The sequence below is a fragment of the Schistocerca gregaria genome, chromosome 4, assembly GCF_023897955.1.
Source record: "Schistocerca gregaria isolate iqSchGreg1 chromosome 4, iqSchGreg1.2, whole genome shotgun sequence".
NCBI lineage: Eukaryota > Metazoa > Arthropoda > Insecta > Orthoptera > Acrididae > Schistocerca > Schistocerca gregaria.
The window spans coordinates 626039689-626183867 of NC_064923.1; positions in this window are offsets into that span (position 1 = coordinate 626039689).

The window sequence follows — 144179 nt, forward strand, 5'->3', positions numbered from 1 at the left end:
AGCAAAGAGCTGTCACTGAGTTTCTTTCGGAGAAAGATGAGAGCGGCCGAGATACCCATAGCAGCTCGCAAAATATCTACGAAGACTTGGCAGTCAACAAAATCACAGTGAGCCACTGGGCGAGGCGTCTGTTATCATCGTAACAAGGTCACGCAAACCTGCCCGGTCTCCCACATGCCAGCCGTCCGCACACAGATGTGAATGATGCAATGTTGGAAGAAGGCTACACTGTCTACAGTATCATTCGCGGTGATCGACGGATCACATCAAACACCATGTTGCACAACTGGACGTCTCTAATGGTAGTGCTGTCACATTCGATCATTAGCTGCGATAGACAAAGGTATGTTATCGTTGGGTTCTTCGCCACCTAGCAGAAGACCATAAAGATCAACGAAGGACCATCTCCGTGGGATCTCTTGATTTTTACGAAGTTGGTCGTGATAAGCTCTTGTCGTACATCGTCACAGGTGATGAAACATGGGTTCATCACTTCGTACCGGAAACAAAACGGCAATCCGTGGAGTGATAGCACACGTGCTCCCCTCCGGAAAAAAATTCATTGCCGAACCCTCAGCCGATAATGTCATGACGTCAGCCTTCCGAGATTCTGAAGCGGTTATTCTGTTAGATGTCCTCCTTCATGCTGCAACGATAAAGTCTGAAGTTTATTGCGCTATCCTCAAGAAAGTGAAGAAATGACTTCGAGTTCGACGCCACAAAAATGTAAATGAACTTCTCCTTTTCCATGACTATATAAAGCCTGAGACAAAACTGTGCACTGGAGAGGAGCTCAAAAATTCATTGTACTGTACTTCCTCATCCATCTTACAGCCAGGATATCGCACCTTCTGACTACCATCTTTTTTTGGCCCAAAGAAAAATGCACTCTACGAGAATCAGTAAGTAGATGATGGGGAAGTTATTGATGCAGCAACAAGCTACTTCCAACGTTGACCAATATGGTGGTCCCGCACAGGGGTATATTCCTGTAAGGTGGCATTAGGCAATCACACTGACTGGAGATTATGTTGAAAAATAAGGCTTTGTAGGCAAAAGAGTGGGGAATAATGAGGTGTAATGGAATCCTGAATAAAACCAATCAGTTTCCGGAAAAAAATATATAGTATTAGTTATTGAGCGCCTCTCCTACTTTAAGTCGAGATAGCGTACCTGTGAAAGCTTGGATCACATAATAATTCTAACTTGATCTCCTCTTTTGGTCCGCCCCTGTGTAAAACAACACAGAATTTTGCGTCCTTCTTAACGCAAACATTTCTTTTGTTTATTTAATTACACAAACCAAATTTCAGCGAAATAACGCTATCATCAGTGGATTTATTTCTTCTAAAAAACGTGAAAAATAAGCATCTTCACAATGTATGATAACTTTTTTTAAATTAATTACAATGATATGAATTATTTGTGTTTCAGGTGAAAGGCACTCACTCCGATTGATTCCATATATTTAGATTTCCAGAAGGCTTTCGACACCGTTCCCCACAAGCGTCTTCTTACCAAACTGCGTGCCTACGGAGTATCGCGTCAGTTGGGCGACTGGATTCGTGATTTCCTGTCAGAACGGTCACAGTTCGTAATAATCGACAGAAAGTCATCGAGTAAAACAGAAGTGATATCCTGCGTTCCCCAAAGAAGTGTTATAGGACCTCGACTATTCAAATGGCTCTGAGCACTATGGGACTCAACTGCTGTGGTCATTAGTCCCCTAGAACTTAGAACTACTTAAACCTAACTAACCTAAGGACATCACGCACATCCATGCCCGCGGCAGGATTCGAACCTGCGACCTCGACTATTCCTGGTCAATATTGACGACCCTGGAGACAATCTGAGTAGCCGTCTTAGATTGTTTGAGGATGATGCTGTCATTTACCGTCTTGTAAACTCATCAGATGATCAAAACGACTTGAAAAGTGATTTAGATAAGATATCTGTATGGTGAGAAAAGTGGCAATTGACCCTGAATAAGGAACAGTCTGATGTTATTCACATGAGTACTAAAAGAGATCAGCTAAACTTCGATTACGCAGTAAGTCACACAACCCTGAAGGCTGTAAATCCAACTAAATACTTAGGGATTACAATTACAAATAACCTAAACTGGAACGATCACATAGATAATATTGTGGGTAGAGCAAACAAAAGACTGCGATTCATTGCCAGAACACATATAAGGTCCAACAGGTCTACTAAAGAGGCCGCTTACACCACGCTTGTCCGCCCTATTCTGGAGTATTGCTGTGCGGTGTGGGATCCGCATCAGGTGGGACTGACGGATGACATGGAAAAAGTACAATGAAGGGCATCTCGTTTTGTATTATCGCGAAATAGGGGAGATAGTGTCACAGGCATGATACGTGAATTGGAGTGGCAATCATTAAAACAAAGGCGTATTTCGTTACGACTGGATCTTCTCATGAAATTTCAATCACCAGTTTTCTCCTCTGATTGCGAAAACATTCTGTTGGCACCCACCTACATAGGGAGAAATGATCATCACGATAAAATAAGAGAAATCAGGGCTCGCACAGAAAAATTTAAGTGCTCATTTTTCCCGCGTGTCGTTCGAGAGTGGAACTGTAGAGAGACAGCTTGAAGGTGGTTAATTGAACCCTCTGCCAGGCACTTTATTGTGAATAGGAGAGTAGTCACGTAGATGTAGATGATGGCGGTATTTCACCGAAACTAGTTTGGACACTTAAATAAAATAACGTGTTTGCGTCAAGACGGACAAACAGTCCCATACTGAATGTCTCACATTAAGATCTAAAGTTAGATTCGTAGTATATCACAAATGTAAGTCGGAGGGGGCTGTGTGAGGGAAAGAAAAGAAAATCAATTGATGTCTTGCAGGGGTTGAATTAAAGAACGCTAAATGTCATCTGACTGGTGACTAAAAGATATCGTATTTGCACAGTATCACTAAGCCACGGATGTTTTCACGGTGACAGTAATTCCCGTGAGGCTCTAGACAAGTCCAATGAATGTAGTCTTATTCGCTACTGTTTGGCCTCCAGAAGTGCTACCGACGGTCTGCATCGGATATTCAGATACCCAGCGACGCGCTATTCCCGGCATTTAATATCGGAGGCGACCCCTTTACGATGCGGGTCATTGTAGAATAACCCAAGTGGACGCGGGGACACTGTGTGGCTCGCAAGAACGCAGCTGCGCCGCCGGTCACGAACAGACAGAGGAAGAGAGAGAGAGAGAGAGAGAGAGAGAGAGAGAGAGAGAGAGAGAAATGGAGAGAGAATAGGCAGGCGAAGGTATGGCAGGCCTACAAAACAGTGCAGGGCAAGCCTACGGTACAGGGCGGGAGCCTTTGTCAGGGCTCCGGCGCACACGCGCGCTACCATTAAGTCGATTTCCGGTTGCTGTGATCGTGCACAGCGTATCTCCTATAACGCTAGCCAATATGTCGATATTTTTTTATGTTGGCGATAGCAATTTATTGAGTAATGAGTACGCAGCCCTTAAAAACTTATATCACGTGCCTAGCACATGATACTCGTACTATGAGGACAACCCTGACGAGAGGGTGGGAACAGGGTGAGGAACGAGGGCAATAACGCAAGTGGCCCTCATGGGAAGGGGGGGGGGGGAGGTCAAGTCTCTCAAGGGTATCGATCCCCTTGCTGCACACATGGTAAATATCAGACTGTTAGTGTAAAATACATTTTTTATCATATAATAAATAAGATTTCAGTCAGATTACATCCTGGTGGAGCAGAAATTACGAAATCAGATACTGGAGTGTAGTGCGTACGCAGGAGCAGAAATGCACTCAGATTGCAATGAAATAGTGATGAAGAGTAGGCTGAAGTTAAAGAGATTAATCACAAAGAATCAACGCGCATACGCAAGTACTAAGGAATACGCTTCAAGTTCTCAAAGGCTTTAGACACGGCAATGAGGAATAGCGCTGCAGGTAGCACAGTTGAAGAAGACTGGACATTTCTAAAAAGGGCTGTCACAGAAGTTAGAATGGAAAATATAGGTACAAAGAAGGCAACTGAAAGAGACCATCGGTAACAGAGGAAACGCTCCAGTTGATCAACGAAGGAAGAAAGTACAATAATATTCAAGGACATTCAGGAATACAGATATGTAAGTCGATGAGGAATGAAATAAATAGAAAGTGCCGGGAACTTAGGCGAAATGGCTGCATGAAAAATGTGAAGAAATCAGAAAAGAAACGATTGTCGGAAGGACTGATGCAACATATAGGAAAGTAAAAGCAACCTTCGGTGAAATTACAAGCAATGGTGTAACATTTAGAGTGCAACGGGAATTTCGCTGTTAAACGCAGAGGAGAGACCGGATAGGTGGAAAGACTACATGGAAGGGCACTAAGAGGCGGAAGATATGTCTTGGTTTACAGAAGAAGAAACAGGAGACGATTTAGAAGACGTAAGGGATCCAGTGTTGTTGTTGTTGTGGTTTTCAGTCCTGAGACTGGTTGGATGCAGCTCTCCATGCTACTCTATCTTGTGCAAGCTTCTTCATCTCCCAGTACCTACTGCAACCTACATCCTTCTGAATCTGCGTAGTGTATTCATCTCTTGGTCTCCCTCTACGACTTTTACCCTCCACACTGCCCTCCAATACTAAACTGGTGATCCCTTGATGCTTCAGAACATGTCCTACCAACCGATCCCTTCTTCTAGTCAAGTTGAGCCACAAACTTCTCTTCTCCCCAATCCTATTAAATATTTCCTCATTTCTTATGTGATCCACCCATCTAATCTTCAGCATTCTTCTGTAGCACCACATTTCGAAAGCTTCTATTCTCTTCTTGTCTAAACTATTTATCGTCCAAGTTTCACTTCCATACATGGCTACACTCCATACAAATAATTTCAGAAATGACTTCTTGACACTTAAGCCTATACTCGATGTTAACAAATTTCTCTTCTTCAGAAACGTTTTCCTTGCCATTGCCAGTCTACATTTTATATCCTCTCTACTTCGACCATCATCAGTTATTTTGCTTCCCAAATAGCAAAACTCATTTACTACTTTGTCATTGGATATCGACCAACGCGAGCAGCAGTGTCGCGATACGATGAACCTCAATCACGATAAGCTTAAATCCGACCTTTATTAAAGTCGGAATCGGGATGGTACACATTTCTCCCCCTTACACGAGGCATCACAACAACGTTTCACCAGGCGACGCCGGTCAACTGGTGTTTGTGTATGAGAAATCGGTTGGAAACTTTCCTCATGTCAGCACGTTGTAGGTGTCGCCACCGGCGCCAACCTTGTGTGAATGCCCTGAAAAGCTAATAATTTGCATATCACAGCATCTTCTTCATGTTGTTGTTGTTGTGGTCTTCAGTCCTGAGACTGGTTTGATGCAGCTCTCCATGCTACTCTATCTTGTGCAAGCTTTTTATCTCCCAGTACCTACTGCAACCTGCATCCTTCTGAATGTGCTTAGTGCATTCATCTCTTGGTCTCCCTCTGCGATTTTTACCCTCCACACTGCCCTCCAGTACTAAACTGGTGATCCCTTGATGTCTCAGAACCAACCGATCCCTTCTTCTAGTCAAGTTTTGCACAAACGTCTCTTCTCCCCAATCCTATTGAATACTTCCTCATTAGTTATGTGATCCACCCATCTAATCTTCAGCATTCTTCTGTAGCACCACATTTCGAAAGCTTCTATTCTCTTCTTGTCTAAACTATTTATCGTCTATGTTTCGCTTCCATACATGGCTACACTCTATACAAATAATTTCAGAAATGACTTCCTGACACCTAAATATAAACTCGATGTTAACAAATTTCTCTTCTTCAGAAACGTTTTCCTTGCCATTGCCAGTCTACATTTTATATCCTCTCTACTTCGACCATCATCAGTTATTTTGCTCCCCAAATAGCAAAACTCCTTTACTACTGTAAGTGTCTCATTTCCTAATCTAATTACCTCAGCATCACCCGACTTAATTCAACTACATTCCATTATCCTCGTTTTGATTTTGTTGATGTTCATCTTATACACTCCTTTCAAGACACTGTCCATTCCATTCAACTGCTCTTCCAAGTCCTTCGCTGTCTCTGACAGAATTACAATGTCATCGGCGAACCTCAAAGTTTTTATTTCTTCTCCATGGGTTTTAATACCTACTCCGAATTTTTCTTTTGTTTCCTTTACTGCTTGCTCAATATACAGATTGAATAACATCGGGGAGAGGCTACAACCCTGTCTTACTCCCTTCCCAACCACTGCATCTCTTTCATGTCCCTCGACTCTTATGACTGCCATCTGGTTTCTGTACAAATTGTAAGTAGCCTTTCGCTCCCTGTATTTTACCCCTTCCACCTTTAGAATTTGAAAGAGATTATTCCAGTCAACATTGTCAAAAGCTTTCTCTAAGTCTACAAATACTAGAAACGTAGGTTTGCCTTTCCTTAATCTAGCTTCTAAGATAAGTCGTAAGGTCAGTATTGCCTCATGTGTTCCAGTATTTCTACGGAATCCAAACTGATCTTCCCCGAGGTCGGATTCTAATAGTTTTTCCATTCGTCTGTAAAGAATTCGTGTTAGTATTTTGCAGCTGTGGATTATTAAACTGATTGTTGGGTAATTTTCACATCTGTCAACACCTGCTTTCTTTGGGATTGGAATTATTATATTCTTCTTGAAGTTTGAGGGTATTTCGCCTGTCTCATACATCTTGCTCACCACATGGTACAGTTTTGTCAGGACTGGCTCTCCCAAGGCCGTCAGTAATTCTAATGGAATGTTGTCTACTCCGGGGGCCTTGTTTCGACTCAGGTCTGTCAGTGCTTTGTCAAACTCTTCACGCAGTATCGTATCTCCCATTTCATCTTCATCTACATCCTCTTCCATTTCCATAATATTGTCCTCAAGAACATTGCCCCTGTATAGACCCTCTATATACTCCTTCCACCTGTCTGCTTTCCCTTCTTTGCTTAGAACTGGGTTTCCATCTGAGCTCTTGATATTCATAGAAGTGGTTCTCTTTTCTACAAAGGTCTCTTTAATTTTCCTGTAGGCTGTATCTATCTTACCCCTAGTGAGATAAGCCTCTACATCCTTACTTTTGTCCTCTAGCCATCCCTGCTTAGCCATTTTGCACTTCCTGTCGATCTCATTTTTGAGACGTTTGTATTCCTTTTTGGCTGCTTCATTCACTGCTTTTTTATATTTTCTCCTTTCATCAATTAAATTCAATATTTCTTCTGTTACCCAAGGATTTCTACTAGCCCTCGTCTTTTTACTTACTTGAACCTCTGCTGCCTTCACTACTTCATCCCTCAAAGCTACCCATTCTCTTTCTTCTGTATTTCTTTCCCCCATTCCTGTCAATTGTTCCCTTATGCTCTCTCTGAAACTCTGTACAACCACTGGTTCTTTCAGTTTATCCAGGACCCATCACCTTAAATTCCCACCTTTTTGCAGTTTCTTCAGTTTGAGCTACAGGTCATAACCAATAGATTGTGGTCAGAGTTCACATCTGCCCCTGGAAATGTCTTACAATTTAAAACCTGGTTCCTAAATCTCTGTCTTACCATTATATAATCTATATGATTCCTTTTAGTATCTCCAGGCTTCTTCCATGGATACAGCCTTCTTTTATTATTCTTGAACCAAGTGTTACCTATGATTAAGTTGTGCTCTGTGCACAATTCTACCAGGCGACTTCCTCTTTCATTTCTTTGCCACAGTCCATATTCACCTACTACGTTTCCTTGTCTCCCTTTTCCTACTACCTAATTCCAGTCACCCATGACTATTAAATTTTCGTCTCCCTTCACTATCTCAATAATTTCTTTTATTTGATCATACATTTCTTCAATTTCTTCGTCATCTGCAGAGCTAGTTGGCATATAAACTTGTACTACTGTAGTAGGTGTGGGCTTCGTATCTATCTTGGCCACAATGATGCGTTCACTATGCTGTTTGTAGTATCTTACCCGCATTCCTATTTTCCTATTCATTATTAAACCTACTCCTGCATTACCCCTATTTGATATTGTGTTTATAACCCTGTAGTCACCTGACCAAAAGTCTTGTTCCTCCTGCCACCGAACTTCACTAATTCCCACTATATCTAACTTTAACCTATCCATTTCCTTTTTTAAATTTTCTAACTTACCTGCCCGATTAAGGGATCAGACATTCCACGCTCCGATCCGTAGAACGCCAGTTTTCTTTCTCCTGATAACGACATCCTCTTGAGTAGTCCCCGCCCGGAGATCCGAATGGGGGACTATTTTACCTCCGGAATATTTTACCCAAGACGACGCCATCATCATTTAATCATACAGTAAAGCTGCATGCCCTCGGGAAAAATTACGGCTGTAGTTTCCCCTTGCTTTCAGCCGTTCGCAGTACCAGCACAGCAAGGCCGTTTTGGTTATTGTTACAAGGCCAGATCAGTCAATCATCCAGACTGTTGCCCCTGCAACTACTGAAAAGGCTGCTGCCCCTCTTCAGGAACCACATGTTTGTCTGGCCTCTCAACAGATACCCCTCCGTTGTGGTTGTACCTACGGTACGGCTATCTGTATCGCTCAGGCACGCAAGCCTCCCTACCAACGGCAAGGTCCATGGTTCATGGGGGCGGGGAACCAGTGTTAGCATTAGAATTTAAGAGATCTTTGTAGTACTTAAGATCAAATAAGTCAGAAGGGATAGATAACATTCTATCAGCATTCCTAAAATCATAGAGGGAAGTGGCGACAAAACGGCTGTTAGCGGTGGCGTGTAGAATGTATGAGTGTGGTGACATACCATCTTACTATCACAAAAATATCATCCACAAAATTCCGAATGCTTTACGGGGCAGCCCGTGTTCTAAACTGAGAGAAGAAACGGCGGTACAGAGGCCTAATTGAGAAAATGTGGAATATTTAAGATATGAAACGCAACTGAACACGTACAATTGCTAACACCAAATGCTTGGCTATGAGTAGCATGCCATAGCGAAAGGCAGCATCATAAGATGCAGGCTAAAAACATAGATGGCCTCCGGGACAAGAGCACAGCTCATACAGATTCCGATAGATCAATATTAAATTATATATAACATCGAAATGTGAAGGCAGCAGACGATCAAGTAGGAAAAAAGACGAAGGCTAGTAGAAATCCCAAGCATGTGTCACTAGGGGTAAGATACATAGTGCCTACAGGAAAATTAAAGAGAGCTTTTGGGAAAAGGGAACCACCTGTATGTATATCAAGAACTAAGATGGGACATCTGTCCTAAGCAAAGAAGGGAAAGCAGAAAAGTGGAAGGAGTATGTAGAGGGTCTATACAAGGACGACGTAGTTGAGGGCAATATTCTGGTAATGGAAGAGGACGTAAACGAAAATGAAATGGGAGATATGATACTGTGTGAAGAATTTGACTGAGCACTGAAGAACGTAAGGTCCCGGGATAAGGCAAAATTCCATTAGGACTACTGATAGCCTTGCTTGAGCCAGCCATCACAAAACACTTCCATTTGGTGAGCAAGATGTATGAGACAGGATAAATAATCCTCAGACTTCAAAAAGAATATAATAATTGTAATACCAATGAAAGCATGTGTTGACAGGTGTGAAAATTAGCGAACTATCACTCTAATAAGTCACGGTTGCAAAATATCAACACAAAAACTTGGAGAGGCAAACCTCGGGGATGATGAGTTTGGATACGATAGAAATGTTGGAATACGTGAGGAAATACTGAACCTACGACTTATCTTAAAAGATAGGTTAAGGAAGGGCAAACCTACGTTTCTAACATTTGTAGACTTAGAGAAGGCTTTTGACTATGTTGACTTGTATATTCTGTTTCAAATTCAGAAGGTGACAGGGGTAAAATACAGGATATTTACAATTTGTACAGAAACCAGATGCTGTTTTAAGAATCGAGGGGCATGAAAGGGAAGCGGCGGTTGAGAAGGGAGTGAGACGGGGTTGTAGCCTATCCCCGATGTTATTCAATCATTATATAGAGCAGGCAGTAAAGAAAACAGAAGAAAAATTTAGAGTAGGAATTAAAATCCAGAAAGAAGAAATAAAATGTTTGAAGTTTGCCGACGACACAGTAATTCTGTCCAGACAGCAAAGGACCTGGAAGAGCAGTTGAACTGGATGTACAGTGTCTTGAATGGGGAATACAAGATGAACATCAACAAAAGCAAAGCGAGGATAACGGAATGTAGTAGAATTAAATCAGGTGATAGTGAGGGAATCAGATTAGGAAATAAGACACTTAAATTAGTAGATGAATTTTGCTGTCTTGGAAGCAAAATAATTGGTGATGGTTGAAGTAGAGAGGATATTAAATGTAGACTGGCTATGGGAAGGAAAACGTTTCTGAAGATGAGAAATTTGTTAACATCGAGTATAGACGTAAAAAACAGAAGTCCTTTGTGAAAAGATTTGTGGGGTGTAGCCACGTATGGAAGTGAAACACGGACTATAAATAGTTTAGACGAAAATAATGCTGAAGATTAGATGGGTACATCATGTAACTGGAGAAGTACTGAACAGAAATGGAAAGAAGAGGAATTTGTGGCGCAACTTCACTAGAAGAACGGATTGGTTAGTAAGTCGCGTTCTGAGGCGTCAAGGAATCACCAATGTAGTAATGGAGGGTAAAAATCATAGAGAGAGTCCAATAGATGAATACTCTAAGCAGATTCAGAAGGATGTAGGTTGCAGTAGGTACTGGGAGATGAAGAGGCTTGCGCAGGATATAGTAGCATGGAGAGCTGCACCGAACCTGTCTCTCGATTGAAGACCACAACAACAACAACAACAACAACAACATCGAGCACTTTGTTGGTAGGATCCTGAAGTACTACTTTTTTTTCCACAATGGCTATTATTTTACAGTTATAATATAAACTTAACTTTGTATGTTTGTCCAATTTATTTGTTTTCACACATGACAGTGTACAGGCATGAAATAAATAATAAAATCAATTTTGTTGACCAAAAAAGTAGAATGCATACGAAACACGGACCATACGTGGTTAAGATCCATATTAGATCGTCCTGACAGGGTCACCCTGAGCTTACAAATAACAGCTGTGCAAATGCCATCTGCCTTGTTTCACAGTCGAATGTATGTAATGGAAATCTTTAAAAAAATGTAATTGCTAGATACTCCAGAGAGGAACTCGAATTTCATGAGAGAATCTACGTAGAAAACTTCAGGAGCAGTGTTTCTTAGCAAAAACGTACGAATATTCTGTAGCTCACTACGTAGATTGTCATTATAATGTCTGCCCGCGGTAGCTGAGTGGTCAGCGCGACAGAATGTCCATCCTAAGGGCCAAGGTTCGATTCCTGGCTGTGTCGGAGATTTTCTCCACTCAGGGACTGGGTGTTGTGTTGACGTAATCATTATCATTTCATCCCCATCGACGTGCAAGTCTATGAAAGTGCGTCAAATCGAAAGACTTGCACACGGCGAACGATCTACCCGTCGGGAGGCCCTAGTCACACGTCATTTACCGTTATAATTCTGGAGAGAAAGTCAGGCCAACAACAGTTGGTATAGAGTTGTACGCTCAGGCTAATGTGACTCTAAACCGACAAGTATTTGCTGTTTGTTGTACAAACTACATTTCTTACATTGTCAAGGGAATAATAGCAAATAAAAATAATAATGAAAGGTTAATAACATGGACGCCGAAGAACGGCTTGACAATTAAATTAAAGAAGTAGTCACTCAGTGACGACAAAAGACATTAACAGTGAAAAATCGTAAAAGAAAAGAATGGAAGAACGTATGTTCCCAAGATAAGTAATTTAAAATATCCCTGAAGCTTGTAGTAAGCGAAAAAGTGTCCCCATTTTTACAAACGTATCTTCACAGTCGAGTTCACCAATTATTCCAATAGTTAGCTTCTTGTCTAAAGCTATTACAACAATCCATACGCAGAATCGCAAAAAAAATTTTTTTGCAGATCACTACAAGTCCACGTTCTGTTATGTGTGAAACATTATCTTTGCAACAAACAAATACCGTTTACAGAAATGTAACGAATTTGATCATACGTGTCTGTGGAGAATATTATTTATCTACTACACATTGCGTTTCTTTGCTTGTTCCGAACAGTAAAATTTTCAGTTACACTTTCTCTAACTGAATGAATTGTCTGTGAGGTTAAATTTATATATGGAGTTGACTGGAAAAGCGGTCGCACTACTGGACGATTAAGTAATCGATTCGTTTTGAGATGCTCTTTTGAGGGTTAGTTCTATCTCTTTAATATCGTTTACAGGTCTCTAAGATTTCCCAGTCTCAATTTACTAATGACAGAAGATAACGGGAAGTAAAATTTCCTGGCAGATGTGTTAAGAGGGATTTTATATTTACTTGAGTCACTATTCCTCCTAGCAGAATTCAAATGTTCAGTTTAAGATTTAATTTATTTTAGATAAATGGTAGTTTGATGTTTACCTAAATTATTAATACAGTTAAATTTTCGTCTTTTCATAATTTTCTCTGCAGCACTCATGCCAAAACTATTTATGCACTACAATTATATTTAAACAAATTAGCTACGCAAAACTTGGCAGAACAGGCATTAGGATTGTGGAAAGGGGCAAATAAGGTTGGGCTCAGATTCACCATCTAATTGTAATTTATTGTAGTTTAATAACACATTTAAAACCAAAGCGGCACATAGCCGAACCTTAACCAAATGCAACTATTTCACGGCTGAAGGCCAACAAATAAGAAATCTTAAAAATCAACAAGATAAAAATGCAACTAAAATAGCAAATAAAATAATTAAAAAAACATATATCACAGCTAGGTGGAAAGCCTCAAGGCAAAGTCGATAGAGCAAACATATGCAAGGTGCAATACAAATGGCTGAAGGCCACAATTAAATTTCAAAATTTTAATATATAATAACATAATCTTTTAAAGGCAGAAGGCGGCATTGTTTAAGCTTGAAAGATAATTTTAAGAATATAGTTGCAAGGCTGAATGCCCACAGCTAATTTTCCAAATTATTTTAAAAATATATAACAATAAGCCTCAAATTTTGAATAGCTTAAAACAGATAATTAAATGCCGCTGGGAAAGATAATAGAGACAACGGCAATAAGAAGTCTGCAGAGAGGTCAGTCTGCCCTCGTTCAGTTACGTGAGACAGGTGGTGAACCCGACTACACTTGATCCGTCGGATCCACAAGGGACAACCACGGACCGACCAACACAATGACTTGCTTGCCATCATTCAGTACATGAGAACTCAAACACAAAGGTTACTAACGTGATAATCAACAATGATGTATGTATTAGCTGCCAAAATTACACACCACGTTGCACAGTAACAGCAGGTGAGGAAAGGACGCTGCCTAAAATTAAGTTTGTGGCCAGGACAGGTAAGTGGAACACTAACGGCTTCAAGGCAGAAATTTCCGCTGGTGCACTCGGATTGTAGTCAACCAATATAGTTAATTGCACCGCATTGCGGTTAAATTTCAGCAACAGAAACACTCGCTCCCCAACAGCGAGCCGGCCGCGGTGGTCTCGCGGTTCTAGGCGCGCAGTCCGGAACTGTGCGACTGCTACGGTCGCAGGTTCGAATCCTCCCTCGGGCGTGGATGTGGGTGATGTCCTTAGGTTAGTTAGGTTTAAGTAGTTCTAAGTTCTATGGGACTTATGACCACAGCAGTTGAGTCCTATAGTGCTCAGAGCCATTTTTGAACCCCAACAGCGAGCCACCGAAACGAACCACCACAGCATGAATGGACGTGGCTTGGGTAGTTGAAATCACTACTGAACTTTGACGTCCTGGGTCGGTGAACCACGAAGCTCGTAGCGATCGGACAGCTCCACACACACGCCGACACTGCGCAAGGACCGCCGGCGGACCCAGCCGACTGCACTGCATGGAGATAACTTCCCTGGTCCGCAGCAACCGGCCGACTCACTGCAGAATGCGAACAACATTTAAAAGAAGTTGCCCGTGGAAAGCCGACCGGGGTGGCCGAGCGGTTCTAGGCGCTACAGTCTGGAACTGGGCGACCGCTACGGTCGCAGGTTTGAATCCTGCCTCGGGCATGAATGTGTGTGATGTTCTTAGGTTAGTTAGATTTAAGTAGTTCCTAGTTCTAGGGGACTGATGACCACAAATGTTAAGTCCCTGAGTGCTCAGAGCCATTTTGAACCATTTAGTAACAAAGACGGACGAGTACTCATCGCTTTTACGGTATGCACTTTAGGGCCCATGTTTGTTGGTTATTTTCTTCTTGTTTTAGTCCATATCACCCCCTTTCTAAACGAGGAAACCAAAGATCTTGCAGTTGACGAATTTCGCTTACAGATTTCGACTCTGTCGTTTCCAGACCAGGGTCAACTGCCGCAGATTGAGACATTTACACTTCTCCATCGTCCCTGTAAGTTTGTAACATCATCACGGAATCTCAATCCAGGAGATAATGTGAGCAGCACACTTGAATTGTTTGCAGATGATGCTGTCGGTTACAGTCTAGTCAGGTCACCAGAAGATTTGCACAGTGGTTTAGACATCGGCTTGTACGAAAACTGACAATGGACATTATATTATAAAATGAATGAGGTCCTCTACATTGCTATTAAATATATTCCGTTAAATTTCGCTAACAGGATAAACTCCACATATTTGATGTTTTCCTACTAAACTAAAATCGGTTACAAACAGCTTAAATCGGAACCATCACACAGAATATGTTTCGGGAAAGCGAACCAAAGACTGCGCTTTGTAGACGAGAAACTTAGAAGCAACAAATCTAATACTTGCTGCTCGGTCTGAGATCCGTGTCAGATGGAAATGTCGTGAAATGTCGAAAAATTTCAAGGAAGAGCACCTCGGTTTGTACTGTGACAAAATATGGGAGAGTGTCACGAATATGATACATGAGTTGGGATGTCAAACATTAAAACAAAGGCGTTTATAGTGGCGGCTAGATATTTTCAGGAAATTTCAATCATCAGCATTCTACTCCGAACTCGAAAATATTTTGCAATATTTCACCTACATAGGTAGACGAGACCATCGTTTGAGTATTAATGTGTCGTACATGCTCTTCGAGAATGTAACGGTGGGGAAACAGTCTGAAAGTTGGTCTATAAATCATTTGCGAAACACGTAAGAGTGAATTGGAGAGTTGTCATACAAATGAAGATACGGACTCTCTTCATGCGATTCGGTGCACTGTTGGCTGGAATAAGATGCAAGAAACCTTTTGTAGAGATCAGTAGTACAAAATCCATACCGAAAAATGTTGCACTGCGAGAGATTAATGCACAAATAAGTATTCCACGTCCATCCACAGCAACTTAATCACGCATCTTCATGAGCCGAAAATTTCCTCAAAAACTAGTAGATGCAAAGTGAAGTAATGGCTAAGGCACTGGAATGTCGTTTCTCTACAGAATATTTGTATTGACTGCTAAAGGGGCTGGGATCAACCGTCTTTCTCATTGTGACCGATTACAAGTTTCCTCCGTATTTAAGTCCTTGTAGGTGTAATTCATCTATCCAAATTTATAGGTTTCGTTGTATCCAAAAGTACATTAACTGGCTCAAAAACCTACATGATTATAGAGCAGCGCTCTTCCTTGAAAACGAAGATACGTAGCATTTGTAAGAGGTGAAACTACGATAAATTGGTAAAGCTTTTTTGTGAAACTTCTGTTTCCCACGACTTCCTTTCCCATTTTCTGTCACGAGGTCGCCAGCCTAGGGTTTTGTGCCGTGATTTAAGCCCCTCATTTGGAGCAAGACGATCCGTAGCCACTTATTGACAAACGGGTAGAATGAAATAGCTAGTACACTCGCTGTACAGTGGCAATAGTGCAAACGAACGATTTTTCTTTGGTGAAAAATAAAAGGAGAAATACGCCGACCAGTACAGGACATTACACGAATTTCTCACACGGTCTGCCATCACTGTTAGAAGACAGAGTATCTACGCTCTCAGATCCACTATGAACACGGTTTCTTAACCGGAATTGGGCATCTCTAAGGGATAGTTTTAAGCAGATAAGACGAACTAAATTTGCCAAGTTGAAAACGGAGCATCAGTGTTACGAGACAGTGAAAATTCAAGACCTGTTATTTACCACTTACGAGTATATTCAAAATGGACAAACCAAAAAGATAAGTAAGGAACTGGGCTAAGAACTGGTGTCGCTACTGTATGTATATTTAGGAAAGGATGCAAAACGAAGAAGCTGAATCTGAGGTATATCCATAAGCTGTGGGCCGGACGGTGTGGCCGTGCGGTTCTAGGCGCTACAGTCTGGAACCGCGTGACCGCTACGGTCGCAGGTTCGAATCCTGCCTCGGGCATGGATGTGTGTGACGTCCTTAGGTTAGTTAGGTTTACGTAGTTCTAAGTTCTAGGGGACTGGTGACCTCAGATGTTAAGTCCCACAGTGCTCAGAGCCATTTGAACCATAAGCTGTGGTCGGAGTGAACAAAGATATAAACCTGCCTACTTTGCCGCTGATATGTTTTTGAGATCATTTCCGGTAAACTAATTCCACCATCGAAGCTAGATTTTAGCGGCTCGCTAGTCATGTTGGTCTCTCGGCGTTGTTTCGTTCGGCGGGAGAATTCTTGATCCACCCGTCGGGTGCAGTGTATCGCTGTAGAGCGCCGTTTTTGCCCAGCGCCTGCCGCCAACGGTCTTCTTGTGTCCGGTCGGTCCATGGGCAGACGCGAGCGGCGGGGTGCATCGTCGTCGTCGTCGGGGGCGGCGGCGGCGGCGACAGCAGCGACGCCGAAGATATGGCGTGTTTCCGCCTCGCTGGAAGCGCTGCAGATTTATTTCTTTGCTTGCGACACGGCACAAAAGGAGACGAGGGGACAAAAGAGCCTGGAAAGGGATGCTGGAGGAGTAGGGAGGCAGGGGTCGGCGGGGGTGGAGTAGGGAGTAGCAGGGGGCAGGCCAGAGGCGGCGCCGTGAGCCGGATCCCTCCGGTTGCTGTCACTAGAAGATAAACTGAACACAACTCTTGAGGCGATAGCGGGTCGGCCGAAACAAAAGCGCAATCCGGGTGGCAGGAGACGTTAGAGACAAAAACTGGGGAAGGGGTAGGGCCGCGGGGCGCTGCGCTGCACTTCTGACAGAGATGGACTCTGATGAGCTCCGCGACTGTCGCTCCACGCTGCGATTTCTTCTCCAGAAAGCGAGATAAACTGGGGTCTCCACTGTGTTCAGCGTACTGGAAACCAGTGATCTGGGTGTGGCCAGTAATACAAAGAATACAGGTCGTGGCGAGCGAGGTTGTGCAGCGGATAATGCACTAGACGTACATTTGGGAGGAGTGGGGTTCAAAACCCTGCCCGACCATCCAGGATTATATTTCTCTAGATTTCTCTATATGAGTTAAGCGAATGCGTGGTCAGCCACTTCCACTGCTGTCACTTATTGTTCGTAAGCCAATTTCCTACCTAAAAGATGCTTATATTTTTGTCTTCCATCCATGAATTCGAGTACTTCATGACTCTTCCATTTCTTCTTCACCTCTGCTTTTCTTATAACCACCTTGAATATTTCTTTCTTCATTAAAAACTTCTCTACTACCGAATTCTTCTCGATGGAGTAATTTTTTGCACACATATTAGTCACCACGAAATTTGTTAGAAATCGGATACCCATAATGAGTATTTAATGCAGTGGTTTCCAATGCCTTACGTATCAAGAAGACAGTGATCATTATGGATATAGGCAGTTTGCTAGGCTATAAGAAGAAAACTGATATAAAAGGCCGTTGTCAGAATGAAAGTGATTGCTTTTATCGGAATTCTGTTTACTCAAAATACGTATAGTGTAGCCACGAACTTGGGACTAGTGGTCACAGAAGCTAATCTCTAGATCACTTTTCTGAACTATTAAATCTGGTGAATTGGAATAATATTCGAACTTTCTGCGTTTCATGTAAGCAGGAGGCCAATACATCAGTTTTGATAAACCCTTAACTTTGCTTTTGGAATCCACGGTTCCACATTTTTAAAACAGGTAGAGATTTAAGCTTATCATCATTTATATGAAAACACTAACAGGAAAGTTGGAAAGAAAACTTTCGCTTAGGATGCAACATGTCTCTGGGAATTGACATGATCATTAACCATAACATGCAGATGTATTTGCTGGAAGCTCTGCATCACTCTGAAAGCTGAGGAACAGTGCTGTGATGATATTTGGTAAACGATTGCTCTCATTCAAGCCTTTAGTAACTGAGAAAAAAGTGCCTCTTTTTCAGAAGACATGTTTGTGCATAATATTGAAGCAGACCTCAGAATCTGAGTCGGGGAAGTCAGCCAGGCAGCACACCACAGAAAGCACATGAAATGCCTTCATGTTTCGATTATGTAGATCAACACTGCTTCACTGAAAATTGATTTTGAGCTTGCTTCCTGTTCATTCTGTCAACGGCATACACTAGTTCTGGCATATTCCAACAGTGCAGTTGGCTGTAAAAGTAACAAACCTTGCCCTCTTTCAGCTTTCTTGCCCGTGTATCGTCCTCGAGACGTTCTCTTCAAATAACTACAGCCTGTCCAATTAAGGTGGAAGAATCACTGCCCTTGGTATTCTGCTTTCTATTTTCATTTTACCGCACATCACACTCGAAGAAATGTGGTAGGAGAGTAGAAATTTCCACTTTCCTTTACTATAATATACGGTCATTTCGAACCTAATGCTACACATTTATTTTCATGGAAAATACAAAATTTACAGCGAGTTCAATAGAACAGCTAATAAGAGTAAGATTTAACGTACATAATACCATTTTTCTACATTGTCACCAGTATTCGATAGGCATTATCAGCAATGATGGAAAGGCGCGTCCATGACGCTTCCAAAAAACATGAACCAGCTAAGGGTGGACAAGGTCTTCCAGCACTGGAATCACCGTCTACGTAGTCCATCTTTCATCGACTGCTGTCTACAGGCGTTCAATCAGGTAGGTGCGGTAAATGTGGCAGGACATTCAGGTTAAATTTGGCAACGCAGAAGTGCTGAAATTATTTGGCGTTATCGTGTCGCAAGCAGAAGTGTTCTGAATTGTCAACTGCTTTATGCTCCAAGACATCCATGACAACCACATCTTGCCTGTCCTAGAAGCACGTAGGCATCACCTTGGCTGCAAACGGCTGTGTCTTAACACTTCTTCTTCTGCTAGGAGAATTCTCATGTCGCTCTTCCATGGACTGTGATTTGAATTCCGGCTCTTAATGGTCACATCGTGCGTCCTTCATGTCTTTCCGCAGCAGTGAGCCTCGCGTGCCACGCTTTGCTTTAAGGCAGGCAGCAAATTCAGGTCTCACCTGCAGGTGTTTCTTGGAGCTGGGGAGTAGTGTTGTGTGGGTGTTGCAGCTGTTAGTTGTGTAGTTATGTAGTTCTTGTATAAGCTGAGTGTAGTGAGAATACTTACAGTTACTGAGAGAGCGTTTGTAGTGGAATAGGTTTTCCGTGGAGGAGCCGGCCGAAGTGGCCGAGCGGTTCTAGGCGCTACAGTCTAAAACCGCGCGACGCTACGGTCGCACGTTCGAATCCTGCCTCGGGCGTGGATGTGTGTGATGTCCTTAGGTTAGTTAGGTTTAAGTAGTTCTAAGTTCTAGGGGATTGATGATGACCTCAGAAGTTAAGTCCCATAGTGCTCAGAGCCATTTTACGTGGACGAGGAAACTTTACGGCGACTATGAGGCTGCGTTTTTCTGCTTCGAAGTGTCCACATCGTTACACCGTAAGCGATTTCATTCGCAAATTCCAACAACAGGTTCAGTTTATTATGGACCACGAGCTAGTAGGCACATAATTTTAACAGAATGGAACCTTGAGAACATTTGGGACTTCATGCTCCGGAGTGGAACAAAATCAGTGAGGAGATTGTCGCAAGAGAGGAAGTTCTCGTACGATGGCACACAAAGCCATGACCAAAGAACTGAGGATGTGCCCAAAAAAAAATTACTACTGTGCAACTACTACGTTTTATGCACCAGCGAAACGAATACCGTATTGTGAAGAGTTTCAGAGATTTGTTAACCGACGTGGAGCTGGTGTTTTGGATTGAGCCTTTTTCACTGATGAGGCTTGGTTTCACCTAATGGGTACATAGAATCCAAAATTGCCGGCCGATGTGGCCAAGCGGTTCTAGGCGCTTCAGTCTGGAACCGCGCGACATCTACGGTTGCAGGTTCGAATCCTGCCTCGGGCATGGATGTGTGTGATGTCCTTAGGTTAGTTAGGTTTAAGTAGTTCTACGTTCTAGGGGACTGATGACCTCAAATGTTAAGTCGCATAGTGCTCACAGCCATTTGAACCATTTGAAACCAAAATTCTAAAATTTGGTCATCAGAGACTCCAGATGCCTTAAGAGACATGCCATTTCACGCAGAGAAAATCTGTGTGTGGGTGTCATAAAGCGAGCGCTAACTATAGAGCCGATGCTTTTCGATACCACCATCACCGCCGATGTCTATTGTTCCCACATAATATATCCATTTATTACCCTGCTGAATGAAACTGAGATCAGCCATGTCCACAGACGGTGTTCTAGTGCCTAGCGTTGCTGCGTCTGGATCACGGGGTCCCGGGTTCGATTCGCGGCAGGGTTGGAGATTTTTCTCTGCCCGGGTACTGGGTGTTTGTGTAGACCTCATGAAATGGTTCAAATGGCTCTGAGCATTATGGGACTTAACATCTGAGGTCATCAGTCCCTTAGAACTTAGAACTACTTAACCCTAACTAACCTAAGGACCGCTAAGGTCGCAGGTTCGAATCCTGCCTCGGGCATGGATGTGTGTGATGTCCTTAGGTTAGTTAGGTTTAAGTATTTCTAAGTTCTAGGGGCTGATGACCTCAGAAGTTAAGTCCCATAGTGCTCAGAGCCATTTGAACCATTTAACCTAAGGAGATCACACACATCCAAGCCCGAGGCAGGATTCGACCCTGTGACCGTAGCGCTTGCGCGGTTCCAGACTGAAGCGCCTAGAATCGGTCGGCCACTACGGCCGGCTGACCTCATCATTTCATCACCATTCGTGACAGTGGCAACATTGGACTGTGAAAAAATTGGAATGTGTAAAAACTGGAAGTTTGTACGGTGCTGATGAGCGCCCCACAAACCAGTCATCTTCATCATGAGGTCAGCCATTCATTTTTCCAACAAGACAATGCTGCTGCTCGTACAACGTCATTCCCTACGGCTTTTAAATGCAGTCTATCTTTGAATACGGGATAATTACGAAATGTCTGCCGCACGCTGTCATCGGATCTGTCCTCACCCGACTGTTTCCTTTCGGGTGCTGCTAAAACATGTGTGTATCAAATTAACCCAAAGACAACAGATAAACTGAAGACAGCGATTAAAGATTATCTGTATTCGGCTGCACGGTAAAGGTGTTAGTAAATGAATTTAAAACGTGTTGAAGTATGCCTTCAAGAAGGAGGAAGACATTTATAGCTCCTAGTGAGGTAATGATGAGTACAGTGTAGTTATAATTAATTAATTTCAATTGTAATAATGTTGATTCCAATGTCCTAAGACAACTGCGTCCAGTAGCACAGAGTCACGGCCTCTAGGTTATACAGCGACATGAATGTGCTGCCAACCCACGCTTCCCGCATTGCGAAACACGCGGAGCCCAACGCTAAGGAGAGACTTTGCGGACGCTCTATTTATCTCTTCTCTGGTGACGATGGTGTTCGTTCAGAATGTTATTATCTTGAGCTTAACATTGGTCCAGTAGATCCCTACAAATACCAGTTCACCAGTTCAACGACTTTTTTTTTGTTTTGGTTGCTTATGTAGCATACATTTTGATATAGCTGTGATTATGTAATGTTTTGATAAGGCAGTAATGCTGATATCGCTGTTGTGCATGCACACTACTGGCCATAAAAATTGCTACGCCAAAAAGATGACGTGCTACACACGCGAAATTTAATCGAGAGGAAGAAGATGCTGTGATATGCAAATGATTAGCTTTTCAGAGCATTCACACAAGCATGGTGCCGGTGGCGACACCTGCAACAAGCTGACATTAGGAAAGTTTCCAACCGATTTCTCATACACAAACAGCAGTTGACCGGCGTTGCATGGTGAAACGTTGCTGTTATGCTTCGTGTAAGGAGGAGAAATGCTTACCATTATGTTTCCGACTTTTATACAGGTCGGATTGTAGCCTATCGCGATTGCGGTTTATCGTATCGCGACATTGCTGCTCGTGTTGGACGAGATCCACTGACTGTTTGCAGAATGTGGAATTGGTGGGTTCAGGAGGGTAATACGGAACGCAGTGCAGGATTCCAACTGCCTCGTATCACTAGCAGTCGAGATGACAGGCATCTTATCCACATGGCTGTAAAGGATCGTGTAGCCACGTCTCGAACCATGAGTCAACAGATGGGGACGTTTGCAATACAACAACCATCTTCACGAACAGTTCGACGATGGATGCAGCAGCATAGACTATCAGCTCGGAGACCATGGCTGCAGCTACCCTTGACGCTGCATCAAGAACAGGAGCGCCTACGATGGTGTACTCAACGACAAACCTAGGTTCACGAATGGCAAAACGTCATTTTTTCGGATGAATCCAGGTTCTGTTTACAGCCTCATGATGGTCGCATCTGTGTTTGGCGACATCGCGGTGAACGCACATTGTAAGCGTGCATTCGTCGTCGCACATACTGGCGTATCACCCAACGTGATGGTATGGGGTGCCATTGGTTACACGTCTCGGTCACCTCCTGTTCGCATTGACGGCACTTTGAACAGTGGACGTCATGTTTCAGATGTGTTACGACCCGTGGCTCTACCCTTCATTCGATCCCTGCGAAACCCCACATTTCAGCAGGATAATGCAGGACCGCATGTTTCAGGTCCTGTACGATCCATTCTGGATACAGAAAATGATCGACTGCTGCCCTGGCCAGCACATTTTCCAGATCTCTCACCAATTGAAAACGTCTGGTCAATGGTGGCCGAGCAACTGGCTCCTCACAAGACGCCAGTCACCACTCTTGATGGACTGTGGTATCGTGTTGAAGCTGCATGGGCAGCTGTACCTGTACGTGCCATCCAAGCTCTGTTTGACTCAATGCCCAGACGTGTAAAGGCCGTTATTACGGCTAGAGGTGCCTGTTCTCGGTACTGATTTCTCAGGGTCTATGCACCCAAATTGCGTGAAAAATTTAATCACATGTCAGTTCTAGAATAATATATTTGTCCAATGAATACCCGTTTATGAGCTGCATTTCTTCTTGGTGTAACAATTTTAATGCCCAGTAGTGTAGTTTCTTGCTCATATTCCGTCGATCACCACGAATGGGTTGATCGCGACGCTGTTCACTGTAAGAATTAGCAGCTCAGCAGAAGCAATCGGCTCGTGGATTGTCGTGCACATTCTTAACAACGCTACCGAAACGTAGTACCAACGCCTTCTATACCTTCTCCACATACGTTAGCTAGTGTCAGTGCATTTAAACCTGTGCATATAGTTCAGCAGAGAAGAATTGAATGACAGATCTCTGTTTCATACGCACCTCGATGTCATACACCGTTTTGTAACACTCCCTTTCTGCTGTTACTTGTCACATAACTACGATAGCAACAGAATATTTAAGGAAAATTTAAAAATAAGCACTAAATCTAAAAAAATCTGTCTAAGATAGTAGCAAATTAAATGTAAGCAGATTTTTGATGGTGCTGAACCATACTCTTACAGTATTTTGTGAAAGACTGCACCGCCATTTAACTGGATATTTCTGCAGTATTGTAGCGTACACTCCAGATTTCGGCTTTAGTGCCATTATCGACTACAATGTTCTTAGACCATTACCATCTTTTTGCTGCGTACTGTGCAGAATGACAAACGCACTGTTCCACAGATTTGCTTAACATTGATATCAGTGGTACAAAACTAACTTCTTGGAGGAATACAGCATATAATAGTAAACGCACGACGTACGTGGTAAAGTCAGCCCACAACAGGTAAACACCGGAAAGGAAGGCCTGTGGAGAAGTGAAAGCCGAAATCTAGGTTGTACTTTACATGTGGCAAGGGCCTTATCGACCATACGCCTGCTCTATGAGCCTCTTCCACATCTGCCTTTCTAATGCTATGTTTGTCCTCTTGCTGTTGCTGTTCATCCTAGTTGTGTCCTCCCGAATGTTATCCCGCCATCTGATGCTGGATCTCCCTCTTCTTCTCGTTCCTTCTATTGTTCTGCTGAATGCCATTCTAGGTAGTCTATTCTCTGTCATCCTTGCTATATGGCCTGCCCAATTCAACCTTCTCCTCTTGAGCACTTCGGCAATGGTACGGTGTTTGTACAGCCCTAATAATTCTTCATTTCTTCTTATTCTCCATTCCATGTTATTTTCGTCGTATACAGGTCCAAAAATTTTCCTTGGTGCTTTTCTTTCGAATATTAACAGTTTTTCTTCATCATTCTTTCTAAATATTAATGTTTCCCATCCATAAAACATCACAGGTATAATGGACGATTGATATAAGCTGATTTTGAAGCTACTGCTAAGTGATCTTTTTGTTAGAATTTTGATGAAACTAAAAAGTGTATTGTTTGCTATCGATCTAGGAGCATCTGTTTCTATATATGTTCTGTTGTTATTACTAAAAATACTTCCTAAATACTTGAAGTGGTCAACAGGCTTGAAACTGAATCCATCTACAGTCAGAGGTGCATCTTTTCTGGTTTTCTTACTTATGGGCAGGTATTCTGTCTTTTCTTCATTAACATGTTGTAAGTAGGCTGTTTAGGTTTTTATACTGGTAACGCCAAGTAGCGCTCTGTATGAAAATCACTGGCTGTGCTGTGTGCAGTCTGTGTCTGGTTTGCTTTCTTGAAAAATTCTCTATTGTAGTGGGCAGTTAGATGTGAACAGCGCGTAGCGTTGCGCAGTTGGTGGTGAGCCGCCAGCAGTGGTGGATGTGGGGAGAGAGATGGCGGAGTTTTGAGAGCGCAAGATCTGGACGTGTGTCCATCAGAGACAGTAAATTTGTAAGACTGGATGTCATGAACTTATATATATAATGACTTTTAAGGTAAATACATTGTTTGTTCTTTATCAAAATCTTTCATTTCCTAACTATACCTATCAGTAGCTAGCGACTTCAGTAGTTTGAATCTTTTATTTAGCTGGCAGTAGCGGCGCTCACTGTATTGCAGTAGTTTGAGTAACGAAGATTTTGTGAGGTAAGTCATTTACGAAAGGTATAGGTTACTGCTAGTCAGGGCCATTCTTCTGTAGGGATTTTTGAAAGTCAGATTGCGTTGGGCTGAAAAATATTGTGTGTCAGTTTAGTGTTGATCAGAATAAGTAAAGAGAGTAATGTTTGAGTACGTTCAGTTTTGGTCAGCTGTTTGAAAAGCAAATAATGTAATAGGTTTATCAGCAGTCATTCATTAATTTTTCTAAAGGGACGCTTCAATGTAATCCTGTTTTCTCAGCAAATTTGTTGTAATTTTGCATCATTCTGATTAATTCTCCTCTGGAACTACTTATTAGTGCTACATCATCTGCATAGGCAAGTCTTGTAATGTTCACATCCTGTAGCTGGATCCCTTGTGGACTGGTTTAAGAAAATTCTCTGTCGATCCTCTCTAGGACAAGGTTGAATAAAATAGGTGAGATGGCATCCCCTTATCTCAGTACAGTGTACACCTCAAAATCTTCAGTTTCTCCTACCGGTGACTTTATGCGACATAAAGTTTCATCTACACACATTTTACAAAATTGTTAAGGCTTTCGTGGTCACTTGACAAACTGCCTATTGGATTCTGTCTCGGGTTCTTCGGCCGACGTTCATCTAGTGATTTTTCTGACGTTTCGCCAGTTCGAGTGGCTGGCACTGTCAAAGCTTCACCCTCCATTGCCGGTGGTGAACTGGAGCCGAGCTCGCGGCCGCAGACTATATGTACCAGGCGCGCCAACCTCCGAGGGCTACTGCAGCGAACGATCGTCGCAGGTAGCAAGAGGAGAACCGCTCCGGAAATGACCGCGGAGACGCCCTCGGACGTTGTCGCGCCAGGTACATATAGTCTGCGGCCGCGAGCTCGGCTCCAGTTCACCACCGGCAATGGAGGGTGAATCTTTGACAATGCCAGCCACTCGTGCTGGCGTAACGTCAGAAAAATCACTAGATGAACGTCGGCCGAAGAACCCGAGACAGAAGCCAATAGGCAGTTATACACATTTTAACTAAACTGATTAATTTTGATGATATTTTAAATTCCTTCATTATATTTAGGAGTGTCTGTCGGTGTATGCTGTCATAGGCCTTTTTAAAAGCTACGTGTAATATGTGGACATCTACATTGAATTCGCACGCCTTCTCAGTTACTTGTCTTAGGGTGAGTAAGTGATCTAGGTTGTACACAAGAAAAATACAGAAATATACAGTCAAATAGCGGTGTATTCTTTCAAAAAATAGTTGACAGTTCCGGAAAGACCCCAGTGCATTTTATTTTCAGCACACCGTATAGGAAAGGCGGCCGAACGACGTTTAGAGCTGACGGCAGCCCCTGCGCCACTGCACGGCAGCTACGCGGCGCACCCCTCCCCGCGCCGCTGCGGGCCGTCCTCGACGGCTGACGGCGGGGCGTCGTCCCGGCGGGCGTCGGCGATGGCGACGGCGCCGGCGCCGGCGTCGCCGCTGCAGTGTTCCCGCATCCGATAGAAAGTTAATGGAATGTCAACACGTGCACCGGCGCCCCAGATAGAACTCGCCCTCGGACCCCTGCCCGGTTACGAGCTTGCTGCCTCTCCCTCGCACACACCACTCACACGCCCAACAACTTGGCCCTGCGCTCCTCATTACTCTGCGTCCGACCGGAAGAATCAACGCTGTATGTCTCACCTTCTTCTTTCGTTTCTCTGGCTTATTACAAGTGTTGTCGCGCCTCTGTATTTCCCTCTGCTCTGTACCTCTTGTTTCACCCGCCGCTAGCTTCTTCCCCTTTTAAGGTAATTCCCATTTATTGCTCCGTAACAGATGCATCTTTTTAATTGCATTACATGTTTCGATCACTATCAGTCGTCCTCAGATCTAAAAACAAAATAAAACTAAGCAATTGCGTCCACAGCCCGTCCTGTGTACTCAGAACAACATAAAAGACTACTATTTAGTTTTAGTTTGTTTTAGATCTGAAAATAATCTATGATGAGCGATTGAAAGTTGTAATCTAAGAAAATATTTGCAAAGGAGACAGAAAAATAAATGACAATTATCTTTGATACTCATCCAGTGGCCGGATCTCTCAATACTACTATGTCGACGATACTCCTTCATTTTTGATACGTCTCCCATTCCAAGCTTTCTGCTTTATCTCTTTTCTCTGTAATCTTTCATATCATGAATCTTCGTTTTAGCCAATTTCTTCGCAATGAAGGTCTTCTACGATATTATCTCCTCTCTTGGAAGTACTTCCTCTCACGTCATCTCTTCAGTGCACTTCACTTCATATACTCATATTGCCAATCAGGAAACTTTTTAAAAGACTATACTTTATTTTTGAGTACAGCCTTACAATGTCACGTAAAATGCGGAGTAAAATCCCGGTTACTATAGCCGAACAGTCAACAAGACCTAACACTTCACAATGCTATAACATTTACTAAGTACATATGAAAGACGGAAATGAACTATTGGCCTCAGCAGATGGTACTAATACGCATACATACGAAGTACTAGTAAATTCCAGTTTTTAGAATGGAAATGGAAAAAAGAACACATTGACACCGGTGTGTCAGACCCACCATATTTGCTCCGGACACTGCGAGAGGGCTGTACAAGCAATGATCACACGCACGGCACAGCGGACACACCAGGAACCGCGGTGTTGGCCGTCGAATAGCGCTAGCTCCGCAGCATTTGTGCACCGCCGCCGTCAGTGTCAGCCAGTATGCTGTGGCATACGGAGCTCCATCGCAGTCTTTAACACTGGTAGCATGCCGTGACAGCGTGGACGTGAACCGTATGTGCAGTTGACGAACTTTGAGCGAGGGCGTATAGTGGGCATGCGGGAGGCCGGGTGGACGTACCGCCGAATTACTCAACACGTGAGGCGTGAGGTCTCCACAGTACATCGATGTTGTCGCCAGTGGTCGGCGGAAGGTGCACGTGCCCGTCGATCTGGGACCGGACCGCAGCGACGCACGGATGCACGCCAAGACAGTTGGATCCTACGCAGTGCCGTAGGGGACCGCACCGCCACTTCCCAGCAAATTAGGGACACTGTTGCTCCTGGGGTATCGGCGAGGACCATACGCAACCGTCTCCACGAAGCTGGGCTACGGTCCCGCACACCGTTAGGCCGTCTTCCGCTCACGCTCCAAATCGTGAAGCCCGCCTCCAGTGGTGTCGCGACAGGCTTGAATGGAGGGACGAATGGAGACGTGTCGTCTTCAGCGATGAGAGTCGCTTCTGCCTTGGTGCCAATGATGGTCATATGCGTGTTTGGCGCCGTGCAGGTGAGCGCCACAATCAGGACTGCATACGACCGAGGCACACAGGGCCAACACCCGGCATCATGGTGTGGGGAGCCATCTCCTACACTGGCCGTACACCTCTGGTGATCGTCGAGGGGACACTGAATAGTGCACGGTACGTCCAAACCGTCATCGAACCCATTGTTCCACCATTCCTAGACCGGCAAGGGAACTTACTGTTCCAACAGGACAATGCACGTCCGCATGTATCCCGTGCCACCCATCGTGCTCTAGAAGGTGTAAGTCAACTACCCTGGCCAGCAAGATCTCCAGATCTGTCCCCCATTGAGCATGTTTGGGACTGGATGAAGCGTCGTCTCACGCGGTCTGCACGTCCAGCACGAACGCTGGTCCAACTGAGGCGCCAGGTGGAAATGGCATGGCAAGCCGTTCCACAGGACTACATGCAGCATCTCTACGATCGTCTCCATGGGAGAACAGCAGCCTGCATTGCTGCGAAAGGTGGATATACACTGTACTAGTGCCGACATTGTGCATGCTCTGTGTCTATGTACCTGTGGTGTCAGTGTGATCATGTGATGTATCTGACCCCAGGAATGTGTCAATAAAGTTTCCCCTTCCTGGGACAATGAATTCACGGTGTTCTTACTTCAATTTCCAGGAGTGTATTTTAGTCACAGCGATATACTGATAAGAATTACAGGCACTGTAAAAGGAAGTTCAACATTTCGATTGTTGCCCAAACGCAATGGTCCGGAAGCCTGTGCCCCGGTGCCACCTGGGTCAAACGTTCTGTGACATAGGCGAAAATGGTGGATCCCACACAGTCGACATTGTGTGTGTTAGAATTTGAAAGTCGTCGTATTGCCATCACAATGCCGAGAAGACTGATTTCGTCAGTGAGACAATGAACCTCCTTCAAATGACAACAACTTTCGCAGAGAGCGTCGACTGATTGAAGTGATAGGATGGGCCTGCAAAGGAGAAAGCAGCAGCACGTCACGGGCATAATCACAATAATTGACATAATGCTCCTTTTATTTGATGTTAGTCTACGAAAATCGGCGTAGGAAGCCAGTAGAGAGCTACATGCGCCGAGGTATGCGGTATGATGTACTGAAAATCAAACTGCTCAGAATTAAACAGCAGGTAATTCTGATTTCACAGGAACTGAAACATATCCACTAAATCATCTGGCGTCCCCAATGAATTATTATAATCCATCTGCTGTTTATCCTCTATACTGCTGGAAAAAATTGCAATACTCTCAAGGACAAGGTTATTTTGTTGAGGTGTGACAGACAGTTATCATTTTAGAACCATGTGATAAGAAATTCAGGCCAAATGAAATACCAAACAGCCACATCAGTACACAGCGTAGCTCCTCTGGCAGCAACTCAGACGTGTATTTCCATAGGCGAACGATCATAAAGGAGGCTAGTGGTACACTAGGATAGTGTCGATTTCATCTTGCGAATATTATTGTTTTTAGTGGTAAAGCCGCCGCCACGTAGTGCTCTGTATGAAAATTACTGGCTGTGCCGCGTGCAGTCTGTGGCTGGTTGGCATTGTTGTAATACTCGCCATTGTAGTGTTGGGCAGCGGCAGCTGGATGCTAACAGCGCGTAACGTTGCGCAGTTGGAGGTGAGCCGCCAGCAGTGGTGGACGTGGGTAGAGAGATGGCGGAGTTTTGAAATTTGTAAGAATTGGTGTCATGAAGTGAAATATATATTATGACTACTAAGGTAAATACATTGTTTGTTCTCTATTAAAATCTTTCATTTGCTAACTATGCCTATCAGTAGTTAGTGCCTTCAGTAGTTTGAATCTTTTATTTAGCTGGCAGTAGTGGCGCTCGCTATATTGCAGTAGCTTGAGTAACGAAGATTTTTGTGAGGTAAGTGATTTGTGAAACGTATAGGTTAATGTTAGTCAGGGCCATTCTTTCGTAGGGATTTTTGGAAGTCAGACTGCGTTGCGCTAAAAATATTGTGTTTCAGTTTAAGCACAATCGTGTATGATTTTTCAGAGGGGACGTTTCACCGGAGAATGAGTAAGGCTCGACTTCATAGTGTCCCACAAGTATTCAGTTCTCGAGAGGTCTGGTGATCTTCCACGCCAGGGCAATTGTCTTTGACCAGGAAGAGTATGTTGCATCGCAGTAGCGATTTATGGATCTGCATTGTCCTGCTGAAAAAGAACTTCACCTTCCTGTCGAAGAAGTGGTAGCAGCACAGGCATAACAGCCTGTGCATTGTAGAAGGCATTGGTTACACAAATGCCAAATTTGACAAGAAGTTGGAATTGAAGGTCTGGCACGCCACGAAGCCTGGGATGGGACTTGCGTGTCGTAGGCGAGTACTCTGTAATATGCATCTGCCAAAGTCTACGCAGGACAACAAAGCGCAGTCAAGCCTTTCGCGACATGCCACACGATTAGCCATGCTAGGTAGTATCGTGGTACCAATGGTAGCCTGGTCTGTTTCATGCAGACGGTTCCCAATGGTCATTAGTGAAACATCAAGTGTAACATATGCACGGTTTTTGCCCCTGGATGATGTTCGATAGACTACAGCTGCGCACGTATGGCGCCGATCTTTACGTGCACCTCTGCTACACGGCCGTCCCGAAGTTGGCTTACGCGTGCAGGATTGTCCCAAAGACTATTGCTGAAAGCAGTGACACACCACCGACACGTCGTGTCCAACATCTGCAACAATCCATCGATATCTCCACACAGCTTTCCGCAAAGTCACATTGTGACCCCGCTCATGTGGTTGAAGCAGTTCGGTAGGAGTACGTACTCGTCAGTGGTGCATGAATGAATGTTACAAACACTGTTCACATCTATGCCCAACACAGTTCCTGTCTGCAGAGTCAAAACTGAGGGTGCACAGACAGGCCTCCCGAGCGTCTTCAGATCGCCAATGACAGTGATAAATGGATCACTAACACTCAAACCTCTCAGTACGTACATATCGTATCGTCTGCAAATGATGATCTCGTTTAGCATCGATTTTAACTACAAAGTAATCTATACAAGATACCAGCGAGGAGCAAAAAGTGTCAATTGAATCTGAACAATAAGCCGTGTCAGGACTTCCACATGATTATAAAAGATTTCCATTAAGTTTCGGCTACACAAAAATTATGCAATTTAAAACTGTCAATTCAGCTTACTGCCTGGCAGTTACAATTACGAACAGCTTAAGTTGTGTCATCACATAAAAATTATTGTATGGAGAGCGAAGCAAGGACAGCGTCTCATTGGCATAACACTTAGAAGATTGAACAAATCTAGTGACGAGACTGCGTACACTGCGTTTGTCTATCTTAAATCTACTGACGAGACTGCCTTCACTACGTTTGTCTATCTTCTGAAGTACTGCTACGCTATACGCAACTTTTTTCAGATAGAACTGACGGAAGAAGTTGCAAAGGTTCAACGAAGGGCAGCTAGTTTTGTAAAATCCCGAAACAGGGGAGACTGTTCCACGGATACGATAAGCGAGTTGGGGTGGAATCATTCAAGGGGACGGTTGAAGCGATAGCTGTATCAAGCAGAAATCTGCAGTCTTTGAATGCTGGTCCCTATTTTGAGCGGAACCGAGGTTGCAATCTTCCTACACATCCGTCAGGGGGCCTGAAGATGGCGTAGTAAATCGCCGAAACTGATAGCCAAATAAAATAACAATTTGGAAATTAGACGGCTGAATGGTATTTGTTAGACATTTTGCACTGAGACAAAGGCGTTTTCCGTTAGGAAAGTTCAATGACCAATTCCTCCTCCGCAAGTGAAAATATGTTCTTGAATGCAACGTACATGGGAAGAAATAACCATTGTAATAAAATAAGAGCAATCACTGCTCGGACGGCCAGATTTGGATGTTCATTTCCCTCAGGTGCTGTTCGACAGAGGAACTGTCAAAACATTGTTTGAAAGTGGTTCTATGAACTTTCTGCGAAGCACTTAAGCGTGAATTGCTGAGCAGTTGTACATTTAAACTACGGTAATTCTAGAAGACGTGGGAGATGAACATTTGTTGCACTGCTAATTTTTAGCGACGACGCTACATTCCACATAAATGCGAGGTTAACCGGCACAACATTCGAATGTGTGGTACGCATTCATGACTAATTGAACATCTACGTGACTGACTCACACTGAAATGTGTCTATGCGGTCGAGACATACAATTTTCTTCATTGAACAAAGTGTATCAATAAATTTGGGACGGCCGAGTTGGCCGAGCGGTTCTAGGCGCTACGGTCTGGAACAGCATGACCGCCACGGTCGCAGATTCGAATCCTGCTTCGGGCATGGATGTATGTGATGTCCTTAGGTTAGTTAGGTTTAAGTAGTTCTAGGAGACTGATGACATCAGAAGTTAAGTCCCATAGTGCTCATAGCCGTTTGTGAATAAATTTGGTATTTTGTCCATCTTCAGGAACTGTAGTGTTAAATATTGAAATATTAAGCAACCAGTTGCATAAAGGAAATTTAATTTCTTTAGCGGTTTCAGTAAATGCAATAAACATAACATAACATAACCGGCAAAGAAATTAAGTTTCTTTTATGCAGCTGATTGCTTATTATTCTATTATTCACCAACAAACATTTACCGACACACGCTGGAGCAACGTTTGAGGTCACTGCATGATGCGGATTGCACACCACAACACTGGGAATACCTACATAGGGGCATGGAGGCATGGCGGTTAGCACATTTATAAGTTAGCATTCTCCAAACACTTGGTAGTTCACTTCGAACCTTCCAGAAATTGGCCCGCCGAGGTGACAGAGTGGTTCTAGGCTGCAGTTTGGAACCACGCGACCGCTTCTGTAGCAGGTTCGAATCCTGCCTCGGGCATGGATGTCTGTGATGTCCTTAGGTTAATTAGGTTTAAGTAGTTCTAAGTTCTAGGGGACTGATGACCTCAGAAATTAAGTCCCATAGTGCTTAGAGCCATTTTTTGAACCTTCCAGAAATTAGAGTTCGTAAATGATCAATAACTGCAGGAGGTGGAAACTGAACCGGAAATTTCACACAGTGTCAACCAGTGGCCATAATCACCACAGCACAACTGATTACTTGCAGCCATCGACTGTACTATAATGAAGTACATATACGTGAAAGTTATTGATAGCTACTGTCGAGATTTTGCTGCTCTCAGCAAACCTTTAACTGTTTCAAAAACGTTTAGGTTTCGGATATTCTATTTCTTATTTCTTCTACACATTTCAACTACAAATTTTGCTTATTAAGCGTCCAACGTAATTCACTAACTCTCATAACTGTGGTCTTTAATACATTTATTCTGATTCCATATCCTTTTCTCACTTTTATACTCACTCTGTCTAAATTTGTAATTCTTCATTTGGTTGTACCAACACTACTCGATTATACTGGCGACACAATTTTTGGTGCTGCTTAATAACATAACGTCGCTGCCATAGCTAATGCAAAGGCCATGGAAGCTGTTCAAACAAGAGCTGACGAAACACAGCATTGACAGAGTCGACTGCTGATACAACAGAAAATGCCACCACGACGTCCGGCGATTACTACATTGGCAGCAGCTGAGGGACAAGCATTGTAGTAACAAAGTCGCAGCAGAAGTCTAACATATGTGAGACTGGTTCTGATCTACCTTCCTAACACAGATGTGGAAGGACACTCTGTGAGTGTTTTGGGAGAATTGGTGTTGAACCTACAGCCTGCAAGGTAGGAAGACACCATCCCACGCATGCAGAGCTCAGACGCGTGCAGCAGTATGGGCAGTGATGTAATCAACAACGATCTCAAAGTCGGTTCCACTACACTCCCTGTAAAAGAACCGTTAACGCTAACAGAACTTACTGTGCGGGTTGAAGGCGTCACTACATGTTAGCAAAGAGTAATTTAAAAGTTTCTTTCACTATTAAGGTTTATTTTTACTCTCAGTTTGTCTTCGTGACATAGCAGTCATAGTTGTAATAAATAAAGGATGGTAAAACATTTATTTGCTGGGTATTCCCAGACTGTTAATATCAAATCCTAACTCCAGAATTCTTTAATAGTGAGCTGGTTATTAACCATATCTGAGGGTTGGTGTAATACAAACAAATCATATACAACTGGGACCAGAAACATTATCTACATTTCATAGTTGAATGTACAGTAAAAGTAGGAGAGACGAGATGACTGCAGTCCTGAGTGGAATTTGAATATCATTTTCTGGCATAGCGCACGTATTTTCTTTTGGTCGGCCGCTGCAGTAGCAGCCGTCAGTGTACTGTGGACCTACAAATCTGTTCTGGATCTTTCTCGACTGTTAAATAACAGTCTGATACTGTTCCCACGTGTTTGGTTAAGTTGAGACTCCTAGTTGTTCCCTAGCTAAGTTCATTGGCATGGTATATGCTCTTTGACTGGATTAGTGTGTTAGTCATTGGCTTCAAATCCTTCACAGGCATTAACGGCCAATGGCCGGTGTAATTCTCCATACTACGAGACTTTGTAGTTTAACTCCTTAAGAGTTAAGACAAGCCTGTGAACAAGTTATAACATCTCAGCTCCTCAACACCAAATTAAAACGTTCCACTTCGATTTGTTTGCACTTATAGCGATCCCAGCTTCCTGAACCAAATTAAAACGTTGCATTAGGAGGTGTCTGCTTAGTGCAAAAGGTCTTGAGTTCATATTGACGACAACAAGTAATTCTTCATTACAGACGTTTATTTACAAACAGAACTGACAGACTTCACAGACTCAACAACCGACTCTCCGAGCCAACCGCACTGCATATCCGAACTGGCGACTGAGAACTCCTAGGTGTATTAATATCTTTCCAAACAATGAGAGTCTTTGACAATGTTTTGTTTATAATACGATAGCAATTCACGACTTAAAACTAAATTAGACATTACAGAATTTTAGTACAGATTAAAGTAAGTAAAAGGATCAGTACATATAAATTCTTACAAGCATAATTTCCAAATAGATTTTATAATATTTTTCTACCAGCTTCTGGATAACCTTCACCAGATTTGTACCGATGTTTCCAGAAATATCTTGACATTTGATTCTGGATATTTCTTGAGTGATTTAGAACAACTATTTATATGTAAAATGATTTAAATCGTGTTTCAAAACGTAAATAAATCTTTTTAGCAATATTTCTTGATACAAATCGTCTTTCGAAATTAGGTTATGAAACAGTTTTCACAAGTTTTCGTATTTTTGGGATCATAATATAGAATTTCTCCATAGAAAGTTCCAGAAGTGTGCATTAAACGTTCATTTACAGACTTTCTCTTTAGCTGATGAGTTTTTAAAAGTATCTTGTCCATACTATACGAAATAATTTAGCTCAAAACTGATAATCTATACAATTAATCAGAGCTACAGCATACAGTGAGTCTTTCTTTTACAAAATGAAACATAATTACAAAATTGAATGTAAATAGGTTACTAACACTAATATATATTTACGTTAATTCTATTTTTGTTCTTTCTGTGCAAAATGTCCTAATATTGACACAGTACAATATTTAAACATCACCAAAGTTTCCCTTTACATTTTGCATATCTGTATCGACATCCCCTAAAAGTCTACAGTACCGAATACTTCAATATGTCCCAATATGTCCTGTAATGTTACAAAGTGTTCGCATATTTACTCCCGCAATCGTCTCAATGCAGCCCAAATCACCTTTCTCAAATACGTGACGATTTTCTGCAAGAGAAGTGCCAATTTTTCTGTCAGCGTTTAGCCTTTATCAAAGCTGGTGGCCACACTTTTTCTTTCTGGCCAGTCAGAGCATTCGTACCTGTTACAACTCCACCCACTAGAGTTTATGTAGCCTATCAAAGTCGTCGTTTCTTTTGAAGGGCAGATTTTATACTGAGGCAAACAGCTATTTTCTATGTGGGTTTTAATGCAGGTGGCCACAGTGAGTTAGCAATGTTTTGAGTTTGGTTCCTCTGGACGTTTATCTGCCATCTCCAGCTGTGTTTCTGCAGAAAGGCTTTCCAAAGGGTCTTCGTTAAAAGCGAGATTTAACTAACGTCTTCCAGGAAGAAGAGCGGTTTCTGCCGGCAGACTGCGCTTTCTCTATGGTGCCGTATTGTGTCAACTGGATCTCCTGCTGTGCAGGTTTTTGGCCGAACATGGAATGGGTTCTCCTTTCCTCAGAATTACGTCTCGCAGCATAGGTCTGTGAAATTACTTGCATGCAATTTCTATTGTGAATGTAAGTGGTTTATATTCACAAAATATCGGCTTGTTTATTCAATTTGTCTCTCAGTAATATTCATGTAACTATGTCATGTGACATATCGATTTAACAATAAATGTTTCAGGCATTCATAGTGTTATTTGTCTGATACTTTACAGAAGAACAGGGCTGCAACAATACAATGCCCTAATCACTTTAGTCCTACACTGTAGGCTCTTTTGAGGACTCTGTAACAGGAGTATGTACCAAGACAAGACAAGTAAATACCAAGCATTTTTTTCATACATGTTCTTCATGTATTAACCTCCATCAGGTCATAAATACTCCATATAAACACTGCACATTTTGCTGAAATTATAGAATTTTTCAACAATTTAGACGTAGAAATTAATTTAGACTCCATTGCGGTTTTTAACAGTGGAGCTACCTACTGGTGGCAGCGCAAACCACTCTTAGGTGAAAGAATGAACTGCCCACATAACCACAGTGCAACCATCTATTGGTGGCATTAATAACCTCAAAGCAATCGTAGTACATAGATCGAACGTTGTTCGTTTTCTACACTATAGCAATTTACTGTTGATACAGTGCAGTCATCTGCTGATGACAAGAGCAAGTGGATGTGAAACAAGACTTAACCATATCTCATATTTTCAGGTTTTGTGGAACAGTATTTCTGATAAAACAAATATGAATACCTAATTCATTGTTTATGTTTTAGGGGCAAATGTTTGTTTTTCAATATTTACGGAGAAATACGCTATCCACCCGTTCCAATATTTCACGGTGAATGAGCTGTAGTTTCAAATTAAATCTTCCCATATTACACCCTGAGCAGGTGTGCCGTTGTATAAAGTGTGCTAGTTACAAATAAAATTTTCTTGTACTGTTCCATTGTTGTTTTGCAATTATGAGGCCATATCGTTTCTTCAATATTGCTTCTGCTAACACAATGATAAACTGTGCTCTCATACATGCAAGTGAGCAGTAGTGATATAAAATAAACAGTGAGCTACATGATAAAAAAAATTACAATATGTGCAAGGAAATGATCCAGATTACGAGCTAGCAGCAAAATCCCATAACGAGGCATTTTTCTATGAGGTAGCTAATACTCCAATGCGTAGGTGGCTGGAATCTAATGCCATTATGCGTCTAATGCTTACAGTGGGTCATTTCTAAGGGTTAATATCTGTACGTGAGAACAGAATGATATAACGAAAGTTATTTTATTATTGTTTCACTAAACAGTGCTATAGCTCACATAAAGTAAGTTTATTATATCGTCGTTCAATTAAACGAAGATTAAACTGCTATTTTCTTCATTTTTGTAACATAAAGACAGTTATTCTTCACAGTTGTATTAAGTCTACTCGCTGCCCATCGTGTTACGATAAACGTTGCATCTGCTCGGGGGCTAAACGGTTTTTGGAAGTCAGTACTCCAATTAACTGACACTTTAGACGCTTTATCGTATTTGGATGCCAATCAGTGTCGTGAGGGGCGGGGGAGGGGGAGATTAGTGCATGCCACCCCCCTCAGCTCCATGCCTCTGATATGTGGCTGGTTAGAGATAACGAAGCACTGAAGCTGCAGTCAGTAAAATATAACATGAGCTAATGTCTCAGCTGTACACCATAAGATAAGGAAGAATTGATGGTGATGTCAGTACCTTTTGGGCAAGAATGAATGTTGCCTTACTCCTCATGTTATGAAAAGTGGCTATTTGTCGATTTCAGTATTTGAGAAGTGGACTGTGACTTGAGATATTATTTCTTAAAAGATTTACTGTGAGGAACAACGCACACGTTACATTCGGTAGTAATATGTTAATAAACTGACACCGCTGAAACGTATCATTATGTATGCATCCATTTCCTATTACCTTTCTAAAGTGTTTTAAAAGTTTTTATCTGCGAAGCTTACACTGAAGACTGTGCACTAGAATATGAGTGGCAAGTAACAGGTTTTCCTGATTCAATATATTTATCATTAGTGCGACTCATTGTCATCTTACGTCTTCCTATTGACCGCAGAATGATGGTCAGCTCCTTCAGAAAGTACATTTCAGTTGAAAAAACATTTACTTCATATGGTGGCAGACATTATTTTCGACATATCAGTGACAATTCACGTTGAAACAAAACATTGCGAGCAGACTTCATGTAAACGTAAACGACAGTGAAGAAAGTTGAAATTGTCTAAGAAATTTCAAATTGATAACGATAAGATCCAAATGTATTCAATTTAACTCGCAAACCAAGACTTTCCTTGCAGCCAAAAATTTTAGCCCACTGTGTACCCCAACAGTGAAAGCCTACTTTCTTGACAAAAGAGTGTATGACGGATTGTTATTATTTATTTTAAATGCTAATAGTAAATTCGCAAATTAAAATTATTAGATACAAATTCTTCATTATATCACTTCACTTCAAACTTGAACTGTACGATGCCATAATCTTTCGATAGACATTCTGCATATTTTATGTAGATATTGTTGAGTACCAAAAAAAAAATGGTTCAAATGGCTCTGAGCACTATGGGACTTGACATCTGAGGTCATCAGTCCCCTAGAACTGAGAACTACTTAAATCTAACTAACCTAAGGCGATCATCCACATCCATGCGCGAGGCAGGATTTGAACCTGCGACCGTAGCGGTGACGCAGTTCCAGACTGAAGCGCCTAGAACTGCACGGTCACACCGGCTGGCTTATTGTTCAGTAGATTTCGATAATTTGCAATAATTTACACTGTCTTAGTTGTGCACAAGATTCGTTGCTCTAACTATATGGACACACAGCATTTTAGTCGAAACAGAAAAAGTCTGACTGTTGTATGAATTTTATTGTAGGATAGGTCGAGGAGAGTTTCCAATAGGACGTCTGTGGTAATCTGACTATGGAATAAGAACCAGCGATGTTTGGTAAAGACCCTGAGGGTGTTTCTTCATCATAACGAGGTACAGCTGGCGCAGCTGGGGAAATCACCATCCGTCTGGAGGTGGCCACTAGGGACAAAGTTCCGAATGGTACACAGGAGAGCAGAAGAGGGATGTGTTTCCTGATCGGAAGCCAAAAGTTTAGAGTGAGGAACCTACACACGCCCGAGACCAACGTCACCCCTTCACACAGTTCTATTGACTGAAGTAAGCGACCAACGCTCTGCCATGGCCTCCCTCAGTCTGCAATCCACCACATCACTGATTAATAAACAATTTTTGTTAAATATTAACCCTCGTTTTTCGTACAGCAACCTCTCCAAATGACTTCAACTACAATTTAATAATTTTTTGCAGTGAGTTTTATAACAGTTTCTTTATACTGGAAGTACTTTGCGCATATACAGGGTGGTCCACTGATAGTGACCGGGCAAAATATCTCACGAAATAAGCATCAAACGAAAAACTACAAAGAAAGAAATTTGTCTAGCTTGAAGAGGGACACCAGATGACTCTATGGTTGGCCCGCTAGATGGCGCTGCCATAAGTCAAACGGATATCAACTGCGTTTTATTTTTAATAGAAACCCCATTTTTATTACATATTCATGTAGTATGTAAAGAAATATAAATGTTTTAGTTGGACCACTTTTTTCGCTTTGTGATAGATGGCACTCTAATAGTCACAAACGTATAAGTATGTGGTATCATGTAACATTCCGTTAGTGCGGACGGTATTTTCTTCCTGATACATTACCCGTGTTAAAATGGTCAGTTTACCAATTGCGGAAAAGGTCGATGTCGTGTTGATCTATGGCTATTGTGATCATAATGCCCAACGGGAGTGTGCTATATATGCTGCTCGGTATCCTGGACGACATCATCCAAGTATCCGGACCGTTGGCCGGATAGTTACGTTATTTAAGAAAACAGGAAGTGTTCAGCCACTTGTGAAACGTCAGCAACATCCTGAAACAAATGATGATGCCCAATTTGGTGTTTTAGCTGCTGTCGCACATCAGTAGCAGACAAACTGCGCGAGTGTCGGGAACCTCAAAAATGTCGGTGATGAGAATTCTGTATCAACATCGATTGCACTCGTACCATATTTCTATGCACCAGGAATTGCATGGCGACGACTTTGAACGTCGTATGCAGTTCTGCCACTGGGCACAAGAGAAATTACAAGACGATGACAGATTTTTTGTACCCGTTATATTTAGCGACGAAGCGTCATTAACCAACAGCGGTAACGAAAACCGGCATAACATGTACTATAGGGCAACGGAAAATCCACGATGGCTGCGACAAGTGGAGCATCAGCGACCTCGGCGGGTTAGTGTACGGTGCGGAATTATGGGATGAAGGATAATTGGCCCCCATTTTACCGATGGCAATCTAAATGGTGCAGTGTATGCTTATTTTTACGTAATGTTCCACCAATGTTACTACAATGTAAACTCCCTACAAAATGCCTAGTGTAACTTCCCAACAAAATAAAATAATATGAATAATATTCTCATTTAGTGTAATCTCAAAACAGAAAAATTCCTAAACCTCTCAACAGGAAAAAAATATAATTATGTAGTTCACATTCAGTGTAACCTCCACACAAAATAAATTGCGTAACCTATCAATAATAAAAACGTGACCAATCTCTCAATAAAAAAAATGTGGGTCACTTATAACCTTTCAATAATTGACTGTCAATTTAACCTGGTAAATTTTGGACGTCAGCAATGCTGCGTCATGGCCCTGATACATCATTCTGAATAAACTGAAAAATCTTACCTTAAGTAGATCGCCGGATAACGCGTATATATCTGCTCCTATAAGAAATTTTCCTGGCGCAGCTAAGTGCAATGCTGGCCGATAGATTTGTCTTATATAAAAGGAAAGAACTGATTTTTCTTTTCAATAATCGGGATGGCCAAGGATTAGAGAAATTAGTGAATCTTTAAATTGAGGTTAATGTCAAAAGTTACTTCTTATGAGAAAGATTATTATTAACAGGTTATTTTAAAAGATTTACATGGGACTCTATGTGACAATACTACATATGCGTGAGGCTGCTTTTACCTTATCCTACAACTCTCAGGCTCCGCCATCGCTGCACACGACCGGTCCAGCCAACACGATACACCAGACACGACTGCTCGCTAGCAACAACTTACTCCTACTGCTACACAAGTTCCTACTGCAGTCAATACTGCTCTTTGGTCTCAGATTCTCTTCTACCTTACATATTGCAGGCAGGGCGTGAGCAATACATCGAAATTACATCAGCTTGAGTGCGCTAGCAACTAATTCCTTAATTATGGACCTCTTACATAACCCTCCACTGGGGGGCAAAAATTTGGCAGCGATGGTGAGTAAATTGGACTTGCCATGAGCAAAAAATTTTTCTATAATCTGTTAAGTTTACTAAGGCTACAATCACAGAGTATATACATCATTGATAAGTGCAGAACATATTAAGAAATTAAATAGAGTGCACACGCACTGAGTACAAAACGTATTCAGAAATGACAAAGTATATACGCAATGAGTACAACATATATTAACAAATGACATAAAGTACACACGTACTGCTTAAGTGTTTAGCATTTTTACATGAACTGATCACATTAACAAATGAAATAAAGTGCACACGCACCATAAAAGTTTTTAACATTTTGTAAGAAATGAATTCATTAAGAAAAGAAATAAAGTGTACACGCACGATAAAAGTTTTTAGCATTTTGTAACTACTAAATTAATTAAGAAAAGAAATAAAGTGCACACGCACTATAAAAGTTTTTAGCATTTTGTAACTACTGAATTCATTAAGAAAAGAAATAAAGTGCACACGCACTGTATATGTCTTTATCATTTTACAAGAATTTAAATGCACTGTATAAGCCTTTACTATTTTACAGGAACTAGTTAAGGAATGGGAAGCATTGCATCACGGTTGTAGCACAGTAGGTTGCACGTAGCTGCACTGAAAGTCCATATCTTTCTACAGAAGCACAACACCAAGTGAGACACTCTGAAGTTCTCTTGCCTGAAGTATTTATCAGTGTAGCCAAGACACTGAAATGTTGTATTAATATTCAATGTTATCATTTTGGCAGTACATTAGGTACACCAAACAGTAGGACCATAATAACATCTCCATCGTTCAAGCTGGTGGACAGCTTGATATGTCAACACCATATTCTTGTAGAACCCGTACTCTTACAGCAACGTAGAATTAGAGCAAAAACCAATATAGTGCTCCATGATCATGAGGATGGACAGGATAAACGGATATTGCAGTAATTAGGTCAGAAGGTGAAGGACACATTAAGTTTTATGCTAGTCATCAACCGATATGAACAATTATTGGCACTCATTGGCTAGTTACTAAAGATGTAGTAAGTATTGAGTATTACAAAACACTATTCATAACTCATCTGATTGAATCAGTGGCATTCATTGGCCAGTTACTAAACCTGTAGCAAGTATTGAGTATTACAAAACACTATTCATAACTCATCTGATTGAATCAGTGGCATTCATTGGCCAGTTAAAAAGTATTCATATAGTGTTACAAAACATTATTCAGTGTTATTCACCAGTCATCATTTAAAACAGGAGTTATTGTGTGTAGCATCAAGTTTCTGGTGTTTATATACGATATCATTTAAGTGACATAAGACATATTTAAAATGTAAGACATTGGAACTAATACTCAAGGTCGGTAGTCCAATAATACATAGACATAATGGAATCAATATACAGAAAATTTGCATTATCTTTACGACAAAAAATATATCTTAAACTGGTAGCATTATTTAGTTGCATACTGGTAATAGTTGGGACTAGTAATATTTTTTTTAAGCAATGCATTGCACTGGGATCGATAATTAATTGCTTGGGCATGAAAATATTTGCTTTCGACTTATTGCTGGAAATAAGGATTATTAACGTCATTTGTCATGAGTCAGCTGTAGCAAGGTTATGAAATAAGTACAGTATATGTGATCACATTCATAAATGATAGACACAACTGTGTAAAAAAATGCAAGTACTAGAACAGGTTCAATAACTAACTACTGATAGCATATTATGTCACGAAAAGCTTCTCCTGGAAAAAATACAAAATGGATTATTGAGCTGAAAGAAGAAATGGATATTATTCTGAAAAATAGTGAACTTTGAATTAACAGGTAATAAAACGTGTACTTAATATTGAAACGTCCCCGTAGAAAAATTTATACACGACTGTGATTAAACTGACACACAATATTTTTTGCGCAACGCAATCTGACTTTCAGTAATCCCTACAAAAGAATGGCCCTGACTAACATTAATCTATATGTTTCACAAATCACTTACCTCACAAAAATCTTCGTTACTCGAACTACTGCAATACAGGGAGCGCCACTACTGCCAGATAACTAAAAGATTCAAACTACGGAAGTCACTAACTACTGATAGGCACAGTTAGCAAATGAAAGATTTTAATAGAGAACAAACAATGTATTTACCTTAATAGTCATAATATACACTCCTGGAAATGGAAAAAAGAATACATTGACACCGGTGTGTCAGACCCACCATACTTGCTCCGGACACTGCGAGAGGGCTGTACAAGCAATGATCACACGCACGGCACAGCGGACACACCAGGAACCGCGGTGTTGGCCGTCGAATGCCTCTAGCTGCGCAGCATTTGTGCACCGCCGCCGTCAGTGTCAGCCAGTTTGCCGAGGCATACGGAGCTCCAACACTGGTAGCATGCCGCGACAGCGTGGACGTGAACCGTATGTGCAGTTGACGGACTTTGAGTGAGGGCGTATAGTGGGCATGTGGGAGGCCGGATGGACGTACCGCCGAATTGCTCAACACGTGGGGCGTGAGGTCTCCACAGTACATCGATGTTGTCGCCAGTGGTCGGCGGAAGGTGCACGTGCCCGTCGACCTGGGACCGGACCGCAGCGACGCACGGATGCACGCGAAGACCGTAGGATCCTACGCAGTGCCGTAGGGGACCGCACCGCCACTTCCCAGCAAATTAGGGACACTGTTGCTCCTGGGGTATCGGCGAGGACCATTCGCAACCGTCTCCATGAAGCTGGGCTACGGTCCCGCACACCGTTAGGCAGTCTTCCGCTCACGCCCCAACATCGTGCAGTCCGCCTCCAGTGGTGACGCGACAGGCGTGAATGGAGGGACGGATGGAGACGTGTCCTCTTCAGCGATGACAGTCGCTTCTGCCTTGGTGCCAATGATGGTCGTACGCATGTTTGGCGCCGTGCAGGTGAGCGCCACAATCAAGACTGCATACGACGAGGCACAAAGGGCCAACACCCGGCATCATGGTGTGGGGAGCGATCTCCTACACTGGCCGTACACCTCTGGTGATCGTCGAGGGGACACTGAATAGTGCATGGTACATCCAAACCGTCATCGAACCCATCGTTCTACCATTCCTAGACCGGCAAGGGAACTTGCTGTTCCAACAGGACAATACACGTCCGCATGTATCCCGTGCCACCCATCGTGCTCTAGAAGGTGTAAGTCAACTACCCTGGCCAGCAAGATCTCCGGATCTGTCCCCCATTGAGCATGTTTGGGACTGGAAGAAGCGTCGTCTCACGCGGTCTGCAAGTCCAGCACGAACGCTGGTCCAGCTGAGGCGCCAGGTGGAAATGGCATGGCAAGCCGTTCCACAGGACTACATCCAGCATCTCTACGATCGCCTCCATGGGAGAATAGGAGCCTGCATTGCTGCGAAAGGTGGATAGACACTGTACTAGTGCCGACATTGTGCATGCAGTCTTGAAGAAGTAGTGTTGTCCTTCCAACGGAAAGACAGTGCTGACTCTTGACATGCAGACAGGTAATGGGCCACAACAGAGCAAACCCACAGCAGAGTCAGTCGAAGTTTTGAAGAATATTGGTAGGTAGGTCAACACAGAGTAGACCCATTGTAGTCCTTGTAGAGATTACGGTATTGGTGGGCCATGAGAGGTGTGCAGACCCACTGCAGTCCTTGTAGAAATACTGGTATTGGGGAGTCATCAAAGGTGTAGACCCACATCAGTCCTTGTAGAGATAGCCAGCAGCCATCTGTTTGACTGTGCAGGCGCACAATCACCATTGAAGAGTCTTGCGGATAATATTCACAAAGTTTTTGGAATTGTCCTTAGAACCAGCAATGCTGTTAACCAGTCCCTTGCTGAATTATCAATACACTTGCAAACACTATCAGTCCCTACTTCTCACATATTGTGCATATACTATGACCAACAGAAATGTGTGCTGTGAAATGTAATTTACAAGTTACTTAATTTGATGAACTGGTGTCAATTACAATTTTATAACATAAGAATACAATAACAAAGGTACAAAATATATCATTAAAGAACATAACAATACAGATAACATTTGTAGTAGTACAGGCTTTACAAAAGAATCGAAATAGCAAATACATCAGTGTTACAAATATTACGACATAAGTACATAGATAAAAGATCAGAATAACTTTTGAAACATCAACTTCACACATGAGCATTATAACAAAACAGAATAAATAATGTGTAAACATCTTTACAAAGTAAATAACATGTTATTACTGCAAATTATATTTGAGGATAACAGTATTCCTCATCATAGTGAATGTAGCTTAGTATTAGAAAAATTCTGCAACATAAGTCTTATCAGATAAACATATAAAGACAGGAAGAACATAAATACACAAGGGTACACAAACACATAGTGGGATAACACAAGGAAAGGGCAGGGTTTGTTTTACTGCAGTATTTTGCAAACAAAACTTTCTATACTTTTCGGAGATCTCCCTTCGTTCTTCATTATTTCCAAAATGTCCTATCTCTACCTGCTTTCTGTACTATTCTCATATAACCTCTCAGTGCATTTCTTCAAATCCATCGCAACTCATTCTCTTATATAGGCTACCCCCTCTTAAGCTAACTTAAATCTACTGAGCTCAGATGATTAACTAAGGGTCGAGGCAATGCAGCGGCACAAAACAATTAATACAAACAGCAATGACAAAAAAATGCAAGTAAGCATAGCGAGCAGCAATAAATGTAATAATTTATATCTAAACATGACAAAGCAAAAGCAGAAAAAAAATTACAGTAAAAATGTTTAATACCTATGTCACATCTTAACACTAGAGTGATGCATCACGAGAACATACGCTAGCAGATAAGTTACCAAAACGTAAAAAAATTATTTTTGCAGTTCCTGTGAAGGGAAATGTCTATTTGTGCTCTCTTTTCCAAGAAAGTACATCATAAAATGATTTTTTACTGGGTCTGTAGACAGAAAATAGTGATATTAGTACATTTTAACCAATGCTGCAGTGAAGATAGAAACTGGATATTAAACAAAATGAGCAATCTCGCAGCTAGAAAAACAATAGATATAAAATGTTTCTCATCATTTCATTTCAGTCAATGTCATAAATTAAGAACTCTACAGTGTAATCATGTTTTCAAGTTTGAGGGTGTCTTATTTACGATGCTTTCTACAAAGGAATGTCAATAGCGAGGATAATGGCTTCCCTTTGTTTTATACCTGTGCCTCTGAAAGGCACACACTAATGGCTTTTTTCCCAGGCGACTGTCGCACAGCTGGGTGCCCACGACGCATTATGTGCGGGTGGTCACTTACCTAACTTACTGAAAAAATTACGACAGCAGTTTCCGCTACAGTGACAGTCTCATATAAAAATATTTTCACAGGTTGAGAATTTGCGTTACAAATCTGTAGAAACAAAATACTTTAAATATAATAGTGTCCAAACAATTTTCGCCAGCATAGTGATACATTCACGCATATACACACATTTTATAACTCTTAAAGTACGATTCTCGGTTTCCAACATCCTTTTTCACAAACCAGAGTCCCTAACCACTAATCTTTATTCCTTACCTTATTCGTCGACACTTCTTCAATATTTCATCATAAGAGATACATAGCATAATCAAATAACTCATATAGCATCAGCTTATTGACCATAAACATACCACAACAGCATAATACAGATAGTCATCGGAATAATAACATCATAACACCTCAGTCAAATCTCAAAATCGTCGTCGCTTCCTCCAATAATTTCAAAACCTAAAAAAAATTATCTGCTCATGTCAAGTGTCATCTGCCTCAAACGTACTTTAAAAATCATGATCCTAAAAATCATGATACAATTTCATAAGTGTGAAGTTATCCACCTGCGTAATTACGTAAACATCTGTCACTGATGTAGTAAAATGAATGTTTGTCACTCCCAGTTAAATGATCAGATAGCTGTGTAATTAATGTGTTAGAGAAATACAGTACCGATGTGTAAAGTTGTATAAGCAAATACCATATTAGCTAGGGCTCCTTGTGCTTGCCACACACATGGTACACAAAGTAGGCGTGTACCCCCCTGAGGATTAATGTAATTATATCCTCAGGTGTTGCAGATTACAGCAATGGAATGAAACATATCACGGAAAACCTTTGTATCATTGTACTTCAAATATCTTTAAAAATAAATGTTTTAAGTACAAAATTAATTACTCAAATACATGTACTGTAGCGCTAAACTGTGCGTCTTGTTGTAAGATAATCTCTGTGGAAGTGTCGTGGTTATCGTCCTCCGAAAGCTAAGTTCTGCAGAAGTCAATGTACTTTCCTCATGATAAACAAAAGTGAAATGCTTTGCGTATAGATATCGTAGTTACTACGCTTATTACCGTGATGAAGTACGTACTGTAAGCTATTGCTGTGCTACAGAAAAGGCTGTCTCATTGTAGCTATACCACAAAGTTACCACTAAAACATGTTTCCTTTCCAGAAGAATTCAGAAAAACTGTGCAGATATAAAACAGATACACCGCAAAAGCACAATGTAAATTGTGACACATTAGTAGCGTCGTGATATAATCGTGTAGCTATCAAAGAAACCAAATGCTAAGTGATCTTTAATACCACAGAAGGTACTTCAAATAAAGAATGTCTTTTCAAGTAAACCAAAATATTGCATTAAAATCTCATTAGCAGTATATGTTCTAAGTATATGAGCCTTATGGTCGTTACGTAATTGTGCAACTAACAAGCAAGAATGTACACACACAATAACACTGTGTCGTCTGTTCGCTGCAACAATGTATTCGTAATTTCTGTTTAGATAAGTTCTCTTGGTTCTTGATTGGATATTTAACTTCAAATATTTTTGCATGTTAACAGATTATAAGCCTGACAAAGCATACTAGTAATGTGAAGTGAAATGTTTTATGGCAAAGACAAAGTTAAAAAGCACATTATCATTCAATAAACAGCTTTACATGTGAAATGTGGTGTAAACCTTTACTCTTCCTCAGTATGCAGAATTTCAACCTCAACGCAATTATCACGTGGTATACATCGGTTAAGAATACTGGAGTTTTTCTCAATGTTATTTTTCTCTGAGCCAGCCGGCGTACGCGGCTGCCTGTGGTGCGACTCATTGTCTGTTTATTTGTTGGCGCGCGTCGTTATTGGGATTAGGAGACATAACTTCTACAAATTCACCTTGCCGAGAGGGCCCTGCTCTGTTTGAATCCCGCCAGTTCTGATGCAATTCAGGTCTGTCGTTACGATCATATCGTCTGTTGTCATGTCGGTAATTTCTGTAATTAAATTCTTGTCAGTCACGTGATGGAGAATTTCTCCCTAAATCGGAACTGCACGCTAGACCGTTGCGTCTAATGTTATTCTGTCTCCCTTGATAGTAATTATTTTGGTTCCCATATTGTTTGTTTCTCTGATTGTCTCTGTGATAGTCACTACTGCTGAGAGGTGATCTTTCCCTGTAATTATTACTACTCTGCCAACGGTTCTGGTGTCTGTTTTGGTCACGATTTGTGTTGTGAGAATAGCCTTGTCGTGTCCAGTTATTATTTCTTTCATCGCGGAATTGCGACGGATGTGACCTGTAATTGTTGTGTTTCCTGTTTTCGCGTTCCGCAATTGTCAGTGTCAATTTCTAATTCTTGTAAGAGTCCCTGAAAAGCTTCAATGTCGTCTTTGCAACGACCTGCCAAAATAATACGCCGTAAATGTTCAGGCAATTTGATTAAGCAAATACGGATGAGTTCTGAAGGGCTGTATGGGTTTGAAAGATACTGATTCTTATGTAACATGTCTTCAAAATATTTCACAAGACTTGAAAATTCAGATTGTTCGAAATTTTTCATCAATATGATGCCATGTTTTACTCGGTCTTGTGTGGCTTGAGACCAATATGCTGAGAGGAAGGCATGGTAAAATTCTCCTTCACTGTGGCAATCGTGAATGACCGATCGCATTCTTACAGCTGGTTCATTCTCCAAGTAGCCACACATAAATTCTAATCTGTGCTCTAATGACCTGTTGGGAGGAAAACAATGAGAGAATTGATGAAGCCACGCTTGTGGATGAATTTCGTTGCCAGAATTCTTAAATGTTTTGAATTTACGTGTAGTAATGAACAGCTTATAGTCAAAATCATCGTGTCGGCGGGTCGCATGTCGGTCATTGTTACGTCGTTTCGGCGGTTCCATCTCAAAATTCAGTGTACTTTGCCAATTTCTTTCATAATCTCCAAAGTGCCCTTTGTTATTATTTTGTGGCAGTTCCGTATTTTTATGTCCCTCTTCCCGTATTGGAGTGCGAGTGTCCTCTGAAATACGTAATTCTTGTATTACCTGTGTCAGCTGATCTTGTACTTCCCGGATTTCTCTTTGGTGTTGCGTATTAAATTGATTCTGATTTTGTTTGAATTTCCTAATTTGTTCGAACTCTTCTGTGTCATTAAAGACTACCGGTTTTGTGTCATTCAAATTATCATCTATCTTCGTAGATAAATTATTTAGCTGATCCGAAAGTTCAACTACCTTCTCTGATAATGAACTAATGCCCTCCATGTGTCTTTCTGAACCAATTTTCAGAGTATCTACTGTGTCCTTTAAGTTCGAATGAGTTTTTGCAACTTGCGTAACCGAATCGGTAGATGCAACTGAGTCAATTTTAGCTTGCAAGGTCTCATGATTTTCATGAACAATAGTTTGCAGTTCTTTTATGGCTGCTTCGTGATTCTGTAATGCATTTTCATGCCGAGAAAAAATAGGTTGGATATGCTCACAAATTTGTGTTTTTACGTCATTACAGACTTTTTGACATTTCGATTCGATTTTATGTAATTCAGTAGTTAAATCTTCACGTGTTTGTTCAAGCGTATATTCCACTGAGTCTAACTTTTGGAGCTTTTGTTCCACTGCGTCTAACGTTTGAACATTTTGTTCCATTGTGTTTAACTTTTGAAGCTTTTGCTGTGTTTGTCTCTGATTTTGTTCCATTGTGTCTAACTTTTGAAGATTTTGCCCCATTTGTTTCTGATTTTATTCCATTTGTTGCATTAATTGCAATAATAATGTATTAGTGTCTGGAATCTGTTTTTCTATGCTTTTTGGCAGTGCATTTTCACCGGCAACATTTACATTTTGACAGGCAGAAAATGTGTCTTGACTCATTTGAGAAAACGATAAGGACCCATAACCCAAGTCTACAGTATTTGCAATATTGTGTTCTGTCATTTCGGATTCCTGAGGCTAGCTGTTGCCGACTGATCGATCGATAATTGTTCCCTGTTCACTACTTGTTTCATTGTCTACACCATTATTTGCCGCCCGCTCCATTTCCCTATGCACAATTACCAAATTACTACTTCGAATGTCTGTTAATTCACTACACAGTGGTGCCGATAAGCGACGCTCGTCGTCACTATTATTTCTCAGTTTACTTTGGAGCCTAGTGTTACGTTTTTCACACGCCATTATTGTCACAATATTTCACACGATAACACATAAAAGTACAATTTAAAGAGCAAAAATAAGAGAACACATTAACATAGCACTGAAAATAATATCTAGCTAATTGCAAGCGAAGCTGCGAAATACTTGCTGCAAATCTACATGCATGCCACAACTGTTTCACTGTACAAAAACGAAATACTTCAACTACAAAGGGAATTCTCTCTACAGTTACGCGCTAGCAATAAACAAAAGCTACACAAACTACAAGGAAAAATCAGAAGATTACAGTGAGTTATCCTCGGCTAAGGATCGACATATGAAACGTCCCCTTAGAAAAATTTATACACGACTGTGCTTAAACTGACACACAATATTTTTTTGCGCAACGCAATCTGACTTTCAGTAATCCCTACAGAGAATGGCCCTGACTAACATGAATCTATATGTTTCACAAATCACTTACCTCACAAAAATCTTCGTTACTGGAACTACTGCAATACAGCGAGCGCCACTACTGCCAGCTAAATAAAAGATTCAAACTACGGAAGTCACTAAATACTGATAGGCAAATGAAAGATTTTAATAGAGAACAAACAATGTATTTACCTTAATAGTCATAATATATATAGCAGTTCATGACACAAATTCTTACAAATTTCAAAACTCCGCCATCTCTCTCCCCACGTCCACCACTGCTGGCGGCTCACCTCCAACTGCGCAATGCTACGCGCTGTTAACATCCAGCTGCCCAACACTACAATGGCAGACAACAATGCAAACCAGCCACAGACTGCACACGGCACAGCCAGTGATTTTTCATACAGAGCACTACGTGGCGTTACCAATAAGAAAACGTAAACAGCCTACTTACAATATGTATGTACTCTAGCTGCCTTTTATAAAACATTCAGTCATTATACTATGTTTCATAAGACATACTGTCAAAAGGAACTGCAACAAATACTTAAATAACTACATAGCATTTCTTAACTAACAGTAAATATATTAACTTCATCATTATCATCATCAGCAAAGAAAAACTTCATTATTCATATTAGCATCTTCTTCATATAACTATTCATCATCATTTATTATCATCTGCAAATAATAGACACTTCATTATGCATATTCATATTACCATTTACTTCATACAACTATTCAATATCATTCATTACTTCATACAGTATAGAGTTTCTTACTTCTAGCATATTTCATCACTAAAATTAACATCTGTAGTTCTGTCTGACAGTCTGCATCAATTGCCTTGTATTCTGAAAGAAAAATAATTAGTCAAGACTGCTATCATACGATGTGTACAGTATATTCTGGTTAATGCTTGTTAATTCTGATCCATTTACTCTTCGTGACAATATATTGCATTTTCTTTCCTTCATTCTGATGGTAAAATTTCCATTTCATAGTAAACCACTGTGGTTGTTTAATTCATTTCTTTTACACGGTATTGCTTTCTAAAAAATGATGAATATGGATTAATATCTTGGATTTAATTCATATACCCATTAAATAAAAACTTGTTTCTAGTAATATAATTAAGCATACAGCATAGCATGACAGAAAACATATTAGGTCAAAAACATAGACAGTTTTTAAGTGCAAAAAATGTACACACAGTATCATAATGTAGTAGCAAAAAATGTAAAATAGTCAAGATGTTGAGATATCATAATGCAAAATGTCAATGTCAACTGGTGTTTGTTACTTCTTAAACATTTCATAGTGCATACAGACAAAAATTCTACTTTCGATAGGAAAACAATCATACATACACAAAATGGAAAATGTGCACGGTCTGATATATAACGACAAGAAAAGCGACCTGCTAACCTTACCTTGCCGGGCACTTGCCAGGAAAATATATGATACTCATCAATAAGTGTTCATCTCAATAACCGGAAAAGGCATTACAATGTGATAAATCATAAAGTACGTTCATTCAATAAAGGGTTTTATATTGGAGACATGGTGTTTGCCTTTGCTTTCTCTGGCTCTCAAAGTTTCAACATGTACCACACTGGAATGAGGAATGCTGCGAATTCTGTATGGTCCTGCGTATAGAAGTTCAAATTTACTGCATCTACTCTTTCCTCTGTTGGATAAATAGTGTGTGCGTACTAATATCTTCTGTCCTATGTGAAAGTCACAGCGTGTACAAACCTGTTTTTGCTGTCTTCTCCGGCGCTCTGCGGCACGTTTGATGTTGTTGAGCGCAATCTCAATTATTTCATGGTGGCGTAGTCGACGAGATGTATTAAAGGATACTAATTCTTTAATTTTGTTAGGTGGTTCATCATTTTTCAATATAACAGTCGGAGATAGCATAGTGGATTCATTTGGTATGGAGTTAATTACATCCTGGAATGAGAGTATGTGTGTATCCCAATCAATATGTCTTTTATGGCAGTACACTCTACACAGTTTACCAATTTCTTTCATCAGTCGTTCACAAGGGTTCGATGAAGCGTGATACTTGGATATATAGATCGGAGAAATGTTTCTAGCTCGTAACATACGTGTCCATATCGCAGATCGAAATTGTAGTCCATTGTCGGAAATTACTTTCAATACATGCCCTACATGAAATAAAAAATGTTTTACAAATGCATTCGAAATAGATTTAGCAGTAGCTTTGCGCAATGGAGTGAAGGTAACAAATTTCGAAGTGAGTTCAACAGCGACAAAGATGTAGCAAAAACCTCTATTAGTTCTGGGAGTCGGTCCAAAAATGTCTACAGCGCCCATGTGTCTCAATTTAACAGATACAATGGGATGTAACGGAGGAATATGTGAAGTCGTGTCTGATTTAGCTTTCTGGCACATTTTACATGACGCTAAAACTCGTCGAATACGTTTCCCCATGTTGGCAAAATAACAGTTCTGTCTCAGTATAAGAGAACATTTTCTGGGTCCATAATGTGCGTAACTCAAATGAGTATACCAAATTAATTTGTTAACAAGTTCGTCAGGAATGCATAGTAACCAGTTGTTGCTGTCAGGGTGAGAGCGGCGAAACAGAATGTTATTGCGTACCGTGTAATGGTTTCTAATGGTAACGTTCTTCTTATCTTGCCAAAGGTGTTTAATTTCTTTCCATACGTTGTCTTTACTCTACTCTTGTGCTATGTCTCGTAATAACGATGAAATGAAATTTTCAAATGCGACATGTTGAATATACATGACGCTAGAATTTGCTTGGCAGAAGTTGTTGTAGAGAGAACGGGATAATGCGTCTGCTACAATATTTTGTGTACCGGGAATGTGAATAATTGTAAAATTAAATTCCTGTAAATAAAGTTTTCTTCTGCTTAATCTGTCATGTGTAAATTTAGCGGAAAGTAAAAACTGGATAACTCTGTGTAAACGGTAGTATGTCTTCCATAAAGAAAATGCCTAAATCGGGTAAATGCCCATACAACACATAATGTTTCAAGTTCTGTAACAGAATAATTGCGTTCAGCATGTGACAGAATGCGTCTTGCAAAAGCGATGTTTTTAATTACTGTATTACCGTCTTCTTCAATTTCCCGAAAAATGTGTACGCCTCAAGCTGTGTTAGAACTGTCAGTGGCAATGGAAAAATTTCTAGTGAGATCTGGGTATGATAAAAATGGTGCGTTCAACAAGGCATGTTTCAAATTAACAAATTCAGAATGTGCTTGGCTATCCCAGGACCAAATAGTGTTTTTACCCGTCAGTTGGCATAATCTAGGAGTGTCTAAAGCAGAGTAATGAATAAATTTACGGAAAAAGTTAATTATTCCCAGAAAGCTGCGTAATTGTTTCTTTGTCGTTGGAACAGTAATGTCACGTAAAGCTTGAAGTTTTTCCGGGTCAGGCCCTATGCCTTCTGCCGAAATTACATGTCCAAGAAATTCTATAGAAGTTTTGCCAAAGTGTGATTTGCTAAGATTAACTGTCAGTCCTCGTGCCCGAAAAGTTTGCAACAGTTGTTCCAGAATCAAATTGTGTTCAGACCAGTTAGCTTCTGCAATAAGAAGGTCGTCTACATACGTTGTGATTCTGTCTTTAAGTTCTGTCGGAAGTATGGTATTCAAACCACGAATAAACGCTGCTGAAGAAATTGTTAAACCGAACGGTAATTTGCAAAATTGATAACAGTCACCAAAACAGAGAAATGCTGTGTACTTTCTGCAGTTCGGATGGAGCTGAATTTGCCAAAATTCCGATTTCAAATCTAATGTGGAATAAACAGCGGTACCATGAAATTTCTGTAGAAGTTCTTCTAGTGTTTCAGGGCGATCTGTTTCATTAATAATAATGTCATTGATGTGACGCGAATCAAGTACGAGGCGAAGTGAGCCATCCTTTTTCTTAACAATATGGAGCGGGTTTATGTACGGACTAACTGCTGGTTCAATAATACCTTGGTCAAGCATAGCTTGCAATTCTTTCTTAACTTGTTCTCTGTGAATATACGGAATGGGATAATGTTTAGATTGAAATGTGTCGTGCTGTTTAACTTGAAATTCATACACGAAACCGGACATAGTACCAGGGACGTTGTCAAAAACTGGAGCTTGCTGTAAAAGGAATTTGCGTAGTTAAGTACGTTCGTCGTCTGTATTTGCACTGCTCTGTTTAACCTTATCCGAAATCATTTGTATAACGTCATAGTCGGCTTCGTCTGGTGTATTGTAGTTGTGAACATACGTATCTGTGAACAATGTGGAATGACACTTTATGTTACGTGATGCAGAAATGACCTCTGTCCGATTAATTGTTTGTTCTTCTGCAGATAAAGAGTGCTGAAATTCTAATGCCAGTTGTACATTTTCATCCTTTAACATTAAATAGGAATTTGGAAAGTCAAAAACTGCGTCGTGTTGTAGCAAAAAATTCTTACCTAAAATAACGTCTGTTGTCAATAAGGGAACAATCCAAAAATTTGAGTGGAACGTATGACCTGCAATACAAAATGATAAGTGTGTCTGTAATTTTACACATACTCCTTTACCAGATACTGCTCCTTTTACTTTAGTTTTGCCTAATGCTAACGTAGGATAAGTATTCTCTTCGTTACATTAGTTGAAAGTTTCCTCATTTATAACTGACATAGGTGATCCAGAGTCGATTACTGATGAAAATGTGGATGATCCAATCTTTACTTCAATGACAGGGTGGGAAATGGTTTTTTGAATAACTGGTTTTTCATGCAAAAGAGTGTCTCGGATGTCGTCAAAAGTGATAACATTTTCGTGAACAAAAGTCTGTGTATCAAAAGTATTGCTTACATCGCTGGAAGGTTCAATCTGTGCTGTATCTAGTCAAATTCTATCTGACGTACTGTTATTTGCGGGAGGATGCTGTGGCATTTCCACTATTTGTACAGTTCTGTTATTTCTCCCTTACGTATTACGGACGGGATGATATCTACTGTCTGGTTCATTCATGATAATCTGTTGTTGCCGATGATTCTGCTGCTGCTAAGACCGACTGTTACGCTGAAAACTGTGCTCATTACTTTTACGTCTGTCATGATAATCATTGCTATACGGCGCATTGCGATATAAGTTGAAATGGTGTGTTTTCTGTACGTAGTGATTTCCTTGTTGCTGTGCGTTACTATTTGGTGGAGCCGACGCTGTATGTGTAGGCGGCGAAACATTAAAGCTTGGTTGACCTTGCAGACTACATTGTTGGTTAGGTATGCTTACCGACTGGTTTTGTTGATACTGTGGGGAAAAGCCTCTATTGTTCCCAAAATGTGTTTTCTGTTGCTGATAATTTTGCATATACTGATGATTAAACTTTTCTCTGGTATTAAAGTTCTCGTGGTTGTCATTTCTGGAGCGTATAATGATGACTGTCACTTTCAGGTAAAACTCGTCGTATCAGGTTGTCTTTACTCATTCTTAATCCTAGGTAGATCGATAGTTGAAGAGCTGTTTTGATAGATGTAAAGGATAGTACAAGAGAAGGCAGCAGTGCAGAAAACTAAAGATGAAATGGCACTACTACGGCTCGGGGCCCTGTGCACGCTACGGCACATATTCATCGAAGTGTAATGAATCCTCTGAGGTATCTTACGCGCTGCAAATAGATTTTAGTTTCTGCGTTACAGGCAGTGCCGGTGAAAATTCAAAAACAAATTGTTGTATCCAGGCCAATTCTAGTTTCTGCATTACAGGCCAAGCTGATGAAAATACAAAAGCAAATTGTCGTATCCAGTACAAAGTACGTACTTGTGTTCTGTCATTTTTAAATACTTTAGATTTTTGCACGGATAAAAATTGCTTATAATCAACGTTATCGTCTCTGAATGTGTGAACTGGTTCAGGATTGTATGATAATCCGTTTGCCTGTGTCTGCTCGGAATCCAAGTCACGTACTCTCTGTAAATTACCTAAATTATACTGGCTGTGTGAGAGTGGCAAATGTTCGGAAAGTGGCGTATGCTGTGCCGTGTTAGAGGCTGAAATATTTATCATCTCCGTCAATTCGTGCTGTAAAGATGACAATTTTCTACGTAATGTATTATTGGACGAACCTATCTCACTAATCGTCTGCTGTAAATTTTGGAATTCGTGTGTTTCATTAAACGAAATTGGTGACGTATCGTCTGATTTGGTGTCATTGTTATTTTCGATAACGTCAATACGACTGGACAATTCATCAAATTTTTCAGTCAGTGCTTTAACCTGATCATCATTTTTAATGTCACAAGCATTAATTTGTTTTTGGATTTTACCGGTAGTTTTGTTCAATTTCTTAACGTCTGCTTTAATGGCATCGGGATCCTGTATTAATTCTAATTGTTCAAGTCTGTTGGTCACTGCCTGAAAGTCTACTGCGTGTGTGTCTGTTTTTGTTTTAAGATCGTAGATTTCATCATGCAATTCGGTGTTCAACTGTTTGATTTCATCTGATACTGTTGCAATATGGTTGTCTACGTATGTTTTTGCTTCCGTAAATAATTTACGCTTATCTTCCTGTCTCTGTGCAGTAATTGTTTCCATGACTTGTTTCTTTACTTTGTTCTGTTCCTGTATGAATTTACGGTAACGCGTTTCACTGTTTTGTAGGTGGTGATTAAAACGTTCGTCAATTAGGCTGTTTTGTTGTTCAAATTTCTTGTCGACTTTCGCGTCCAGCGTGTGTGAAAGTTCTGCTGACATTAATTAAAACTCGTCGCGTAACTGTGCTGCGTTTTCAGAACATTGTTTAGCGACTACACTAATTTCATCTCTAAGTAATTTTGTTGTGGCTGCTTGCGTATTACTTAATTCTTGTGCAACTGATCTAATTTCTTCACTACTGTTCCTAGCAGAAGCCTTAATTTTCTCGCGCAAATGTTCTGTAGTATCATGACATTGCACGGCAACGCCTGTAATCTGTTCACTAAGCTGTTTGACATTGTTGTCTTGTTTTTCATTAAGTTGTTTGTTCGATTCATTAAGTCGTTTGAAATTGTCGTCTTGTTCTTTCTTCGACTGTTTGAGATTTTCATAAAGTTGTAGCAATACTGCCATAACTTGATCCATCCCAAAATTAGCGACTCTATTTTCTATGCTGTGTGTTGGTGTATCTGCATTTGTCGCGTTTTGTGTAACCATTAGGTCATTGTCTGATTCACAAAAAGGTTTGCTAATCGGATGTGCTCTGTTAGTCACTACAGCGGAATCAAATAAATGTGACGTGCCTTATGTATATTGGTCACTTTTGTTAGAAACAATTATCTGTTCGCTACGTAAATTTTGCAAATCAGGCGTGTCAAACTGGACAGCGTTCATTGTAACCGAAAGTGACGCGTCATCAATTGTCGTTAAATTTACATTGGACGCAATTGAATTTGTTTGCTCATCATTTAGATTAGAATCGTTACTGGTGGTCGGTACGCACTGATTGTCTGTAACTGGAGGATTATCACAAGACACTGAGTGTCGCTAGTATTATAAGTCAAATTATTAACGTCGGCTTTTTCACCCATTACGACTCGCGATGTACTGTTAGCAGTTTTTCGCGGCATTTTCACAACTCAAAGTTAAGCACAAAATCAAACAAAGACAAAGCAAAAATGGAACAAATACAGTTACAACAAAGAGTAATAAATTGCCGATGACCTGTGAAAGAAAAAGTGACAAATTAGTAAATGCGTTGCGCCAGATGCAAACTACTTTTGATATTAAGTAAATAAGAGCAGATATATAGCTGACTACTTCTCAGAAATTCACAAAAATACGATCCTGGCCGGTTGTCGACAAGTGTAACCTTCCCACAAAATACCTAGTGTAACTTCCCAAGAAAATAAAATAATATGAATAATATTCTCATTTAGTGTAACCACAAAACAGAAAAATTCCTAAACCTCTCAACAGTAAAAAAAATATAATTATGTCGTTCACATTCAGTGTAACCTCCCCACAAAATAAATTGCGTAACCTAACAATAATAAAAACGTGACTAATCTCTCAATAAAAAAAATGTGGGTCACTTATAACCTTTCAATAATTGACAGTCAATTTAACCTGGTAAATTTTGGACGTCAGCAATGCTGCGTCATGGCCCTGATACATCATTCTGAATAAACTGAAAAATCTTACCTTAAGTAGATCGCCGGATAACGCGTATATATCTGCTCCTATAAGAAATTTTCCTGGCGCAGCTAAGTGCAATGCTGGCCGATAGATTTGTCTTATATAAAAGGAAAGAACTGATTTTTCTTTTCAATAATCGGGATGGCCAAGGATTAGAGAAATTAGAGAATTATTTAAATTGAGGTTAATGTCAAAAGTTACTTCTTATGAGAAAGATTATTATTAACAGGTTATTTTAAAAGATTTACATGGGACTTGATGTGACAATACTACATATGCGTGAGGCTGCTTTTACCTTATCCTACAACGCTCAGGCTCCGCCATCGCTGCACACGACCGGCCCAGCCAACACGATACACCAGACACGACTGCTCGCTAGCAACAACTTACTCCTACTGCTACACAAGTTCCTACTGCAGTCAATACTGCTCTTTGGTCTCAGATTCTCTTCTAGCTTACATATCGCAGGCAGCGCGTGAGCAATACATCGAAATTACATCAGCTCGAGTGCGCTAGCAACTAATTCTTTAATTATGGACCTCTTACAACAAGGTATTTCACTGTAAGACAGAACTGAGATGTACTTCCAACATGATGGATATCTGGCACATAGCTCACGTGCGGTTGAAGCGGTATTGAATAGCATATTTCATGTCAGATGGATTGGTCGTAGTAGCACTATACCACGGCCCGCACGTTTATCGGATCTGACGTCCCCGTATTTCTTTTTGTGGGGAAAGTTGAAGGATATTTGCTATCGTGATCCACCGACAATGCCTGACAACGTGCTTCAGCGCATTGTCAATGCATGTGCGAACATTACGAAAGGCGAACTACACGCTGTTGAGAGGAATGTCGTTACACGTGTTGCCAATGCATTGTGGTTGACGGACATCACTTTGAGCATTTATTGCATTAATGTGGTATTTACAGGTAATCACGCTGTATCACCATGCGTTCTGAGAAATGATAAGTTCGCAAAGGCACATGTAACACATTGGACGAAATAAAATGTTCAAACGTACCTACGTTCTGTATTTTAATTTAAAAAACCTACATGTTACCAACTGTTCGTCTAAAATTGTGAACCATATGTTTGTGACTATTACAGCGCCACCTATCACAAAGCGAAAAAAATGGTCCAACTAAAACCTTCATATTTCTTTACGTACTACACGAATATGTAATAAAAATGGGGGTTCCTATTTATTAAAAACGCAGTTGATATCCGTTTGACCTATGGCAGCACCGTATAGCGGGCCAGCCATAGCGCCATCCGGTTTTCCCCTTCAAGATGGACAAGTTTGGTTCTTCGTAATTTTTTCGTTTGACGCTTATTTCGCGAGATATTTGGCCCCTTCACGATCAATGGACCACCCTGTATACGATAGTAACTGGACTAACGGGCAACCGGATTTATGATTTATGAAAACAGGTCTTGCAGGCAGCAAATTAACTTGTTGAAGGTCGCAGGATCACTGTTTTCATTCATATTTTCGTGACTGAACGATCTTCAAATTTCTTACCATTTGTACACAACTGTTTGGAAAAGGTAACACCCAGAAGCAATCGTCTACAATACGCCACAGTAAGAGGATGTGTAGCGCAGTGCATGCATGGTAACTGATTTAAATGGACGAGAGATAGCGTGCATGTAGACACAATACCTCCCTCTTTTCCGTGACAGACAAGTTGGTGTTACAGAACTCTCAGTCGGAGTGACCCGTCGTAACGAAGTGGAAACGTGTAATAGTGCCACTTTGCCTCGGCGACGTCACAGAGTGGATTATCAGCATCTAAGTGCGTTCTAATGGGACAGAATGATCGTCTCCGGGAGCCAGGCATGTCGTTCCGTGAGACTGCGGCTCGGAAAGGGATGCTGCTTCAACACTGATGCGTAAGTGGATCAAGTAGGGAGAAGACCGCCGTACACAGCACCGACAGGGTGCTGGACTACATAATATGACCACAGCGCGAGATGACCGCTATGTTGTGGCCTTGGCCGTAAAAGACAGAAAAGCTTCGCCCACAGTGATGGTACGAAATTGGAGCACTGCAAGTAATGTGGACACACCTACCTCAATGGCTAGACGCCGTCTTCTGGGGTTTGTACTGGTCGCTCGCATGGTTCCATTGACCAACGCCGCAGACTGCAGTGCTCCCGTGAAAGAGTGCACTAGCGTGCTGAGGGCAGAACGTAATGTTTTCATATGAGTCCCGCTTCCATTTCTACAACAGAGATGGTCGCATACGCTTTCGACGCCGCCATGATAGGCGCAATCCGACTGACTGTATTTGAAATCCTGGTTGTCGCAGGGCAGAGCGTATCAGGTTGTGGAAAGGCGCCAGGGTCAATTACTCCAAGTTACACAACAACGCACAACTTTATTGATCGAACCAATGCACAGTTTTCTCTTTAAAACAAGAAACGTCAGTTCACGGATGAGGGCCGAAGTAACTTCTCCAGAATAAGTTTAAATGATTCCTTTTAAAACGGCAAGATTAAGAGTAACTGTTGAAGGCCTTACTTAAGTAGAACTGCAATATCTTCTAGGCTAAAGGCCGAAATAATATTTCAGATCAGCTAAGGAAATTCTTTAGATGCGAAGTATTTACGATTTTCTGCTAAAGATCAAATTGAGGAAAATTCAAATAAATTCTTCGTCTGAAGGCCCAATAAAAAAAGTTTTCCATAATAAAAGAGAGACTTTAAAGATAAGCTTTTACACAGTACAACAAAAGCATCTTAAGAAAACTTGAAGTGTCTTGTCGGCTGAAAGCCCAAACAATTACTCAAGAATAACTCAAGACCATCTTAAAACGAACATTTACAGAACACGGCTGAAGGCCGTTTCAAAGATTCACAACAATTAAGGTGAAACCTTACAAACAAGGATTTACATATTAAAGCCACAGATTCTGATACAAACATGGCTGGTGGCCTTAATACAGGAGCAACAAGAATTTTAAATGAAACACGGCTGAAGGCCATATACTACACATAAGACAGACAATATTAATACACGGCTTAAGGCCTGGCACAGTACCTGCGACAAAATAAAATGACAATCACAAACAACCAACAGTGGTGCTCAGAAGTGTTCCAAGGGTCGGCCTGGGGAGGGAACTCTAACCACAGTTTAGGTTAGACAGGCAGCCAAGCGTATCACTGAACAATCTGGTGGAAGTACGACCTAGGGGCGGCTGAGGAACCAACCAACAGCCTAATCAATTCCCTTCCACCCGACACACTCGCTGCTCTGCTTTAACTGACCGACTGACTACTACAATACGCAGACAGCTTTCATGTGCTAAGTGGAAATCACAGAAGCTACACACGGTTTCAAGTAAACACACTTGCACAAGAACCCGAACAATCGTAAAAGCAATCACTGTGGAAAAACAAGGACGAATCAATTCGACACACAGAGGGTTTCCACTTGCGGTCGGCGACCAAATACACGTCGTCTAATGAGACGACCGACCGAACGACCAATCCACGTCGTTCCCACTCAAGTTACGTGTGTCGGCAACGGTCGGGCGAGTCTTGGCTGTCCGAAGCTGACTGCAGCTCCAACCCGACTCAACTCCATGTCCGTTCGGAACTCGGAGACACGACGACCGGGCACACTGGCTCGGACCCAACCATGCAGGGGGAACACTTGCCTATTGGCCACCCGACATCTCTGCACAAGGAAGGAACCGACCCACGTCCGGCTAGATGACCAACTGACGAGGACCAGAAACGGCGAAAAGACCAAATACACGTCGCCCGAGGAGGCGACCAACCAAACGACCATCCAACGGTCGTCCAACTCCAATCTTCTTCCGGCGGGCAGTTTATGTGCCTTGCCAGCGGTAGGCAAGCACTGACTGTCCGCACCTCACTGGCGCTCCATCCCCGACTCCACTGCTGGTCCGTCCCCGACTTCACTGCTGCTGCGTCCGGACTGAGCTCCCAACTCAACTCCAGACACACGAAGACCCGGAAATACTATCGGTCGCTATAGAGATGGCACGACAGAGCACTTACTGTAAGCGCTGCTGCTGTCACTGAAGGGGAAGCAAACCAACAACCTAATGACGCCAGTAAACCGAATTAAAGAAAAACCGAGGTGACAGAACCACAAAAACAAGATGACGAGCAATAAAGGGCATGAGTGCGAGCCGCGCACGGGTCAGCATTGTTAAGCGGCATAGTGGAAAAACGCCAAGTTCGTGGTTTGCCTGTAACACGTTATCTCGGTTCCTACCTCTTGAGGGAAAATATGAACAGCTACCGCTATATCAGGGAAGTCTTACTGCCCGAGGCACTGCTCCTCCTGCAGACCCTTCCTTTGCCGTATTTCAGCAGGACAACGCCCGGCCACATGTGGCGAGGAATATGCAAGCCTTCTTCAAAGAACAACAGGTACTACTGCTTTCCCGGCCCGCCAGTTCGCCTGACGTGTCGCCCATCGAACATACCTGGGACATGATTGCTTGGCAGCTTGTCCGTTCATGTTCTCCTGCACCCACAGTTCATGCTTTGCTTACGCACCTGCAAACCGCGAGGCAGAAAGTTCCCCAGCAACATATTTATTCCATGACGACGTCTAGTGGCTCTGAGTGCAGTCACAGTGTATGTGCAGGTCTATGTTGCCACGTCACTACTGAATTTCGTTGTGGTCACATCTCTCAGTCTTGATGTTTCGTTTTTACTAGACAGTAGGTTACGTTTCCTCTTTGGCTTCACGTCAGTTGCGGGCACAAGGATGGCACCAATCGCATGCACTAGGTTTCTTAGGTCCTCTTACCATGCGCAAAAGTACTGGAGAAAGAAATTAACAGTACCCAAAATTTCCATACTCTCTCCACAGTTGCTCTAACAATGCGCGAGAATAATAATGTTGCCAACTGCAAGTGGGTCGCCACTCGGAGAAAGAACTCTATTCGTCTGTATATGAGGGGTCAGAGGAGTGTTGTGATTTTGTACGGGCAGCGAAATAGCGTCCTTGAGGCACTTTGCATTTCCGTCAGCGCGGCGCCATCTCTCGCGTATTTCCCGCGGGGCCTACTTGTTCCGCCGTATCCGCCCCGGCGCCCGAGCCATCACACGACGCCGCACCGCGGCGCGCCGTCCCAAAGCAGGGCGCAGCAAAGCGAGCCCCGCGCTGATCGAACCCTCTATTATCACCCGCCGAGGCTCGCCTGCCACTCACGGCGGGTCCTTTCACCTACACCGTCGCCGTAATAGGATTACGTTTCCGCGCATTCGAATTTCTCCTCTTTTGTTATACCAAGACGAAATTGCCTGTCAACAGGCTGATATAATACACTATCGGGGAAAACCTAAGGACGAAAGCATCTTTCGAATGATGGGTTACTGCCAAGTAACACAGGTCGATGAAACATGGACCATATAAAGAAAGCTCCGTTGCGTTATGATACCGAAGCTCACACAAAGAAACGATGAGACGGACAGAAGTGACATTTTTATTAAAAGACTATAATCGCACTGAAGCCATAGCGATTCATGATGTTCCCCTGGACATTAGAAAAGACGGGGCATAATTGTGTGGTTATTATTCCGGCAGCTGTGGCCGAGAGGTTCTAGGCCCCTCAGTCCGGAACGGCGCAACTTCTACGGTCGCAGGTTCGAATCCTGCCTCGGTCAAGGATGTGTGTGATGTCCTTAGGATAGTTAGGTTTAATTAGTTTTAAGTACCATAGTGCTCAGAACCATTTGAACCATTTGTGGTTGTTAGGACGACAGTGCATGCTTTGCAACATATCTCCATGCTGGTCACAAGGTAGGTATACAGTTCTCATGATAGGGAGATCCTTTCTCGAAACAGGAAGCTTGAAAACTACTTGATACTCGTTGGTGGATGTGGACGTGTTTTTAATACGTCTCCTCAATGCTTCACGCACGTGTTTGATGGTATTTAAGTAGGAGAAATGGTCAATCTAGAATATTCGCCGAATATTCTCTTGTTCAAAAAGCTCCTTCATGTGTGCAGTTTGAGGCGATAGCGTATTTTCATCCAAGATAAATGAAGTCAGTTTACATTCTTCCCCACAGATAATACACTATTGACCATTAAAATTGCTACACCACGAAGATGACGTGCTATAGATTCGAAATTTAACCGTCATGAAGAAGATGCTGTGATATGCAAATTATTAGCTTTTCAGGGCATTCACACAAGGTTGGCGCCGGTGGCGACACCTACAACGTGCTGACATGAGGAAAGTTTCCAACCAATTTCTCATACACAAACACCAGTTGACCGGCGTCGCCTGGTGAAACGTTGTTGTGATGCCTCGTGTAAGGGGGAGAAATGCTTACCATCCAGATTCCGACTTTAATAAAGGGCGGATTTAAGCTTATCACGAGTGAGGTTCATCGTATCGCGACATTGCTGCTCGCGTTGGTCGAGATCCAATGACTGTTAGCAGAATGTGGAATCGGTGGGTTCAGGAACGTAATACGGAACGTAGTGCTTGATCCCAACGGCATCATATCACTAGCAGACGAGATGACAGGCATCTTATCCCTATGGCTGTAAAGGGATCGTGCAGCCACTTCTCGATCCCTGAGTCAACAGATAGGGTCGTTTGCAAGACATCAACCATACGCACGAACAGTTCGACGACGTTTGCAGCATTATGGACTATCAGCTCGAAGACCATGGCTGCGGTTACCCTTGACGCTGCATCACAGACAGGAGCGGCTGCGGTGGTGTACTCAACGACGAATTGGGTGCACGAATGGTAAAATGTCATTTTTTCGGATGAATCCCGGTTCTTTTTACAGAATCTTGATGGTCGCATCTGTGTTTGGCGACATCGCGGTGAACGCACATTGAAAGCGTGTTTTCGTCATCGTATCTACCGGCGTGATGGTATGAGGTGTCATTGGTTACACGTCTCTGTTACCTCTTGTTCGCATTGACGGCACTTTTAACAGTGGACGTTACATTCCAGATCTGTTACGACCCGTGGCTCTACCCTTCATTCGGTCCCTACGAAACTCTACATTTCAGCAGGATAATGCACGACCGCTTGTTGCAGGTCCTGTACGGGCCTTTTTGGATATTGAAAATGTTCGACTGCTGCCCTGGCCAGCACATTCTCCAGATCTCTCAGCAACTGAAAACGTCTGGTCACTGGTGACCGAGTAACTGGCCCGTCACAATACGCAAATCACTACTCTTGATGAACTGTGGCATCGTGTTGAAGCTGCATGGGCAGCTGTACCTGTACAGGCAATTTAAGCTCTGTTTGACTCAATGCCCAGGCGTATTAAGGCCGTTATTACGGCCAGAGGTGGTTGTTCTGGGTATTGATTTCTTAGGATCTATGCACCCAAATTGCGAGTAAATGTAGTCACATGTCAGTTCTACTATAATATATTTCTACAATGAATGCTCGTTTATCATCTGCATTTCTTCTTGGTGTAGCAATTTTAATGGACAGTAGTGTACCAAAGCATACCTCAGAAGGAATTTCGAAACATTTCAATGTTTGTGTTGGGGCTTGGTATGGTTGGCCAGGTACAGTGGGAATGCTGCATTGATGTGGTAGATTGTTGTCACTATGGTAACCAGTTGTCACTTACACAAACATTAGTAGTCATACATTTAATTGAAGAATGAAAGCCGGCCCGAGTGGCTGAGCGGTTGTAGACGCTACAGTCTGGAACCGCGCGACCGTTATGGTCGCAGGTTCGAATCCTGCGTCAGGCATGAATGTATGTGGTGTCCTAAGGTTAGTTAGGTTTAAGTAGTTCTAATTTTTAGGGGACTGATGACCTCAGATGTTAAGTCCCATAGTGCTCAGAGCCATTTGAACCATTTGAAGCCAGATATAATACGGCGCTGCGGTCAGCAACCTGTATCGGTTACTCCTGCTACAATGTCAGGTTATCAACATTTAAGTGAGATTGAACGTGGTGCTATAGTAGGCGCACGAGCGATATGACACATCTCCGAGGTAACAGTGAAGTGCGGATTTTTCCGTAAGACCATTTCACGAGTGAACCGTGAATATCAGGAATGTGGTAAAGCATCAAATCTCCGACATCGCTGTGGCCGGAAACGACGGAAGAAAAAACGTGTCAGAAGCGCAACTCTACCGCAAATTGCAGATTTCAATGCTGGGCCACCAGCAAGTGTCACCGTGTTAACAATTTAACTACATATCATCTAAACGGGCTTTCGAAGCCGAAGGCACACTCGTGTACCCTTGATGAGTGCACGACACAAAGGTTTGCGCCCCGCCTGGGACCGTCAATAGCGACTGTTGATGACTGGAAAAATGTCGCCTGGTCGGACGAGACTCGTTTAAAATGGTATCGAGCTTATGGACGTGTACGGATATGGAGACACCTTCATGAATTCAGGGATCCTACATGTCAGCAGGAGCAGTTCAAGCTCGAGTGAAGCGTATGCAGTTGGAGTGATATGGGACCCACGATGCGTGTAGATACTACTCTGACAGGTGACACGTACGTAAGCATCCTGTCTGATCACCTGCAGCCATTCATGTCCATTGTGCATTCCGACGGACTTGGGCAATTCCAGCTGGAGAATGGGACACCTCACAAGTCCAGAATTGCTACAGACTGGTTCCAGGAATACTCTTCTGACTTTAAACACTCACTGGCCACTAAACTCCCATGACATTAACATTATTAAGCGTATCTGGGATGCCTTGCAACGCGCTCTTCAGGAGAGAATTCCATCCCCTTGTACTCTTACGGATTTATAGACACCCCTGCTGGATTCATGGCGTCAATTTCCTCCAGCACTGCGTTAGATATTAGTCGAGTCCATGGCACGTCGTTTTGCGGCACTTCTGCGTGCTCGCGGTGTCCTACACTATATTAGGCAATTGTACCAATTCATGCGACTCTTCACTATATAAGGGAGAGAAGTGGATCAAAACAAAATCTCATAGTACTCTCTTTGTGAAAATTTTACCACATCCAACAATGTTTGAATTATTCAGCGTAGCGCTCTGCATTCTGTTTTTTATGTATGTGAGCCGTGGCGCATTTGAATTAATAGATTGTTCTGTCTGGCGCCTTTGTCTCAGGTGTAGTACCGACTATCCCTCTTGCGGCCACATTGCCAACATTTATGAGGAAGAGGTGTGTCTGTAGGTTGTGACCTCTGAAGGTCTTTGCTTGCCGATATACACTCCTGGAAATTGAAATAAGAACACCGTGAATTCATTGTCCCAGGAAGGGGAAACTTTATTGACACATTCCTGGGGTCAGATACATCACATGATCACACTGACAGAACCACAGGCACATAGACACAGGCAACAGACCATGCACAATGTCGGCACTAGTACAGTGTATATCCACCTTTCACAGCAATGCAGGCTGCTATTCTCCCATGGAGACGATCGTAGAGATGCTGGATGTAGTCCTGTGGAACGGCTTGCCATGCCATTTCCACCTGGCGCCTCAGTTGGACCAGCGTTCGTACTGGACGTGCAGATCGCGTGAGACGACGCTTCATCCAGTCCCAAATATGCTCAATGGCGGACAGATACGGAGATCTTGCTGGCCAGGGTAGTTGAGTTACACCTTCTAGAGCACGTTGGGTGGCACGGGATACATGCGGACGTGCATTGTCCTGTTGGAACAGCAAGTTTCCTTGCCGGTCTAGGAATGGTAGAACGTTGGGTTCGATGACGGTTTGGATGTACCGTGCACTATTCAGTGTCCCCTCGACGATCACCAGAGGTGTACGGCCAATGAAGGAGATCGCTCCCCACACCATGATGCCGCGTGTTGGCCCTGTGTGCCTCGGTCGTATGCATTCATGATTGTGGCGCTCACCTGCACGGCGCCAAACACGCATTCGACCATCATTGGCACCAAGGCAGAAGCGATTCTCATCGCTGAAGACGACACGTCTCTATTCGTCCCTCCATTCGCGCCTGTTGCGACACCACTGGAGGCGTGCTGCACGATGTTGGGGCGTGAGCGGAAGACGGCCTAACGGTGTGCGGGACCGTAGCCCAGGTTCATGGAGACGATTGCGAATGGTCCTCGCCGATACCCCAGGAGCAACAGTGTCCCTAATTTGCTGGGAAATGGCGGTGAAGTCCCCTACGGCACTGCGTAGGATCCTACGGTCTTGGCGTGCATCCGTGCGTCGCTGCGGTCCGGTCCCAGGTCGACGGGCACGTGCACTTTCCGCCGACCACTGGCGACAACATCGATGTACTGTGGAGACCTCACGCCCCACGTGTTGAGCAATTCGGCGGTACGTCCACCCGGCCTCCCGCATGCCCACTATAAGCCCTCGCTCAAAGTCCGTCAACTGCACATACGGTTCACGTCCACGCTGTCGTGGCATGCTACCAGTGTTCAAGACTGCGATGGAGCTCCGTATGCCACGGCAAAGTGGCTGACACTGACGGCGGCGGTGCACAAATGCTGCGCAGCTAGCGCCATTCGACGGCCAACACCGCGGTTCCTGGTGTGTCCGCTGTGCCGTGCGTGTGATCATTGCTTGTACAGCCCTCTCGCAGTGTCCGGAGCAAGTATGGTGGGTCTGACACACCGGTGTCAATGTGTTCTTTTTTCCCATTTCCAGGAGTGTATATAAAGGGTCGCTGGCACGAGAGGGAGGCACGAAGTTTAGGGATCGGCGGTAGTGTCGCCACAAAAGGTGGTCATGAGGTCCGAGCGACCGAAGCCACGAGCTGCGCAAGGATGGCTGGCGCAGAGCGAAGATACCGGAGCACTTCCCGGGGTCAGCCTCGACTACAAGCAGCAGGCCGACATTCCGTCGGTTGGTTGGCAACATTCGTGTCGGACGACCGCTCGTGGCCTGGCTGCCCTCTTCTACCTGGTTTTCATGGGCACCGCTAAGTAACTGCTGCGACACACTGTGGGGGGAGGAGGATATTGGTGTTTAACGTCCCGTCGACAACGAGGTCATTAGAGACGGAGCACAAGCTCGGATTAGGGAAGGATGGGAAAGGAAGTCGGCCGTGCCCTTTCAAAGGAACCATCCCGGCATTTGCCTGGAGTGATCTAGGGACATCACGGAAAACCTAAATCAGGATGGCCGGACGGGATTGAACCGTCGTCCTCCCGAGTGCGAGTCCAGTGTGCTAACCACTGCGCCATCTCGCTCGGTGCGACACACTGTGGATCCACAGAACTGCTTGCTGATAAAGGGGAGCAACATTCTGTAACCCTCGTGGTGATTTGTGTCATTGTCTAAATGACCTCCTTATTGTTTTCTGGTTTGTACCCGACCCTCAGAGTTTTACTCAGTCGGCTGTTTGGTGGTAATTATAGGGCCTAGTATCGTACTAAGACACTGGTTGTCGTTTGAAAATTTGTCCCGCTATCGTACTGCCTTTCCTTTCTGGTTTGTACCCTATCGTTAATGTTTTAATGAATCAGCTCCTGATCGTAAATACAGCCGGAATAGTTGTACTGAGGCACGAGTTGCTGTTAAACAAAAGATGGAACTTGTGGTTAGATGTTGATGTTAACCGGTTCAGTTCCTTGATTGTAATTGCATTTCTCAGTCATTAGTTGAACAACCTGTTGTCCTAAGCTGTGCGTTCCTGTGTTTGAAAGACCCTGTCATTATTGGCGTATTTTAGCTTGATCTTGTGGTTCCACAGAATGGGTTCTCTTGGAAAGACTGTTCATAATTAATGTTTTGAGACGTTCCTTCAGAGCGGACTTAATAACTGACAATCAGTTTAACTTTGAAAATATTAGCAGCCAATTGTCACCTGCGCTCTAGTCAAATAATATTGTCAAAAGGGACATGTTGGGATCCAGTCGCGCCTCGGTTTCCGATTGAAATTAAGAGGTTGACTGCTTTGAAGTAAGCCTCGTCATTGTCACATTGTTTCCTAATCTGTTTAACCTTTAAGCACAGGTGCTCATCGTAACCCCGAACCTTCCGACATACGGCTTCCTAATTAGAAGTTACGTCATCTGTTTTGAGTACTTGCAACACTCTTTTCATCAATGGTGCTTATATAGTTTTCATATGTTGCTGAAGGGAATTTAATAAGAGGGACTGCGTCCAGCGCGGTAGTTAACACCGCTGGTTCACCCGATAACGGGCGGACTGCAGGTCCGTCCGTTTTATAATCATTGTCAACACCGCTCTTCGTTTGATTTCTTTTGCCAGAGCTTATTTATCCCAACGTTTAAGGTCAAGGGAATTTTGCAAATTTGTTCTTTTTATAACCAGAAAATTTATGGTTATTATTGTTAAATAAAAAGGTTGCGTGAAAGGAAAGTTATATTGGTGGGTACTCCCTTCCACGTTTTTCTTAATTCGATTACGTACCACGTTTCAGTGTGATTCAATAGATATTTGTAAAGCCATCAGTGTTATAAGACTTGAGTTTTTGTAATAGTGTAACATGATCTACCCTACCAAACGCCTTAGGAAGATCAGAAAAAAATATGTACTGGCGATTTTGATTTCTTAAGGCCTGTAAAATCTGCTGAGTTAATGTATAAATAACGTTTTCAGTCGAGCAGCCCTTCAGGAACTCAAAGAGTGATATGCTGAGCAAACTGTTTCTCCTGCAGTATGAGACTACTCTTATTATTGTTCGCTAATAGCCCCAATAAGACCACACGAGGTACAATCAGTCAATGGCGCTTTTGCCTGTTGGCCTCACTTGTGTCCAAATTGTTTCATCCTTTCAGAATGAAGTATCATTCTTTTGTCAGACCGCGGTGTTCCAGTCCTTTTTCTATTTCCCTCTGATCAACTTACGAACTGTAATGTCCACCTGAGCTATATTGGCTGCTTTAAGATCCACTTTAATCTCAGCGATCTATTTAATTGGATCGTTTTCGGCCTTACTTCTCTTTTTATAGAATTCTACTGTTTGTTTTGTCAACCTAGTGGGTGCCATACTTTTCATAATTTCGTAAAATGTAAGTCTTCGTTTTCTTATGTCTATGTATTCTCTTTCTCCTTATTACTTCTCAGCATGTAAGTTTTTTCCATCAGTAACATTGGGGCCAATTTTTTTTTTCGTAATTACCTTTCTTTCTTTTGAATTTCTTCAATATCCCTCCTTCTATTTAAAGTTTGTACTCCATAAAGATATTCAGGTTTGATTAAAATGTTGTAATGCGTAAGTTTACTGAATCTGGAAAGTGATTTTATTATTATAAATATTTTGTGTTAATCTGAATACAGTTGCCATAGTTTGACAGCGAACTTCGTTTGCAGCTGCTTTTTCCGTGACTTGTTTAAGAATTTCAGTTTGTTTTTGAGCTGTGGCAATATCCCTAGTTAAAACTGTCAGATCATCTACTCTACTCTAATATTACTTCTACCTGACTTGATTGATTGATCTATGTTTTGACTCGACTTCTGCTTCGCTGTTCTGTAATTACTTTTTCTAAAACAAATTTAAACAGTAACACGGAGAGTTCATCTTTCTGTCTAACACCAATGTGTATATCAAATGCTTCAGAAACTTCTCCCATCAATTAAACTTTAGAGCTAGTGTCGGTCAACGTTTACTTAGTGTTCGAGTTTTATTATCTAGCCGTTATTCCATTAAAATCTGGAAAAGAGATTTCTTTTGAATGTTTTATTAAAGTTTCTTTCATTGTTCTTTTGGAAGTCCTTTTCGATTTCTGAAAGTTTGGCATTTTCGTAGTTTCTTGTAGTCTGTCGTATTAATTTCGATGTTTCTTTTCGTACAGTTTGAAAGGTGTAGTACGAATTTCCATTTTTGTTATTATTCCAATTTTTGAATGCCTCATTCCTATACTTAACTGCTGTTTCTCATTCCGCGTTCCACCAAGGGTGTTTTCGTTTCTTTCGAAGTGGTATTAAATTTTGTGCGATTTTGATGAACTTTTCTTCTAGGCTTTGACGTTTCTGGGATTGTTTTTTGTCATGTTCGATTGTTATAGTTCGGTTTATTTTAGCAGTGTCAGATTTTGGGATAACGTATTTTTGTTGTGACGAGTTTTTTGAAGTTGAAGTTCACGTTGAATAATTGTCGGAATCAATATTAGCTTCCTTCCTAACTTCGTCATTTAAAATTTCTTCGAGGTTGAGGCATGAAATTGCTTCATGATCAATTTGAAACTCCCCATTAAATTTGTCCGCCAATCTTTCAAAATGTGTTGTCATGATTTTAAGGTTAAAAGTTTTGCACATTTCAACAAGTCTTTAGCCCTTTTTGTTTGTCCATTTACGCGCAGAAAATCCACCCACACAGTCCATAGACTCTTCGATAGATGTATGCAGTGGCATGGGTGTCATAGGAGAAAGCATCCATGAAAGTGACCGCGTCAACACCCGTGTGGCGTAAGAATGGACTAGTGCTGCATTCTGTGTGGGCCCTTAAACTTTCATGGTTCGAAGAACCATTCTCATTAACAGAACCACACATACATGTATGAGAAATGGTATGTGTCCTCATCAGTAATTATTAACTAAGTAAAGCACAACACATTGCAAATCTTAAATAACAAATGTGCTTTGATAAGCAGTCTTTTACTCTACTCAAAATATAGTTGGCTGTGCAAATCCCAACACAGCATTAAATTCAGGTTCAAACACTTTCTCATGAAATGAACACTGATAAAACTATGCAATTTTGATCAAAGTGCGGAAATGCAACAAACAATGATCTTTTTCACCTCAAATAATATTATTGTTCTTTTAACTAGCAACTTTACAATTTCCAGGCAGTTTTTCAAGTAAGGCAAATTATTTAAGAAAATCACTGCAGATTGATTTAAAAATGCACTGGAAGTGGGGTATTTCTCAAGCTATAAAACTAAACTTTAAGCACTATAACTCCACACATTAGAAAGCAACCAAAACTATTCTAACAGCTGCAGAATAAGTTTTTATATAATAATTTAGAACACTCGAAGTTAAATTCAGTAGGATAGGATTCCTGTCCAGGTTTTTGGTTTAGGATAATCTCGGGTGTAAGATAGAATCTGTAGCAATATTACTAAAATAAACCAAATTTCGGAAATGTCAGGTTCATTTACAGAGTGCCAAATACAAACAATTTGGTGGAAGGCTGGTGGCACTGGTGGCGTACTTTGCAGTGGCTGTTTACATGGCGGCGATGCAACCACGGAAGAATTGTTGGCCTCGCCCTGTTACAGATCTTCTTGGCGTCGGGATTAAATTTTTACAGGGCCAAAAACCATACCACGGTAATAGTATCACCAAATGCAGCATCCGAGGCCCATAAATACTACCCTTAAGCTCTTGTGGCCTAAAAACTGCAGGAATATGCGTCACAATGATCCGCTCCTGCTAACGAGATGTTAACCACAGCACTTCTCAGGCCAGACTCCTCACCGGTCACAAAGGACGCATTCCATTTGCGCGTCAACCACACCTTTTCCACACCGCCAGGCTGCTTCCGTAGCTGCGGAGCTTCCCCACGTCTTTTACACTCAACCCTACGTTCCCTAACTATGGACCAAGTCATTTATTTTACGTTATATAACAATCATTCCAGTAGTTATGTAAATCCACAAGCACAGTTTAAACAACAGCGTTAAAAAATTTCACGTAACTGAAATATGTAAACATAGTCAAAGATCTTCCACGACAGACACAACAGTCTACATAAGCAACACTACAAATTCTCATAGAAATATCGATGCAGATACAGAATCGGTCGAAAGTCGATGTTACAAATTCCCTTCTGAAACTGGTTTCCCATAGTCCATGTTTCACTACTATACAATGCTGTGCTCCAGCCGTACATTCTCAAAAATGTCTTCCTAAAATTAAGGGCTATGTTTGATACTAGTAGACTTCTCCTTGCCAAAAATGCCCTTTTTTCCAGTGCTAGTCTGCTTTTGCTGTCCTCCTTGTTCTGGCCATCACTGGTTATTTTGATGCCTAGGTAGTACGTTTTCTTCACTTCCTCGATGTTAAGTTTCTAGCCGTGCACATGTCTGCTACTTCTCATTATCTTCGTCTTTCATGGATTTACTCTCACTTCATATTCTGTACTCGTTAGATTGTTCATTTCATTCAGTATATCATGTAATTCTTAGTCACTTCCACTCAGGATAGCTAATCGTATCATTGATACCCTTTCATCTTGAATTTTAATTCCACTCCTGAACCTTTTTATTAATTCCATCTTCCGCTTCTTCGATGTAGGGACGTGGGGTACTTTGGTCTTGGAAACGTGAGACGTAAGGACTCTATAGGGCAGTGCAGGGCTGTAATTATAGGCAGAAAGTTGTCGGCGAGTATGCACAATAACATTGAGCGGAAATATTATTGGCACGTACAGGCATCATCGGAGTCGCTGAGACAATATGTGGAGTGAATGTACATAGCCGTGTTATCCACTGGTATATCCGTTACCGAATCTGACAGCATTTCTAACATCTTAGAGGACATGTGCCCCTAGGATCAATCACGTTTGGTGTATACACGCCGCCCCACCAAATTTGGTGAATTATTGGGGATTAATAGATTCTATTGAGACCTTCACTTTTGCTAATGAGCAGCGTTGGGTAGATGGAGGTTTGACACTGATGCCTTCAGTCTCTGGGGGTGATAAAACCTCTCTCAAATTTGATTTGCTCGCACGCAGGCGTTGTTTATGTAGTGGCGTCCACAACTGTCTTGTAGGCCAGTGTCCCATGTCTAACAGCTGACGCCGTGGGGAAGGGAGGGTGCGTCACATGTTAGAGAAATTTAACACCTTGGTGTGCACGTATTCATGCTGCGACAAGATCGTCCCTCCCTTATCTTCGTACCCATGTCAGACAGGAACCTCTGTGTGCATTATTGGACTCCGGTAGCTCCGTATCGGTACTCGAATATAAGTGGTATTTGGAGTTCCACCGTTTCTGTAAATTATCTCCCACAAGCCTCTATCCTCATAGATGTCGTATTGCCAATGGGGAACAGTTGCGTCTGGTTGAGGAGAAGCACAGTAGCTTATCCATTTTTAACTTCTCACAGTCGGTTGCTCTTTTGCTTGTAAAGGATTTAGCAGTTAATCTTTTCCTCGACTGCGATTTTATGCAAAGGGAGCCAGATTGTTCCTTGATTTTGCTAGTCATGCGTTCTTCTTTAAATTCTCGCCAGGCGAGAAGTTAGCCCTTTGTTGTCGTTGCCGACAGAGCGTGATTAGTTCTATAAGTTGCGACACTGGGGAATTTACATGATTCATCTTCAATCGTAGCACGCGATGCTTTTAAGGGGTCTTTTGGGGGACTTTCCTGGTGTTACGCCTAATATGTTAGGAGTGATAAGTGTGATAAAATATGGTATACATCTGATTGATGATGCTTCTGTTCGGTAGTCTCCTTATCGACTTTCGCCCCCAAAAATGAAAATCCTGAAGCGGTACCTGGATAATATGCTGTAGGATGGGGTGGTGATACCTTGTATGTCTCCTTACATCTCGCCGATTTTTCTTGTCCCCTAGGCTCAGTTACTAGTTTATAGACCGGTAGTGGATTACAAGCTGCTGAATAAAAAGATTGTTTTAGTCAGTTCCCTTCCCCGATATTCACATCTGTTCCACATGGTTCTCTGGGGACTAAGTAGTTCACTGTGCTTGACTTGAATCTACCTTATTGTCAAGTGCCTCCCACCATGAAATCTAGGCACGTCACTGCCTTTTGCTCCAACTGGAGTCTCTTTGAGTTCAAAAGGGTGCCGTTTGGGTTGGCCACCGCAGACACTGTTCTTCCTCGTTTGTTGAATTATATCTTACGCGATTTGAAATTCGTCTGCGTATCTATCTAACTGGATAATGTCGTCATTTATGGTGGTTTGTTTGAGGAACATCGTTCCCATCTTGGACAGGTGTTGTCGAAGTTTCGCGATGATGGTTTAACTGTCAAGCCGTTTAAGATTACTCTCGCCAGACGTCAGGTTTCATTTTTGTGTCATCTGGTTTCTGGGGATGGCATTAGTATCAACCAAGAGGAAACAAAGAACTTGAAGAGCTTCCCCCAACCTAGAACTAGCGAGAAGGTCAGTAGGTTTATCGGAATGGCCAACTATTTCGGCTGGTTCGTTCCCAGTTTTGCTCAACTTGCTAGCCCTCTTAATAATTTGCTCAGAAATGGAAAAAGCTTTGCATGGGGCGAAACGCAACAGTGTTCTTTTGAAGCTACTATGACGGTCATCACGAATCCTCTAGTCTTGACTGTGTTCGACTTCGACAACAGATTTATTGTGCATACTGAGGTGTCCAACGCAAGGATTGCTGCAGTTATCCTCCAGGAGGAACAAGGTCAAAGACGCCCTTTAGCTTTTGCTTCAAGGAGGTTGTCTGACCTTGAGTTAAATTATTCTGTGTACGAATGTTAAGAATTGGCCATTCTGTTTACCTTACAATAATTCAAATTTTATTTGGAACATAGGGAGTTTCATATACAAATTGATAATCAGGTGTTAAGTTGGGTAATAGCCAGACCCAAGAAAACTGGTGGAATCGCGAGGTCGGCCGTCCGGATTTCGGCGTTTCATTTTAAGATGCGCCATATTAAAGGCTCCGACAACCAGGAAGCCGATGCGCTCAGTCGCATGTTTGAGGGGGAGCAAGCAGGTGGCTCCTATGATATTGCATGCCCGGCCGGAGTGGCCGAGCGGTTCTAGGCGCTACAGTCTGGAGCCGCACGACCGCTACGATCGCAGGTTCGAATCCTGCCGCGGGTGTGATGTTCTTAGGTTAGTTAGGTTTAAGTAGTTCTAAGTTCTAGGGGACTGATGACCTCAGAAGTTAAGTCCCATAGTGCTCAGAGCCATTTGAACCATTTTTTTGATATTGTATGTATCGTCCTGAGCAATGTACCCCGACTGGCTGCCGAACGTAAAATTAAACAGGGTCAGTACACGCTGTTGTGATCAGTTAGGAGCCAATTGTTGCCTGGGAAGAAGGCGCCTAGGTGTTTACTAAAGAATAGTATGTTTTGTAAATAAGTGAACGAATCACAGTTCGTTGGTGGATGGGCAATTAGGCCTGCAAAAGACCGTGGAGAAGATACGAGCTCACCTCACCTGGTCGTAATTACACAGGGATATCCAGAAATTGGTTAGTGAATGCGACTCTTGTAGAAGGGCGAAAACAAAGTAACATCCCGTCGAGGAGGCTATTGCTATCCCAGCGCGAACAGTGTACTATGGACGAACTTTTCTGATCTTGTGGGACCCCTTCCCTACACTAAGAAAGAAAACCGTCATATCCTTGTGGTCACTGACGCCTTTTTACGTTTTGTTTGGCTCGTTCCTAGCCGAGGGGTTGCTGCTGCCATTACTACCAGATACCTGACAATCATTTTCTCTTGGTTTTGTCTTACGGCTTTTGTTTCCCAGAAATTTAAACAGTTCTGTTTTCGTAATGCCATTAAGCATACCACTACCACCCCATATTATCCTCAGGCGTCTTTAGCGGAAAGAGTGAGCCATACACCATGGTAAGTCTCCAAATAAATGACATACTACCCTCCCTTGGCCTAACTCTGCCTTTAACTCCGCTCAACACGAAGCGTACATGGCTGTATCTGCCACCCTTATGTTGCTGCATCCCCTCAATTCTCCACTATCTAATTTGTTGAATATTCATGACCTTCTACCCATATCTATCACTCCTGACACCCTTAACGAAAACTGGCAATGGGCTAGGTACAACACTGAATCGACCCATCCTCGGGAGGCAAAGCGCTATAACCATGGTAGACGCCCACCCCAGGGCTAGGTAGGGGATAAAAGTTTTGTTGGAGACTACGCTTGTGAGCCCAGGACGGCGTTAGACTTGTTACATTTATCCCTCCACCACTCTCTTGGTCCGAGTTCCATTGTGAAAGTTTTGGGGTGATTAAATTTACTACTCATGGATTTAGCCACTGGCAAGTTCCTCGGTCCAGCGTAGTCAAGTTAAGCCGGTCAGTTCACGTCACTACCTTTTCCCAGAAGGTAAGGGACAATATTTGTTTAAGGAGGTGGGGGAGGCTGGGCCGTGGCGCCTTTAGTTTTGGCGGGCATGTCACTCCATTTGTACCACTAAGTACTTGTAAAGCTGATCCTGGTTATATGCTAGTGCTAGGGCCTTTGAGCGAGAAATTGGTTGTTGCGTTTCGTGGGACGTGGTACCGGTTGTCACTGGGAGGCCAGGTATCTGCCGAAAGTTTCCAGGTGGATTAAGTACTGATAGCAGCGAGTTGCGGGAAGGTTAGCTGACGCGGCATGCAACCTGGTCAGCAAGCACTGGGTCATCTCTGTTGGCTTAAACACTGCAGCACCTGCATGGATAGGAAGCATCACCACCCCTGCTCGGAACTCTAATCCTTCGCGCTTGGGTGGAGTTAAGTGTTGATCTTTCTTGGTAATTGTCATCTTAAGTCCACGTCTCTGTTAATTTTGAATTAGACTCGTCGCGTTCATTATGCCTCTGAGAGTGTAACTTTTTTTAATCTGCTTGTTCCAGATATTCGTTACAAGTCAGTGAATATTCTCTGTTGTAAATTGAGTTGATGGACATGGGACAGCAATATAGTCTGTGTCGAAGGAAATGCACTGTTATAAGAGGGTCTGCCTTGGTATTTCGACTTGCAGGTGTTTGTGACTCACATCGTCAGCTTTCATGTCATGTGATGGACGGCGAAGTTGTATATGTAGCCACGACCGCGATAAGTTAATATCTCCTACATCTTTGATATTCGCGTTTGTAGCCTTATTGGAGAAGATTACTTTTTCCTTTCTGATATATGTTGGCAGGGTAGTTCTGGCAACTAACGACGCTTTCCTGTTTGCTGGGCCTGTGCAGAGACGTGTTTTCATCCTGCTGTGGCGACACTTCCATCATCGCTTCACGTCCAGGTTTGTCCGCAGCCAGGTGCCTCTATCACCTGACTCCTGTTAGCTTAAGCTATGTAAATTTGATCGTTTTGTTGCTTGTGACTATATTTGCCCTTTAACAACTCGGTTAAATCTTGCAGACTCTATTGTGCTAGTTCAGTAGTATGTTAAGTTTTAAAGGCTTTCACTTATGAGCACGAACTGTTGAGTTTCTTTATCCACAGTCACTAGCTAAATCCATTCACTGTCAAACTTGCGTGGTTGCTGCCACTTTGCTGTGATAAGTGGATGCTGCAATTTGTCACCTTTCTTGTATTTTGAAGGATTGTATATTTATTTAAGGATTATTGGTAATGGTTCTTCTGGTGTGTACCATTAGCGAATCACATTTAAATTGTATACCGTCCCAGATTTTCTTGTATTTTGGGACACTGTATATTTCGTTAAAGTTCGTTATTAATGTTTCTGGTGGTGTGTACCAGCTGGGAGTCTTCCAGGATTTTCTTGTATTTTGGGGGATTGGATATTTTATTGTATTAAGGTTTATAAATTGTTAAGATTTTTCCAACAGCCGCAGTCGGTAGGGTGACTTGCTATTCTTTCTGTATTTTGAGTGCACTTTGTCTGTTTATTTAAAGTTTTGTCCATGCTTGGAATTGTTAGTACTTTCAGTTGCAATCATTTGAAATTCATTTTACTGGTAAAATTCAGTTTCCAGCAGTCATGTTGGTGTTAGTTCTTACTTGTATTTGGGGACTTATGTTTACTCCTGGTTTTAAACCCTAGTCTGAGCGGTAAAATTTTTTAAAGTTCTTTTATTAGTGAATTGATCCAAGTTCTTTAAATAATTGTGTGCGTTATTATTTATTTTGGATAAGGTTTTTAATTTCTAGTCATAATAATTGTTATTAAGCACATAAGTGTATTCAGTGAAATGAAAAATGTCGAAATATGTGGGTCGCCTTCCATTCATTTTTTCTTAAAAGTAATCCCAACCCTTGTCGTGAGGTATCAGTTTGAGGTGCTCTGGTAGTATTATTTCCTGAACGTTATTAATACTCTCTATTTTATTTCCGAGATCTATCTGTGCTTTAGCGTTAGTGATAGATAATTGTTCCTGTACACGAGACGATTCATGTTGTACACTAGTAAATTGTTCGACTGTAGGCAATAATATTGTTTGTGTCACGGCTTGAGCTCTGGATATTGTTCAGTCTAAGTTGATAATTAGTTTTCATCTCAGTTTTGATGACCAAGACAGTTTACTTGGAAACAAAATTTCGTGCCTCTTGAACATTTCGTGAATTTGTTCAACAGTGGTTGATGAAGGCACGGGATCGATGTCATCTCGCACGTTCGTCCTCATTTTAAAATTTGTTATTTACGGAATGCAAAAAAAATGGATGGTCAACTACTATCTTGTCAAACTACTAAGATAGTCCTACCAACAACAAAGCGTCTCCTGCTAAGAATGAGATCTTATGGCTACCAGTGACAGAAAAACATTTCAGAGAGAAATTTTGTGGCTGATTAAAAATATGTCCGCGCCGAGTCTCAAATTCGACACGTTTGCCTTTTGCGGGCATATGCTCTACCGACTGAGTTACCCAAGCGTGTTTCATGACCTTCCTCATAGCCTTAATTCCGCCAGTACGTCGTCTCCTACCTTCCAAACTTCACAGAAGTTCTGCGAAACATACAGGACTAACGCTCCTGGAAGAAAGGATATTACGGAGAAATAGCTTAGCCACAGCCTGGGGGTGTTCCCAGAATGACATTTATACTCTGCAGTATAGTGTGGAATGATATGAAACTTCTGGAAGATTAAAACTGAGTGCCGGATGGAGTTCGTGCTTGGGTAGCTCAGTCGGTAGGGCATTGTTCGCGAAAGGCAGAGGTTTCGAGTTCGAGTTTCGGTCTGAAATGCAGTTTTAATCTGCCGGGGACTTTCACATCAGTGCACACTCCGCCGCAGAGCAAAAATCTCATTCTGGAGACATATCCCAAACTGTGACTAAGTCATGTCTCCGCACTATCCTTTCTTCCAGAAGTGCTAGCCCCGCAAATTTCATTAGTGAACTTCTATAGAGTCTGAGTGGTAAGAGATGAGGTGCTGGCGGAAGTAAGGCTGTGAGGAATCGAGAGCCGTGTTTGTGTAGCTCAGACGAGCTCTTGCCCCCGAAAAGTAAAATTCCCAAGCTCGAGACTCAGTGTGGATTACAGTTTTAATCTGCCAGTATATTTCATTTCAGAGCTCATTCCGCTGCAGACTGAAAATTTCATTCTCATTTCAGAGGATTTACCTTATAGAACTTCAAGCAGCGTTCTACAACCATCATGCACCATCATGAAACTGATAGTCAATAACGAAGTTAGATTGGAAATAATTTTGACCACCATCTGGAAGGGCAATTTTTGAAATACATCTATTCCATGCAGAAACCAAAACGTATGATAAAAAGAAAATATCTTAAATGTCTTGTTTCAGTGACATAAGTTCTCTTTATCAATATTGGGTTTGAAGTTCTCAATTGTAGTAAATCTTCGGTTTGGTTTCTTCCTCTCCTTCTTTCTTGTTACCAAGTAATAACGTAGTGACTGGCACTGAATTGTAATTTTACATTTTATTTTAAATGCACTATGTGTCATAACACAGCAGATTTAGTATTAGGCAATTTCCGAATTGTTCTGCAAAGCAGTGACATTTAGTACTGTGCAACAGATGTCAACTAAAGGAAGTTTTATGATGGCTGCTTCTCGTCTAGTGATCGTACAACATTGTTCAGGCGAGGGACACAGGTAACAGGCCAGAGACAGAGTGGTACTATCTGGCACAAAGCACTGTAAATTCCACGGGATACTGAGTGAGGACAGCTGTGGACACTGACGTTTTATCATTACAACAGTTTATTTTGTAGTGAGTTAAATTTTATTATGAGTAATGCAGTAGTATATAGTGTAGGGCTTATATCAGGAGCTCATCGTGCTATGGAAGGGAGGCAACTGCTGCAGGTATTAATGTCTGTCGCAGAAGTAGATAAATATCGTAGCAGGTACTGATAAACGGAATTGCAACTTTATGTAAAATATTATGAACACCTGACGTCGTCGGCTGGAGAGCAATCAATTAATTCAATATAAAAAAGGGTTTTATATGCAGTATTTTATTGCCTTGAACGCGTGAATGTACTCTAGATTACTGGTTTCGGCCTTTCATGACGTGGCGGTTTCTATTAGCAAGCAGAACAACTCACAGGGTGAGGTGCTGGCTTAGTGCTGAAAGATGTCATTGTGCCTCAGTGGGCAACTTGAATTATAGCAAAGACAACTCCAGCTATTACTGAAATGAATTGTGTACACTCTTTCTTGAAGCAACGACCCGCTAGTTTTCCCACTAAACAATCCAGAATAACTACGGTACCTATTAATACTCAGACAGATACTAACGCAGCTAACATTATTCAGAGTTTTCAGCTTGTCCTAATATAATGTTCAAGTTGTTAATTTTATTGTTCCTAGTAGCTTGTCCGAAGTCATACGTTAAGCATTTACTGGCGCGACTTCACAACCGTAGTGAAGTGCAATGAGCGAACATTGTAATTACAAATAGAATAAGGTGCGTAAGGGCATTTTACATTCATGACTCTCCATAGTCTTTTGTGAATTGGACACGCTCTTCAATAACTTTAAAGCCTTTCCGCTGAGACACTACTTCTCATCAATGAAATTCACAGTATTGTGGATGTCCAACAGTATAAATTTGTGTAGTTAGCTGATTTTGGGTTTACAAGATTTTCATTAGTCTTTAATTGACTTTCGTAGTTAAAGATGGCACAATACTGGAGGATAACTTCGAATAAGATGGTAAACATTGAAAATGCGATACAAAAAGAGAGAACATGTTATCTTTGATGGCGCAGTGGTAACGAAATTGAAACTACTAAACACCATGTAAACAGAGAAAGAACAAACAAGAAAAAAACGTGTGTGTGTGTGTGTGTGTGTGTGTGTGTGTGTGTGTGTGTGAGTGAGTGAGTGAGTGAGTGTGTGTGTACCTGCGTGCGCGTGCGTGAGCGTTTGTGAGAACGAAAGTGTAATGGAGGGGAGAAGGAAAATAATACAATTAATTGCGCTTAACTGAAAACAGTTTCCACATATGGTAGGGCAACTTCATAACCTGTATAATTATTTTAATTAAAGTAACATCCCAAAAATAAGAGTTCACTCAATAAAAGAAAGAACTGTCAGCTATAATAGGAAATAAGTAAGAAAAATTGTACATCAGTGATATGAAGAATTTATCTTACTGTAGAATCATCTATATATTTTAAAACAACAGAAATTTGAAGCACAGAAACAACCTCAATAAAATAAATAAACACAGGAAACATGGAGGAATGGAATGAAACTGGCATTGTGGGAAGAATTGTACGATGTTAGCATTAAGTGAAGTTTACAAGGGGGAAGGATTGAGCTGCGTTGGAACATTTAATATGATCTCAAGACTGTGTGGTTGTTGTTTATAAAATTCCAGGAATTCCAGAATATTAACATATGAGGAGGTCTTGGGCTGTGGCTGGTAACTGTGGCCCTAATTCAGTATATGCTAAGCATACATGGTATCCCGACTCTGCGTCTTCAGCTGCACGGATGTTCACCATTTTTAGCTAGACTGCCGGCCTCTGATAGCCGAGCGGTTCTAGGCGCTTCCGTCCGGAACCGCGCGACCGCTACGGTCGCAGGTTCGAATCCTGCCTCGGGCATGGATGTATATGATATCCTTAGGTTAGTTAGGTTTAAGTAGTTCTAAGTTATAGGGGACTGATGACCTCAGATGTTAAAGTCCCATAGTGCTCAGAGCCATTAGCTAGACTTCTTCTAGATTGTTGTCCACAAGTGTTAACTCCTATTTTCTTTTTCTTTTAAAAAGACAGATAGCTTTATCACGTATCAGACATACTCATACTTGACGTTTAAACAGTAAAAGACCCTAGTGGTCGTGATGTCACTTACATTGTTCAGCGCCGTAAAATTCATCCTTAGTTCATCACCTCCAAAACGTAACAACGTAACGCCATCTTTCAACGTTTGCCATTTTGTATAATCCCCTTCATAACATATCTACTCGACGCATTCTTTCACAGTTTTCCTAAGTGTATTATTGCAGTTAACTGCGTAATACAATCGAAACAGGAGTGACGTGTAAGAGGCTTCCCCCTCCTCTTAGAAACAGCGCCTCGGAGACCAATGTCGAATGCTACGCTACAACACAGACAGATGCTTCAATTCAGCATGAATGTGACGAAAGCTAAAACATGTAACAAATACTGACTACGAGCTAGTCTATCCAGAAACACTTGCTGTGAAATCTCACATCAACTTATCTGTTCGACGCTAATCTCCTTGCAGTAGAAAATGGCAAATAGCTCAGCAGTGGTGTTTTTCAAATCTAGATTGTTTTCTCGTGTGACTCCCGATGTCAGAAACTAATAAAATGTGAAAATAACATGTAAAAACCACATATAAACTTAAAAATTATTTGTCTTGTTAAATTCAATGTAGCTGTTAGGTATTTATGACAAAACGATAGAATTAGTGTATACTATGGTTGATAAATACCCTTTTTCTACAATTCTGAGTTTCATCTTGTAAGAATATATTCATTTTCTTCCAGCCCTCCCTCGTCCACGACGCAGATATTTCTCCTCCCTCCCTCCCATCCCCCCTCAACCCCCCCCCCCCCGCCGCCCCCCCCCCCCCCCCCCGCAAATCCTAGCTCCTCCAAAGCTTCCATCTTGGCCACAATCGTCAATAGGCAATTCATTTTTACTACAAAATGGACTCATTCTCACAGGGACACCAATGATCATCATAATCATCAAACTCTGTTAGCTATATTGGATATCCATAGCGTCTGAGACCACTAAATGCACAATCCATGATGAAATGGCCTTCGCAAATCTCTGCTCCTCGTGATTAATACTAAAGTACTTTACATGATTATCTGTTCTCTGGCAATTTGATAACATGCTATTGTCAGTTAGTTCATTTGTTCCAATCCAATTCTGTAAAAACACTGAAATTTTACCAACACATTTGCGACGTTCAAGGAATAAAATAAAGACACGTTGCAGTGTAGGTCTTGGTTTTACATTAAAAAGTCAACTTCTGTCAGTAGCCGTCTCATCTCACGACACATGCCGCGTTCTCTTGATCAGCTGTGTGTCCAAGAGCGTCAGGTTGACACATTTTCCTGGCGCCTGAGAGTTTCGAACCGACATGTTTGCGGTATTACTGTGTAAGCGCAGCTGCTGTCTCAACCGAAATGTTGTTTCATTAGTGGCCGACTTTACCTTGTTTCCAAAGATGCTACATGCTTGTCGTCTGGAAAGTTTCACAGGTCGCAACAATATCAAAGAGTGGCAGTTAGAGTAAACCTGTAAGCTAGGGGTATAGGTCCACATTATTGGCGTGGATGTGCAGCAGAGTTTTGGAACACGCACTGGGTTCGAACATTATGAATTTTCTCTAAGAGAAAGGTTTTAGAAAACATGGTTCTTGTGAAACACAGCTAGCTCTCCACTGACACGAAGTATTGAGTACTATTGAGAAGGGATTTCATACTGATTCCGTATTTCTATATTTACAGAAGGCTTTTGACACTGTACCTCATAAGCGGCTTGTGACCAAACTGGGTTCCTATGGAATATCGTCTCAGTTATGAGACTGTATTAGTTATTTCCTGTTAGAGTTAGTAATAACTGACTGAAAGTAATCGAATAACTCAGAAGTGATTTATGGCGTTCCTCATGGTAGTGTTATAGATGCTATGCTGCTCCTTATCTGTATTAACAATTTAGGAGATAATTTGAGTAGCCGTCTTTCGGTTGTTTGCAGATGTTGCTGTCGTTTATAGTCTAGGAAAATCTGAAGATGAAAAGAAATTGCACAACGATGTAGAAAATATGTCTATATGGTGCAAAAACTGGCAGCTGACACTAAATAGTGAAAAATATGATGTCATCCACATGACTGCTAAAACGAATCCGTTAAACTTCGGTTACATGATAAATCAGTAAAACGTGGAGGCCGTAAATTCAATAAATGCCTAAGAACTACAATCATTAACGACTTAAACTGAAAAGAAAATGTTGTGGGGAAGACGAACCAAAGACTGCGGTTTATTAACGGAACACTTAGAAGATGCAACAGATCTATTAAAGAGACTCCTTACACTACGTTTCTTCGTCCTCTTTTGCAGTACTGCTGCGCGTTGTAGGACTAAAGGAGCACATCGAAAAAGTTCAAAGAAGAGCAGTGCGTTTCTTACTGCGGAAAAGTAGGAGAGATAATATCACGGTCGTGATACAGGAGTTGGGGTGGACATAACTAAAACAAAGGCGTTTCCAGTTGCTACGAGATCGTCTCATGCAATTTCAGTCACTAGCCCTCCTTTCGAATGCGAGAATATTTTGTAGATGCTGACCAACAAAGGGAGGAACGATCATCATAATAAAATAATAGATTTCAGAGCTCTCTCTAAGAGATACATGAGTTCCTCTATTCCGCGCGACGTTCGAGACTCGAATAATAGAAAATTATTGTGAAGGTGATTCGATTAATATTCTGATAGGCTCATAGGTGTGATCTATGCAGCTGTAGATGTAGGCGTACGATCGTCAGCATGTAGCTATTTCGACAAACAAGTAACGCAAATTTATACGAGGGTGAGTCAAATGAAAACCTCAAATTTGTAATAACAAATCGAAATTTTTCGACGTTATCCTGTAAGTAGGAAAGCAGGCTACAAACAGCGTGCAGAATGGCCTGTAGGTGGCAGCATAGTGCAGATGCACACACACCGTCGCAGTATCAGTATAAATATGGCCGCCCCACTTGCAACTTGAACCAGGGAAAAACAGCGTTCTGTTACTCGGTTTTTGCGTAGTGAAGGTATGAAACCTATGGATATTCATCGACGAATGAAGGTTAAGTACGGTGATTCATGTTTGTCACAGCAGCAAGTCTACGAATGAAGTAGGAATTTCGCAAATGATGTGACTTCAGTGGAAGATGTTCCTCATCTAGGTCAGGCACAACTAGTTGTGACTCCACAGAACATTGCAGCAGTTGAAGCCAAAGTGAAGGAAAACCGCCGAGTGCACTGAATGACACTGCAGCATGTTTACAGATTAGTCATGGACCAGCACACCACACGGTGCGTAATGTGCCCCAGTTTCTCAAAGTGTCTTCAAGATGGGTGCCACGCCAGCTGACTCCTGAAATGAGAGAACGACGTGTTGATGCTTGTGAAGAACTTCTCCGGCTCTTTGAACGAGAAGGTGATGGCTTCCTTGCAAGAATCATTACTAGGACGAAACCTGGGTTCACTTCCACCAACCGAAAACGAAGAGAGCGAGCAAGGAATGGCGCCATTCCTCATCACCAAAACCAAAGAAGATTCGGGCATAACCATCAGCAGAGAAGGTTATGCTGACTCTCATTTGGGACGAAAAAGGCGTCATTTTGGAGCATTGCATGCCTAGAGGAAGCACTGTCACCAGTGCATCATACACACATCTCCTAAAAATCATCTGCGGCCTGCAATCAAATCAAAGCGACGTGGATTGCTGTCAACAAGTGTCCCTTTGCAACATGACAATGCAAGGCCCTATACTGCCCGTACAATAGTTGCAAAAATCACACACCAGCATTTTGAGTGTCTTTATCATCCACCATATTCACCAGACCTTGCCCAAAGTGATTTCCATATGTCTGGAGCACTCAAAGACGCAATGGGAGGAAAGAAGTTCCTTCCTCATGAAGAGGTACATCACGCGGTGCATGAGTGATTGCGCGGACTACCAAAAGAATTCTTTTCTAAAGGAATTTATGCTCTTTGTGAGCGCCGGAGGACTTGCATTGAGCGTGGGGGACATTATGTTGAAAGGTGATACAGCTTTTTACCACTTCTGCACAATAAATAATATTTAAAGAAATATTTAAGGTTTTCATTTGACTCACCCTCGTAATTATGAGTCTGCTTTAAAGTAATTCTAAAATTTCGTTAGTGAATCTCGTTCCACGGCCTTACATTTTTGTGTGAATAACATTTTCATGTTTCTTTTAAAGCGCAGTGATCTACAATTCCTCCAGGAAATAGTGTTATCGTCCTTCCGTTTCTATGCAGGTTTGTAAGTCGTCACCTGTTCCCTTAGGGAGACGGTCTGTTTCGCACACATGGTTGGTAGTAACTGACTGGTTGTACTTACTTAGCCTGAATGCATTATCATGATCCTTTCATGTGATAGAAATTCTCTTCGCGTCTGTCCAATATACTCTGCATCACAGGACACACGGCGTATATGATAAGAACAGTTCAAAAAGCCTCCGTTCGAAAGCTGTACAGTGTACAATCGGTATGCCAATCAGGCAAAATCGCCGTGAGCAATGAGGTAATCGTTCCACCGACGCAGCAGACTGAAGACTAAACACAATGTCCTGCTTCTTGAAGCCCTCCGTAACTGCCTGATGCACTTCCTCGACCGACCAGAATCGTCGACACTTCAAAACTTTTTTTTTTAAGTGACCAAAGCTTTGATAGTCGCATACTGCAGAGATCAGGAATGTAACACACTCGAGTGCCTCTCACTTCAGCTGGCATAACTTCTGTGTTAAGACATTTGCAGCCGCAGCAGCAGCCCTTACCGCACGGAACTTGAGGTGTCTGGATTGATAAAAAGCTGCTCTTCCATCGACATACAGAATAAATCACCCACAAAGGACAGAAGCTCATAAAAGCATTGTACCCTCTCTTCAAGAGGAGGGAACTAAATTTGGGAACCAAGGTCCAATAGTTCTGGATGGTTGTCCACCTTTCCTTCACCTATGGCTCATCCATCTGGGCCACGATTATTGCTCCCCTGATGCAGACCTTCCAGCACGTGCAGGATAAGGTGCTTCGGTGGAGCCTGCATGTCCCTCCCGTCACTAGGGTTGTTACCCTTCACGAGGAAACAAACGTAGCTCTAAAGACATTTTAAGAAGTTCATTAGAGAGAAGGCAAGGAGTTTCTTCGACAAGGTGGATGCCCTGCGTGACACCGTCACTGGCTTACACCACACTGGCAGCACAAATTTCCAGCACTCGGAGCACCACCCTGTTCCTTTTACCATCCTCGAGGAATCAGATTCAGACCATGGCTAACGATAGCCCTGTTATGGCCACTAATAAAATATCAATCTTGATACGATCACTTGATATGTGACATCAATAATACAACCACCAATATCAGCCTGTTACCTTGATCTTCCACTTCAGGGGGTGGCACGAGACTTCATGTCCCACTGACACACCTTCACCTTGAACTCCAGTGATGTCATCGGAATGATGTCATATAGGACAGAGCAATTTTACCCTTACACCAAGGCAGCGAGACCGAGATCCATCGTTAACGCTGCACCTCAACCTACCAAAAAGAAAACGTAGACTCCAGTGGCGCACACACAACTGAAGATGGCTGGGCAGCTGCCAGCCGAAATATCGTGGCAAGAAGTCAACATGATGCGGGTGCAATCCCAAAACCTCATAGAACTAGCACAAAGACTGGTTTTTGAGACAATTTTTACTTCTTCGCTGAAAAAATATTGGGAAAATTCACTGAAAAAATCAATAAAGCTGAGGAATCTGGGAAGAAAAGATGTAATAAAAAAACAAGAAAATCTCTTGAGCCAAAAAGGCCGTAGGAAAGAACTTCCATAAAATTCAGAAGAAAATAACGAAGTGATGAGCATCGTGGAGGATTTGTCTCACGCCAATATCCACGAATCCAACAAATCTGAAGAAGGTCGCATATTTTGTTAGGCAATATTTTCTTCTTGCTTTTTTTAGTATACTGTTTTTGGTATGCCAAAGTCATCAGACTCACAAATCGTAACTAGGGAATTGCAGAAAAAGTCAGCTTATTGTGACAGTATTAATTTACTTTCCTACCCAATTGATCGGTTTACTTGTCTGGCATATTGTTTAAAGAAGAGGCTGCTGAGAAGAGAAGCAGAGAAGGCGATGTAACTAACTCGGCGCAGCTGTGTTCACCCCGACCGGTGAACAGGCCAATAACAGCGGGCAGCCGACAGCGTGGCGCGAATGAAACGAAACGTGAACTGGACGCTATAGACTGAGTTTATTCTAAATACTGTAAAAGAAAACAGTCCTCTGTTGTATTTGGTCTAATAGACATAACTGTAGCTTGTCAGCCAACTAAAGTTAGGAAATAGTAACAGTGAGAATATGTTAAAATATGAGAAAATATAGTTATGTGTTTTTAAACTAATGTTGATTGTGATTCGTATTTTTAATTTAGAGATCTATGCAGTTGAATTAATGAGACGTTGTGTCAGAACATGTAAGACATTTGTAACCTGGGAGTTGAAACTTTTTTTTGCCAGTTGGGGTAGAAGCTGAAGTAATGAATTAAAATTAGTTCCATGGCTGGGATTTAAACCTGGGCGTCCTGCTTACACCGCCCTGGCTTTCTGTAACACCTCAGACCATCTTGATTTTTACCTTCCTAAACGGATAACACACCAGCCTAATAAGCAGGAGACGCGGATTCAAGTCCCGGCCTTGACACAAATTCATGTATTTTCTTTCAGTACTTCACCTTTTATCCTTATCGAAGATAAACCTGAGACTCAGCAAACTACATCTGACTGTTTTTGCTGAAGTTACAAACTGTTTATGACATGAAAAAAATTTATTCGTTACTTTTGGTGACTGCAGCTAAAAGCACTATCGTCCTTCGTTACCTCAGTATGCATTTAGCTGTCCTCCTATCCTGAGTACATAGTTAAATTTTAATTAATGCAGGACCTGATATTTATTATTTTATGTCAGTATACTTGCGATTTGTTCAGGTCGCTTTATTGAGTGGCATCTCCCTTGGCTGGTACCCTGTGCCTACATGGTGCGTCTAGGTTGCAGTCGTCCAATTCTACGATCAAATGTCAGAGCCTATGGATAGTAAGCGCCCCAAAGCTAAAACCGCGTCACCACTCCCAAGAAGCGTAGTAGGATACACGAGTACAATTTAAGTTGCCGACCGCTGTGGCCGAGCGGTTCTAGGCGCTTCAGTCCGGAACCCCACTGTTGCTACGGTCGGAGATTCGAGTCCTACCTCAGGCATGGATGTGTGTGATGTCCTTAGGTTAGTTAGGTTTAAGTAGTTCTAAGTCTAGGGGACTGATGACCTCAGATGCTAAGTCCCATAGTTGTTAGATACATTTGACCCAATCGAAAAATTTCAGTTGTATATTGCTGACATGAATTTCTGATGAATTATGGAACATGTTGTAAGGTGTCAGGCAAATCCAATACCTCCCATGAAAACCCTGACATGATATGCAAATCCAGTAGCATGTCACATAGCTCCGAATAAATCGTGACATTAAATTAACCAATGTAATACGAGTAACGAGTCAGCAAATGGAATACCACAGACTAACACAAGAATGCCTAAATGCATGTCATACCTTCCCACTGTAAGACAGACCCAGTTCCGAGGGGAGAAACAAGAACAGAAGCCGAGAGCAGAACCGTGTTACGCTAGAAGGCCCTACGATAAGGGACGGACAGCCACGTCGCCAGCTAACCACTAGGACAACCCCAGCTGCTAGTTTTAGCGTGGGACTTTTTCGCGTCTCTGTTACATCAGGACCACCCCCAGCCCATGTTAAAAGCTAGAGCCCTCCAGAAGCACAGTATAGAACTGCAGAAGTCTCATCTGTTACCACCCCCCCTATTTGCGTAATATTAGTGTCGATCATCAATTAAAGCTCATGGTGTTCACATTTGCCACTTGAAGTAAAAATCTGAAACGCTATGATTTTTCTGATATATACACTCCTGGAAATTGAAATAAGAACACCGTGAATTCATTGTCCCAGGAAGGGGAAACTTTATTGACACATTCCTGGGGTCAGGTACATCACATGATCACACTGACAGAACCACAGCACATAGACACAGGCAACAGAGCATGCACAATGTCGGCACTAGTACAGTGTATATCCACCTTTCGCAGCAATGCAGGCTGCTATTCTCCCATGGAGACGATCGTAGAGATGCTGGATGTAGTCCTGTGGAACGGCTTGCCATGCCATTTCCACCTGGCGCCTCAGTTGGACCAGCGTTCGTGCTGGATGTGCAGACCACGTGAGACGACGCCTCATCCAGTCCCAAACATGCTCAATGGGGGACAGATCCGGAGATCTTGCTGGCCAGGGTAGTTGACTTACACCTTCTAGAGCACGTTGGGTGGCACGGGATACATTCGGACGTGCATTGTCCTGTTGGAACAGCAAGTTCCCTTGCCGGTCTACGAATGGTAGAACGATGGGTTCGATGACGGTTTGGATGTACCGTGCACCATTCAGTGTCCCCTCGACGATGACCAGAGGTGTACGGCCAGTGTAGGAGATCGCTCCCCACACCATGATGCCGGGTGTGGGCCCTGTGTGCCTCGATCGTATGCAGTCCTGATTGTGGCGCTCACCTGCACGGCGCCAAACACGCATACGACCATCATTGGCACCAAAGCAGAAGCGACTCTCATCGCTGAAGACGACACGTCTCCATTCGTCCCTCCATTCACACCTGTCGCGACACCACTAGAGGCGGGCTGTACGATGTTGGGGCGTGAGCGGAAGACGGCCTAACGGTGTGCGGGACCGTAGCCCAGCTTCATGGAGACGGTTGCGAATGGTCCTCGCCGATACCCCAGGAGTAACAGTGTCCCTAATTTGCTGGGAAGTGGCGGTGTGGTCCCCTAAGGCACTGCGTAGGATCCTACGGTCTTGGCGTGCATCCGTGTGTCGCTGCGGTCCGGTCCCAGGTCGACGGGTACGTGCACCTTCCGCCGACCACTGGCGACAACATCGATGTACTGTGGAGACCTCACGCCCCACGTGTTGAGCAATTCGGCGGTATGTCCACCCGGCCTCCCGTATGCCCACTATACGCCCTCGCTCAAATTCCGTCAACTGCACAAACGGTTCATGTCCATGCTGTCGCGGCATGCTGCCAGTGTTAAAGACTGCGATGGAGCTCCGTATGCCACGGCAAACTGGCTGACACTGACGGCGGCAGTGCACAAATGCTGCGCAGCTAGCGCCATTCTACGGCCAACACTGCGGTTCCTGGTGTGTCCGCTGTGCCGTGCGTGTGATCATTGCTTGTACAGCCCTCTCACAGTGTCCGGAGCAAGTATGGTGGGTCTGACACACCGGTGATCAATGTGTTCTTTTTTCCATTTCCAGGAGTGTAGTTACAATGGATTTCAACAAAGAACCGGTTATGGATTTAGAAGAGAATATGGCAATAACTATAATTCACTCTGGAACGGCAACAACTTATATAGAGGGAATAACGGCAACTGGAACTGGATAATCAACAGAGCGACAAATTATCAACAAAGAAACCGCTATCAACAAGCTGAACAAGAGAAGCGAATACAGATAGAAGAGGTGGAGGTAAGACCACCAAACCCCGATAAACTTTCGAATTGACAGCTGAGCGCCCATGCCAAAGAGAATGACCCACCGACCCAGGACAATTGCAGCACCTTGAACAGAGAAGTAAAAATCTTATTACTAGAAGAAGGAAGAAACAAATCCGCAGGGACCAGATGAAAACGACGACAAGAAAATAACAATATCGTGTTGGGACGAAATTAATTGGGAGAATACTGACGAGGAATATGAATTACCAGATTCATGCACAACGAATGCAGGAGGAAAGGACGAAGTAAAGAGTATTGCAGAGCTATTTGAGATGGAAAGCAGGGAAAGCGAATTCAATGAGGGTAATGTGCAGTCGACAGAAGTTGAAAATAAGTTACAAGTGGGCACACAACCCAACGTATATAATGAAGGATATTATGAGGCGATAATTAGAGCATGTAGATGCTATTATGTGGAAGTGACGACAAAGAAGGAGAAGATAGACGAGGATGAGGAAAAAGTAGAGGATGTTGAAGAAAGCGTAAATGAAGGAATAAATAGAAAAGAGGAAATAAAAGAGAGAGAAGTAGAAGTCGAAGATTATGCTACAGGAAGTTCGAATCCACAAGGGAAATTCCTAAAAAGACTCATGTATGATTCAGTGGAGGATTCGTTTATGCAAGAAAAAGAAGAACAGAACCAACCGTTTCAAATTCAACCAGTTGTGAAGACCATGGTAAAGCATATCCCAGTCAATATTGTAATTGATAGTGGAAGTGAACTGACTGCGATCTCAGAAAATTTATTCATGCAGTATAATGTGAATGAAATTTTTTAAATGAGAGATGAGCGATAATAGATATGGGGAAAGGTAGCGTAACATTCGGGAATGTCACACTTCTCTTTGAGCAAAAGCTAAAATTAGAAGAAATACCAGTTATAAACGAACAATTAAGAATGACGCGAGATACAGAGGATGAAGAATTAGCATGGTGTGCACAAAAGGGGGAATCGCCTCAACTCATGTTAGAAGTCCATAAAGAAATCAACGAAAAATTGTAAGAAGTTCAAGGTATTTCGGAACACAGTAAAAGAGAATTACAGGGTATTTTACGAGATAAAGCAGAGGTATTTTTACCTAAGGCTGGCAGTATTAAACACTTTCAGTACAAGTTTGAAGTAAAACAGCACAAATCATTTAGAGTGCCACCCTATATAATCACATTAAGCTATAGGAATAAAATATAACAGGAAATATCTAAAATGTTAGATGACGATATTATTGAACCAGCTACCTCCACATATAACAGCCCGCTGCATATTGTACAAAGACGAGATGGGAGCATCAGGTTAGTGCTTGATTCCAGACAGATGAACACAATCATAATCACTGAGACAGATCGCCCAGAAAATTTAGAGGAATTGACACAAAACTTCCACGGTGCTAGGATATTTTCATCAACTGATTTTCGGAGTAGTTTCTGGCAAATATAATTGGCCCCAGAATGAAGAAAATTTATAGCGTTTATCGTATTCGGTAGGTGTTACCAGTTTAAACGACTGCCATTTAGTTTAAACATATCATCAGCTGCGTTTATTAGGGGATTTAATACTATACTCAGTCCTGAAATTTTACAAAAAATTACTTGTTATGTCGATGATGTGAGTAGAGCAGAACCCTCTTGGGAACATCACGACGACACATTAAATCAGTTTTTACAGATCATGAAAGAGCATGGGGTCACAGTAAATATGACAAAATCCAAATTTGGAAGGCGAGAGGTCAGATTTCTAGGACACATAATTTCCGAGAAAGGGGTAATGCCCGACCCAGAAAAACTAATGGCAATCAAAGAATTTTGTACTCCATATAACAAGACAATTCTCAGAGGATTTCTAGGTCTCACCGGATTCTATAAACAATTTATTTGCATCGACTCTCTAGCAACACCACGCTTATGTGCATTGACTGGAAAAAACGCGCCATGGGTATGGGATCAACAAGCCAATGAAAAATTTTTAAAAGTGAAAATCGCACTAACAACAGCATCGATTTTAGAACATCTCGATTTAACACAAAATTTTTGTATGGCCACTGACAGCGCGAAAATAGGTTTAAGAGTTGTTTTATTCCAAGAATACGAACAGGCAGGGCTAAGATCATATAGAACAATTGCATTTGCCTGTAGCGTACTCACAAAAAGCGAGAAAAACTATTGAGTCACGGAGCTGGAAGCATTGGCCATTGTATGGGGCTTCCAATGTTTTCGATACTTCCTATTCGGAAGAAAAACAAAAGTATACACTGACCACAAAGCATTAGAATTTCTGTTATCCTTCAAACTACCTCATGAGAGGTTAGCCAGATGGATGTTAATACTACAAGAATTTGACTTCACTATTACACACACCAAGACCAGGGAATGTATTAGCAGATGCTTTATCACGATGTCCACGGGGGGCATCCAATAACATAGGTTGGAAGCAGCAGAAAACCAGTTTACAATGTACAATATGTAACAAGTACCTGTCGAAAACTACATTACGACAGCATTGAAAAACATAGGCACAGAACAGGACAAGGATCCCGAAATACTAGGAATCAAACACAAGCCGAGAAGTAAGGATTTTCCAGACATTCGACAGCACTATCTCGTAAAAAACAATATTTTATTTTTTAGATGAAGAGTTTCAACGAAGGAATGGTTAATTTATATCCCAGATGACTAATTAATAAGTACATATGGTATAAACATTTAAGTAATGACCACTTTGGACCAAAGAAATGCTTTTTAAAAATAAAACAAACAAGCCATTTTCCTAATACGGAAAGACGAATTAGAACAGTATTAGTCAAATGCAAAAAATGTATGAGGGCTAAACATGTCACTTTCCAAACCAAACCACGTATGTTTCCAATAATCCCTAAAAGATTAAAACAAATAGCTGCAACAGATTTGATGGGGCCCCTCCCATGCACAAAGAATGGATATATTTTCATATTTGTCGTTTTGGAACTTACTTCTAAATATGTTACCTTGACACCATTAAACGGGTAACAGGTCTTACTATAAGTAAAGCATTTAGACAAGATTTTCTCAGACTCGGGATGCATACCTTAAAGATTTTCAAGAAGTAATAAATGAAATGCCACATAGCACTACACTACTACTTCAAGTTACTGTACTTAAAAATATAGAACGCTCAAACATAACCAGAGAAAATGTTAGATTTCCAATTGTACCACATAGGCAACACAAACAAGTCATAGCAACAGCACTCACCAGCATCAGAAAGGCAGCCGTTAAAAGAAAAGAAAGAGGAGATAGAACAGCAATTAAAAAGAACATTCTCAGTAGGCCAGAAAGTATTTGTAAAAACGCATCATCTCTCCAGCAAACAGAAACACCAAATACATAAGTTCTACACTGCATACAAAGGACCTGTCATAATTAGCCGAATTGCTCATGATAATGCAGTGGAACTAATGAACCCAAAAACAGGTAAAACCTTAGGACTTCACCATGTGAGCCATATCAAAAAGTTTGCAAATTAATTTTGTTACTGGTAAATAGTCAGCACAATATTTCAAGATTATGTTGCAGATAAGATCATCAGGAGAAAGAAGAATGAAGAGAGAGGAAGGTGGGAAAAAGAAAGAAGTTTCAATAATAACACCAATAGTACCATAGATTAAGGTGAAGGGATAAAGAGTAGATAGTCTAACAGCATGAAATACTAAACTGCTATACACCACGACACTACACAAAAATATAAAACGAATTTGACGATTCTTGAGTAGATGTTAAGACTCAAAATATCTTAGAATTGTAACATGGAAAGGGCGCCAAAATCTGTAAAGCTTTTTAAGAAGGTGTAAAACAATATACGTACTAGACATATGTTAGATGATTATAAGTAAAACTTTTTGTAACAACCATTGTAAAGACTCCAACAAAGACCAGATGCAGTGACCCACAAGTTGCAACACGAAAAGTATCAAGAAAGAAAAGGACGTAATTAGCAAGACACGATTCCTACAAGGCAGAAGCATCGAGAGAAGGGAAAGGACAGCGAGACCAACAGAGGGCCCTTCTTGTAGCTGAAGTGGGCTGTACATCTGCCAAGCGGAACCGCAGAGTGCCAGAGCCCTGCAGAGACACGACAGGATGCCGAACGCCAGAAGGTTCTCCGAGCGCCCCGAATGAACGGAGCAAGCAAAAAACGGCCCGACAAGAAGACCCCTTGGGCAAGCAACCACTGGCAAAAAATATGTGTAAAAGTCACACTACTGCTATTAAGCAGTATGCTGATGCACGAAACTGAAGAAAACTTTCACAAACTTAAAATGACAAGCCCAAACAATTTATCGAACTGTTACTAGGAGGAGAACTTCAAAGCTACTAGTTATCAATAAATATTTCCAATCCTGCCCAGAGAAGAATCAAGAAGCAAGTAAGAAGCAGAGAAAAAGAAATAAGAACAGAAGTTGAAGATTCGCAAGATTGAGACCAAGAAAGAAGATGGGTAAAGAATAGAAGACATATCTTCCCAAATTCCTATCCTATTGTAAACTAGTCGTCTGCAAAGTATTACAACGAAGAACGACCGCTTTCAGCGAGACATAAAAGTGACTTTCACACATACGAAGCCAGTAAACCACGAGAATCTGCACTCACAGCTCCATTCCAATATGAGACCTCCACAACAGCAACACACACTTGCATAGCCAACAAGGTACGACGAACGAAGCTGTACATCAAACACTTGCCCACATCCATCTCGCTCAAGTCCATCACCTTAATGCAAAAACATTCGCCAACCTAATGCTTAAACATTCATAGGATTGTGTGAATGTGTGAAATCAAATATTGTGATGTAGGTATTGTGCAAAAGAAATGTGTCAGAAACTAAATAAGTTAAGCAGACCAGACAGCTAATATACTGCAAAATAAGTCATCGACTATGGAGTTAAGTAAAAAATAGATTATATATAAAAATAAGTCATTAGTCCTGAAATGGACAGTATATAAAGAACAAAAGTGAGGCATAATAAATACTAAAACAATATGCCACTTATTTTCTCCTCATAAAAAAAGAATAACTATATTTTACTTATTTTCTCCTTATAAAACAAAGAATAAAAAATTATCTTGTTGGATGTTTTCCCTTTTTTAACATTTGTACCATTTTTAGGATAATATCTCAAAATTCGGTAGTAGGAAAAGGGAGAGAAGGAAACGTAGTAGGTGAATATGGACTGGGGCAAAGAAATGAAAGAGGAAGGCGCCTGGTAGAATTTTTCACAGAGCACAACTTAATTATAGGTAACACTTGGTTCAAGAAAAAAGGCTGTATACATCGAAGAAGCCTGGAGATACTACAAGGTATGAGATAGATTATATAATGGTAAGACAAAGATTTAGCAACCAGGTTTTAAATTGTGAGACATTTCGAGGGGCAGATGTGGACTCTGACCACAATCTATTGGTTATGACCTGTAGATTAAAACTGAAGAAACTGCAAAAAGATGGGAATTTAATAAGATGGGACCTGGATAAACTAAAAGAACCTGAGGTTGTACAGGGTTTCAGGGAGAGCATAAGGAAGCAATTGACAGGAATGGGGGAATGAAATACAGTAGAAGAAAAATGGGCAGCTTTGAGGGATGAAGTAGTGGAAGCAGCCAAGGATCAAGTAGATAAAAAGACGAGGGCAAGTAGAAATCCTTCGGTAACAGAAGAAATATTGAATTTAATTCATGAAAGGAGAAAATATAAAAATGCAGTAAATGAAGTAGGCTAAAAGGAATACACACGTCTCAAAAATGAGATCGACAGGAAGTGCAAAATGGCTAAGCAGGGACGGCTCAAGGACAAATGTAAGGATGTAGAGGCTTATCTCACTAGGGGTAAGATAGATACTGCCTAGAGGAAAATTAAAGAGACCTTTGGAGATAAGAGAACCACGTGTATGAACATTAAGAACTCAGATGGAAACCCAGTTCTAAGCAAAGAAGGGAAAGCAGAAAGGTGGAAGGAGTATATAGAGGGTCTATACTAGGGCGATGTACTTAAGGACAATATTATGGAAATTGAAGAGGATGTAGATGAAGATGAAATGGGAGATACGATACTGTGTATTGAGTTTGACAGAGCACTGCAACACCTGAGTCGATCTAGGGCCCCCGGAGTAGACAACATTCCATTGTAACTACTGATGGCCTTGGGAGAGCCAGTCCTGACAAAACTCTACCATCTGGTGAGCATGATGTATGAGACAGGCGAAATACCCTCAGACTTCAAGAACAATATAAGAATTCCAATCCCAAAGAAAGGAGGTGTTGACAGATGTGAAAATTACCGAGCTATCAGTTTAATAAGTCACAGCTGCAAAATACTAACACGAATTCTTTACAGACGAATGGAAAAACTGGTAGAAGCCGACCTCGGGGAAGATCAACTTGGATTCCGTAGAAATACCGGAACACGTGAGGCAATACTGACCCTAAGACTTAACTTAGAAGCTAGATTAAGGAAGGGCAAACCTAAGTTTCTAGCATTTGTAGACTTAGAGAAAGCTTTTGACAATGTTGACTGGAATACTCTCTATCAAATTCTAAAGGTGGCAGGGGTAAAATACCGGGAGCGAAAGGCTATCTACAATTTGTACAGAAACCAGATGGCAGTTATAAGAGTCGAGGGACATGAAAGGGAAGCAGTGGCTGGGAATGGAGTGAGACAGGGTTGTAGTCTTTCCCCAATGTTATTCAATCTGTATATTGAGCAAGCAGTAAAGGAAACAAAAGAAAAATTTGGAGTAGGTATTAAAATTCATGGAGAAGAAATAAAAACTTATGGTTCGCTGATGACGTCGTAATTCTGTCAGAGGCGCAAAGGACTTGGAAGAGCAGTTGAACGGAATGGATAGTGTCTTGAAAGGAGGATATAAGATGATCATCAACAAAAGCAAAATGAGGATAATGGAATGTGGTCAAATTAAATCGGGTGATGCTGAGGGAATTAGATTAGGATATGAGACACTTAAAGTAGTAAAGGAGTTTTGTTATTTGGGTAGCAGAATAACTGATGATTGTCGAAGTAGAGAGGATATAAAATGTAGACTGGCAATGGCAAGGAAAGCGTTTCTGAAGAAGAGAAATTTGTTAACATCAAGAATAGATTTAAGTGTCAGGAAGTCATTTCTGAAAGTATTTGTATGGAGTGCAGCCATGTATGGAAGTGAAACAAGGACGATAAATGGTTTGGACAAGAAGAGAATAGAAGCTTTCGTAATGTGGTGCTACTGAAGAATGCTGAAGATAAGATGGGTAGATCATATAACTAATGAGGAAGTATTGAATCGGATTGGGAAGGAGAGAAGATTGTGGCACAACTTGACCAGAAGAAGGGATCGGTTGGTAGGACATGTTCTGAGGCATCAAGGGATTACCAATTTACTATTGGAGGGCAGCGTAGAGGGTAAAAATCGTAGAGGGAGACCTAGAGATGAGTACACTAAGCAGATTTAGAAGGATGTGGGTTGCAGTGGGCTCTGGGAGATGAAGAACCTTGCACAGGATAGAGTAGCATCGAAAGCTGCATCAAACGAGTCTCAGGACTGAAGACCACAACAACAACAATCTCAAATTTTGTGTATGTATATTTCTCTGTCAAAGAAATTTTTCGAAATAATTTTTATTTGTTAGTATAACAAAGTTGAAATGAGTGTCTAGAAACAAAAACATTTTACTTGTACATGGTATTTAGTAAAAGTGTTAGGAATAGATTTTACTTAATTATTACATTTATAAAAACAATATTTCAAAGAAAATCGGTGTGAAAGTCTCCTCACTTTCCATAACAAGCTCCTTAAAAAACAAACTTCACACTTAAATAAAGAAATAAAGTAATTAAAAAATAATTATTAATTAATTAATTATAATGTGGAAGAATATAAAAATATAAATTAGTAATACAAACTAGCATAGACCAGAAGAACGCAGCTAAACAGTACGCAACAAAATTTAGACATATTAGAAAATTTTTGTCTGACTTAGACAACGATTCAATCATCGCCTAAATTCAATGCAAAAATTAAGTTCGAAGGGTGGTGATATGTAAGGTGTCAGGCAAATCCAACACCTTCCATGAAAACCCTGATATGATAAGCAAATCCAGTAGTATGTCACATAGCTCCGAATAAATCGTGACATTAAATTATCCAAAGTAATAAGAGTAACGAGTGATCAAATGGAATACCACAGACTAACACAAGAATGCCTAAATGCATGTCATACCTTCCCACCATGAGACAGACCCAGTTCCGAGGGGAGAAACGAGAACAGAAGCTGAGAGCAGAAACGTGTTAAGCTGAAGGCCCTACGATAAGGGACGGACACCCACGTCGCCAGATAACCACTAGGACAACCCCAGCTGCAAGTTTTAGTGTGGGACTTTTTCGTGTCTCTGTTACATCAGGACCACCGCCCAGCCCATGTTAAAAGCTAGAGCCCTCCAGAAGAATAGTATAGATCTTGCGATAACCCAAAAAGGGCCACACCACCAGCAAATTTTAGCGTGAGACTTTTTCGCGTCTCTGTTACGTTAGGACCACCCCCCAGCCCTTGTTAAAAGATAGAGCCCTCCAGAAGAACAGTATAGAGCTTACTATAACGCTAAGAGGACCACACCAGCTGCAAGTTTTAGCGTCAGACTTTTTCGAGTCTCTGTTATGTTGTAAACTTTAAAAACATTGCCCCACCACGAAAAGTATAACGTTTCTCATTGGATATACAGAATTTTTGTAGGCGCAGCTTAAGGTTAACATTGAGACCCTGATTGGTCAGATGAAAACACAGCCAGTTTTTTTTAAACCAACTTCAGTAAATTGTAGTAATGAGAAGTTCGGGGAGATTTGCTGGCGAGACAGCGAGGTGAGCGGAATTGCGACGGCCTAAAGCTTCACTCAGAACTGCAGAAGTCTCATCTGTTACACCCCCTTTTTGCGTAATACTGGTGTCGATCGTCAATTAAAGCTCATGGTGTTCACATTTGCCACTTGAAGTAAAAATCTTAAACATGATGATTTTTCTGTTATATAGTTATTGAGAAGCCACATCAGCGTCTGTAATTTACAACAAGTTAGATATGTAATTAAAGATAATTGAGGGTAACTATAGACAATTTTGATAGTTTTCTCTTTTGTGAAACTAAACTTAAACCTAGATTATAGATGTGATATGGCATAGGTCATTCTTCGATCCATTGTAGAACTTGGAAACCCATTCAGGGAATATTCGTTCACATTTTTGTTGAACGCAGTTGGTTTTTACCATCCTGTATTAAAACACTTCCTTTTATCAATAGTGCAATTTATAAACAATGTTTTGTGAGTAGAATAAAATTTCCAATGGTAAACTTAACTGCTCGTTCAACATTATTTTACCAGCTAACTAAAACTAGGAACCCCTTCCACTAAATTTAGTTAGTATTAAGATTCTTTTACAGGAAGTGCAGTGGAGCTGATTTGGTTATATCATCTCTAGTCTCACTGAACTCTTCTGAATTCTACATGTCATGTGTGGTCTGGCGTCTCCTTACCAGCAACAGGTCCCAGGTTCAGACTAGTCAATTCCCTAAAAAACACGCTCAGAGCGTCGTTGCTCGAAAGTGGTAGGGAGACACGATATTGAACAAACAGACACCACACAGAATGTTAAAACGTATTATGCTTTTTGGAGTACTAACATCTATATAAAAACTGTTGTATTCTCTTTAGCGTTTTTATGTCGCCTCCTTGTCTCCGTAGAGCTGTACCATGGGAAGCAAGGAGAGCATGTTGGTTGGTGGCCGGTATCGTCGATGTATAACACAAACTGTACGCAGTTTATAACTGGGTTCTTTATCCATTAACAAAGAGCTACTTAACTTAAAGTTGCATAAGCTGAGGTACCAGCTATCTTCTGTATAGTCTCCGTAACCTCAATGCAGTTGAAGTGGGAGTCTGCTACGTTCACTATAAGATTACTATGTGTTGCCTCTCTTTGTACTAGACGCTAAGTCTGTGGCTCCGTCTGGGTGACATGCTGGAACTCCACGGCGTACACACTCGAGCTGTCTGGCATAACACGCCTGAACTACCTGACTACCGGCGGCCATCCTAAATACTGATGGCTGAGAGGATGTTGGCGGCGTGTTTCCAGTGAGTCTTGTAATTAGCCTCTATCGATATTCTCGTAACCTCTAAGCTGCATGGTGTGCTGGCGGCTGCAAATAAATAAATAAATAAGCAAATAAATATCATGGATTCCTCCATAATCAGCTTGCTCTGTTTTCCCTTGAAATTCAGGGCGTCGCAGATGAAGGCGCCGAGGTTTACGCTGTCCTCCTTGATTTTCGGAAGCCATCAGGTACCACACTGTTCTGCCGTAGATTGAAAAAACTATGGGTTCATCGGACCGGATTCGTGCCTGAACTTAGGACTTTCTAAAAGACAGAAGTAAACATTTCGTCCCTAAAGTGCGAAAGTCGACAGATGTAAAAAATTTCAGGAGTGCCCAAGGGAGCGTTATAGGGTCACTACTATTTACAGTTTATTATCTATGGTCTACTGGATAACTTTGGAGGCTCCATGAAGGTAGTAGAGAACTGTACCACTGTGTATGGGACGGTTGTAACGCTAGACGACTGTGATGAAGTGCAGGACGGATTCCACGGAGGCGACCATTGGTGCAGGGAGTAGCAAATAAGCCAGAGCATAAACAAATGGTTCAAATGGCTCTGAGCACCATGGGACTTAACATGTGTGGTCGTCAGTCCCATAGAACTTATAACTACTTAAACCTAACTAACCTAAGGACATCACACACATCCATGCCCGAGGCAGGATTGGAACCTGCGACTGTAGAGGTCTCGCGGTTCCAGACTGTAGCGCCCAGAACCGCACGGCCACACCGGCCGGCTGAGCATAAACAAACGCAACGCACTGTTGTAAGTAGGAAAAGAGAGTCACTGCTGTCTGATTGCACTACTGACGATTGATCAATGGAAACAGCAAGTATCGTAAAATGTCTATGAGAAACATCCGAAGCGACCAAAAATTGAATGATTACTTAAGAAGAACAGTAAGAAAAGCAGAAACCCGGCTAAGATGCCCTCGCAGCATGTTAAGGAAATGAAATGTATCCATGGCTTGCAAACACTAGTGCGAAATGTCTTGAGTATTGTTCATCAGTCGCCGAACCGTACAAAGTAGGATTAACACCAGAATATGGCATTTCTTTTATTTGTGGATGTGGTGGATTATTTCTAACTGCTATCTGTTTCTCACTCCAGATACTAGGAACTCAAAGATCAATTCAATACCAGTAGGACACAAACACACAAAACATTAGGAGGTGCTCAACGAATTACCGTTAAATTGTCTATTTGCAGCCCTAAACGTACATCTGGATCCGTCCAAACAAAACTTCGTCTTTACATGAATATCTAAAGTTAATGAGTTTCTATAAGTTCAAAGCAATAAATGCTCTCCTGTGATTTCACGTCATATTCTTCACGTCATATTCTTCACGTTAAATAAAAGTATTTCGCTACATGTTATTAATTAATCATTCATGGCATCACGCACATCTTTTCAAACTATCAGTGATAACGACGAAATGTAGAGAAAATACAACTTTGACTATATTTTTAAACTAACAATGGACAATGCTCTACGATACTCTCTGCTAATTAAATTAAAATTGACATTCAGTTCATTAAATTATCTGACCTGGGCAAAAAAAAATTATAACGTCAGTCGGATGGTTGTACAAAGATCAGACTGGTGTGTATTTCAGTTCTTCATCGGATTACCTTGGGCTCTGGACTTTCCGCATCAAAGACCCGTCATAGTATTGCCGCTGCTACGCATCCTGCTGCGACCTAGTACTGGATTTCCCGGAGAGACAGATGACTGCGAAGCAGCGTTTTTGCCAAAACGATTAGTGCAACATTTATCATCCACTTGCAGCTTAATCCTGCAGCTTAGGCATCATTTTTCTTCACGTCGCCCTAGCCTTATATCTTAGTACAGGAATATATACACTCATGCCTACATTAGACTACGTTTACGTGAGCTTCTATTTATAACCTTTACTTTGGTGCCAATCCACAGACGCAGTACATCATATGCATACCTAAACCAATAATCTTTAAGCTGAACACACAGTGAGGTGTCAAAACTCAAGTGTTACCTCCTAATATCGTGACGGATCTCCTTTTCCAGTGTATGGCAGCAGCTCGATCTGACATGGACTCAAAGAGTCGTTGGAAATTCCCTGCAGAAATATTGAGCCCCGCTGCCCCTCTAGCAGTTCATTACTGCGAAAGTGGTGCTAGTGCATTATTTTGTGCACGAACTGGCCTTCAGAATATGTCCCATAAATGTCGGGTGATCTAAGAGGCCAAATTATTTTTTTAAAATGGTCCAAGAATGTCCTTCAAACTAATAATGAACAATTATGTAGCGATAGCATGGCTCATCAACATTTCCGGCGTTGCTTTGGGAACATAAGGTCTATGAACGGCTGCAGATGATCTCCAAGTAGCTCAACTTTTTCTACTCAATGACCTGTTCAGTTGGACCAGAGGACCCCCAGTCCATTTCATGTAAACACACCATTATGAGCCACCACCAGATTGCATAGTGCCTTGCTAAGAACTTGAGTCCGTGGCTTCGTGGGGTCTGCGCCACACTCGAACACTCGAAACCTACCATCAGCTCTTACCAACTGAAATTGGGACTCATCGACCAGCCCACGGTTTTCCAGTATGTAAGTCCTACCAATATGGTCACGAGCCCAGTAGAGATATTACAGGTGCTGTGCTGTTAGCAATGGCACTCGCGTGGTTCGTCTGCTGCCATAACCCATTAACACCATATCTCGCCTTTCTGTCCTAATGGATAGTTCGCCGTACGTCCCACACTAATTTCTGCCGTTACTTCACACAGTGTTGCTTGTATGTTACCACTGTGCGCAAACAACACTGCTCTCGGTCGTTAAGTGAAGGCCGTTTGCCACTACGTTGTCCGTAGTGAGAGGTAATGCATGAAATTGAATGTTCTCAGTACACTCTTTATACCATGGATCTTGTAAAATTGAATTCCCTAACGATTTCCGAAATGGAATGTTCCATGCGGCTTTCTCCAACTACCGTTCCGCTTCGAGAGTCTGTTAATTTCTGTCGCGCGGCCATAACCAAGTCGGAAAATTTTTCACACGCTTCGCTTAAGTACAGATGACAGCTGCGCCTATGCACCACACTTTTATACCTTCTCCATGCGATACTACCACAATCTGTATATGTGCATATGACTGTCCATTGACTTTTGTCACATTAGTGTATGTGTAGCTACATGTATATTAGTTCGAAATTTTAATAACAACATTGGTATGCCGTACATGTGTAGCTTCCTACTGCGCAAGGTTTCCCAAGCTGTGTTCCCCAGGACACTGGTTTTCAGCGGGAAATGAGTAGTGCTCCGTGAATAAGTATTAATAGCATGAACGTTTTTTCGATGTTTCAAGACACTAATTATTTTTAAGATTTAATTGTTATAATAACTCCAATCCAAAAGAAATCAGGCGTTGACACATGTGAAATTTACGGAAATTTCAGTTTAATAAGCCACGGCTACATAATACTAACACGAATTCTTTACAAACGAATGGAAAAACTGGTAGAAGCCGACCTCGGGGAAAATCAGTTTGGATTCCGTAGAAATGTTGGAACACGTGAGGCAATACTGAGCCGACGACTTATCTTAGAAGAAAAATTAAGGAAAGGCAAACCTACGTTTCTCGCATTTGTAGACTTAGAGAAATCTTTCAAATTATGAAGCTGTTAGGGGTAAAATATAGGGAGCGGAAGGCTATTTACAGTTTGTACAGAAACCAGATGACAGTTATAAGAGACGAGCGGCATGAAAGGGAAGCAGTGGTTGGGAAGGAAGTGAGACAGGGTTGTAGCCTCTCTCCGATGTTATTCAATCTGTATATTGAGCAAGCAGTAAAGGAAACAAAAGAAAAATTCGGACTACGTATTAAAATCCATGGAGAAGAAATAAAAATTTTGAGGTTCACCGATGACATTGTAATTCTGTCAGAGACAGCAAAGGACTTGGAAGAGCAGTTGAATGGAATGGACAGTGTCTTGAGAGGAGTATATAAGATGAACATCAACAAAAGCAAAATGAGGATAATGGAATGTAGTCTAATTAAATCGGGTGATGCTGCGGGGATTAGATTAGGAAATGAGACACTTAAATGAGTTCTGCTATTTGAGGAGCAAAATAACTGATGATAGTCGAAGTAGAGAGGATACAAAATGTAGACCGGCAATGGCAAGGAAAGCGTTTCTGAAGAAGAGAAATTTGTTAACATCCAGTATAGATTTAAATGTCAGGAAGTCGTTTCTGAAAGCATTTGTATGGAGTGTAGCCATGTATGGAAGTGAAAAGTGGACGATAAATAGTTTAGACTAGAAGAGAATAGAAGCTCTCGAAATGTGGTGCTACAGAATAAAGTTGGAGATTAGATGGGTAGATCACATAACTAATGATGAGGTACTGAATAGAATCAGAGGGAAGAGTAGTTTGGGGCACAGCTAGACAAGAAGAAGGGATCGGTTGGTAGGACATGTTGTAAGGCATCAAGGGATCATCAATTTATTAAGGGAGGGCAGCGTGCAGGGTAAGAATCATAGAGGGAGACCAAGAGATGAATACACTAAATAGATTCAGAAGTATGTAGGTTGCAGTAGGTACTGGGAGGTGAAGACGCTTGCAACATTTGATGAAAAAAAAGGATATAAAATATTTATTACGTAAAAATGTGAATGGATGAAAAAAATTGGGGTTAAATGGCTTTAAATATTTATGTTATTTACTCCTTCAGTACGAACTTTGTTGTAGAATCCGTATTTACGTGTGGTAATAAAAATTCATTTAGACAGAATTAAGCACATTTAAAATTACGTGAACCTTAGCAACCCTTTCATGCTCATAAATTCAAACTAACTGATTAATAACATTTATTTGAAACTTATTTAAATTATTTTTTAACGTATTTCGGCCTTGGCACACATTTTCTAGATGTAGTGGGTTTTTAAATATTTACTGAATTCTTTCCCGGCGTTAGCTATGGAACACAAGACTGTCTCTGTTAGCATAAAATGGTTAAATATTGCCAAGCCGACCTGAACGTTTAATTATCATAGACAAAACACACTTCTCTACACGTTTAAGTTATTTGCTTTAGAAATGGAATAAACCAACAGATTAACAACTTCAACGTTAATTATCCGCCTATGAATGCACAAATGTGAAACCAGTAATAAATTCAGTCAGCCTCACGATCGCTGTAAAAGAAAAATATTTCGTAATTCACTGCTAATTTTACCTGCTCCCGATTTACGGGTTTGCTTAATATTATAGCGGAACAATTTTATAAATGTGCCGCCGCTGCAAATCGTTCGGTCGCGGCTCAGCCCAGCAACACCAACGGTAATCGCTAAAAGTGCTGAAAATTCTTTAAAGAAATATTATAGATGACATGGGCAAGCTAATTTACATTAGTAATACACAATTTTGATAAATTATAATGTATTTAGACCATAACAATAATTTAAATTATAGACCTGTACAATGTCTCCTCTAATGGCGGCTAAAGATAGATACAGACAAACGAAGTCTACTCATTCATATAATGCTACGTCACAGGTTCCTCTCTCTCTCAGCTCTAGAGGAAGACGACAAAGAATACACATTATGTAGCACTATTTATATTACACTCCTGGAAATTGAAATAAGAACACCGTGAATTCATTCTACCATGAAGGGGAAACTTTATTGACACATTCCTGGGGTCAGATACATCACATGATCACACTGACTGGACCACAGGCACATAGACACAGGCAACAGACCACGCACAATGTCGGCACTAGTACAGTGTATATCCACCTTTCGCAGCAATGCAGGCTGCTATTCTCCCATGGAGACGATCGTAGAGATGCTGGATGTAGTCCTGTGGAACGGCTTGCCATGCCATTTCCACCTGGCGCCTCAGTTGGACCAGCGTTCGTGCTGGACATCCAGACCGCGTGAGACAACGCTTTATCCAGTCCCAAACATGCTCAATGGTGGACAGATCTGGAGATCTTGCTGGCCAGGGTAGTTGACTTACACCTTCTAGAGCACGTTGGGTGGCAAGGGATACAATCGGACGTGAATTGTCCTGTTGGAACAGCAAGTTCCCTTGCCGGTCTAGGAATGGTAGAACGATGGGTTCGATGACGGTTTGGATGTACCGTGCACTATTCAGTGTCCCCTCGACGATCACCAGAGGTGTATGGCCAGTGTAGGAGATCACTCCCCACACCATGATGCCGGGTGTTGGCCCTGTGTGCCTCGATCGTATGCAGTCCTGATTGTGGCGCTCACCTACACGGCGCCAAACACGCATACGACCATCATTGGCACCAAGGCAGAAGCGACTCTCATCACTGAAGACGACACGTCTCCATTCGTCCCTCCATTCACGCCTGTCGCGACACCACTGGAGGCGGGCTGCACGATGTTGGGGCGTGAGCGGAAGACGGCCTAACGGTGTGCGGGACCGTAGCCCAGCTTCATGGAGACGGTTGCGAATGGTCCTCGCCGATACCCCAGGAGCAACAGTGTCCCTAATTTGCTGGGAAGTGGCGGAGCGGTTCCCTACGGCACTGCGTAGGATCCTACGGTTTTGGCGTGCATCCGTGCGTCGCTGCGGTCCGGTCCCAGGTCGACGGGCATGTGCACCTTCCGCCGACCACTGGCGACAACATCGATGTACTGTGGAGACCTCAAGCCCCACGTGTTGAGCAATTCGGCGGTACGTCCACCCGGCCTCCCGCATGCCCACTATACGCCCTCGCTCAAAGTCCGTCAACTGCACATACGGTTCACGTCCACGCTGTCGCGGCATGCTACCAGTGTTAAAGACTGCGATGGAGCTCCGTATGCCACGGCAAAGTGGCTGACACTGACGGCGGCGGTGCACAAATGCTGCGCAGCTAGCGCCATTCGACGGCCAACACCGCGGTTCCTGGTGTGTCCGCTGTGCCGTGCGTGTGATCATTGCTTGTACAGCCCTCTCGCAGTGTCCGGAGCAAGTATGGTGGGTCTGTCACACCGGTGTCAATGTGTTCTTTTTTCCATTTCCAGGAGTGTATTTTTGTACACACGCACAGTACAAGTTATAGTTTGACACTAGCTTGGTCCACCGTCTATTATCGGCTCACTGTTCGTGTCGTGCTAGTTCCTTGTCCACTTGCACACACGGCGATGATACAGTGTCTTATTGCTTGTTCGAAACAACCTCGTGACGTATTGCTGCAGTTTTAACAATCACTGTCTGTCTCTGCCACACAATACTGCACTTTTGTTTAAGTTTTTTCAGTTATAATGTCCGTTGTGCAATTTTTTGTAACAGCACATTCGTAACTTTGTTCGCTGCGTACATGGTAACAAATATTAAAATTTCGTATTAGTTTGCCCAGAAGTCATCTATATTTATGTTCGAGTACATTTTATTTGTGCATTCCAGCCGGATTCAGGCATATTGTTCAATAACTTCTTTGAAACTATGTCTCACTTTACTTGCAAGCTCCTACGTAACTACAGTGTAGTCTCTGTAGGCTGAAATTGCCTTGGACTGTATCAGGCTAGCTCTTTTTACTGATTCGATGTGCACATACTTCAATTGAAGCTTCTTTGTGCGTAACTTCGCGTTAGTTAAATTTGCAATAAGTTTGCCTCTCATGGTGCCCTTGGGTCACTACTGGGTGCATTACTCTCTCTTGGTTTGAAAATAAATTTCTCTGTGTATCATATTATTAATATTATTCCGGGCTCTGACCTGTCAATCTGACAGCTACACACACACACACACACACACACACACACACACACACACACACACATACATGTACAGGGTGTTTCAAAAATGACCGGTATATTTGAAACGGCAATAAAAACTAAACGAGCAGCGATAGAAATACACCGTTTGTTGCAATATGTTTGGGACAACAGTACATTTTCAGGCGGACAAACTTTCGAAACTACAGTAGTTACAATTTTCAACAACAGATGGCGCTGCAAGTGATGTGAAAGATATAGAAGACAACGCAGTCTGTGGGTGCGCCATTCTGTACGTCGTCTTTCTGTGGTAAGCGTGTGCTGTTCACAATGTACAAGTGTGCTGTGGACAACATGGTTTATTCCTTAGAACAGAGGATTTTTCTGGTGTTGGAATTCCACCGCCTAGAACATAGTGTTGTTGCAACAAGACGAAGTTTTCAGCGGAGGTTTAATGTAACCAAAGGACCGAAAAGCGATACAATAAAGGATCTGTTTGAAAAATTTCAACGGACTGGGAACGTGACGGATGAACGTGCTGGAAAGGTAGGGCGACCGCGTACGGCAACCACAGAGGGCAACGCGCAGCTAGTGCAGCAGGTGATCCAACAGCGGCCTCGGGTTTTCGTTCGCCGTGTTGCAGCTGCGGTCCAAATGACGCCAACGTCCACGTATCGTCTCATGCGCCAGAGTTTACACCCCTATCCATACAAAATTCAAATGTGGCAACCCCTCAGCGCCGCTACCATTGCTGCACGAGAGACATTCGCTAACGATATATTGCACAGGATTGATGACGGCGATATGCATGTGGCAGCATTTGGTTTACTGACGAAGCTTATTTTTACCTGGACAGCTTCGTCAATAAACAGAACTGGCGCCTATGGGGAACCGAAAAGCCCCATGTTGCAGTCCCATCGTCCGTGCATCCTCAAAAAGTACTGGTCTGGGCCGCCATTTCTTCCAAAGGAATCATTGGCCCATTTTTCAGATCAGAAACGATTACTGCATCACGCTATCTGGACATTCTTCGTGAATTTGTGGCGGTACAAACTGCCTTAGACGACACTGCGAACACCTCGTGGTTTATGCAAGATGGTGCCCGGCCACATCGCACGGCCGACGTCTTTAATTTCCTGAATGAATATTTCGATGATCGTGTGATTGCTTTAGGCTATCCGAAACATACAGGAGGCGGTGTGGATTGGCCTCCCTATTCGCCAGACATGAACCTCTGTGACTTCTTTCTGTGGGGACACTTGAAAGACCAGGTGTACCGCCAGAACCCAGAAACAACTGAACAGCTGAAGCAGTACATCTCATCTGCATGTGAAGCCTTTCCGCCAGACACTTTGTCAAAGGTTTCGGGTAATTTCATTCAGAGACTACGCCATATCATTGCTACGCATGGTGGATATGTGGAAAATATCGTACTATAGAGTTTCCCAGACCGCAGCGCCATCTGTTGTTGACAATTGTAACTACTGTAATTTCGAAAGTTTGTCTGCCTGAAAATGTACTGTTGTCCCAAGCATATTGCAACAAACGGTGTATTTCTATCGCTGCTCGTTTAGTTTGTATTGCCGTTTCAAATATACCGGTCATTTTTGAAACACCCTGTATATACACATGTAATAGAAAAGACTGTACCAAGAAAAATTTCAAGTTCGACACACATATAGAATATTATGTAGTACACAAACTAATCACTACTAAAATGTTCCTCCTGACTGATCTCTGTCACAATTTAACACTACAAATAATTGCACTAATCAGGTTATCTGTGGAGACATTTACAGCATGTTTAAGGTAACACTAATTAAAAAGAAGACAAAACACAAATAATCATAAATAAAAGAGAAAGTCAATCATATTCTTATAACTAAATACTTCTACACTAGTACATTATCTCTACAGATCACATCATTAATGTTTACTACTACATGACTACTCTGCAATTCACATTTAAGTGCTTGGCAGAGGGTTCATCGAACCACAATCATACTATCTCTCTACTATTCCACTCCCGAACAGCGAGCGGGAAAAACGAACACCTAAACCTTTCTGTTCGAGCTCTGATTTCTCTTATTTTATTTTGATGATCATTCCTACCTATGTAGGTTGGGCTCAACAAAATATTTTCGCATTCGGAAGAGAAAGTTGGTGACTGAAATTTCGTAAAAAGGTCTCGCCGCGACGAAAAACGTCTATGCTGTAATGACTTCCATCCCAACTCGTGTATCATATCTGCCACACTCTCTCCCCTATAACGCGATAATACAAAACGAGCTGCCCTTCTTTGCACCCTCTCGATGTCCTCCGTCAATCTCACCTGGTAAGGATCCCACACCGCGTAGCAATATTCTAACAGAGGACGAACGAGTGTAGTGTAAGCTGTCTCTTTAGTTCATTCATTTCCAAAAGAATGGTGTACCTTTTTACACGTAACACATAGGACTATTAGTCATTCACTGTAGGAATATTTTCACATCCTTACGCGGATACAGTCCCCGTACTCTCCCTGATTGGGGATCTGCTAAGAGATAGCTACTATTTCCTTCTTGGACCAAGGAATGGAGTATGACGCTCGACAGTTGGTTCTGTGGGGCTTCACCTCGATATTGTATTAATATCCCTTAACACTTTCTGGTCGTTCTGAAAATACATCTGCATAGTTAGATAATAACTGTACCAAATCCTGCTGTTGCATTGAGTTCAAATTTTCGGACTGTGATACTTTGTTCACAAGTGCGTCCATATTTGCTTTTAATTGATCACCTTGTACGTTTGGATAATAGAGATTTTGTCCTAGAGAATGATTGTCTAAATGTAGTATCCATTGATTCCTACATTTTATGTTAATAGCATTACAATTAGGCACAGGCACCTCTTCAGATCTGAGCATGGACAATTCTATCCTCCTATCCGTGTTCATCAAACTTAATTTTCCCCGAGAAAGGTCGATTACTGCGTCCCTTTCTCTCAAAAAATCTACCCCCAAAATGCAGGCTACCTTTAAGACCTTTACTACCAGGAACGAGCACGCTATGGCTTCTTCCCCTATATAAATCTCTACCTGCACTTGGACTATAATTATTTGTCGCTGTGCACTGATGGCTCCAGTGACTTTGCAATTGTTCACAGGGAAAGTCAGCTTACGCTTTTCTTTCCCCAGTACTCTGAATGAGTCCATACTCATGACACTGACAGTAGCACCTGTATCTACGATTGCTTGCACATCAATATTGTTAATTTTGATCTCTATTATCGTTTGTACTTTGTCTTTGTGCTTCTTTATGCACGGGGGTGGTTTAGTTATTAATTCATGTCCCATCTGTACCTGTACCCCGTCATTATACCTGAGGATACAGATTTCCGATGTTTTGTTCTGTCTCGGGCTCTCACTCAAACCTCAGCCGACGATGGAGAGCGTATCTCGGCTGAATCTAGTTTGTTGGATTATTACTGGTGGATGGATGTGGCTGCTCTGTGTCGCTGACCTCTACTATGTGTAAGTTGTGTTGCGTCGGCCGCCATGGTTGCGCAATTGGCGCATTTTTTGGTGGCGGTCGGTTATTGTCATATCTTTCACTGTTTTGCCGGTCCGGACTGGGCCTCTGGTTCTGTAGCCAAGTTCGGTTTGCATCGTTATAGGTATTGTTGTTCCACGGCCCCCTGGCATTTTCCCATCTACTATTGCTTGGTGGGCCTGTTTCATACCGGTCATCAAACCTCCTTTTCCGGTCATTGTTCACCGGCGGACTATTGCCGTCCCGGTCTCTACCTCTATTCCCGTTTTGTACATAAACTTGTCTCCTATTGTTACCTCCGCCGTTTCCATTATTTGGTGGAGGCGTGTTATTTCGACCATTTCTGTAACCGTTTCCGTTACTTCTAGCCTGTTCAGAGGCTGCCTTAACATCCTCCTGAATCATGTCAATTGAGTCCAGAACAGACAAGAAATGTTCCATGTCGTTCTCCGGTACGTTTATAAGTTTTTCCTTTACGTGTATCGGCAAGTGTGATTTCAAAAGTCTGATCAAATCCCGGAATGAAATCTGCTCGTCGCAGTAACGGGTCTTATTAATGTATTTCTCAAAATATTTTCGCAAATTGCCTAATCGTGGAGAATACGGCTCTGGATTATATACCTCTTTCCGTAATCTCTCTTGAATACATGTTTACCAATATTTGGCCAAGAATGCCTTTTCAAATTGCTCATATGTGTCGCAACTGTCAGCTGCTTCGGTTGCCCATAATGCAGAATCTCCTTGTATGTAAGACATAACGAACTGTATTTTCTGTGTATGACTCCAAACACTAGGCAAAATGTTTCTAAATCCCTTGATAAATACTACAGGGTGAACAGATTTCTTCTCCGTTGTAAAGATCTGGAACTGTCGGTTTTTAATCAGGCCTTCTTCAATCTCTATTTTGGAGTGACATTTGTTTATTTCGCTAACATTGGTTGCCTGTTCTGTCTCGCAGTCGCAATTTTTCTCTGCTGTATTTATATGCCTATCATTGTTGGACCTAGTTGGCGTCACACATGCCTCTGCGTCGCCGTGCAACAAACTATTTTCCAGCTCCGCAAGGCGACGGTTGACATTCCGCATTTTGTTCATAGTGTGTGTGCTGCCAGGGAACGTTACAAACAGGATAGAGTACCATGGAGAGGTGCATCAAACCAGTCTCTGAACTGAAGTCCACAACAACAATAAATGTGTTCTTAGTTACGATTAATCACTGAAGCCTTTCAAATTTTTCTTTAAATTTCATCAACCTTAAAAATAAACAAGGTGCTTCATCACAGTACCAGGATTCTCAAAGCGTTCCGTCAGTGCAAAGTTTGGGAATCCCTGAAGTAGAGGGTAGCTTGATACTTTCGCGCACAGTGCTCGTCAGAAACGTGACACACGGAGAGATTATTGCGGCAGTCAGAGTCTACGTCAGTCAGCAACGCGCGCGTTGGAGGACGGACGTGTAGCAGGCAGGCAGGAAGGCGGCGCGGTATTTGCCTGCGACGCCGGCGCTCAGACTTCAGCTCGCAGCCGTCATCCCGGGCGACGCGAGGCGCGGTGCTGTGCGGCCCTGCGCGGCTGCGGTCTCGTGTTTCGGGCGGCAGCTGCTGCTGCATTATTCGCGGCTTCGCGTGTCTTGTTACTATGAATGAAGACGCCGCATCCGGCGGGGCGCGCCTAAATAACGCCTCCCCGTGATAACGCCGCCTGCCACAAGACCGCCGCGCCTCCCTAAATAGACCTCCGCCCTCTGATGCCATCTCGTACGAATTTGCTCCGCCTGCGGCCTGCGAAAGTGCTATTAAGATGACAGCCATTCTCCGTCCGACGATCAGCGTCTCTGCTTGCAATTTAGATGCTATCTTCCCTTCCACAACCAATAACCGCCGGCACCAAACGGCTGGGGCCTGCCAACGTGCTCCACTGCTCAGTCGGTCAATATAATAAGTGTTCCGCACGGCTCAAGTTTGGGACCAATTTAGTTCTTCATAACTGTAAGCCAAAGACTTCCACTTTCACACATAGAAATCAGTCATAGTCCTTGAAAATTACGACACGCTCAGTCTTAGTCATTTCTTTTGTTTCATTTAAAGAATATACACTTAGGTGACAAAGGCCTTGGTGGAAACTCGTAATATCCTGCGGGTCATCCTTTTTCCGGGCGTAGTATAGCAACTCGAGAAGGCATGGACTCAAGAAGCCGTTGGAAATTCCCTGCATAAATACGTTGTGGATCTCGGAATGCTGAATTGCCTAACGCTATCCGAAATGTAATTCCCATGCATCTAGCTGTAAGTACCACTCAGCGTTCGAAGTCAGCTGATTCCTGTCGTGTGGCCATAATGTTGTCGGAAACCTTTCCACAAGAATCTATAAATGACAGCTCCAACAGCACACAGCCGTTTTACGCTTTGTGTACCCTGCACTATCGGCCATCTGTAAATGTGCTTATCTGCCGGCGCCCTATATAGTCGTCTATAATTGTAAAAGTGTTAGCGGTCCAGGATTTTGTGCGTGAAATGAACTCTCCATTATATCTCATAAATTCCTACTGTGTTCATGTCGGGCGAGATGGGTGACAAAACTGTCTTGAATGTCCTGACACTGCGCATTGCCGTCCATAAAATATCATCGTGGTTTGGGAACATGATGTCCATGAATGACTGGAAATGCTCTCCGCCACCAGCTTGTACAGTGCCAGGTAGCAACTTGGGTCTATGGTTTCGTGGGATCTCCGCTAGACACGTTCCATCAGCTCTTACCAACTGAGATCTGGACTCGTCTGACCAACCTACGGTTTTCCAGTCTAAGGTCCAACTGGTAACATCACAAGATCAGGAGAGGAGCTGCAGGTGAAGTCGTGCAGCTAGCAAAGGTAATAGAGCAGGTCATCTGCTGACATAGCCCAGTAAAGCCAAATTTCGTGGCTCTGTTCTTGTGGATACTTTTCTCTTACGTTCCACACTGATTTATGTGGTTATTTCAAGCACTGATGCTTATCTAATACCACTGACAACTCTAAGCAAAAGATTCCGCTCTTGGTAGTGAAGTGAAGGACGTCAGGCACTGCGTTGTCCCTGGTGAGAGGTAGTGGATGAAATTTGGTATTCTCGGCACTCTCTTGACGTTGTGGACCTCGGGGTATTGAACTGCCTAATGATATCTGGAATGGAATTCCCATGCATCCTAGCTTTAACTACTATTCAGCGTTCGAAGTCAGCTAATCCCTGCCGCGTGGCCATAATGTTGTCGGAAACCTTAACACACTAATCTATAAATGACAGCTCGACCAGTGCACAACCCGTTTACGCCTTGTGTACACTATCGCCATCTGTACATGTGCTTATCGCTATTCCATGATTTTTGTCAGTTCATTGCCGGCAGGAGTGGCCGTGCGGTTCTGGGCGCTACAGTCTGGAACCGAGTGACCGCTATGGTCGCAGGTTCGAATCCTGTCTCGGGCATGGATGTGTCTGATGTCCTTAGGTTGTTTAGGTTTAATTAGTTCTAAGTTCTATGTGACTGATGACCTCAGAAGTTAAGTCGCATAGTGATCAAAGCCATTTGAACCATCTGTCAGCTCATTGTAGCTATCGGTACGACTACCATGTTTGACAACATTCGACATCGTTCCTGTTGCACTACAAATTCTCACCACTCGCTAAATGAGTGTTCGTCCAGCACTGTCGACCACGATAATTTTCGTGGTCCAGGTGCAGTGTTGTGGGTAGTCATTACGTTCCACGAGAGTACTGACGTCCGAATCTTCGAACGTGATACACTCGCCCGTCAACGTTATGGTGACATTGTACTCCTACCCAAACTGCGTTTTTCAGAGGTGCATTCGGCCGTAGGTTCATTTTTAAGGAGGACGTTGCCCTAACCTGTCGAACAGCGCAAGAGGTGAAACTCTTCGGCAGAGACAATAATCGGCGAATGGACTGGTATGCTCTTCATCCCAACTAAGTCCCATCGAGCATCTGTTGGAGAGACGTATTGGAGGACTGCCACATGCACGAATGAGCAGTACTGGTAACCCTAAAACAAGAATTCGTTAGAACCTTGCGGCTAGCACGGGACCACGTGCCGAGCACACATTACCGTAGTAAGAACCACGGCCCCCCTTTTGTAATGTACAGGGTGCCATCGTGAAACACGGTGACTTTAGCGTGATTATTGTCTTTACAAGAAAGTATCATTCCTCTGTGTCACGTTGCGTGTTTCTCTCAGCTATCTTCTGTACTACAGCACTTCTTTACAAGTATGGCCCAAGTTTCAACGAGGTTTTTTACATGAAACTAAATTTTGTACTGAAGCCTATGTTAAAATCCAATTAGTTATTGGATTTTTCAAGATCTCCATGGTGGATTATGTTTACATGATCTTCGATGTGCCGAGCTGTCTGGCGGTACCAGTACATAGACACAGTACTTCATCTACATATCTCAATCGACATTCTACATCCTGAACATACGTGTTCTTACGTATCTGGTACTTCGAAATAATTTTGACTTAATATTTGTGACCGAGGGCTTATTTGTTACAATGTAATTCTGACACGGTCACAGAACCTTAGCAGCTATGTTCAAAGTTTTAATTAAGAGTAATTTGTGTGTTCTATTGATTAACAAATGATCCCTGTTGAACATAACGGTCTAAGGCGCTGAAGTCACGGACAGGGCGGCTGATCCCGGCGGAGGTTCAAGTTCTCCCTCGGGCATGGATGTGTGTGTTTGTCCTCAGGATAATTGAGGTTAAGTAGTGTGTAAGCTTAGGGACTGATGATCTTAGCAGTTAAGTCCCATAAGATTTCACACACATTTGAACCTACTGGAACATATGGTTTCGCTTATATACTCATTCTGTTTCTGACTTGTTTACTTTCATTAGTGGATGGTTCATCAAATTCATTCACATAACTCCATATTACTTTAGCCCTTAAGCTTGGCACACAACTTTATAAAACTTGGCCAGCCGGTGTGGCCGAGCGGTTCTAGGCGCTTCAGTCCTGAACCGAGCGACCGGTGCTGTCGCAGGTTTGAATCCTGCCGCGGGCATGGATGTGTGTGCTGTCTTTAGGTTAGTTAGGTTTAAGTAGTTGTAAGTTTTATGGGACTGATGACCTCAGATGTTAAGTCCCATAGTGCTCAGAGCCATTTTTTGAATAAAACTTTTCTAGCCAGATGTACCGTATTAATTTTAATCGTGATCATGTTCCACTCCAGTTGTAGATACGTGACCACGTTTCTAGTCAATTGGAAATCGATTCGGATGAGTAAGCCAGTGACTCAAATAAATTGCACTAGATGGACATGGACCACGGTACCATCAGTATAAATGTATTTTGAAAAAGTAAATTTCAATGTAGGGCTTTACACGCTTGTGAAGGTGGTATTTGGGGAAGGTATTGGAGGTTGAGCCACCTACCCGGCACACATTCCTGCCCGCCTATAGGAGAAACGTCATTCCAGTAAGCCCGGAGCTTAGCGGCAGCAAATTACGGTAGTTCCGCCCGTAATGGCCAGCGCGTTTGTGGAGCCAGTTTGTTATTGACTGTCGGGCTGAGGGACGGCTCTTTCCGGTCAATTAGCTGCCAACATCTACGCCCTCACTTCCAAGCAGCGACAGCAGTGCTCCAAGCCATTCTACGCAGGACCTTCGAAGCCAGCTCGTATACGCGCCGGTAACATGAATACAACACAGCCGTGTCACCTTTCGCTCTTCTCGTCGTCAGGAATTTATTCTAGTACTAGCAGAGAAACCTGCCGCTGCCCAGGTATTTATTTATAGCTGTTTGTCCACGCCCGTACCAAGCAGCGTCTGGCTTTATGCTTAATGTTTATGACGTCATGTCTATGAACTTATATGTTGCACAGTGATATAATTTTGTAGATACATTTATTGGATTGTGCGGATACCGTCTGCATAGTATCTCACTAGCAACTAAGCAATAAATTTTAAGGGGCATGAACGATGTGGCAGTTTCTCAAGAATCTCACTGTTTGTGGAGAGTTGCTTCCTGAACAAAGTATCGTACAATGATATAATATTTCAGGTACATTCTGCGACATAAGTTGGAAACTGTGTGCGAAATTTATTGCGAGCAAAGTTAATAACAAAACAGTAATAAATTTAAAGGTCATTCATGATGCCGTCATTGTTCAAGTATCTCACAGGTGAGCAAAAGAACTGATGAAATTTTGGACATCATTCTCCTGAACTACGAGTCGTATGATGATATACTTTTGTAGATACGTTCAGTGCTGAACGTGCATACTGTCTGCAAAATAGTTTCGCGATGTAGTTAGTAGTAAAGAAGTAATAAATTATAACATCATGCCCTGATGCGGTGCTTTTACTTCATGTACAGTGGAAAAGCAGCAAGCGAGAAACTTACTTCCACAAGCTGCGACATGATCGCGAATAAGAGATTGATCCGAATACAGAATAAATTTCTTTTACCTTACGTCTAAGGTCACCAATTTTTTATTATCAGACTACCGGTTTCGGTCTACAACGGCCATCTGCAGATCCGATTCATAAAAACATGTCCTAATGTACAGTAGCCAGCATTTGACGATGCCACTATGGCTGCACGACATTACATGTTTTTATAGAACAGATCTTAAGAGGGTCGGTATAGACCAGAACCTGTAGTTTGATAACTAAAAATTTGTGACCATAGATGTAAATTAGAGGAAATTTATGTTTCCCTTCCATCATATTGTAGGGGTTCTCAGCTTGAAAAAATTTCCTAAAGATCTGAAAGTGTGTGTAAAGTTTGTTGCAACATGCTAAGAGCTGACATTCTCAATGCTGGGTGAATAAAGTCAGGGAACCCACGCGTGGAGTCTACGCTTCTTTTTATCCCTACTCCTGTGATGGGTGGGGGGGTTCTTACCCCAGAGAGATCCTCGCCTTACAGTAAGGTTTACGTGTGCCAAGTTTGATTGCAATCGGTCAAATGGTTTAGGATAAGATATGAAACATACATACATGCACACATACAAACATACATACATCCATTTTTATAATATGTATTGATTGTGCTGTTCTCCTGTTTGTGTGCGCCACCTACAGACACAGGATTAGACAATGATGTTTTGAACTGAAGGATTTCCTAGAAGAAGGAAAGGTATCTTCTTAGAGAAATACAGGGTGACAATGAACAGAATAGGATCACCCAACTGTTTGCGTTCATAAAGCTACCCTTTTCCTTTTCTTTACTTCGGTAGTCAATTAACGGCAATTTTCATTTCCTGTAGATTAATACATGATCCCTACTGAACATGTTTAATCATATTATTCATTTCATTTACTCACTTTGTATCTGACTTCATCAAATTCATTTCGCATAACTCCACCCTTTACTCCTTTCTCAATCTCATTCGCCTCTTCTTCAACGTTTCAAGACAGTATTATTAGCTCCTGTGCACACCCTCAACATCGTCCTGCCGTCTGTCTCCCTACTGCATTGTAGATCGTGCTTACATCTCACTGGTTAATAACTTTGTCATTATCTTGTGTTATGATATCAGGGAAGTTGTATTTAGTATTCCTGTGCACAGAGTCAACATCCGTCTCTTTCTCTATAAATTTTTAAGTCTGTCTCTTCTACTCGGATTTAGCATTTTCCCGTATCCTAACGAAACCATTTTTCAACAATTACACTTTATTAAATTTCTCCTTTCTTGAAAATAAATATGTCCCGAATCTTTCTTTTTTGCCTTTTCGCCGCTGATATACGACACTATATTAATCATTTACATCCTTGTTGTATTTTCCTTTCTTGTTGAGAATTACTGTCCTTTTTATTTAACCTGTTGATCACTACCTGAGAGGTTTTTTTCAATTGGTCTGAGTGTGTCTTACGGTTTTTAACGTTACTCATCTTCGTACTTCACTTTCTTTGCCCATTTGAATTATACGTTTATATTTCTGTATGTTCCGGAGCCTAGTATTTTCTTTCCACAAGTCCAAAATTTCATCAGTTCTTTTGCTCACCTGTTGCAGCTTTCCGACCCTTAGTTTTCAAATCTGCATATCAACTCAATTTCATCGTACATACACTTTATTTACTCATATTTAGATAGCAACGTGGGCAAACAAACTTAAATTGTGTTAGCTAGATTTGATTTCGCAATAATCGCCACAAATATGAGTCTACCACTGCACTGTTCACAGCATCACCCACTACTATCCAGTCAGTGACTCATGGTTTCATGATGCTTGGTTATGGCTTTGAGTGGGAAGGCAAAATACATAACGCAGTGTTAATACCCTGTTCTTGATCCTTAGATACAAAGGCGTCAGCATAACCAATGTAAGTACAAAATTAATAACACATCATTAGTTTCTATAATACTATGTAAGACACTCACACGGGTTTGGAACTCAACCCAACACATCAACACTTAACAAATAACGCCAATAAAACCTGCTTCCACCCTCAGTACTCCTGTCTACTCCTACAGGTAAAGGATGATAATAGCGTTGCTTTTTAGATGGCTGTGAAATGTTGATTTTCTCATTGAGATCCTAGCAAATATCGACGTATGGCAAAATCTATTCGCCATCTACATGCAATAGTACCGTTTTTGACCTAACTAAAAATATAACACTCTAAATTGTCCATAACAATGCAAGGCAATTCTTTGTACAATCTCCGTGCCCTTTCATGTGTACTTTCTAGATTTTTCTTATCATCTTAAAGTTGTTTTTATTTTAAATCTACAATTTATTCACCATACTGGTGGTTTAGCTCCGTAGCTGTGGATTACATTACTTAAAACATGTTACTTTGTGCTCCACTAATCTGAATTAGCACGTCAGTCTGCAAAGTAAACTAGCCTGTACAGCATACGACACCATATGTAGCTTCATTATTCATACTGATCCGTATCAAGCTTGAAGGTCACCAATGTTGATTTCAAAACAGCATCTGACTCTCGCAGTAGTTTACATATAAGCACGAAAATTGTAACCTTCAATATAATTTCTAATCTAAAGAAACAGCCACAAGGAGAATACTACGGTGCGATAGTATACTATCGAATACAAAAGTGAGATCATTGTGATCATAAATTCGTAACGAAGAGGAAGAGGGTACAGTATAAAAGTAAGTGCACCTAAGAGTTGGATGTACAGGGGATGGACAAAATTACCGAAACTACCAAAAACACAAAACATTACCATGCCCAATTCGTTGTAGGAAACACGATGGCATCCAGTCGTATCGGACTAGATAAAGAGAGGTCCTGCATGGTTTCAGAGTAAATATCATACCAGCTTCCCTGAAAATAGTGGCAATTTCAGTTAACGAAGATGGAGGAGAATAACGATCATGCACCCTGATGTCTAAAGTAAACCACAAAGATTTCATATCTGGTAATTGTGGTAGACAAGGGAGATGCTACCAAAGCCAGTCCTGAGCGATCCGACATACGTGAACAGGGGACCTCCCGTCTTGAATCACAGCGTAACCATTAAGGAACAATCATGCCATGAGATGGGCATGATTAGTATGATTGGCAATAATGCGATCTTGCAGAGTAACCATGGAGACCATGGAATATGACATTTATGCCCACGTCATCACCGAGCTTGGGCGATGTTTTAACCCCTGGAAGTAAACTCTGCCAAATTTTGGAAACGGTGTCACGGAAGACTCATCCGAAGACATAACTTCCTTATGTTGCTCCATGTTTTATATTGTTGGCACCATTACTTTCTGTTAGGGATATCTCCGTCACTGAAGAGTGGCTTTGGAAATCAAGCTCGTCATGCAATTCCCTGCTTGTGAAGCTCCCTTCGTATTACTTTGGTACTGACAGGGTTCGCGTGTGCGACATTCAGTACTGCGTACTCTTATTTTCTGTCATAATCCTCTTAAATTGTTCTCACGAACACTCAGCACACATTTTCGTCCACTTTGTGGCTTAACGAATTGTGTTTTTTCCGATTTCCTTGTGCAGGATATGTACTTTAGGTATGGTGCCTCTGGAATTACCAAACACATCAGCCAACTTGGTTACGGAAGCACCTCCATACTATACTTCGCTCATCATAAGAATAAACCTGATGCAAACAAACACAAACGCGATGATTGGTCAGACGCCGTAGCACGCGTACACTGGTGTTGTTACGCTCTTGGAAGAAAGTCCTACTCATGTATTAGATAACTACCCTCCATAAGTTTGGAAACACCTAGTAATTATAGATAATGGAAAGGAAATACAATATAAAAATGCATTTTGTTGTTTTCCAAATGTTTATTAAGCTCAATTAATACCCAGAAAGATGCAGCAATTAAATTTTAGATTCCCCAAAATAACCACCCTCGGCTTTCATCACAGCCCTGCGCACTCTCAGTATGCGCAGCGTCAGTTTTGCCAAGGTTTCAGTTGGAATTAATCTCGATTCTTGCTGCAGGAACTCCCACAATTGTGACCCACTCGTGAGTTCTCGTTGTCGGATCCTCCTGTCCAATTCATCCCATAGCAGCTCGATTGGATTACAATCAGGGGATTTAAGCGGCCATTCCATATTTTTCAATATTTTACGAACCTCTAGAGACTTCATATAGTTCTGACAGAAGCCAGACGTATATTTCGATTCGTTGTCTTACTGCAAGACAAACACTTTCCCAGTCAGACGCAAACCAGACGTATTAACATGTCGCTGGAGAATGGCATGATTATCCTTTTGGTTCATTTTTCCATGTGTTTTCGCCCTCCGACTTTATTTTCTCCAAAGAATCCCCATACCATCAGTGACCATCTGCATGCTTCACAGTTGGAATTACGCTCTGAGGATTCAAGCGATCATGAGGTAAACGGCTTACAAATAGACGGCGTTTCCTTCCAAATATTTCGAACTTGGATTCATCAGTGAATAAGACTCTTTTCCAATTCCCGCTGTCCAGTATTGCTGTGTCTTAGCCCACTGAATCCTTTTCTTCTTGTTAACAGGGCCCAACAGTGGTTTCCTTGTTGCTGCATAACCTCGGAGGTTGTTGTCTGCCAGGCGTCGTCTCACTTTTGACTCACTTACCGGGGTATCCCTCGTTGCGTTTAGTTCAGCAGTCAGTTCACGGACAGTTTTTAATCTGTTACGTTTACTAGTCACTACCAAATACTTTTCCTGGCGTTCTGATATTTTCTTGGATGCTCCTCAGCGAGGATGATCTCCACAGGAGCCTGTTTCTCTATGCCGGTGTATGGTTTTGACAACTCCGCTCATGGAAATCATCAGCTTCTTTGCTATTTGTCGGACACTTGCCTTCTTGGTGCAAAGTGTTTACCATTACCGTGCTTCATAAGGAACCCGGCACTTTGGGGCCATTTTCAGTTACTTTCGCGACGTGTTATATCTTTATGCAAACGTAATTACAAGTGAACAGAAATGTAAACAACGTACCTCTACCTAGCCATGCGGTCTACTCGCACCACCTGGCCAGTTTAGTAGAACTGCTTGGACAGGTAACGCTGGTTTACATAAAACGTATGAATGTATATGTACAATAATTAAGTGTACAATATTGTTCGTGTCATCGTTAACCGTTATTTGAGCTTCCTCTTCCGTATTCTAACCAATAACTCACATAGATCACTTCCACCGTGCTCCGTTGTAATTCGCAGCATGGAGTTTCCAAACTTATGGAGGGCAGTGTATATTATTACTAACTTACGTTAAATGAAACTTCAGCATATTCTAATGTATTAACAGCCATCAATGTTTTTCTTAATCATGGTTTAGCTGTGCAGTTTTTTATTTCAAAAATAATTTACAGTCACAGAATCTGTACTGTTGTGCTCTGCCTGTCGCACTATTAATACGTAGTATGAAAATGAGGCTGCTTCCTGTTCCGTAATTAAACACCGGTGTGAAACACAGTTAAATAGTGCCAGGAAACAGGTTGTTCTTGATGTTTTTCGTAAATTTACAGAAAAAAGCGGGTTTGAAGTTTTCCGGCGATCTGTATTAATACAGTAGAGAAGCAAATACATTTTAGTTGTATAGCGGAATCGGTAGCGTAATAGCTTGATAACCTACTGCAATTGAGACATCCTGGTTCAAGTCTCACCTTTCTCTTTATTTTATTCGTTCAGCCTGAAATACCAACATATTGTAATTGTAATATTCATCATCATTTTTCGAATAATCCATGTCTTCTTGTTTCTAATTGCATAATGTACACGAAAATCCTGTTTTCATTTCAAATCTAAATTCTTAACTATCTATATTTTATGAAAGATTGTTAAGAAAGCATGCTCAACTTAAGGAAATATAACAATCTCATTTTAGGACGAAGATGAGAAACGGAATACTCTTTACTTGGATTGTTTCCATTGTTTTATATTAAGACGTAGTGTCACGTGAACTAGAATGGTAAGTATCGTAGAAACATGTAAAACAATCGTTGTCACAGCATCGAGCACACCACAAAGATACTGCATTTTTACATCTGCCATTGTACCATTTCAATATGAACCCAAGAGAACTGATACGGAGACAAGTTAAGGGATTTAGTCTGAGAAATAACAAAACTGTTAATCTGCCGGACATACTGGAACTAAAACAAGCAGCTTTTTCACATGTCACTGTCGAACACTGGTGGTATATAGAATGGCACGCATTAAAGGAAAGGGGACAATGAATCGCCTGTGTGAGTTCGTGGATTCTGTTTCTGATCGACTCGTTATCATCGAAGCAGATGATTGTTCCTAAACTGAAATGTATTTCTTGGATTCGGGTAAGGAAGCAGCTATGGGATTACCAGACGACTGACTGTAATTAATACCTTCAGTGTCTTCAGTATTCAATAGTACGCTGACATCCTTGCAGTATACTTTTGCATCACACGTCAGAAGAATTACACAGTGTTTAAATCAGGAATTTTCATCACCTTTGTTTGTAATTGAAGGACTGTGTTAGGTAAGAACGAGATCATTTTATGCTTTCCGGTAATGTTGGAGTTTTGCCGAATAGTATTTCATTCTCTTTCAAAATTAAATGACATTCGAAGCTATATTGTTTCTTTGCTCGTCTCTCTTTACGTCTGAATTCCAGCTGCTCACATCATTGCAGGTTAGTTGGACCAGCTTGCCTGGCCAGTTCTGACCACGTTAAATGGCGTAATGTTTTCATCAGGTTTATTCTTATGATGAACAGAGTATAGCGCCAACAATTTGCCCAAATTCCAGTGCACTTAGCTCCGACTTAGTGCACTCACAATTGTCCCACGAAGACTACCACAGTCCACCCCTCCACCGCCCCACACTGAACCCAGGGTTATTGTGCGGTTCGGCCCCCGGATGGGCTCCCCAGGGAACGCCTCACACCCTCACACCACACGAGTGTAACCCTTAAGTTTGCGTGGTAGAGTAATGGTGGTGTACGCGTACGTGGAGAACTAGTTTGTGCAGCAATGGCGGACATAGTGTAGCTGTGGCGGAATAAGGGGAAGCAGCCCGCATTCGTCGACGCAGACGGAAAACCGCATAAAAGTCATCCATAGGCTGGCCGGCTTACCAGACCTCGACACAAGTCCGCCGGGCGGATTCGTGCAGGGGACCAGGCGCTCCTTCCCAATCCGGAAAACGATGCGTTAGATCGCACGGCTAACCGGGCGGGTGCACTCACAATTATCACCGAACATTACTGTGACCACAACGTATTGATAACGTTGCACAGGGGCCATACGAGGTCACGTAAAACGTCGCAGCATGCATGCTGGGCTAATATCTGCACTTACGTTCAAGCACCCATTTCTTGCGATGTTTCCGTATTTTCGTCCATTCTCTCTACGTATACGACTCGACAACCGCAGTCGTAAGAAACTTTAAGTGACACTGGTCAGCTGCTGCATACAAACAGCATGCGACATAAATATATTGATGAATATGTACCGTGCGATTCGATAACAGAGGATGGGTGAAAATCCGGAACATACCTCGACAAAAATAAAGACGCAAAAATGTGGCTTTACGCTTTTTTCCAAAGAACATATTACAGTGTTTGCGTGTAAGTATGTATCTTCCTAGAATCTATAAGAATGGAGATTTGACAAACAGGACATTCTGTTTCCGTGAAGATGTAAATATCATGCTCTAGGAAGTTTATGCTTAATCATTGATAATTGCTATTTTATAAAACCCTGACACTAATTTAACTTAATCTCGAAGCAGCAGCTGCCACAGTCCTGAGTACTTTACTTTCATGACACTCATTTTGTTTCATGTAAAGTTGATGAGTCCAATACAACGATCAAGAATGCCTTTTCTACAAAAGGACAAAATTGTAGTTTAAATATTATCTCTGCAATAACGTGACCGCTAGAATAGGCTGCTAATCAAATTACGCACTGTGCTACTTACAGGAAATTCCGCATTAACTTCGAACTGAAGCAACATCTTTTATAGAAAACTTATATACGGATTAAAAATTATAGATTAACCGTAATTTGGTTATAATTTTGATAACTACATACTAAAACAAGTTTAAAAGTTACAAAGAAAGTTTTTGAAACTGAACTTTATTTGCAGGCATACTTGCATTCGTTGTTAAATGTGAGTGTGCAGCACAAAAATCGAAAATATTTACTTTCGCTAATTTATTTTAGTTTATTATGTGAACAACATTACTAGAGTGAAGGATCACTTTGTTGTTTTGGTTTAAGTTTTGTGGTATTTACTATTCTACAAAGATTGAGTACACCAAAAGAAAGTACCCTTATGTGTGTGGCCAACGTATTCGTTTCAGATCAGTTCGACGGATGTCGCTCAATCAAGAAACTGTAAAACTTACTAACTTACGAATATTTCATCTGCATACAATTTCAGCAATTTGTAAACGTTTTCAACATCATGTTTAAGTTGACGCTGCTTAAAATAACTTTTTTATTGCATTACTTTCGAAGATTCGAAATTTGTAATATTGTAGTAGCAAGGAGAACTCTTCCACTATTTACACATAGGCTACAGCCCTAAGATTAGAAACAGGCTACAGTGTAACATTCCACAACTCTGACAAAACGTAGGTGAACTGAGACTGCAATATTTTCTTAGGAATTATTTTTCTATCTACTGAGGTCAAAGTGTATAATTATATCGCTCACTTCTGTTTTCCTACAGCCAAGTACATTCCATTCGGATCCACATGTGAAGTCAAATCCACTCAACAATATTTCAAGGTTTTTCGATTGACAGGATGCTGTACCTTCATTTGTGACATCGAGGTATTGTTAATTACTTCTCGTAGACATAAAACGAAAAGTCAACCAAAGGAAACTACTGTTTGATTTGTCTGTTATTACTTCGATGAAACGAGAGAAAGTTTCTTTCTAAATAAATAAAACGGTGAATGAACGTAAATTGATAGTGTATTACAGGGAAATTTTCTGTAGCTTTGCACGGCATAAAGTTGTTCACTGAATATCATTGTGGCATAAGATGAGTTTCTGTGGCTTCACCAAATGCCACGACGAAGGAGCAGCAGACCACTGAAAATTCATGAGGCAGCAAAGATCGAAAGTAGCTCGTAAAATATGTACTTAACTCACGAACACGTGGGAACGAGACTTAAAACTAACGGCCAAATTGCCGTCGTATCAACAGGCGGCAAACTGCTTGCTTCCTAAGATGCAAGTAACCCACGGGTCGGGGAAACCGCAAAGGCTGACACGATGTAAATAATGCGCTGACACTTTTATGAACCCTCGGGAAAAAATTAATGGCTGGTATCGTAAATCACGTCAGACACTGTTTATGAGAGCTCCTTAGGTCGTATACGTGAAAACACTGTATACTGCATGCTCACATTAATGCAACCACGTGTTAAAAGCCTGAATAACAATCCTGGCAGTGCTGACTGCTCAGAGATGAATAGGAAGAGGTCAGTGAGGTTCTCGAAGGTATCAGTAGGGATGTGGAGCCATGGAAACTCCAGAGCCACGAGCAGCTGCTCTAGGTTTTTCAGTGCGAACAGCCCGGTCGAGATGGTCCCATATATTCTCAATAGGATTTAAATCTCAAGAGTCTGGTGGCCTCTGCAGTACACTAAACCCAATCAAGCGTGGCTGAGTACTTGCGTTGATCCTTTGTGCCTTCCAGAATGATGAGATCACCCAGGGAATGCCCTCCGGCCTGAAACTTTCCGACGATTGTTGCTGGGCGTTTGCTTTGAAGTTTCACGTCGTACACGTCAACGGCTGCACCAGAAAACAGCAACCAACACAGGTGTGCCATTCACAGGTAGCATACAGGGACCTAACCAGGGGAAGATTGTAAGTGTCACCAACGACCATGGAGCTCGTCTGAGAAAGTCCAACCACATCAGATAAAGCTAGCTGCAGGAATGCACATTCGTCTTCTCGCTTTCACTGTGAAAACCATCCCCTTCCTCTGTTTACGGAGCCTCTTTTCCAAAACCCTTTACTGCTTAATTCGTGTAACAATATAGGACTATATGCAATGTGTGTGATGTTAAATACGAGGGCAAGTAAAAAAACGGCAATTATTTTTTCAAAGAAACTTTGTATTAGGGAAACAACGTTGAAAGAAACGTCATTTCTCTAGACTATCTGTTTCAGCCTTCAGGAACTTGGCCAGTCTCTTGTCGAGCTCCGTAATTCCGTCCCTGCGTAGTGCAAATCCCATCTCGCACCGCTACCATGAAAAACATCGCCACCTTGGGAAAAATTGGAATCAAGCGTGTTCTCCATCGTTGGACCAAAAAGGTGACAAGTGTTCGAAGCTACTTCACGACCGGGCGGTACATGTTCCAGAAGGCCAAAACCAAGATTTTGAAACACCTATTTTTTTTTTCAATCGTGGTTACACCACACTATTTGAAAGATTCCCTCACCTATTCGTTTTGATTTACAGTTTAGATCTCACACTACCTTACAGTATCTGTCGCTGTTCACTGTTTGACCATTATGACTGTAACGAATAAGCAATGAACGTCTGATTTCTCATAACAGTCAACAGCCACTTTCCTGCAGAGATTTGGCTTCAGAACTTTTCTGCTGTTGGGAAATATGGACGGACTCATACCACGTACTGACGCTGACGTATTGGTTCATAGTGATGGAACACGTTCCTTCGAATTCTAGGTGATTGAGAAAGTCTATTCCGTCCTCTTCAAAACATCTTGAAAACGATGTCGACATTTTCCAATGTTCCTGTCCCTATTGGCTGGCTCTGAGCACTATGGGACTTAACTTCTTTGGTCATCAGTCCCCTAGAGCTTAGAACTACTTAAACCTAACTAACCTAAGGACATCACAGACATCCATGCCCGAGCCAGGATTCTAACCTGCGACCGTAGCGGTCGCGCGGTTCCAGACTGTAGCCCCTTGAACCGCTCGGCCAATCCGGCCGCCCCTGTCCATAATCGTTTGACTGTCAGTTGATGTAGTACACAATGATCACGATCAGTAGTTTAGGGATTCATTGAACATCGCAAATGTTCAACCTTGGCACAAAATTCACCCGAAATACCATCGTTCCTGGCACGACAATTTTCATGAATCACTTGCTCAGCTCCACCGAAGTTTCTGCCCATTTCCGAAGTGGACACTCGAATGTTGTTCTTCACAGACAGGTGAACGTCAATTTTTAAAATTTATTTTTCTTCACTAAGGCAGCTTTCACTATATTGCAAATGAGGTTTTGCGAATAATCTCCACAGCTTTCGACTCTTCAAAGTAGAGAAAAGTCATCATCCCCCCATTTATTCTATGGTGGATAAGGACAACGCAACTTTCATAATAGAATGGTCTGAAATCACCACAATTACAGCTGTTAACTGAAAAGGCACAGGTATCGCACAAGAACAACAGTGAGGTTAATGCAAGTCGTTGTTGTGCTGTCAACATAGGGGACAGAAGAAACAAATTGCCTCTACTGACTGGCTCACCTTAGCAGACTGTGTCATCTGACTTTCATATTTACATTTTAAAAGTGTATAACATCCTCCAAACCGCATTAGTATTCAACAGATATCAAAAAAAGTACTTCTCTGTATTACGCAAAATGTCTCCAAATTTCGTTTTGTAAAATTTCTCGAAATGCATAAACGTCTGTACACAGCATTTGAATCGAAACTTTGTGATCGGTACTATTCACTTATAACGCAATTTGAGAAACAGGCACAAATGTATTAAGTAATTTTCCTCTGTTTTACAGTTCTTTCTTTTCGCGATGGCGGATCATTGACTTTCTTCTGTCTTGCCATTTTCAATGCCCGTGAGAAGACACCAGCTGTAACGCATACCTTACTTCACCCAGTGCGAATCTTGCAATTACACTCAAGGGAGAAAGATAGCAGCACCAAGAAGGAGCTGTGCGACGTAAACAAAAGTTGTTAGGCGAGTTTCTACATCAGAAATGTGATTTCTATTCAGTCTTATCACGAGTCGCATAAGAGTGGCACTAGTAGTGTCAATATGACGATGCAAATCAAATTTTCTTTAAATAGACGCTGTAACGGTCGTGAGCGTTTGAGAATGGACGCGGTGAGTCGATGTTGGTCAAGAATGGCTCTAACGCGGTAAAGAAGCCATTATCAACGTCTCACTGTGATTTAACGAGGTCGTGCAACAGGGCTACGACAGGCCGGATGTTCTTTCTGCGACAGTGCCGAAAGACTTGGCACGAAACTAAACACTGTACATGACTGCTGGTAACGGCGTTCCGGCGAATGTACGATCGTAAAAAGATCTCGTTCCGGACACCCACGTGGCAATATCGACAGGGAAGACGATCGAGATCAGCGTATGGCACCGGCGCATAATACTGCCACTACAGCAGCAATTTTAGTAGCAGTTGGCACCACAGTGACACAGAAAACTGTTACAAATACGTTACATCAAGGACACTTCCGAGCCAGAAGACCGTATCTCGCACTTCACTGACCCGAAACAACCGCCATTTGCAATTTCACTGATGTCAAGCTAAACCTCGTTGGAGGGCATAGTGGAGGTCTGTTGCATTTTCTGATGAAAGCTGGTTCAGCCTCGGTCCACATACCGCTGTTGTCACACAAAATACTCTGCAGAGTGTCGACATGTTGCCTTGGCCTGGTCGATCACCAGATCTGTTCCGGTCGAGCACATATCTACTTCTACATACATCTACATGTATACTCCGCTAGTCACCAAGCGGTGTGTGGCGGAGGGCACAATTCGCGCCAAGTCGTATATCCCCCCTCCCCTCTTTTCCACTCGCAGATCGCACGAGGGAAAACGACTGTCTGAACGCCTCAGTACGAGCTCTTATTTCCCTTATCTTTGAATGATGATCATTACGCGATTTGAAAGTTGGTGGTAATAATATATGCTCTACATCCTCGGTGAAGATTGGATTTCGGAATTTAGTGAGCAACCCCTTCTGTTTAGCGCGTCATCTATCTGCAAGTGTGTCCCAATTCAAACTTTCTATGAGATTTGTAACGCTCTCGCGATGGCTAAATGTTCCAGTCACGAATTTTGCAGCTCTTCTTTGGACCTTCTAAATTTCTTGAATCAGACCCAACTGGTAAGGGTCCCATACAGACGAACAATACTCTAAGACGTATTGTTAGCTATTTGCTTTGTTGAAGGACTGCATCGCTTCAGGGTTCTCCCAATAAACCACAATCGAGAATTTGCCTTACCCGTTACTTGTGTAATCTGATCATTCCATTTACGATCATTTCGAATAGCACACCCAGATACTTGACTGATGTTACCGCTTCCATAGACTGATCATTTATTTTGTACTCATACATTAATGAGGATTTTCGCCTTGTTATACGCAGTAGGTTACACTTACTAATATTGAGAGATAACTGCCAGTCATTACACTACTCATTTATTTTGTGCAAATCCTCATTGATTTGTTCATAACTTCCGTGTGATACTACATTTCTGTAGACTACAGAATCTTCGGCAAACAGTCTAAGGCTGCTATCAATACCATAAACCAGATCGTTTATGTAAATCGTAAAAAGCAGAGGACCTATTACGCTGCCCTGGGCACACCTGAAGTTACCCTTCTTTCTGTTGAAGTTACCCCGTTCAGGACAACATACTGCTCCCTGTCTGTTAGAAAACTTTCTATCCAACCGCATATGTCAATGGATAGACCGTAAGCCCCCTTTTTGTAGCAAGCGACAATACGGAACTGGGTCGAGCGCCTTTCGAAAGTCGAGAAATATGGCAACAACCTGGGAGCCGTTATCTAGAGCATGTCGTATATCATGCACAAACTATCGGACGACAACTCCAGCGTCAAACAGATGCAGCGTCAACCGCCCCTGTAATGAGCAAGGGCAACAGACATGGACTTCCATCCTACCAACTGACATCCGACACCTGCACAACACAATGCATGCACGTTTGCATACTTTCATTCTACATTCTGCCGTTTACAAGGTTATTAACATATCAGCATTTAACATTTGCAATGGCTTATCTCACGCTTACATTAACAAGTGATCGTGTAATGTCAATCACTAAAATATGTTACCTAGTCAAATCTGTTCTCTAAATTTCATTTCTCTACGTTAGTTAATCTTAACGGGGGAAACCACATTCGGAGGTTTAAAAAATCCTCTTCTTTTATTGCATAAATCGTTAGCTCAACTATCCAAGAACTCGTGTCAAAGTTTCAAAGCTAAATTCACATTCGTATAGATTTTATGAAAATACAACCGACTACACAGAAGGAAATTCTTCCAATATCTGAAGGTTTACCAAGGGATGAATTACTGGAGAGATGTTTCCAGAATGAATTTTCACTCTGAAGCGGAGTGTGCGCTGATGTGAAGCTTACTGGCAGATTGAAATTGTGTGCCTGGCCGAGACTCGAGCTCGGTACTTTTGAATAGGTCCCGAGTTCGAGTCTAGGTCAGGTACACTGTTTTCACCTGCCAGGAAGTTTTACTGGAGAGACGCTTAGGTGCCCACACCCAAAATGCGCACGAAAGTTTTAATTCCAATATTTGGCGATTAGCTCCTAAACACTTGCAATCCGGATTAAAAGCCGATGAACTGGCATCCTATTTAGGAGCTGGCTTATTCAATAAAGGAAATTCATTCCTTCTGATGGTCATGAATGAGGCAGGATCTGCAGTAGACACGCAGAGCTTCAATTATGCCGAACAAATTGATAACCAGCCGTTAGGCGGCAGAATCGACGTAGTTAAATGGAACTTAAAAATATTGAAGCGTTCACTATGGAAACTAATAGTATGATACTTATAAAATAAAGAATTATATGAAGCAACTGATGAGATGATATTGTGATTGTAAGGGTATTTTCTTTGCATAGTTAGAGAAAAAAATCGCGAAAATCGAAGTAAAATGTTCCAGCGCCAGCAAAATTTTTAATTTTCATTATTTTCATCTCAATCGTGGTTCATATTCTTCGAATATAAGTTATTAATATGAAATCAAAACCTTTCTGATTTCAGATGAAAATCAAAGTTTCTACACTGCACAGAATTTGAGAACTATACTCACAACCTTCAGCGAACAACACAGCGTACCTTCGTTATTTTTGGCTAAGATTATACAAAAAATACACAAAAAGTGTTAGAAGCGATGAAATGGTGTCAAAATTTGATGAAATTCTAATTAATTCTTCTCAGCCAAAAAATTCCAAGAAGTCAGTGTCAAACAGCCTCCTAATGTGGTTTGCCCGATGAATGAGTTTTTTGTGTGTTGGACTCTACACCGCTATTGAAAGTTTAAATTTAAAAGAGAGCGGATGTGTTAAACTAAGAAAAAAAATTGCAAGGTATGTTTTCAAGACCCGCGTGGCGCAATATATACTGACAGCAAAGTGAATGTAAATATCAGTAACAGGTTGTAATCATCTTATATACAAATTGTCGTTTTATTTTTGGCCTTTATCCCGCAGTTGCCTTTTTTTTTCATCAGTCTTCTGACTATTTTGATGCGGCCGGCCACGAAATCGTCTCCGCGCTAACCTCTTCATCCATCTCAGAGTAGCACTTGCAACCTATGTCCTCAGTTATTTGATTTGCTGGATATGTTACAATCTCTGCCCTCTACAGCTCCCTCTGGTACCATGGAAGTAATTCCCTCACGTCTTAACAGATGTCCTATCATCCTGTCCCTTCTCCTTATCAGTGTTTTCCACATATTCCTTTCCTCTCTGATTCTGCGCAGAACCTCCTCATACCTTACCTTATCAGTCCAGCTAATATTCAGTATACGTCTGTAGCACCACATCTCAAATGCTTCGATTCCTCTTCTTTTCCCCTTTTCCACAGTCCATGTTTCAATACTATACAATGCTGTACTCCAGACGTATATTTTCAGAAATTTCTTCCTCAAATTAGGGCCGATATTTCATATTAGTAGAATTCTCTTGGCCAGGAATGCCCTTTTTGCCATTGCTAGTCTGCTTTTGATGTCCTCCTTGCTCCGTCCGTCATTGGTTATTTTACTGCCTAGGTGGCAGAAGTCCTTAACTTCATCTACTTCGCGACCATTAATCCTGATGTTAAGTTTCTCGCTGTTATCATTTCTACTGCTTCTCACTACCTTCGTCTTTCTTCGATTTGCTCTCAATCCAAACTCTGCACTCATTAGACTGTTCATTCCGTTCAGCAGATCATGTAATTCTTCCTCACTTTCACTCAAGATAGAAATGTCATCAGCGAATCGTATGATCGATATCCTTTCGCCTTGAATTTTAATTCCACTCTTGATCCTTGCATTTATACAAGTACTATAGCTTATATTCCACCTTTTGCGACTACAATAAAAGAGTTATCTGAATCATGCCCGCTTCACTATCTTTCAAAATATATTCAGCGGTCGCTGAAGCAATTTGTTTTTTCTTACAAATCTGTCTATCTAGACGGTAAGGAGCTCTTATGTTTTACAATACTACCATTAAACACTATGAAATTAGAATTGTTACGATTTAATGCTTCCTACTGCGTTTCTAACGATCACACACTGGTACTCGATTCTTAGAACATCATATATTTCGATATTTCCGTAACGCTAAGACCTTTTATCGGTGCTACAGGGAGTTGGAGATTGTGTTAATATAAAATTAGATGCTCCACTTCTTTTTTCAGTCTGTCTACTTAGTTTTTAAGCGATAGGAACTCTTATGTATTTGCAAAGTGCCAGGTTCAGTGCTGTCTGGTTTCTACCGTTTCCGAAACTACTAACTTTTCGTCAATCGTTTCGAATTTAGAATCCACCTTTCTTTCTATAGCTTCCATTTGTGTCCAGAATCGCTTTCTTTCCTCCCTCACTTCTTTTCTGTCTTCTTCAGTCTCTTTGCTGCATATCTTTCCATCTCGTTTGGTTTTTGTCCCATCTTGCTCGGCTTGCATAAACTTTTTTTTTTTAAAGCCAGAGTTTTTGTTTTCGTTCCCCTGCAACCGCCTTAACGTTAACCACGATTTTATTTTCACATTATGATCCCTTTACATATCTTCATATATTTCCTGTATCTCTTCATCTTCTGACTGTGAAGACAGCATGTATACGTGAACTATTGTTGTTGGCTTATCACTGTAATGAATCCAGTAGCTCACTCTTTGCCGTGTCTTGATATTCATAACGGATTCTACTAATGTTGTACCATTTTATGCTACTGGAGAATTACTCTTAATTCGTCTGACCAGATTTTTTGTTTCTTCTTTCACTTAACAGACACCTACTGTATCTTGATTGAGTATTTACACTTCTCTTTGCAGATTTTCTAACGTCCCTAAAACATTCAGACTTCTGACAGTTCATTCTCCAATTCGTTGAGTTATTCAACCTTTCTCTCATGCTCACCTCCGCTATGGTAGCCCCCTCTTCTGGATATCTGAATGGGGAGCTAATCTGAAATCGTCTGTCAATGGAGAGATCATCATGACACTTTTTCAATTACAGACCACGTGTCCTTTGATATGCCGTACGTGTCTTTAATGGCAGTGGCTTTCATCTTCTTCTGCACACCGTTGACCATTTTCTGTTTTTTTACGCAATGTAGGTGCTATGAACTCTTGCTTCTCTGCCCTTTTTGACGACATTGTTGACAGAACGAGACAGATTATTTTATCGGAAATTTTCAGCAGTCGCTGTTGTTAATTTTTATTCGGCACAGACTCAGGATCCTCTTACTACTAGTCAAAGACGGTACCCCTAGACTGTAGGTACCCTCTACGCCACTCTACATATTCGGGGGATCCTCGAGCACTTGGCCCTGTTGCCATTTCGGCTCCGGAGATATCTTCTGCAGTCGTAAGGGAACAGTTTTATTAATCGATCTTTCAGCTGAAGAGAACACCTGACAGTGTAATATTCAACACCATTGTTCGCCCATTTTAATCGTGTTTTCTGTATATAGTACTAGATCAGCGCCCATTGCTTCGCTTGCGTTGGCTGTTGGCCTGTCAGAAATTTTTTGTTTTTTTGTTTGTTGTTTTTTTTTGTTTTCAGCAATCTTCGTCTAAGATTTGCACATCATTTAAAAAAATTAATTGTACGAGGGTTGACTGAAACGTAATGCCCCCACCTTCGTAACTCTTCAACTGTTGGCAGCATTGGTATGTGGCAGGTACTGGCTTCTTCCGTAGCTTCTTCTCTACAGCTCCAATTTGCGGGAAGCCTTAGCATTGACCGGTTGTGTTCCTACAGTGTAAAGTATGGAATTCTGTGCAGACGGTCGGTCAACGCGATTTAAGTAACTTTCAGTCACAGCAGAAGATGTCACCCCAAAGAAGATTCATCAGAGAATGAAAGCAGCTTATGGTGATTGTGTTGATGTGAGTACTGTGCATCGTTCGGAGAGTACGTGTAAAGATGTTTAGGCGGGAATATCTACCCTAAGCTACAAACAAAGAGCTGGACGTCCTGTGACAGCATCAGAGACGAAGCACAGTTTCGGATTGGGAAAGGATTTAAAAATAGACTCACTGTGTGTTTTTCAAACTAAAGATACCGACGCTTGGCTTTGCGAGTACAAAAAAGTCACAGAAAACCAGAAGTTGAATGGTAGGAAGTCAGTAAGTGCGTTGTCTAACCACTCTGTCACATCGTTCCTTACAACAGGAATACTACAGTGTTGTTTGTAATGAGTACTATATGCGCCCTATAGCCTGGAGTTAAGCTATGTGACATACGGAAACCACCTACGTGAAAGAGTGCCGTTCGCGAAAGGTGTGTGGTTCGATTCACATCTTGGTCAAATGGGTGTAATTTGCCGGATATGATTAAAAAATACAATAAAATTTCATCTCATGATATATTTAGGGGAAGTACGATTTCAGTACCAGAGCTGGGGTGTGTGTTCTACCATCGTATGCTGTAGGAGTGCTCGAACCTGTAGTTGTCACTTTGTGCACTATCCAAAGATGAAACCGTGGTATCTTGGAAACACAAACAATTTTTTTTTTAATTCTAATGGCGGGATTTTCTTGCTAGACGGGTAGACGGTATTAAATTTCATCATTCTTATTTGCCAGTCCATGAACTTGTCTGACCCGTTAAAGAGATTGTCGCTGTCATATGTCAATTTTGCAACAGTTTTAGGGAAAAATTGGGTTCATCTCTCTATTTTCCCAAGTGAGAAAATAAGAAAAACTGCATATTTGCGAATAAAAGCAAATTTAAAGACTGTAATGGTAATGGAAGTACTCTGAAACTCTGAATAACGCATTCCAGAGATTACTACTAACACACCCAACGTTAAAAGCGTGTCCTGAATATTTAATAATCGTGAAATTATCGTATAATGGCAGTGACGGGCTAGACGGAGTTGTGTGTGCACTACTGAAACAAAGTACTTGCTAAACAAGTACCTGTGATCTGTGTGCTTGACATAATGCTCATATGACCTTCACGTAGCAGCGATCACATGGGTTCAACACTTCTGAAAGGTCGTCGTTCGTTCTGTACCATATGAGGTGAAACAAAAAGCGTCGCAAGCGGTAGTTGCACCAAGTTTTCAGAATTTTCCATACCGAGTTGCGCACTGCATGAAAAACTAATGGGTCACGATGGGATTCATTTAACACTGATTGGTTTAATTAGCATACACAAAGTAAACTACTGATGGAACTGTTGGAGCGGGAGAATTATCTTTTGTGACGAGCTACACAGGCAATAGCTGCCCGAAGCACCAACTTCTCTGTTGAATATACCAGACGATCATAAAAAAAGACCTGAGCTATTTTTCGATTAGTTCCTCTCGTATACATAGCTCTTCATGTTCTTTTGTGATTGCGCAAAATAAGAAGAGTGAATAATCGAGATGACAACCCCACAGACGAGTTAAACGTGCCGCATCCCACAGAACATCCTTGTTGAGGCTGAGTGCTCTTACTGTTAATTACTTTCATAGATCACAAAATGAAGGATGCAACGAGACGTAATATCAGCCGGTTTGTCTTTCCAGGTGGTCACCGATTTGAACTTCATTATGACTGTGAGTGATTTCTGCAGAAAATATTTTTGCACTGAAACGATTTTATTGTAGATTCGCTTTATGAATCTCTTCTCAACACAATTTTTCTTGAGATGAAAAGAGAGAAATTGTCTGTCTCAAAGTCTAATTGAGCCGTGAAAGGGCAACAAGGGAGAAACAAATGGTAGCACCAAAATTTTTCTTTTAACAGGGCGGCGTTATTGGAGTGAACCGTTACACTATTTCTCAATCTTTCAAATCAGCTTTCGTTCTTTAAGGCAAGCAGCTGCGATTAGTCAAAACAACAAAGAAAGGCCAAGATGGGAAGACAATGAAAGTCTCCACAAATACGGCTTCACGGGTAAGATTAAATTTATGATTGTTAATTTTTTTTCTGACATCGCAGCAGTAGGCAAGATAAAATTAGCTCAGTTAACAAAATACAATTAAACCAAAACTCGAATACAAGTTAAAATTTAACACACACGTTGACAACCGCCAGCTTACAATAGTTCAAAACATACAATCTCGTAGGTGGGCAGATGTCATTACCAAGGGGATTGTGGGAACCAACTCGCGCACGGGCACAGAGGAGCCAACCTTAAGCCAGGGAGATAGGACAGGCAGGGTGCAAAAAAAAAAAAAATAAATAAATAAAAAAATTAAAAAAAATGCAATCTGTCACGTGGCCCACAGAACCACTGGACGGGAACTACCAAAGTTCACTCACCTTAAACTTTACGTACGACGCCCGGGCGAGGAAACGGGAAATCGTACGGTCACAGGCCCGCAGAAACCCTAGACAAACACACACAGTCCCAAAACGTAATTTAATCAATTATCCCTCAAGACCCCAGAACTTGTCACAAGCGAAATTACAGGCCACAGGATCCAAAGGCACTCTGCAGAAGA